The following is a 122,931-nucleotide window of genomic DNA, read 5'->3' as shown; positions in this document are numbered from 1 at the left end:
TTATACAACAGTAATCCGAAGACTTGGGTTAGTAGGAAACAGAAAGAATTATTAAATTTTTGGCAGAGAAGGCATTCGTCTGCAAATATTTATACTGCTAATAGGTAAGCATAACGTTTTTGGGCCGTGTCAACAGGGGGCCGCCTTATAAAATATTTACAGGAAAAGAACATGCAGGGTTAAAGCGAGGTTTGGTTCCCCAGGCTAACCCTCCTGTTTTCCATTATACACTACCTCGTAAAGCGTATTCGTTTATTTTTAATTATTTATAACATGCCTAGATGTCTATTTGATAGAGTTTTATTCTAAAAATGATTTTTCAAAATATCCCAGCTGTAAAAAGAAATATATTTGTACACAATAAAAGAAAATATTTTTGAACACGCATTTGGAAGATGGACCTATGATATGTTAGATATTGTGTATATACCTACATAAGCAATGCTTTTCTAATCTTAGATATATAATTGTATATACAAAAGCAATGTTTTTTCAATCACAGACATCTATTTTTTTTTAGGAGTTTGCTTTATTTTATAATTTAAAGAATTTTTAATATTACTTGCTTTACCGGTGAAGGAAAACATCGTGAGAAAACTGGCAGGCCTGACATGACATTCAAATAGGCGTGTGATGTCTACCGATCCGCACTTGGCAAGCTGGCAAGCTGGGGACGGCCTAAGCCTTGATCATTCTTTGACGGCCGATTGGCGCAGTTTGCAGCGACCCTGCTTTCTGAGCCCAAGGGCGTGGGCTCAGAAAGCAGGGTCGATTCCCACAACTGGAAAATGTTTGTGTGATGAGCATGAATGTTTTTCAGTGTCTGGGTGTTTATATGTGTTTTCTAAGTATTTATGTAATTCATAAAAATATTCATCAGGCATCTTAGCACCCATAACACAAGCTGCGCTTACTTTGGGGCTGGATGGCGATGTGTGTATTGTCGTAGTATATTTATTTATTTATTCTCAGAGGAGATCCGTGTCCTGTAATGGGCCGGTAATCGATTGATGATGATAATAATGAATGATTTACACCATAAAACCTCTATGATGGTATTATAAGTAGGGATACGAAGTAGTATTAGTAATGCGTTCCGATATTGATTAGTTTAATCTGTTCTTGATTAGTTTAATCTTGACTTCAAACAAATTGCTACATAGCTCCATCTGGCGCTTCGTCATTGCATGATTTATGGCCGTTTCGGCTTTGTCTTAAGGTTTAAGGCATATACATAGTCAGAATACTTATAGCCCACTGTTTAGTTGTACAACCTATTTAAATTCCTTATTTTTTTTAGTTCTACCTATTTTTCTATTTTTATTACTTGTGTTTTATGTTGCAGAACGAATAAAGGCGTTTTTTTTTCTTCCCTTCTTCCACTGCTGGAAACAGACTTTCTTTTATTAAGACTACAATTGACGATGAATCACTTTTATTTGCATGACATGACACTGTGTACACTTTTGATTGAACTTTTTCATTACCTTTTAACGACCTCCCTGGTGCATCAGTAGGCATGTGATCTTATATAAAGAAAATTCAGAAATTTACAGTTGCTGAATTTTCTCTGTTGGGAGGCTACGGCAGTGACTAGTTACCACCGTATCGTTAAACAGTGCCACCCAGCGAATAAGCGATAACTGCCATAAACAGGATAGCCCTGCATGTGAGACTGCATCATCACTAACCACAGGATGAGAATGTCAAGGGCTAACTTGTAGTGGAATAAAAAAAGAAAAGCAAACTTATAATTTATTTTATTTATTTATTTACATCCCCAGAGAAACATTACAGTATCCCATTTCGTCTCACCAACCTACGTTCATAACACAAAATCAAACAAAAAAAAACTAACACACACACACGCAAAAATAACAATTAAAAATACATAAATTACTTTCTTTGTAATTTATGTATACCTACATATAATAAAATCGTATACTAGCCGTGTCTGTACATTGAACATTTTTGCAAATAGATAAATAGATTGGACGCCTTTCCACGCCCCATTTTCTTCTGTTTATGTGTTAACTTTGTTTTAAATATGTGTGTATGCAATAAAGTTTTCAAACAAAAATGAGCGTAAAAATTGAATTATTGGAATTTTGTGTGTTTGTCTGTATGTCAAACAGTTTGTGCGCGCCTCACGCAAAAACTAATGAAGGGATTTGAATGCAATTCTGTACATTTATAGCTGGTATTTACAGGATGAAAATAAAAAATAATTTCATTTTCGGCTTCGTGACGTAATTAGAATTACTACTTTTCTTAATTCAGCAGAAGGTCTGAACCGCCTGTCCATATGTATGTTCATTGTCAGAACAATGGACAGTCTGAAATAAAACAATTTCAGCCAAGTAAACGCATATGATTTCTCTTTGCTGGGTCAACAAAGAACAATATCTCGCTATCCCTCAGTAACAAACAATAAAGAAAATTAAAGATCACGGCCTAACCACTATACGGCGACAGCTTTCCCCATAATATATCACTTGTGGCACGCAATTTTCCTCTATGACAACATCGAACCGAGAATCTTATGACTTTATAAGGAAAACTCGTTCAAACTCTACTTAGAAGGGATTCTTATGCGATATATTACTTCGTTCGAGTCCCTTACATACTATATTACTTACGAACTTGTAGCATATAGTTATTAAGTTTATGTTCGTAATGGTACTTGTAAAATATACGACTTACAAAAAGGAGTGGTTATCCATTTGGTTGTAGTTTTTTTTTAATTCGTGGAACATTTTTGTAATGCTTTATCTTTTCATTATGCAATATCTGCAAAAACTTACAGAAAATGATTTCGATGTTTCACATCTGCCAGGCGTCCCGTGACGGCTCACACTTTTTTTTTTTTATATAGTAATAAGAGACGGACTAATGCAAGGATCACATCAGTGTCGCCCTGTGCTCGTCAACCTGACGCGTAGGTGTCTAACCTCATGCGCATGTAATTTCACCGGCACCCACGCCCTTCAGACCGGGACATAGAATAGCAAAAATACTGTGTTGGCGGCAAAGCTCTACTAATATCACAATAACACTCTTGGCACTCTCCCGTTCTCTTGCTGTAAGTCCTAAAAATATTCATCAGTCATCTTAGTACCCATAACACAAGCTACGCTTACTTTGGGGCTAGATGGCGATGTTTTGTGTTTGTTTTAATGAATATAAACATGATATTTGGCATAGAGTTAGTTATAAGGACGGGGATAAACAAAGGCTACTTTTTATCCCAGAAAAACAAAAGTTTCCCGCGGAATTTCTAAGAAACCATAATAAAGGCAGGCAGAGAGCGTGGGCAAAAGTTACTTTAATCATAAATTTGTATCGTAGTAACAACGTTCATGTAAGTGCGAAAACATCGCGAGGAGACCTGCATGCGTGAAACCTTCCGGTTCAGACAGCACTTTAGTCCAGCCGTGGAATGTTAAACGATATTGTGGCCCACCAACACTCATTGGATCCATGCACAAAAACCTTTGAGATAGCTGACCTGTGGTCTGGAAAACAGGATTGGGACGTTAAAAGCCTGTTTAATGATGAAACTGGACACCAATTTAACGTAGCGTCATTCTATGGGTATCATCATCATATTTAAAACCCATTCCCGGCCCACTACAGGGCACGGCAGGGTGATTACGTATCACCCTGCCGTGCTGCTATCAAACGTCACTTTCCATACAATAAATAAATAAAAGTGCCGGTATCCTCCCACAATAAGAAGGGGTTAAGGCGGTAGTCCACCACGCTGTCCCAGTGCGGATTGGCGGATTTTACATACCTTTGAGAACATTATGAAGCCGAAATTGTTTATGATTCTTGCCGCAAAGTGTACAGACAATACAAACACGAAATATATTCGTGTTTGTATTGTCTGTCCAGTGTCAGTTTACCCACCGCCGAATCGAAGTGGTCGATAGTCCAACTTCCAACTATTCTTCAACGAAAGCATAGTGAAATTATAAATTGATTTCATAAATTACACTGGAATCTTTTAAGGTAGCTCAAAGTGTATTCCGTAAATCCTCTGTATTACAATGTCTAACTCACTATATTTTTTTTAATTATCTTGACTGCAATCTCACTAGGATGAAAAGCAATGGTGCAGTCTATTATTGTAACGGGCTAACCTGTTATGGGGTATGGCAGTTATATTAAACTAAGAGGTACGCGACATCGTTCCGGAAAGCTATAGCATGTCTGTATCGGCAGGATAATTACTTGCCACGGCCAAAGGCTTCCAACAGAAAAGACCAGAGAAACTTCAAAACTTATGAATTCCCATATTGCCCCAGTGATGCGGAACACCAAAATGAACTTCTTCAACTTATCATACAAGGTAAAGTGGCATGCAGAAGAAGACATGGCTGTAGGCGAACGTTAAGGATTACTTAAACGATAAAAAAATATCGGCTTCGGTTTGAATTGCTCTAACTTCATAGCTTAATATTAATTTACTGTGAGATGGTGATAAAAAAAAATACCCGGCTATGTTTGTTGTGGGCTCTTCTTAGACTAGGGCGCGTTTGGAACCCTCGTAGCTTTAGGTTTAAGTTGGCGAACGAAGTTATCACCATCCCCTTACAATTATGTAAACATATATGTATGAACGCTTCATAAATGCCTGTGATGGGCCTACATGAATAAAGAAATTTTGAAATTGAACATAATAGCTCAAAAACCTACAACAGACAACAGTGCTTTGGAAATAGCACCAAATCATTATTTATGGCAGCGGTGTCTTAAGTATAGATAGCTCCAATGCAATGGCGTGCATAAAGGGTATGCACAGGATATGCACATGATTTAAAGTAAAGAAAATCCACAGTACGATTTATAAAAACATAAGGGTAGGCTACTTATATCTCGTACAATAAATACCCTTAAGTTTTTTATTTATTGATTCATTTCTTACAATCATAAGTAGGTATACATAGGTGACTTGATGTCCTGAAACTCCATTGAGTTTGTATGTACATTGCACAATCCTCTAATGTTAAACAAAATTTTAAAATTTAAGCGGGTGGGTACAAAGATTAGTTAGCGAGGTGCTCGTTTGCCGATCGAGCGAGGACTGAAATTATAATCATAAATCGTGCTACAGATTTTCTCCATTATATATCATCTGCATACCCTGTATGCACGCCATTGCTCGCAAGATTGCCAACCTTCGTAAGGAGACGGCAAAAAAAAAAACAAAGCGCACTCCGAACTCTACAAAACATAATAACATAAACATAAATAAAGGTAAAACCCTGCCTCCTCTCCCCTCAAGAACTGTCGCTTTATAGCACACACATATGCCTCCATTTTCCCACCTTTGCAACGTGCACTTAGCACTCACATGTAAGATCCATTACGTGCTTCGTTTCCCTGAATTTGTGTTGGTCATGAAATTGACTTCCATAAGTTCACACGCGCAACTACTGCTCTTAAAAGCTAGGTACATAACTAGTTGTTGCTCGCGACTTCGTCCGCGTTTGTTTCTTTTAATATCTTTTTTTTTCAACAGGACTTCTGGATAACTTAATCAATTCAAGAATTGAAAAATTGAAAAATATTTATTGTGGCAACATGATTACATTTAGTAATACACAAACAAAAAGTATGGACGGTCTCTGCTGCCTAATTTAGGTAACCCTGTGCTAAAGGCATCAGCGAAAAATAGACTGGACGAACATCAAAATGACAAAAAGAGCAATTAAAACTGCTTATGCCCGTTTTATAAGTAATTAAAATATCACTTGCTTCAACGGTGAAGGAAAACATCGTGAGGAAACCTGCATGCCGAGAGTTCTCCACAATATTCTCAAAGGTCTGTGGAATCCACCAATCTGATGAATCACCGATATGGTGATGATGATGATGATGGGCGTTCTCACTAAACCTGGGAAACGCCTTATTCGGATGCCTAGTGGTTTAGGCTATTCCTTGACAAAATACGCTTTACTTACTCTAAGGTGATGTCTAACGACGTTAAGCGCCGTCTAAAGCTACGACACCGATTTAGGGGACTCGTAAAAATATAAATAAGGTTTTTTTTAATAATCTTAATCCAATAAATAAAAATATGATAATACAAACACAAAATACCATACCTTATGGCAAGAACCATAGACAAGTTAGTTTATATGAGTTGCCTAGAGAATATCGATTGGTGAAAGGCAAATGTATGCCTAGTAATCCTATTTGATTAGGCTTACTTACTTAGGCATAGCCTTTTCCGTCGTTAGCGAGAACGGGCATTAGTCTAATCAGTTTTCCGAGCTAGAAAGGATGCCTTCTTTCTGTAGGATACAAGATGTCCCCATGCAAAATGTATTTAAGATCGGTAATGAAATTAAATGAAGGTTATGCTATTAGCTGTACAAAAGTAACACAGTTTATTCTTTTTAATTTTGCCGAACCGTACCCTGAGGAGATTTTTCAGTTAAAAAGGGAACATGATATCATCTCCAGAATGCAAGCTAATCTTTCTCTCACTCTCTTTATGTCAAATTTCTATATCGGTGCGATGGTTACGCCGTAACATAGGTATCTAAAAACAAAGGAACATTTACATTCGTAATAAATTAAGTAGAGAATTCACTTCATTAGTAAGCCGCTCAGATTTGTTAGCATTGTTTTAAAAATTAGAGGGTTCGAAAGATAATTTATTGAATATCTGATCTTAGACTTCAGAATACAATACTAAGCCTTAACGAGCAAAATAATCACCGATGGATACAAAACCGGCGTGGTGAATGGCAATAGGTTAATTGTGCCATTAAATATTGATTATGACGTAACTCATAACTTGGACAATACTACAGTAATGACTAGCAGCTGCTAGAAAAGGATTCTCTAAAGACGTCCCCCTATTCTTAAGCTCACCCTAAGCTCCAAGCTTTACAGCAGGCTACTTAGAATAACGTTTCTCCAGATTTTGCCCGTTACTTTCTGATACCGGTAGTAAACATACTATACAATCATTCAGGGTCCGAAATCGTAAGAGGCATGATGATTAATTTTAATAAACTGCTATATGTTATTTGGAAGTAGGTATCCACTATATCCAAACAATATCTTATTCATGCAGAAATTAAAGATTTTGTTTATCTGTTCGATTTCCGAGCTATATGCCCATTGCCACTTCAGTTTCGCAACTCGCTGAACTAAAACTTACTTATAGTAATGGAGCGAAAAGTAAACACTACTTTTCCAGACTTTCGTGTGGTGCACAATTAACTTTTCATCATTAATTCAATAAAATTTACGCCACAGAATGAAAATATATTAAGAATTCTAATGTATGTCTTCTCAACCATTGTGATTGGATGAATTTATAGTATTTTTGCTAGACAGCTTTGGGTTGTGAAAATATGAAATAAACAAACAGTTTAAGATGTAAACATAGTATGATTGAATGGCTTGTAACAACATTTATTGTTATTTTGTTTAAGTTTACAAACTGCTTTACTACACCTGCTCGTAAAAATGGACAGTAAAGTTTAACAGCGGTGTTAAAATCGAAGTAACAGTCTCATTTTACTTTAAAATAATTTCAGTAGTGAGTCAATCGAATAATTGGAATAGATACTTTTAGGCCGCCTTATTTTCTTCTCTATAATTCTAGAAATGCAATAATTCATGAACTATCTAAATCAGTGGTGGTCTAAACCGGTAATAACTGCGAAGAAGTTACGCGGGTCAGCTACTAGAATATATACAAAGGTATATTTGCTATTTAGATCCGATAACTATTTTTAGTTTTCATCTGTAAACCTATTGGTGAACCAAATAAATTTTAAAAAAATCGAACCCATAGTTATTATACTCACATATATATAAACCAAGAAGGCAGTATCGGCAAATTTAACGATTAGAAAATAAGAAGCTCGAAAGTTTTAATTACAAAAAATGAACTATAAAGAGTACTTTCTGCTCAATTGATTTCCCCTAACGATCTTGAACTGCCTTAATGAGTTCGCATAGTCTGCCAACTCTGAAGTTGTATTAATTTATATTTTAAATAGAGTTTGCGAGCGATCGTGGTCGTCTTTAAACTTAAAAGTCGATAACCTTACAAAAGCTGATCTGAAACTGATAAAGATGATTTTGTTCCCTTCTTCAATCCTTAATTTATTTATATTTTATACAATTGACTTGTTGGTGTTGGTGATTGGTGTTTGTGTATTCAACGATGTATCACGAGCCCCCTGGTTTATATAAACGTGACGTTATAATTTGTTAATTAATATAGTTTTTCAATCCTTTATTATTATTTGTACACCACTATGAAGTTGGGAAAAAAAACAATAGAAATACAAAGACAGAAGTAGAATACAAAAGGCGGCCTTATCGCTTAGTAGCGATCTCTGCCAGGCAACCTTTGGATTAGGACAAGATGAGCGAGAGCGGACAGGTGGTGTAAAATTATTATAAACCTACATTCAAATAGCTAAATTCAAATACATAAACAAAATTGCACAAATAAGAAAAATATAATAAATAAATATAAAATAATAAACTAATATATACATGCCTTTAATAATATAATATTAATTGAGTTGGTCACTACGTGTGTAATAGAGGTTCGCATTTTCACCTACCTATCATGAGCTCCAGGAGTAGGCAAGAGGCTAGGCGTGCTAAATATTCACTGTATGAGTTACAGTGCACCGTTATAGTGGTAGCCGACGGGGCAGCAGTGGATGCTGGCCAAAGCTCGACCGCGGTCCGAAGGCTTGAACGAACGAAGACTTGAAGACTTGAGGTTCCGGAACCTCATACTCTGCAAATATTGTAGCTTACTCAGCAAGCAATGACAGCCGCCGATCCTGATATGTTTTTTTTCAATTTCAATTACGCGCAGTCGTTGCATATACGCGGGGGATAGCATCGAAAGGATCGTTACTCAACACGGTTGAATTAGCTTCCGAGGCGCTCTGCTCGATCGGTCTCCTCATTGCAAGAGCACACTCTCCCACTCTTTACTTAAAAACTCATTCTCCCAAGACCAATTCCGGTCCCCTAACAACACGAAATATTAATTTAGTCCCGCAAGACCAATTCCGGTCCTAAACGCTGGACACTAATGTGACAAACACCCTCGGCAACACCTTTTCGTCATCTAAGCGTTCTGTGCTTCTTTTGCTTTATTTTAACCTTAGTGAGTCCGCACCAAACGAAAAAGCAAAGTCGACCCCTCGAGTCCAAAACCGGTTCCATGAGACCAAGAGTGTACCCCTCTGACCAACCCTGGTCCCGAGTTACCGAAAGAAAAATGGTCTCTGCTCCACTAAACTACTAGACCAACTACACTTTTATGACATTGAAACATTGTTACTACCTGGAAGGAATAAACAGACCATACAATTTAAATACCCATTATTTTATAAAAACTCCATTTTTACGTCAGGGATTAAAAATATCACCACAAAAAAAAGTTCATTATTTCCTTTACATGTTGAGTTAAATGAACCATTATATTTTCTGAATCTACACATAAACCCTTTCATTTGAACAATCACAATTGAATTTACGTATTCATTTTTCTTTGTTATATCGGCCATGTTGGGAATATCATTACGCACGCTCTAGTACACCGCTAAAACGCCACCACACCAATTAATCATAATATAGATAGAAGTTTCAGAGTTATTAAGGCATACATGAGCGTTATTCAAATACAAAGATACACTGGAAACAAATGCCCTTCCATAGTAAATAGGAACCATCTAACGTAGTAAAAATTCATGAATTGTCCGTGTCGTGTCGGACTAAATGACATAGTTACTGGTTTAACTGCGAGCACGTGATGCTTATCACGCCTCATTTTGATGTACATCGGGCGGCAACTTGTAGGACGTGTCTCATGTATGTTCTGCAAATTGCTACTCTAAATATCGGCGATGATTTTCCACCTTCTTACTATCGGGTGGGCCATAGGATTGGTCCGTCAATTATTACTTTTAAAAATGAAATCACCTTGTCTGCGATGAAAGTGGAGCCAAAACTTCTTCTTTCTGCACTTATATCACGTTATGTGTAGTTGGCAAAAAATTTCGTCATCAAACATAAAGAGAGAACATGAGGAGCGACTTGTTTTGGTCGTTCTGTTTTCCATGCCTGACGTGTCAAAGAAAATCCAAATGAAACCTACTAATCATGTTATAAAGAAATGTTAACAATACAAAAAAGTACAATGAGTAAAATGTGTTGAACTATTCATCAAAGAAATGTCAATCCAAGGTCTGAACAAACGTCGAACATTCGAAGCACTTAATAATCTAAAGGGAAAAGAAAATTTAAGTGCACAGTGCAAAGCGGGGGAAATGGAAACATACCACGCTGCTACAGCTATAAAATGGCAAGCATATTACACCGCACGATCACGCTACGACCAATCGACCTGTGACGTAGTCGTGTCGCAGGTATTAAAGGCACACTATATAATAAAGATGTAATAGGTCACATACCCTCTTATAAAAGAAAAATAGTGACTAATAATTGCAGCTCAAGTGCAGTTCATATTTTAAAGATTTCATGGCCCTAAATATAATCATTTGTATGAGGTTGGTTCAATAATTCTATTGCCCGCAAGATGAGTATGCAAAATAAACTCTCTAAAGCCGCGTGGCGTGTGGCATTCGCTTCATACATGCATAAAAGCACTGTCTAACCTAACGTTTTTTTATTAATCAACCAGGAGAATGTTCTTGCCCATTAATATATCAATAATATTTTTTTAATTAATTAATATCATTTATTTTTATTGCTTAATGCCTACCAAAGTTGAAAACCCTGTGCATAACACGGCCTTCATAAATTTAATAATTCATTTATATTTATTAATTTTGTTCATTTATTTTAGCTTTATGAAAAACTACCAAATTACATCACCTGGTTGCCATAAAGCTATTTGAACGCCTGGACAAATCGTCATCAATTTAAACTGAGAACCATTTCGATTAGTCAGCTATCAAACCCAAAAACCGCATTAAAATTGATCAATTCTTTAGGCAACTATGCCGTCACAAACAGGCAGATAAATAATAGATTCTTAAACTTTAAACACTGTGTTTGCATCGAAGGTAAATAAGTCCTCAATAAAGTCATTCTGAGTTTAAACAGATTGTAATGGACTGAATTATGACAAATCCTTCTATTTTTTTTTTTTCATTGGGACTACCAACAAAATTACATATGTTATAGTTAAGGAAAAAGCTAGCCTTAGGTTACTAATGACAGCTGTACTAGGAAAGTGATGCACAGGCGCCCCTGGTGGAATAAAATGTACATAATATCTATAGATATAGATATATCACCATCCATGTTAATTTTACATGGATATATATAGATATACAGTCTTGCAGTTTTCGTTTTTTATTAATTCCAATTAAACTACACTGAATTAATTAATCATTCGCATTCAGTGACCTACAATCGTCGATTAGAATTAAAAAAGAAAAAATTTAACTCAAATAATGGATTTTTTCACAAGTTTCGTGAGTGTTTTCGGGTTTCACACATGACGGACAGGAATTTTTTTTGACCTATTTTGGTGTTTTTTTCCAATTCTATTGCAGTAAATCAATTTTTTAAAAGTATGGAATTAATCTCCATTAAATTATCTCGACAATAGTATGCAAAATATCTTGATTCCGTGAACTAACAAGGCTATAATAATAAAAATAGCCGCCGAAATGAGGCGAAAAAATTTTTTCAGCAATAATAACTTATATAACCAATATTTAAGGGACTGAGAAAACAAAGTAGTCGGTAGTAGTTGTATTCATATATAACGATTCAAGTACCCATGACCGTGTGAAGCGCATTGGCTTCGGATATTTTTATGTAGCAGTCTTAACAGATACAATATTAATAGCATTCGTTTGACGGACAACTCAGTAATTCTGCTTCAATAAGCCGTGAAAATTGCTATTTATGACCAACAAAGGCAGCACGGCTAGAGCTACTTACTGGACGGAATCCCGGGAGTATACCCAATTTAGATCGCTCGCTATTTTTCAATATAGCTTATCTATTACCATTAAAAGTAAATTGTTATGTAATAGGCTTTTCTCTCTAAACCAGCCCGAAGCGTAGAGTAAAATTTTGCCGTCACTTTCGGGGGGCCGACTTCGTATCCCAGCACGCACCTCTAACTTTCTAAGTTGTACGTTTTAGGCAATTAAAATATCACTTACTTTAAAGGTGTGAATACCTGCATGCCTGAACGTTCTCCGTGTGTATAATCCACTAATCCTCAATGCAATATCGCTATTTGCAACGTAGGGCCATTAGAAAGTTGTAAACCTCTTTTTGGAAATTAGGTATTCTACCACTGCCTTGTATGTATATAAGAGATATGTGTATATTTGTTAAAAGATATCCAAATTATTTCAAAAGAAATTGTGAATATAATGCGTATAAAGTCATCATATATCCCAACAAGCTCTGTATTGCAAAACGATGCAATAGTACATATATGAAATGTGCTTGCGGTATGGCTGTAAAAATATATAATAAACTACCAACCGATTTTGAAAACATGAATAATATGTTTAAGAATAAATTAAGAAAAATGCTTCTCGAAAAATGTTATTATGATGTAAAAGAATATTTGTTATAAACTAAACCATTTTAAATATAAATTATGGATCATTATTTCGATGTGGTTATTTATTTACTTGGTGTCATTTTTAATTTTATCATGTGTTTGTAGTGTTTAATTTAATTTAATATCCAATGAACCAAATTTGCACACTATATTGCAGAAAGAAAATTGGCATTAGTGCCGTTGAACACAAATTTCCGAACTAAAATAAAAAAAGACTAATAATTATGTCGCAATTACCTTCGGTGTCATAATTGAAAAATATTTAGAAGGTTGTGAATACTTTCCAAGCAAATATTTATTGTAATCTTTGTTATGATTGCTCAACATTCATCATCAATTTCAATTATAAAAAAGGGAAGTTTTTAAATACCTTAAATTAAAACGCACATAACTCCGAAAAGTGGTGCGTGCCGTGGCTCGAACTTGGTCTCCACGAAAGGAAAGCCGAAGCCTTACCCACTAGGTTTTCACCGCTTTCTAACATGAGGCTTAAAAACTTAGCAGTCTGGTGTTTTCCAGGAATAAATATGTCTTATGTCAATCTCCTGGATGTCAGCTCATATGTTTCAAATTTAAGGATGATCGAATTAGCCACTAAGTTGTAGGTACATAAGAAACAAATGGTACACTTTCGTATTTATAATATTAGTATGGTAGATGGCATCCATAATTTTCCGCCGACCAAACACGGAAAATGTCCCCGTAGGTTCCAATCTCCGTCGTGGAGTGAGTATAGGGAGATCGAAACCGAGGTAATTAACTCCCATACAGTTCCAGCCGACGTTAACGCTCTGTGATTACATGATAGGGGATAAAATAAAAGATTTTTTTTCGATTTTGTTTTTTTCTACTGCTCTTCTCACCCAAGTAATGGAAAATTTTATATAACCCATAATATCAATCCCGAAATACTTCAGCAACCTGGGTGGTATTCTAGGCTTCTCTTAAGAGTGTGGATAGACATACTCGTATTTCAATGTTTCGAAATATAGACAATAATTCAATGTTTCAAAGCAACTTTAAAAATAAGCTACAAGTTATTTTTACCATACGAATCCAATTCAACAATTTGCGCCGATTAAGTAAATAGATGCCTAGATAAATACATGAAAAACTGTGGTCATAAATTCAATTTTTAATATCTCTTTCAGTGATAGAAATATTACAAATTGAGTTTAAGACCACAGTTTTTTATGATAATTAAATTCTATCAAATTAAACTATCAAAACTAACTCAATAAGTAAACCAATTTTCTTTATTAAATAGAGTAATAGCGTGGAATGAGATCGGAGTAATTAATTCCAACGACCAATCACGCTTCGTGTTTTCAACTCGGTACCTACTCTGAAATACCAGCTATTGATGCTCGGTGTCAAATAACAACGAGATTCCTCTGAAAAACAATTAAATTGTAGAAATTGACAATTGAATTGGGAAAAGCTGAAATTAAGAGGGTGGTTTGACAAAATATTACGTAAATGGAGCACTTACTTATGTGAGTTTTTTTTTTATATATTTTTTTTTATCCATAAAAAAAAAAATATCCGCATCGACATGAGAATATACTTTCATCCTGACGTAAAATCTATGCATAAAAGTTCATCCGTCCACGAATTAGCATATTTAATTTTAAACAAATGTTTCTATCTAAACTAACTTTCCCGTCTCTTTTATATAGCTGCAAATTCGCCTTATTGGAAAGTTACTAAAATATTTTTGTTGCTGGCTGGTTAAAATATTAAACCAAAAAGTAATAAATTTAGGAAAAAAAATTATACGTTTGTGTTTTTAATTATGATTTTCATAGAAGAGCTCTCTTTTTAAAAGATTTTGGGACCACTTATTCTTTTAACACTTAATTAACTATTATTATGTATAGGAAAGATTTTTTTTGTTTGGCCCATTATATATAAATAGTATGTAGGTACCTACTACAAACCGATCTTTATCTTGTTTGTGTGTGGTCTTTAGTGTAGATCTGAAAATGATTGACTCGGCCGGTCATCCCTCCATTTCCGAATGATTCAAAAAATATGTGGTTTAATAAGACATCATGACAGTCACGAAGACATACCTGGCATATTGCAGAACGAAGATAGAGTAAGTAGGTACCTAATCAAAAATTGTAGCAGCCACGCATTTTAGGTCGCGTTTTAGTCTACAACATTCTGCAATCGAATCTCTAACATCTTAAACATCTTAAATAAATCTGTATTAAGTAGGATTCTTAAGTTTTGATAAGCTGGGTTTGCTTAACAACGCGAGACGTAACAGGCGGACGAAGATGAATATTCTACACTCCGTAAATACTCAATTAAGTGAAATGTAAAAATCGGATCACTTAATTATATATAAAGTTAAGTAATTATGTGTTTCTAAAATACTTCCTACCCAACTTATTTGTATGACAAAAAACTTTCAACGGCGTGATGCTTTTTGTTCCAACTTCCCGGTTGTTAATGAAATCAGCGAAGTTTTAACGAAATAAATAACGAAGGTCCTGTATACCATTCGTTAACGAGCTAACCAATTAGAGAAGCAGTCACTGAATAAATAAAACAAAGCCACTGTCGTTTTCTTACGGAATGCTACGTAAGTGTCTATAAAGTAGTTACATTTAAATACCTACAGAATATTTACTACTAACTAACTTCACCATTCCTAGCCTATTAATTTTCCAGAAAAGGGCCCAAGCATGCCATATCTAAAATTAAAAATAAAAATTGATATAACAGAGATATTTTAAAACGTAGTCCAGCCATGCGATTCCGCTCCAGTATAGGTTTGCGGACTATCAGGCATTAAAAGGTAGTACAAAAATACTAAGTACATTTTTTAGTCTAAAATCCAACGCTTTTCGATTCCAATATAGCTTTTACATTTTTTCAATAATAGATCTACTTTAACAAATTACTACTAAAACCCTAGGATAGCCCCATGGCGCTAAGAGACCATGGCCGCTCGGTAAAAACGCTAATCCAATGAGACTGACTCACTGGGAAAAATATTCCCACGAGTCACAGTCTGACAAGATTGGGTATGACTCGTTGGGAACTCACCCCGCATTGTGTGGTGTGCTGCCCCATATTTCGTTTCTTTTAACCCACTATTAATTCAGTACTAAAAAAAGGATTTTATGTTCACTTCTAGAATGCAAGTTACCTCTCAACCAATTTTCGTCAAGGTCAGTGCAGTGTTTGATGAACATGGGTAACAATTAAAAGGACGCATCACATTCACACAATACTAATATCATCAAAATCATCATGCAGTTAGGTTATTTGCAAGAAATTCTAAAATACCCTGTTTATCAGGGCCGCTTGTTTCCAGCGGCTGGCAGCGATTCGTTTGACGTCGTCTGTCCACCTCATCGTGCGTCGACCAACGCTGCGTTTACCGAATACATATAGTAGGTAGGGAATGTAGGGATGGTAAAAAAAAACGTTATTTTTCAGTAATTATTTATTACCCACTTAACATTTTTATTAATAATATTCTACATCTAATTTACAGTCAAGTCAAATAACTTGAACAGCATCCGATGTCTTTAGGCCACTTTTTTACCCGACTTATTATGTAAACAATCGTTTGCTTTTGGTGTAAATTATATTTTTATAATAATAAAAACATAGAAACGTAGTATAATATTTTTTAAATTTATAAAACACACTTTAAAAAATAATAATTAGATAGTTTACATAATACGACAAGTGAAGAATATTTAGTATATACAACGTGTAACGGAATTACGAAATACTATTGAAGGGTGTATAAGTTTGTTTCATAAGAAATCACCCTGTATAAATATTAAATAAAAAGAAGGATATTTATTTTTCCATACAAACTAATTCAAAACATTCTCAGTGTTTACTTATGACAACCCTATTGAAGACAAAATACCGACTCTGCCTTAGTACCTAATAAAATGGCAGGAGTCATTTAATTTTACTTTTACATGTGATGTTAGGGCTGAATTCTTTCAGAAATGAAAATGTATGGCAATGGATTACTCAAAAACTTTCGGTTTCAAAATTCTCAGAGATAGTAAACAATGTACCTCTAAAGTCTCTGAAGTATTATTTGGGTTTTCATTTACGGTGTTCAGGTCCACCGGATACCTATATGGGGGTAGGTGGAATACGACAGCGATTATTGCCGTATCTTCTAGTCAGTTTCATAATTATAACAAAAGAAATGTTTCTAAACGTGACGGAATCAATCCGTCTGTATGTGTTTGGTGTACGTTTGTCATTTGAATATATCTTCTGTATAAACTAGGTAGTGCAGTATTCAAGTTTTAATTTATACGTTTTTAAACGTATCCTTTCTAACCTGATTCTTAGATGAGTTTTATGTTACTAACGATAGATAAGGAAGGTATCTTCAGAAAATTATTGTGATGTTAAAAATATAAATTCATGAATATAAAACTGTCTATTTTTAGTTATTATTATTTTACTTGTTTTCTTTTGCATTTAAAATTCTTACTTCTGAGATTTATGGTTTATTTACTCCAGATTTTGACTTCAAGTGAGCATATCTAACTACGGTAACTGTTCAAATTACTTAATACATTTACAAAACGTAAGCCACTCTCCATACAAACAAAACATTCTCACAATTATTTACAAGAATATTTCTGCGTTTGCTGCGAAAATACAACTCAATCTAAAACCTAGCTTCTCAATCTCATTTTAAGCTTAGCAAAGTTTAAAAGCTTAGCTTTCAATGACGCACTAGTATAAACCAACCGCGCGGCTCCAATGCAAGTTAGTGGCTTTTGATAATTTTACTAAGAGGCTAAATACATTTTGAATAAACACTGACTAATTTGTATTAAGCCAGAATGTTTCACATTATTATATGGTTACTATGGACACCGGAATGAGCAATCTTTTACAGCAAACACAGTTTATTAATTTAATCTACTTGGGTCACTACAAATCCCTATTCCTCTGTCTCATTCCATATGGCATTTTAGGCATTCCTTTAGGCAGGCTGTTAATCTTCGCTTGGTTTATTGTGATATCAGATGTTATTAACTGGTCTAACGTCTGGAAAGAAAAAAAAAGTATTGTCTATTTAACTGTATAAAACAAGTACATATGTGATTTCAAAATGAAAATTTCCCATTTAAAAATATGGCTCCAATATTGTTTTTGACGTGATAACGTCTTATAATTCGATGGAGCCGGCTGCACGCACGAAAAAACATGACACATGCGGCGTTACCTCGCTCTGAGGCATTACATTTAAAGCCTGAAGTGCAAGCGAGAGCACGGAACGAGCGACAAAGAGGCACAATCGTCCTCCGCGTTCGGCAGCTTTCGACATCTGTCTCTCTGCTACTTGAGTTAGTTTTCGTCAAGTATGAAGTACAGTGAAAAGTTAATGTGGAGTCAATTGTTTTTAGCAAAAAAAAATTGACATAATTGTATTTATGCGTACAAATAAATGTAACTCGATCAATTCAATTGTGATTTCCATTTACCTCCTTCTCTATATCCATACAAAATATCTATCAAACAATTTTCTTATGACGTCGTCACGTTCAATTATCGTCGGTGCATAGATCGAATCCTTATGTCAAAGTGATGATATAAGGATTCGATCTATGCACCCAAATCCAATATTTAATTTTATTATTTCTACTCTCATGTTTAAATCTTCTTTAAAGGCTTTATTGTTAAACATTTAGCTTATTGCCAGCATTAAACCATAAAATTTCCTAATAACTTAAAATATATCATACAAACCACGTACACGTCTAATATTGAAGCATCAAAAAAAGCTCCACTTTAGTAGTGTTACTTGAACCATTTAGCAGTTTATATATTTTTTATTTTATTTTATTATATTTAGAAGTTTTTAGTCACTTTATACCATTTAGCAGTTTATAGTAATTATTTGACCTCTAATGTTTTAAAAGTTTAAAATAAAAAAGGAAAATGGTAAAAAGGGAAAAGTTTGTGCCGGGAAATCGTGTTTTAAATACCCCTTCACACCGCCAAAACAGAACCAATTTGACCGAAATTTGGAATGGAGATAGATTCTAACCTGGGTTAACACTTAGGCTCTTATTACCCTGGCAAAATTTATTATACAACATATGTATAAACTAAATTTCGCGTCGATGAGCTATAAGTATAGTTATACTTTGCCATAGCCAACTATAAATATAGTGGCAATAGTTTGTCATAGCAAACTATAAATATAGCTACAGTTTGCTATAGCAAACTTCCTTGAAAGTAGAATTATACCGGGTGCACGCACTGTGAATCGCGTCTACACACGTAATTGCAGTAAAAAAAATACATTTACTGTTATATTCACAGCGGGTAAAACCGCGGAGCGCAGTTATTTGTAAATAATACCTGTGAATCAATTAAGCCGCGGTCTTTAAGAGCCTTTTCAATATTTTCAAATTCTTTTTTAACATCGCTACTGTCGCACTTTTCGACCGCTTCTCGTACTTTGTCTATCTGAAATAAAATGACAGTAAATATTGTATTAACCCTTCATTAGATTCCCACAACTGGAAAATGTTTGTGTGATGAACATAAATGTTTTTCAGTGCCCGGGTGTTTATCTATATATTATAAGTATTTATGTACTTTATTCATAAATTATTCATCAGTCATCTTAGTACCCATAACACAAGCTACGCTTACTCTGGGACAAGATGGCGATGTGTGTATTGTCGTAGTATATATATATTTTTTTTATTAGACTAGACGTTTCAAAAGCGCTTATTTAAGCCTACTTGAAAAAAAAATATTGAATTTTTGAATTTTATTCTTGAATGACCCAGGTTACAAGCTGAATTAATCATAGTAACTTACAGTTTCCTCGAAGAAAGTGTGTTTGTCTTTTTGATCTGGTCGATCAATCTCCAAAACCCCTTTTAACACAGGTAGTGCGTCATCAACTCTTCCCAATTGTGACAACGCTGTTGCCTGGAAATAAAAGAAGTACTAAAAAATGCGTAAAAACACATCCAATACAGCAAGGTTACTATACATTTGATGAATTCCTTAATGACAAGGTAGATTGGAAGCAGCCAGCCTCGCTCTCATCTCCCGCAAGATAGATAAATGGTTGTAAATGTTGATGTTGGAAAAGAGCAACTACTGAGTTTCTTCTTCTCGGTAGAATCTGCTTTCCGAACCGATGGTAGAGTCACTACAATCATACATACTTGACGTTTCAAAAGTGCTTATAAAGCCTATTTTTTATAAATTTAAAATGCATATAAAAAATTTCGGCATTTCCGACAGGATTTGAACCTGCGACTCTGGCAATCGCGGCCTGAGCGCTTTCTCCAATTTCCTACCCTCGATGCCAAAATTAGTATATGCCTTTCACATCAGTCTTAAAGCGACTGTCGCGTCATCTAGTAGAAAACGTTGCAGTTTCGATCTACTTTTTCAAAGGTCCATATTACAATGAGACACGTTTGAAACAAGAGATGACACATTGCTTTTTTTTTTGTTATATAATTTTTACAATTTTTATTAGTGTTTTTACCTAAACTTGGAGGAATTATCAATTTTAAAAATTTTAAACGCATATAAAAAATTTCGGAACCGACAGGATTTGATCCTGCGACTCTGGCAATCGCGGCCTGAGCGCTTTCTCCAATTACGTTACGGCTCTCCTACCGTCGATGCCAAAATAAAAAATTTAAAAAAAAATATATATGGATAGCACTACTAAATTTCAATCAGTCATCCAAAGAATTTTGGATTAAATTGATTATTTTAGCGTATACAAATCATAATTAAGTTTTGGATAGAGAAAAGAGATAGCTTGCACACTGGAGGCAGGTTCCAAAAGACCGAAACCAACCGAAAGTACTTTAACATCACTATTATAATTGATATCTCATTAAAGCGGGCCACTACAGGACACTCCTTCCAGCATAAAAAGGATTTAGGCTGTAGTCCACCATGCCAACCAAGTGTTGATTGGTAGACTTCAAATACCTTTTAGCATAAAGTTTTCAAAATTCCTTACGATGTTTTCCTTTGTTGCTAAAGGAAATGATGTTTTAATTGCTTAGAATGCACATAACTTAGAAAATAATCTCAAACTCCACCCTGCGAGGCCCCAACCACTAGTCTATCACTGCTACTGTACTATATCAAACAATTTTTGCATTAACTTGCCATGAGTATAAAATTTAAATTTTTGATGAGGTACTTTAGGTACCTACTGTTTAAAATATCTGTCATAGTAAATGTTACATGTATCTAAAATGTATAGCCCTACTATACTACTCCTAAAAATATTATGTCGACAGTGTTGTGGATTACATATTAACCCACACTTTTTGTTTAGATTTAAGAGCTATTGTTATAATATGTTACTGTTTTCTGTCCCAAATAAATAAACAAAATAAAATAAAAAATGTTTATTACATGCGTTGTCAAAATACTTACCCTGATGTTTCTTATAGTAATGTAATGCGGTTTTTGTAATGATATAGATTCCAACGCCACGTGTGGAGCGCATTGATTTAATGACAAAGCTGAAAAATTAAAAATAAAAATACATGAAGAATTTATTAACTTGTTTTGATTGATTTGTTTTGATTATTCGATAGTAAATCATAATCACTGCCGGCCCACTACTGGAGGACGGATGCTCATCTCAGAATTAATAGGGGTTCTGCGACTGTCTACCATGCTGGCCAAGACTTCACATGCCTTTGAGAACATTATGGAGAATTCTCAGGCATGCAGGCTTCCTCACGATGTTTTCATTCATCATTAAAGCAAGTGATATTTAATTTGCTATATCTTAAAAACTCCTAAAAGTTAGAGATGAGTGCCAGAGATTGATCCATCCCCCTAAAATGGAGGCCAAAGTTGTAACCACTGGGTTATCACCACCACCACCTTTCACAAACACGAACATGTGTCAACCATTTGAATTTTTGTAATTGTTTTAATCATCTCAATACTGGTAATTTAAAAAAAGAGTTAATTATAAAAGACCACAAAAGCTTGGATGACTTACCAGCCATAAATGTTGCAGCCCTCCTCAATGGTACAGTACCAACATTGATCATTTCTGACCATAATCTTGAGGCATACTCCATACTTTGTGGTGTATTCTAGAATTCAACAACTATAAAATTAAAATTAATGAGTCACTAATAATTCTGTAAATATAATATTAAAGTAATATAATAATTAGGTATTTTTTATAAACGACCTTGCAACACAAAATCAATCACAGTCAGCAACCCTTGCAAGATATTCACAAATTTGATTGTTTGGAGCCAATGCAAAACACATCACTCCAGACACAGTTAGGTCACTTGTTTATAAAGATGTTATACAGACTTCAACTGCTACTCACGTAAGTCATGAAACTATTTTATTTTTGGATTAATCTGACTGTGTGGTTACAGTTTCTGTCACGAAAACATGATTTATAATATTACAGGTGGGCGAAAGATCACATTCAGAAAATATAGTACCAAGTCATTTTTAAAGTAATGTTCTTACCTGTTTATAACAAGCTGCCAACATCAATACAACTGGATATTTAGGAAACCTTGTCATGTTAATTTGCTTCTCCTGTACTTTCTCAAATACCCTATACATTTCATCATACATCTGATGATTATATAGGAGATCCAGCAATATTTGATATGATACTAACTGATCAAAAAAACCACTGTTATCTGGATCTTCAAAGCACTGAAAAAAGAAAAGATAAATAAATGCTGAAATTAATTATTGTAGCTTGTTTAAATAAGGCAACAATCTTTACTAGTCTTCAAAGTGTTGATTGTTTTCGCTATGCCTTTTTTCATATAAAAGATATTACACAAAATAAAAATCAATTTTTTCGTATACATTTAGGCACTGCCAGTTACTAAAAATGTTACTAAACAATGGTATAATAAAAGTCTATATGTATAAGTGCTTGATCAAAGACATTCCTGTAATTTTTATTACTTTTTTTATATAAATTTCTATATTTTCTGTGGCATGCAATGTAAATAATGCAGAATGAATTGGCATGTATTGCCACTAAACACAATAAGAGTAAAGGGAAAGCTACTGTTCTATCATTGTTTTATTAGGTTTAATCTAAACTTACCTGCAGTGCCTCCGTTGGGGCATCTAAAAAATGGAACATCCTCATAACTATTGGTCCAAATACAAATGAGCTAAATCTATATTCAGTCTTCTGTGTATTAAACCTAAAAAGAATAGATGACTATTAATTTTGTTTTAACCTATCATGCAGTTGCAAAATAGTATTATGTATTAACTGTGTAAAAGCAGAATTAAATAAAATACTTAATCAAAGCTAAAAACTCCAATCTAGCATGTCTTAAAAACAATCAATTTAAAATATACTACTTTAAACAATGTTTAATGTGGTATTGGCTGTTATTATACAAATATAATTGAATATTAAAAGAATCACCAGACGGTTAAAATATAAGTGTATTTATTTTCATACAAAGATAGCAGATAAAAAGACAGAGGTCTGTCCTACATCTAGGTTAGTTTGGGACTCCCCGTTTGTCGTTACATGGTTTGTTCACATCTCTTAAACACCTCATACAATTTCAAAATTTGTTACCAATGCCAGCTAATCTACATTGAAACAGATTTTTATGTTTAAAAAACTAGCAGTTGAAAATTATTATGCTGATTATGACAAGTTTAATTTCATCATGTTCATGGATTTAATCAAAAGTAGTAATATTACATGACATATCTATGGATATTTTTAAGCTAATTTATTGACTTGCAACAAGAACACTAGACAAAACTTACATAGATACATTATTGACTTTAAATGTTCACAAAACTTACTTCTTAATCATTTTGACCACTAAATTCAAATCTATCGGCTCCGCTATATGCACTATATTCTTAAGGTCTTCAGTGAAAATCATGTTTTTGGAGTCCGATACAAAATCATTCATTTTGGTTCTAAACTTGTCGGAATAGTTTGCAAATTGCTCCTTAATCCTCTTTCGGGTATTTAGGTACCCATCAATTCCTAAAGCTGAAGGAGAATAGAGTAGTTGTGCTGGAAAAAGTATTACAATTAATAAAAAAAAAAAAAAATAAAAAAAAAAAATAAAGTACACATGATATCTATTAGAGGTAAATAAAGTAACCATTTTTAATTCAACAAACCTTGTGTTTTGTGAAAGCCTCTATACGTTAACAAAAAACGCAAGCTGTTTATCGCCGATGTCCTACTGAATGTATTCAAAATAGACATTTTGAATTAATAAAAACTCTAAATAGACAAAAATAAATAGGTACCAAAAAATGAGCCGACACTAAATTTGAGGTTAGAATCACCACAGATTAACGATTAGAATCACAGTCCACAGACAGAGTATCAGTTTTTTTCTTTATTCTTTCTCGTTGGGAAAGGCATCACCGTACAGCCAGGGTATGGAGGGTAGAGGTAAGGAGAGTCATCTTATATGGGAGAAAAGTTGAAAAAGTGTCCAGTTGTTGCGCTAAATAACAGTTCAAAAATCCTCCACAATGGCGCTGGTGGATGCACAGGGTATGGTATGAATGTAGCAATCGTAGATGAATTGAAGTATGCCGAGTTAAAAAATTTAATGTCATTATCGACTAAAGTAGTTAATTATTGAGAATTTCAACAACTTACGTTGTACAAAATATTGTGGTAAATATAACCTTACAGATTTATTATAACCAAACGTGCGTTTAGAGTGATTTTATTTCGTAAACAGTAAATAGTACGGTATTTATATTAGGCGCTTCTTTTAAGAGTTACCCTGATGCAAATGTGGCGCCATCCTAATTTAATACATTTTGACGACACTTTTTCATATACACAGATGACTCTCCTTACCTCTACCCTCCATAATATTATGTAAATAGCCATAGATTAATGAAAAATCTAGAATTTAGGACCTTAAATTACAGAAAAATTTCTCTGACATTGAGGCTTGTACTAAAAAATATGATTAAATCCTTAATTTTAGGAAATATTTTATATATTTTAAAAAGTAGGGTTCGAAACATTACCGAAAGTATCAAAATAATAGGATAATAATAGGTTTAAGGCTTCATTTCAAACAATTTACCATCTGTGTGGTCGCACAATTGTAATGTCAATTGTCAATGTTATTTGCTGCATCAATTTTCAATACGTCAAAAACTATTAAAGTTTGTTGAATTGAAAAATTGAAAATCGATTTTTTCCTACTTAATTTATTAAAAGTTTAATTATGAATTCTATGTTACATGTGCAATAGCCTAAAGTGTGTAAATATTATACGTTGTGAAAAGGTTACTAAATTAGCGTAACATCATATACGAACGTGTTTACAAAAATTTCGTAACCTTTTACATGAATAATCATTTCTACAACTATTCGTTTTTTTTAGAAATAAAAACGGAACATTTTTATGAATTATATAATAAACAATTGCTGATTTCGAGTGCTCATTACATGAAAAACCTTCAATGATAACATAAATCAACACTATTTTTAAATCTAGTTCTACATAGCTAACCAAACCAAAAGATTTTTTCTCCCAATATTCATTGTTTTTATAGAAACCATAACTTCAGTTAACATTAGAAAAGAAGTGCCCAATTCTAACCATGATTAGAATAGAAAGTAGCAAGTAGGTGACATAAAGATTTAAATTAATTTGATGTGTGATGAATTTCCTTATTTACATTATAAACCTAAAAAAATCAAATATGTTCTTCTATCTTGGTAAATGGAAGGTTTAATTGTTTCTCAATATATAGTTGCAATATAATAAAAAAAAAATTTATAGTTTTGTTGATCTGTGTAATCAAAGCTATTTGGTGGCTTTAATGTTTTCATGCTGTGTGTACTGTTCATTATGATTACTGATATCATAGACTATTAACTCCCGACTGATAAACCTATTAGTTAGGAGTTAATAGTCTAAACCAGTTGAGAAAAACTAATAAGACAATATTTTATATATAATTCAGGATCTGCAGGAATACAAGTGTGGATTTGAAAGTGTTCAATTTTATAGTTATAATTATTAAATAAAATTATCTTCTTAATCCTCCAAATCAGCCCATAGGGCCATATTAAGTCTACAGAAGCAGCAGGTGGTTGTATTGAACCTTCTTGATGCCTAGCCCACGCCAGACATTAAATTAAACAATCATACTCACCCTATTAATGTCCACTCTAGTTGGAGGAATAGCAATTAAGATTATTCAAATATGCTGATATCACATAGGTTGCAAAAATAATCAATTGGTTGAGCCGCCTTACACGGGTCAAATAATAGCAATGTACAGAAATATGGGTTTTAAGGTTTAACCACCACTTCTACCACCCCCTAAACTAAATTAGTCTGGTTCTAGAAAATCAAACAAAAATTTCAATCTTGTCTTACTATATATATTGTTACTGAATTTATACTATAATTTTGGACAGTCATTTTATAATACTGATTATTGTACTTAATTTTCTGTCTAATGTAAAACCTTACCTACTTTGGTTTGATTTATTAACTGAATATTGATTTTCAATATAGATACCATGGACGGCAAAGTAAAGTGACAGAAGGGACTATATGAGCAGAGAGCAAATGATTTCCATTGAGAACAACATGAAAAGTTCAAGAAACTGAGTAATGTTGGAGATGTCAAAGCACAGGGTGGAAATGTAATCAATGATAATATAGAACATAGCAATTAAATTAATATCCTGTGTCCTGTGAAAAATGTCAAATTTGTGATGGTTGCTGTTACAATGCTTATCAGGCAAAAAAAAAATAGCCATCATAAAAGTGACATCTATGCTTGACCATAATATTTTGAACCAAAATTATGAAATAAGTCATATTTATTTAAATATTTTGAACATTTAACTAAAACCACAAAACAAATGTTACTTTTTACAGGTACAGAGGAAATTGAACATTTACTATAAGAAATAAGTACTGGATATGTTTTTCTTCTTAAGTGATCAAAATAATGGCTGATAAATATGAGAAACATTCAAAATATTATTCCAACAGAGATTCAAGAAATAAAAGTAGAAAAAGAAGTAGAGATGAGTCAAAATATAATCAAATTGAAAGCAAAACTCCTCCACTGCCTATAAGACATGGTTCTAGTATTAAAGAATTAATAAAGCAAAGGCAATCAATTAAAGAAGAACTTAAAAATATTGCAAACAATGGGAGCAAAAGTAAAGATCTTATTAAAAAAAGTAAAGTTGAGACAAAAATTAATAAACAATCAAATTTAGAAAACAGTTCTGATAATTTTAAAGGTGCCAAAGAATTAAAACTGATGTCATTCAATGATACCTCACCTGAAAAAGTTCATGATTATAACCAACTAGATTCTGAAGATGAAGAAAATATTATAGAACAAAGAAGATTACAACGAAAGCAGCTGTTAGAACAATTAAATGCAAAAACGTCTAAACCAGAGGTTATAGTCAAACAGTTCCAAGAAAATGGTGGCAAACTTAAAAAAGAGGCAGCAAAAGCTGCTGTTCAATTGAAAACTATAAAAAATGTGACTGATATGTTCTCAGAGGAAGACTTTGCTCCAAAGAAGAGTTCAGATAGTGTTACACAGGACAATAACCAAGCAACTTCTCAATTAAATGACAACTGGGATGACTGTGAAGGTTATTATAATATAAAAGTTGGGGATATGGTTGATAATAACAGATATACAGTTAAATCTTTACTGGGGCAAGGTGTATATTCTAATGTTGTAAAAGCTCAAGATAATAAAGCAAATAGTGAAATTGCAATTAAAATTATCAGAAACAATGATTTGATGTATAAAACTGGTTTAAAGGAAATAAAGATATTAAAAGATGTGAATGATGCTGATCCTGAAAATAAATATCATTGTGTGAAGCTACTTACACATTTTATGCATAAAGGACATCTATGTTTGGTATTTGAAGCTATGCACATGGACCTAAGATGTGTACTTAAGAAATATGGTAAGAATCACGGACTTAACGTGAAAGCTCTGAACAGTTATAGTAGACAGTTGCTCCTAGCAATTCGTCTGTTGAAGAAGGTTGGCATTGTACATGCTGATATAAAACCAGATAATATTTTAGTTAATGAAAAGAAGAATATTTTGAAGCTTTGTGATTTTGGATCAGCTATGAAACTAAATGAGAACGAACCTACTCCTTACTTAGTATCACGGTTTTACAGGGCACCTGAAATCATACTGGGTATACCTTACCAACATGGTGTAGATGTATGGTCAGCTGCATGTACAATTTATGAGATGGCTACTGGTAGAATCCTTTTCACTGGAAGTTCTAACAATAGAATGTTAAAATGCTTTATGGATTTAAAGGGAAAGATACCAAGTAGAATACTAAAGAAAGGCAAATTTAAGGACCAACATTTCAATTACAATAATAATTTTCTTTTGCATAAAATAGATGAATTTACTGGAAGAGAAAAGGTTGTTGAAGTTACAAACATAACTGTCTCAAGAGATATAGGTAAAGACTTAAAAAAGAGTTTTAAAAATGCTAACATTACTGAAAAGAGGATTACAGATTTAAAGGACCTCTTGGATAAAATGTTAGTTTTGGATGGAAACCAAAGACTATCATCCACTGACTGTTTAAAACATCCATTTATACAAGAAGGACTTAGGAAATGATTAGCTTAAATAAATATTATCAATACAGTTATTGCCGTTTTATTTATTATAGGGATATTAAAAATAAGACAGACATCAATAAAATTGTTACTTTAATAGTTTCCTAAGATAGAAAATAACAAAATATATGCCATCAACCAAAATATCACTTAAAATAAGTTCACTTAGGTACATACATACATCTGAAGTATCACATTTTATAAAGGAAAATTGACAATCATTTACTGCTTTCTGATGTCGTTAATTCGAGGTTAAATTGACTTTATTTTTACTGATACTTGAAAATAATTAAACAAAACCTCTAGCGCTAGTGCCAATACCGAATGCAAATACAGTTTTACAATAAAACTAAATTGACAGTTCTAAAAGCGTGTGATTTTTTGGTATTTTTAACTCTTCAACAGAGTTAAAAATACCAAACCATTGTTTAAAAGATGATACAATTTTAAACCTACCAAATTTAGGAATCGAGCCCAACCGAATTATCACCCTTGGTTATTTTAAATACAAGAAGTTGTAAACACTATTTTATCAGCTACATCCAAAATTATTTCATTGCTATATAAAAACTAAGACTAGTCATAGCAAGCCTGGCGAGAACTACCTATTTTACATTATTTTATCCCGCCAACTTAATAATAACAAATTTAACTTATCAGTATTTGATGAATAGGAATCGGCAGATACGAAAGTAATTTATTACAGTTATTGGATTTTGCTAATTGATGTTGTTGTTGACCACTGGAAGGAACAGGTCTTTTCATATCTATGAAAGCTTAAGCAATCTCTTAAAGTCACTCTGAGGGCTTACTAACGTCGCTTGAAATCCGTTTTATTTTCATATTGTTGCGGTCTGGTTAGTCGGTCGTTACGTAAAGGTTCGTTATTTTAGAATAATACAGATCCATGCGAGGATAGTACGCACCCGGGGCAATATGAAAATTATTGTCTGACAGTATTTGATTAATGACAAAAAGAAGTAATGGTTTTTTTTTTTCAAAAATACTACTTTTATTTACATAGGTAAAACACTAGGTAAGCCTGTATCGCGGGTGCCTATTCAAGTTGTTTACTTTTACACTCTGTAACCGTAAGTATTTTCAAACTAAATTATTTAAGATAAAAGCGTTCACTGCTGTTAAAAAACATGGTGCAAACAAACTTCAATGACTTTTTGTTGTCCATATTATTTTAATAATAATAATTAACATTTTTTATTACCTTGTGCTTTTTGTCATTGATCAACACACAATTTGCTATAGCAGACTTTGAGCCCCAGATCTAGTTGCTAACTTGGATCAACTCTGGTTGACCAACCCTATATGTATGATGCAAGTAATATTTCTGAGGACATTATTACATACTAATAATTAGTTTCTATACTAAATTGACAGCTCAAGCTCGCTCTCGCTAAAGCTCAAGCTCGAAAATGCAAACGCACTAGGTGTTTGCATTTTCGTTACAGGAAATGGTCCCAATGGAAAAACAAGTAAACATAGTGGGATTGTTTAGACCTGTCAGTTGAGTGTTTGTTGGGGGGGGGGGGGGGTTTTCAGCCAATTCAAATCGTATCTGTACTTACCGGTTCCAGATATGAAAATCGCTCTCTATTTAACTTTCGATACCTATACATCATTAGGTAGCGTCCATTAATTAAGGTCTCAAATGGGGGACCGTTTTATCACCAGCACGGCTGGTTAGCATAGGCAGGGGACAAAAATGATATCCCCAACAAGGGTTAAAATAACGTGTCCACCTGACAAAGCACGGCAACAGGGAATATGAAAAGTTTATCCCCGTTTATACAAGTAGTTATATTATTACCACCTGTGTGCCAATGCTCGGGAGCTGATAAAACTGTGGGAGAAGATACATTTTTGTCCTTTTTTCTGGGAGAAAAATGTCTCCTGCCCGTGCTAGCCGTGCTGCATGGAATTTCCACCCTCGCAAACGTAAAGTCAAAGCAAAATGGACTTCACGTAACTCTTGTTAGAGTCGGAAATCAAAAAGGAAGGGTAGGGAGTCTGAATCTGTACAGCTACAGTTTTATATTTTACTAATGTTCTGCCAGCTAATACTATGTTGGTGTAATATTGTATCTTCCATCTTTACGATAGTCAAAAGTGACACGAGCGGAATAATCTAGTACCAACCTACTAAAGCTACGAATCTCAATAAAAATGAAAATTTCACGTCTTTTTTTTTTTAATAGAAAGAATAATCAGCATTATATATCGTCGTCGTCGTCATCAACCCATTACCGGCTACAGGGCTCGAGTCTCTCGAGTTAGAAAGGGTTTAGGCCATAGTCCACCACGCTGGCCATGTGTGGATTGGTAGTCTTCACACGCCTTTGAGAACATTATGGAGAACTCTCAGGCATGCAGGTTTCCTCACGAATTTTTCCTTCACCGTTTAAAGCAAGTTATATATTAAAAACGCACATAACTGTAAAAATTGCGTGCTGGGGCCCGAACTCTGTCTCCACGAAAGGAAAGTCGAAGCCTAGGCACTAGGGTAACACCGCTTCAGTAATACCTATACTATATATATATATATATTTTGTTACGGTATTCATCCCGGGTGTTAAGCAGTAGCGTGCATAGAGGGTATGCAGACGATATAAAATGAAGAAAATCTCCAGTGCGTTGTTAAAAAACTTAAGGATATGGCATTGAAAGAGTTATTAAAAACCCACCCTTAAGTATTTATAAATCGTACTGGAGTTTTTTTTCTTCATTTTATATCATCTTCATACCCTGTGCCTACCCTCTTTGCACGCCACTGATGTTAAGAGATATGAAGCGAATTAAATTTTAAATATACCAATGTAAAACACTTTTAAACTGTAAAAAATGTAAATCTCTAAGAGTAAAAAGAGAGAGAGAGTGATCCTAGCATATTTGACTAAATAGCCACGAAAGATCAATAAGACACCTCACTTAATGGACGCCACCTTTACACAAATATTTTACAAACAATTTTAACGCTTTTCTCCCGACCTTTTTAAAATAACTAACGTTCTTTTCTCAGGAAAGTATGTCAATGTTCTTTTAAAGTGTGCAGATAATATAAATAAAAACTCAGCTTTGCTGCATTAAGATTCAACTGCACGTATATCCGCTATCGTTTCAGTAAACAATAAAAATTAAACAACAAAATTAAAATAAGTATGTAAAGTAAAGTAAGTAAACCATCACAGTACAATAAAAATAATATAAAACCAATCGGTGTCAATAATTTATAAATATAAAATAACATTCGCACCGTACACACCGTACACATTCGAGTTTTTATAGCCAATTGATCACAAAGAAAATATATTTCACATTGTTAATACTAAATAATCTGAATACTGCTGACTCACGGTTCACAACTGATTAAATATACTTAATTGATGTTTTAATTGCCTGTTGGAATAATGTAGGACGCGGGCCAAAAGTAAAATGTTTTTTTTTTTTATAATAATCTGTTTTTTTTTTCATTTATGTCACAACATTTGAATGACAAAGTTCAAATAATCACGTATAAAACTGGCATAAATGAAAAATAATTATTCGTAAACACAACAAGGTTTTTGTAAAAGTTTTTTTTTTAATATAAATAAAAATGTTATAATCCTACATATCTTCCTTTTCTTGTATTATCTGAACTAAAACAAAACTGGCAATTATTATATCTCAGTTCTCACAGTAAATAAAAAATCAATCTAACACTAAAATCAAAAAAAAACTCTAGGTATCATATTGAATTTAGTAGTGCTATCTTTATCTAAAAGTAAGGGTATGAATAACATAGCATTATTAAATGCAATCAGCCATCTGAAGATTTAAGAGTTGATTAATTTCGTTCGTTAGAGATTTTTAGAACTTGACAATCCAATTATTGTGTTTTTCATATTGTTAATTTTGAGCGCCTAATTTCGATCGCTCCTATCTAAAATACTGACGTTAAGTGTCCTACTGTAAAATATTCAATTCGTTTTACTTTTTGATGAGATTCTAATGTTAATTCTAAAAATAGATGTCAATTCAGTCACTAAATGACGAAAATTCTATTGAATGCTCACATACCGACAAAACAAAGGTAATGCCAACTATTCCATAAAGTTTACTGAGGGCTGGCTGTCAGCTCTGGATTCTTAGTAAAACACTATAAGTAGATCATAGTATGGTGTCACAGAAACGTTGTCTGTAGAAACAAAATGAAATGCTTCCGTAGAGGGCACTGTAAAACCAAATAACTATCTGACGGCAGTTTTTACGTTCCAACTAAAGCAATAAAGATGATAAAATTTAAATAAATCGCTTTAAATAAGCCGGCTTATTTTCAATGTATCGATCCTCTGCTTAATATAAAAATATCATGGTCATTCCGTCGCATATTCAGCCGTCTTTTTAAGTCCGCCATAGCAAATGAAAGCAATGTAATGTGAACTTTATACATATACGGTGACTTCTCGGTCTACAAATCATTGGTAAAAATATACTATGTGATTAATTTGGTGTTAAGAATCATCCTATATCAAGTGTCAGCGGCGCGGCGCGGCAACATCGGCGGCTCATGCAGCAGTTATAAATTGGAGCCGTTTGATCAAATTAATTACCTATTGTTATGCAGAAATCAATGTTTCAATTTGCATGACTAATTCAATAATTAAATTACTTCAATAATTTTGAATATTGCTCAAGGTAACAGACATGGGGATAGATTAAAGAGGCTATAACCGTGGCATTAAGTAAAGACAGTTGTCCACTCATATATTTCTAATGTCATTATACGAATGGACAACTCGTTGCGTCATTAACTTCAATCACAACATATATCACACAGGTTAAAGCTCACATTTCAATGCCTAAATTTGAGTCGATAAAGTTTACGAGTACCATCAACCACACAAAACGCAGTCGCAAGTGTGTCATGTTTCATGCATAATTTAACTGTATTAAATTTTTTCCTGTAAAGAATTTCCGTGCCGACCTCGCCTTGCAGGCATGTTTTCTTTAAACGTGGAGCTTACGCTAACTAACGATTCAATGTACGAAAATTTATTGCAAGTTTTTAACTGATACAGTTGATTCTTAGATTAGATTGCGATTTATTAATTTTCTTAAATAGGTATATACTAAATTATGTTTTGGTGTTAAATTACCAGACATTATTAATTTACTTCGGTGTCGTATAAATATAAGATGCTGTATCAGCCTTAACCTAGAATGAAAATGTGGATGGATCCATTACATAGACTCTAAAGTTTTTAAAAGCAGAAGTGGGATTTAACTGTCTCGCCCACCTTCACTAGCTACAAGCTATCACAAGCTCGTGGGAACGAGGAAAAAACAACACAACACGAGATTCTGATAAAGAAAACTACACTCAAGAAATACTTTGAAAAATTATACCGTATACGCCTATATACTCTTAAATTATAATTAGTATTTATTTCTCTTTGGATGTGTGAAATTAATGTAAGGTAATTTTATAATCTATATTTTGTTTGTTATGTTGAGAGCATGTTTTGACTTTGGAATCCTGATGTTGGTACCCCGATGTCTATGGATTGTCCTGAGGCTATTGAGTCGGGGCTTTGCAGAGAGGCGCTGTACACTGGGTTCATTGGAGTAGTCCCTCCCGCTTCAAAGAGCGTGCTGTCGTATACGCTATTGCTCTGCTGGAACAATAACTAATATATCTAAAATATATATACTTTATTTTGAAACTTTTTTTACTGGCTTTCTGTCTCAATGGTGAGCGGAATGGTCATGTCGGGTTCGATTTCCGGCGGGGAAAATTAATAACTCAGATCCACCACCAAAGCAGAGTAAATTAAAAAATTACAACTGTTGCAATGAAATCCTCGCCCTCGAATATCTCTATATCGAGTATCCTGATAAATTTCTTAACACACCTTCCTTCCTTTAATTTATATTTTAAAACATAATTTAAAATTTATAAATTTTACATTATATTACTCAGACAATCCTACTTAATATTATAAATGTGAAAGTGTGGATGTTTGTTACTCAATCACGCAAAAACGGCTGAATGGATTTGCATGAAATTTGGCATGCATGTAGCCTTTGACATGGAAAAGAACATAGGCTACCTTTTATCCTAGGATAATAAGAGAGTTCCCGCGGGAATAAATAAACCTTAATCCACGTGAACGAAGTCGCGGGAATCAGCTAGTAATATTAAAAATCTAAATCATAGGCTAGTGATGAAAATTCTGTTAGGGCGCAGCAATTGGGGTATTAGAAGCGGAACATGTTCTAAAGAATATAATATTAATGCAGATCAAAATACAGTTGTCGCTACCCCTCCTCTTTTCGCGGATGTCGTACGAGGCGATTAAGGGAATATAACGAAGAGCTGGCAGAAGCCTAGGGTAAAATCTATTTACATTCCGAGTTTCAGTCTTATTGGTTAAGTTGTTTTTGCGTGAAAGGGTAACAAAAATCCATCCATCCATCCATTCGTCCTTCGATCCAAATTATTGCAATATGAAGTAGGAATTATAGAGCAGGAATATGGGAGGGTTAAGATCTCCAAGGATATAATATAATATAATCTATCTCCATCCCGAGTTGCAGTAAAAATGGTTGTTGTTTTTGCGTGAAAGAGTAACAAACATCCATCCATCCATCCATCCATCCATACAATTTTTTGCAATATTAAGTAGGAAATATAGAGCAGGAATATGTATGGGAGGGTTAAGATCCCCAAGGATTTAAAGGTATAGAGTGTAGTAAATATCGTAAAGATGTACCTGGTAGATATAATCGGAGTCAGTTTTCAGCGAGCTGAAGCTCTGTTGATGAGGCAGCGACACTTGATCGTCGTCCATGGGTTCATCCATCTGCGCCTTGTACGAGAACATGATGCTGGGTTGCGATACACTGCGGACAAAACATACGATTTTAAACTTTATGCCATCACATTAAACCACGTTGTCGTTTGAAATTAAAAAATATCTTTTTTCTATCGTTAGTGTCGTTTTTTCTACAAACGTAGAATAAGGCGATAGATAACATTGTTGAAAAGATTTTTATTTTGTTACGCCAAAGTAATATAACTTCTAAAGCGGGTACATAAGTACACACACTTTTTTTTGTATAATATTCCTTATTTGATATTTATTCATTGTGATAATCTTTTGACCTCGATACTCGTTTTTATATGCGCGCTACTTACAAAAAAGTGGTACTTTTATCGTTTATGTTGGCTATTTATAGTTTATTGGTTAGGACTTTTTTAGTTAAATCTATTGAAGTGACACATTTCAGGCCCAGCATAGCACTTGGTCTAGCTAAGCTATCACCAAATAATTTTTGACACTCTTGGGCTATGTTTCACAGTGCTCAGCTCAAGAGTTTGTTCACAAACGTGTGATAGACCTGCGGCATGTAGAGTGCGAAACAGAACCACGTGGTGACTGGTGCCACACAAGGTTGACGGACGACATCGACCGAGGGCCTCTACAAAAATGGCACAAAACCTAGGCATTCGACGGCAGTGAGCTTTCTGGCCGTGGGTTCGATTCCCACAACTGGAAAATGTTTGTGTGATGAACCTGAATGTTTTCCAATATCTGGGTGTTTGTATTTATATAATATAAGTATTTATGTATATTATTCATAAAAATATTCATCAGTCATCTAAGTACCTATAACACAAGCTACGCTTACTTTGGGGCTAGATGGCGATGTTTAAATTGTCATAGGTACTATATTTATTTATTATTATTTGGAAATAGTCGCAATAGTAGACGTCCATAAACTGTAACAATGATGTTGAAGCATCTTCATATAATTTTCCATACTCTTGGGCTATATTTTACGAGAACCACCTATGGACAAACGGCGTATAGAGCCTCGTTATCCCGCATTAGGTTGACAGAAACCATCAGACTAGTCGCTAAGAGTCGCTCGAAACAAATGGCACAAGACCGAGGCATTCGGAAATACTTGATACTAAAACCAACATCCAAGAGAAGACGTCCATCAACTGTAATAATGATGTTGAAGCATCTCCCCATAATGTTTAAACTCTTAGGCTATGTGTCACGATGCTTACCTGAAGAATTCGCTCAGAAACGTGTGATAGACAAGCGGCGTGTAGAGCGAGAAGTAGAGCCACGTCGTGACGTCGACGACGCAAAGGCCGGACGGGACGGAGCCCCACGTGAGCAGCGCCGCTCCCACCGCTTGCGTGCTGTCCAGCAGCGCGAGCAGCAAAACGTACAGGTAGAAGGACAGCTTCGCTGTAAACAAACGTAATCCATAGTAAACAATTTTTTTCAATAATCCCAGCACGCACTTCTAACTTTTCTAAGCTATGCGCGTTTTAGGCAATTAAAATATCACTTGCTTTAACGGCGAAGGAAAACATCATGAGGAAACTTGCATGCTTGAGAGTTTCCATAATGTTCTGAATGGCGTGTGAAGCCCACCAATCCGCACAAGGCCAGCGTGGTGGACTACGGCCTAAACTCTTCGCACCGGTTGTAGGAGTGTCAATATGAAGATGATATCTAAATGCCTCTCCAAACGTTGACAATTGTTCAAATTCTATATTATGAACTAATAATATAGAATTTAATTTAAATCCAAAAGTTACTTGACCGACGTGGGTACCTGTGCCGAAAAATTAATATCCATAGTAATATTATAATAAGTGTGTTCGTTTATCCTTACTTTACGCCTTAACTAAGCCACTAATCGACATGATTTTTGGCATAGAGTTAGTTGAAAGAGTGGCGACTAACATAGGATTTTTATCCCAGGAAAAACAACGGTTCCCACGGAATTTCTAAAAACCGTTATAACCGAGGGTAAGAGCTAGTTAAAAAATAAATTAAAAGATATTAAAAATAATCCAGGCGTAGGTATTCGTAAAAACAATCGTGTTCAACTTACAAGATACAACCAAAGTGTCTACACGTCTAATCCTTCAATAACCTTAACATAAAATTGGAGACGGAGGGTTCACTAATCCCTTAACATAGGCCGTTATAGGGCTTCACAGTACTTTAATATTATCCTACTTACATTACAAGTAGGTATTCGTGAGATAAGCCTTTTATTTTTTTTATAACACATTACGTGTAAATTATAATGGGTTATTGCAATTTTTTTTCGTAGGTGATAACATCTATCTTAAAGATGTATCAAAATTCTTTGTTTTATTTCATACTTTATTGCGTAGTAGGTAACCATAAACATAGACGAAACTTAACGCCTAGAGGCATTTTCTACCAGTATAACCTTTGGTAAGTTGACAGGGTTACAATAATTGTGCGTCGATAAAGATGACGTCATAAGAAAAATAATCAAAACTCGAGGAAGTTCAAAAGTTTTTAAAGTAAATAAAAAAAATGGTTTATATCTCTCTCCAATGACAAAAATACAATTATCTAATGTTTTTATCGACATAAAAATTTGGCTGTCCATGATCTGGGTAGTATAAGAAGTTTGGACATTTTTCTTAAGCTCGAGATTTCATCTACGAGATATCTCTTAGTTTCCGGAATTAAACTTATCCTTTATATGGACATAAAATACAAGCTATCTGTGTTTAGTTAGGTAATTTTTGGCAGATGTACAAAATAAACAAACAGAAACACTATAAACCTAGCAATTCCCCACTTCGTAAGTTTAATCTTTTTGACAAATAAGAGGTTTCAATTGTCAACCTAAATACCAATTTCAAACCATCTCAGCACGCGTGTCGTTGCTGAGGTGAGGTCGCGTGTTGAACATTTACCTGGGCCATGTAATGCTCGCAGTTAATTTAGTGATTACCACCGGTGTGTGTAAAAAAAACGTTACACTATAAAAGGATTGTACTACAATCTCATAAACAGCAACATAATATTATAGTTTATTTGAAGAAAGAAACAAAGAAAAATCGTCTACATTGTCACACATTTGAGTAAAATGCTACATTTGTGTCATCAATTTGTTAAAGTATTAAAAAAAAAAGTGTGACAAAGGAGCTGGCTCAGTATAGCTGCATACTAATAAGCGCAGCACTGGTTTTCAGCCAGCCCTCTTATCTTCGTTATGACGAAGACCTTGACGTCATAAAAATAAGAATTATAATTCTGTAACACGTAAACAATATTGTAACAATAATTCTGTAAGCAATGGTGGTCTCTGGTCCGGTCCCAGGTCAGGAATTAAGAGGAGATGAAAATGTTTACCGACCCATTATGTAACAACGTTTTGTTTATAATTTACTATATGATTTGTACATAATATTGCTGCGATGGAAAAGTTAACTGTTTTATCGATACATTGTTTTATCTTATAACCTTGTACCCTGCACTTCATTATAATACTCTTAATTATTATTATATACTGGCGTTATGATTATTCAGGCATACCGCCCTAGACCCTAAAACTAGTTCGTTAGATCTTTTCTGCTAAAGCACCCCTGTGTTTAGGGGAATAATACTAATTTTAAATAAAGTGACTTTTAGAAAGGGTTTTATTCAAAACGTTTTAGGTACAAACAAACACATTAAAAAAATACATAGCCACTATTAGATTCAGTTTAGATTTAGAAAGGCTTTTAATTTTAGTCCTTTGAAACTATTTATAGGAAAAGTTGTAGTGCTGCTACTTTTTTGCATGTACAGTCGAACACGCTTTTATATTGGTCCTAACTGGCATTAGTCATTTCATTATTGAAACGTGTAACGAATTCAAAGAAAAACTGAATTGGCTTCATTAAATTATTTTTGTACATATAATGGTCCCCAAATGATATAATTGTTATAAATTAAAAAAACGCGCTAAAATTCTAAGTATAGAATGTAACGGTTTGAACGCATTACAGGTATGTAGAAGTATGCGCAAAGATACACCCATATACCCATAGGGATAGAAATTTGCGTATTACTATTAATACTTCAAAGTCTTTCAAAGCTCTAATTGCCTTTCTGCGCGTACGTGAGAGAAGGCCTGTGCCCAGAAATTGGATATTTATGGGCCGTGGATGGTACTGTGATGACGCCTACATTTATTTATTGTGATGACGTTTAATATTACACGTTTTATTATTTGGATATTGTTAGCACCCTTGCGCCCATGCAAGATAAGAGTAGATAACACTGTGGGAGAAGATAAAAATGTTGTTCTTTCCCAATGTAGAAAATGTCTCCTGCCCATCCTAGCCATGCACTTTTAAGTCAGTTAAAGAGATGACCCTATATATGTTAACCATCTGAGGCTATATATAAATTTCGTAGCTAAGCATTAGTAAAATAGACAATGCATGACGGCCAATTAACAACTGATTGGCGCAGTGGGCAGCGACCCTGCTTTCTGAGTCCAACGCTGTGTTCGATTTCCACAACTATTAATGTAAGTATCCATCTACGTACAACGAAAGGTTCCGGCCGACCAAGTGCGGAGACAAGCCCAGAGAGAGATGAGTATCCATAACACAAGCTACGCTTACTTTGGGGGCTAGATGGCGATGTGTGTATATCGTAGTATATTTATTTATTCATGATTAACTCTGATTTAAAAAATGAAGCGGTGAAAGCCTAATCGCTAGAGTCTGGTTAGTTAGACTGAGCTTGATACAAGGAACGCCCCTCTAACTTTTCGGAGTTATGTGCGTTTTTAATTTAAGCGATTAAAATATCACTTGTAGGGAAACATCGTGAGGGAACCCGCATACCATGACCCGCATATGAGTCCTTCATAACGTTCCCAAAAGGTGTGTGAAGTCTACCAATCTGAACTTGGCCAGCTTGGTGGACTACAGTCTAATTCCTAAACCCTTTTTATTCTAAGACAAGACCCGTGCCCTTTAGTGGGGTCGGTAGTGAATCGATAATGATGATGATGTTGCGATATTTAACCTTTAAAGATGATCTACTATGAAGCAGCTGTTAACCAATAGATACAAGTTTTTTGGTATTACTATCAATTTTAGTTAAGATTGTCAGTGCTCTTTTTATGTGTCACCTGAAAGATTTAACCTTTATAGATAATCAACTTGGTTCTGGCTATATACAAGTACACAATAGAAACCATTTTTGTAAAAAATTAAAACATTATCTACAAAGAATAATAGCTAACAATGTCAGACTGGTAACATGGCCTTAACTTAGATATTTTTTGTCTATTCAGTTACACAATTATTATTATTGAAAGTAATAAGAAAATATTCAAATAACGTATTTCTAAAATAAACTAGCAAAATATCTTTAATGTTGTTGTATCGGCACAAGCCATATTTAAAAAAAAAAAATAGTTTAACAAATGGCACTCCAATATATTAACCCTTGACTGCTATATAACACGTGTATGTGTGATATTACAGTCAAGGGCTATTATAGACTGGTGGTAAGTGATGTAGCAGTCTAAGATGATTGCTGGCTAACCTGTTTGGGGTAAGACAGAGATAATATTATAACTCAAATCCTTAACCGGTTTCTGCTAGGCATAACGCTAAATCGCTTGGCGGCACGTATTTGTCGAAAGGATGGTCAAAGGCCACGTCCAAAGCCGTCCAGACCAGACCAGGGAAAATTCAGATATTATAAATTGCCCATGCCTAATTGGCGCTTCAAAATATGAATAGTAATACTAATATATTTATTATTAGTACTAATACATAAATATTATTAGTAAACAAGGATAAAAGTATTTTATGCATTACACAAAGACCTACATTATCGTGGTACCAAATTTTATCTAAATGTTCATTTTTTGAAGAGGTTAAAGCAATTTTTCTTGAAATTCACAGGAAACGTGTAATATTCTGGGTTCCAAAAATGGCTATTTACCTATAAATCGTTTATGGGCAGTTGATTGAAATAGGCTATAGCTTTATATACGGTGCTGCACAGAGAGACAAGCTGGAAAAAAAACTTTTGCATTTGATATTTTAATACCTAGGTACTAATGTTATTAATGCATAAATGTTTTTTACGATGTATGTTAACCTAAGTTCAGATTCCACTTCTCCAATTTTGATGAAATTTGGCACACAAACAGCATGCATACTAGATTTCACCAAGAAAACATTCCAGTGGGATTTGCAAATAAAGCCTTCATTACCTATGTATGCTTAACATTACAGCTACTAAAATTTTGCACTCTGCAGACACTACATAGAAGTAAACGTGGACAAAGTCACATGTAAGAAATAGTAAGTAGTAGATATAATCTAAATAATGAACTTACTTGGTAAGGCTAAATATTCCCTTAGAGGTATCCACGGCAATAATAATATCACAAAATATATCACAGCAAACACCAGTGATGATGTGAACCAAAACAACATCCCTCCATGTCCAAATAAATCATATTCTCTCGTATCAATGTGGAACATATCATTGGGCATAATAAATTCGAGTGTTCCCTGTGTAACGGTGAAGGCGAGAGATATAAACGAAGTTGCCAGCAACACATATCTGATACTGCTACGACTATCCATGTGACCTGGAATAATGCATTTTTTGAGATATCTAATTGTAACAAAGCTAATTTTTAAGTTAGATGATATTCAGCATAATTTTCAGCAGTATTTTTACTTTTTCGTTTTTTCATTTTCAATTTACATCCCGCTGCTCGGCACAGGTTCAGTTGCAATTCTGGTTTAGGTTTAAGAGGCCCATTTATGACATACATAAACGCTCACCTTCATAGCTTATGCTGCCCTCCCTGTCTTGCAAAATTTGTTATAAATATGTTACCACAGCTAACTCATTTTACTTAAAGAACTTACTGCAGTTCTATCCAGGTCAAGGTTGTTTAGGCTATGGAGCGAGTATGCTGGTAAACCTTTCACTGCCACTTTAAGTACATATAAACTAAGTACATAGCCAATTCTGGTTCTTATATTTGATGGTTGTTATTTAATTTTTATAGCACAGGCTGATTGGTATATGTTTCTCACCAAGTAAGGTTCATTTTTTACATGGTAGAACACACATTATTAGATTCGCAAACATTATTAATAAAAAATTAATATGAATGATACTGTCATTCTAATATTTAATAATACTCATTTGTAAGCAATTTGAAAATTATATTTATAAATATAATAAATGATAGGGACTCACCAAAAGCCAAACCAAATATAACCACACTCATTTCGGTTGCAAGAAGAAAAAATCTCACTGTGACCCATAATATTTTGTCGATTGTTCCACCAACAGGCATTGCAGCATTGACGGTCATCGATACTACGCATCTTATTAGACTGATGATCACGTTGCCCCAAACCAACGAGTAGAATGTTAAGAAAATAGGGCTACTTGTAGCTCGTAACTTCAACTGGGCTTTATTAAACCTAACCACTAGGAAAAGCACGAATAAGGCGTTCGGTATCAATATTATCAAATCCCAAATGCGGACTCTGCGAAAAACAACAGTGTCAGAACAAAAACAACAGTATCAGAAGAAAAACAACTTAGCAAGGCCACAACTGCATGTACCTTGAATTGTTCATCTCATAGTATAAAACGTATTTACAAAACGTCTCTTCTTTAACGGGCGGCAAGTCTGTCGATCCATTTGTTCCATCCATGTTTATACGTTTTAATTCGTTGCCATTTAATGTTACGAAATTAGTTTCAAATCGTGAAAGGGAATCATAACTTGGCTATTGTAATCCAATTAGTAGCTGCCACATAACGTCAGCTTTTATGTCGCATGATAAAAACACAATTTTTCTAGAAGAGATAGTCTCACTTTCTAATCCAATTTAAATTTTTAAATTACGACACCTCTTATAAATGTATAAAATAACAATCGCCTTGCGTGCAACTTCGATAATTTTATGATGTTTGCCACAGACAACGTAGATTTCTAGTATTTAGCCATTTACTTTTATCAATAGACAACCAACTAAAGACAGAGACAAGACCAAATAGTGGTGTACTAGTTTTTTGTATCCTCTTTGGTTATACATTTTAGATTTATGTTTTTCTAGTTCGATTCCTTTGACTGCAAGTGTGTATAAACCCTATCGTTCATTCATTCGCCTGTCTATATCATTACTTTGTTCTATGAATCTGTGGTTACAACTGACGTGTACAATTTTCAATTTTCATTCAATTTTTTGAGAACTTTGAGATGTTGAACCGGTGTCGGTTAGCGTAGCAATTCTTTGTTTCATTTAATTTTTACGAGCACGCTTCAATAAGTTTTTATTGTTTGATATAGGACTTTCAAAATATTAAAGATTACTAAATTCAAAACCAAATTAGTTATAATCATGGCTTTACTTGCGACAACGTTTGGGATTCTTCTAATTGCATCCACGGCCTGGTCTGCGGATGCACCAAAAGGTCCTAAAGTGACTCACAAGGTAAACCGCACTTACTAAATTTGCAACAAACCATTTTTGATTTCATACTTTTAATTTTTTATACATCAAACCAGGATGCGATTATGAGGTCACTGACCTTGTGAGTTGTGACGCCTCCAAGTTCTTTTATGCGGAGAATCTTTCTTTGTCCAAGTACGTCTTTCAATAATTTACGAGCGGCATGCTTTGTCAAATGGACTTCCTAATTATTTCAAAAATAAATGTGTAAATACCCACCAAAAAAAAATTATATTAAATGTCTGAATCTAAATAAAAGGCAAGAATGAGTACAATCCCAAAATATAGTTCAAATGTAATTGTCTCTGTAATGTACAGAGACAATTACACAGTAAGAAAGTAGAAGTAGAAATAAGACAGTAAGAAAAATAGCCTTGATCATTTCTTAATATTTGATATTTTTTGTTAAAAATACCTAACCCGAAAATTGAAAAATTTTATATATTTAAAAAAATATGTTTGCATCAGATATGTCAAAGAAAGGAATCAAGGAATCAAGAAATTCCTTTAAGTATTGAGATATAAACATCACAGTGAAAGTAAAAAGCACACTTTAGGAAGTGCTGGTCATAGGTTAAATATAGGTTGCTTTGTGGAGCAGGTTATCAATTCCTGCACAATATTTTCAAAACCAAATCCAACCAAAAAAAAATCAGCCATTTATTCAATTTTCTTCATACAGGTTACTTTTGACATCAGCATTGGTGGAGCTAATGTTGGCCAGATTGTCATTGGTTGTTTCGGTAAGACAGTACCCAAAACTGTTGAGAACTTCTACCAACTGGCACAAAAACCTGAAGGAGAGGGCTACAAGGGCAGCAAGTTCCACAGAGTAATTTCAAACTTCATGATCCAGGGAGGTGACTTTACCAAGGGTGATGGCACTGGTGGTAAGCCGTTTGCTTCATAAATAAAATGCTTTATTTGCGTTTATATATTATTAGAAATTCAGTTCTTTTCTTGGAAAGAGAATAGTTGTTCTAATATAAAGACAATAACATATCTATTACATTTGATTTGTTTAACAATTGATCTATTTCTAAAATTTTTGCAAGATAATCATAATCATAATCATTTATTTGCATAAAACATGTGAAATTATAGATGCTACAGAAATTATACAGAACAATGTTTAAGCCCATTTAGAGGCATGCAAATCTTAACTTAAAAATAATTAAAAACATTCAGAATTAGATAATGTCAATATATATTATTGACATAATTACTTAAATTACAATGTCAATTTTATGTCCGATGCTATATAATTACAATTACTCATCCACGGAATAATAACATTTTTCAATAAGATAATGTCTTAATTCGTGTTTCAGCTTATATGTACTAAGATTTTTATCAGTCAGCTCTTCCAGTAATTTGCCATGCTGCCATGCCAAACTGCGCAGATAAATGTTTTGAAAAACAAATTTTATTTTGCCTCCTTGCATAATGTAATCATGTGTGAAACGATTATCTAAGCTAATTTTGATATTCATTTGATTCTGATAGTATCCCAAAAGAGAATGAGAATGAGCCCAAAAGATTCATAACTCTCACCTTGGTATAGTCATATATACTCATAGTTATTTTTGCATAAGTATTTAATAAGAATGTTTGTCAAAAACATATCTTATCTATCCTGAGATGAGAGAAGTATCTAAAGTGTTTAAATTATCAGTATATCTTCAGTTTTTTTGAGTTTCAACTATTATCTTAATAAAACTCACTTAAAATATATACTTAAATATTACATGATTACTGATACAAAAACTGAGAGTATCAATCTATTTACATTATTATTCATTGATCTATTGTCATACCAAAAATGTATAAAACATTATTTACCTAGTTAAAATTTAACCTGATAAAATAAAGGTCAATAAAACACACCTTAAATTGGCATGTAACAGAAGTAATGAACAATTTTATTGAGATTTCTTATCTTTATTGGAATGAAAAACTTGTTATGATATTTTTAACTAATAATATTTAGATTTATACAGCATGATTTAAAGGTGACTCCAAAGTCATTACAAACAAAATCTGGAAATCTAGATTTTGATATTGACTTAGATATTTTCTTATATAAAAAACTTATAATTTTTTAAATTTGTAGCATTATACTGCTACAAATTTTAAAATGTCAAATTTAATTAATGTTTATGTTAGTTGTTAAAAGTTGTCTATCAATGTGTATGCTAGTAATTTAATAATGATGTAATTCATAGGTCGCAGCATTTATGGTGAAAGATTTGAAGATGAAAACTTCAAGCTTAGCCATTATGGAGCTGGCTGGCTGTCTATGGCTAATGCCGGCAAGGACACTAATGGTTCTCAGTTCTTTATTACCACAGTCAAGACCCCCTGGTTAGACAACAGACATGTTGTTTTCGGCAAAGTACTTGAAGGAATGGTATGTACTTTTTTTTTAATTAAATTATCTTACATAACATAAGGAATCTGCTTTTTTTTAAATTATGAATTATTTTCATAGTTTAAGAGTAATCAATGACTACGTAAATTCAATCCCCTGGACCCCCTTTTAATAGAACCCAGTAGAATAGCTATTTCAAGTTGTATGTTTACACAGACAAATGAATGTTGAATTTTATGTTAACAATCTCCTCTTTAAAATTGGATCATCATACTCTTCAGCATATTAATGTCCCACTGCTGGACACAGGCCTTCTAAAAGAGAGGAAATTAGAGAATTGACTCACCACACTGCTTCCATGCAGGTTGAACTATTTTATTAAAATAAAGTCAAACATTCCATGAATTTACAAGCATAAACAATTTGTGTCCAACAGGATATCGTCCGCATGATTGAGCAGACACCCACGAAAAATGACAAACCAATAAAGGATGTTCTTATAGCTGATACTCATGTAGAAGAAGTTGCAGAACCATTCAGTGTCTCTAAAGATAGTGCTAAATAACATTAAACCATTGCAAATTGTTAAGCAATGAAAATAAGATAAGTAATAAAATGTATATATGAGATAATAAAGAATCAATTTTTTTCCAAATGCATTTAAATGTGAATTTCAATTTATATTGTGTTATTTCATAGAACTTATCAAATTATTGTCAATAGTCTAGTAGGATAAAATATTATCATGAAGTAGTTGTTATTAAATTAACTGCAATGCGAGTGGTAAAAAAAGGTGGAAAAGGTGGTTATAGCATATTAAAAGTAATTAATGATGGAAATGCCCAATGGATGATAATGTATAAACACACACTCATCAAGTTGTGGCAGATAAAAGTATTCACTGCACTGGTGAACTTGCTGAACTGCAAGACAAACTTATGGACTCTTTAAACTTATGTGAACACTGATGCAATTATTCTATTAGACATTAATCTAAACTAAATGAACCTCAGAAAAAATAACACTACTACTTTTAGACTTCTTAATTTAGTTCAATTTAGGCAATAGAATTTGAACCATTGTCAGGTAAACAGAATCTGAGAGGTTTAAATAACAAGTATAAGTGCATACAACTTGTCTACCTCATATTACAACCTAAAAAACAACATTACAGGGTAAGTCCCAGGTACAAGGTCAGCAAAACATTTTAATAGCAATTCAATCCATTTGGTTTCTGATATAAAAATTAATTGAAAGTGAAATAAAACAATTATATATTTAAGACATGGCTCTTATTTCTTGCATACAAAGTTCTGCTTCATGTTTTACATCATTATTCTTTGTTTTGATACCTAACTTCCAACCTTGCCCACACGATTTTCTTGCTATGTCCAACATGTTTTTCTTTATATAAGCTCTCCCTAGGTTAACATACATTGCACCTAAATCGTGCATATCAGGAAAATTTTTGCCTATATCAATTGCTTTTGAATAATATTCAATACTTTCATCTACATTGCCTAAACGGTCACAAACAGTACCCAGATCATTTAGCTGTATAACTAAATGTTCTTGCTCTATATCAACCAAATTTTTCATTCTTTCATATGCTTGTTTCATATAACTAAGACCTATTTCACATTTGTCGCTATCAAGAAACAGGCGACCATACCAGTCTTCCGCCATTGCAAGTAGTTTTGTATTTGCTTCAGATGGATCATATTTTAATGCATTGTTGAGTTTTTCAATACACCAATCATAGCCAAGTTGTGCTGTGGTGTACTCTCTCTTCATGTGACTTATCCTTGCTAACTTAACACTGATGTGGACTACACGAAGATCATCCTCTGTAGCCCCATCTGCCATAATTCTCTGAGTGACAGCAACAAATAGTTGTTTCGCCTTATCGTACTGTTCTCTTTCAAGCGCTAAATTAGCCATCACGTCATAAATGTATGTAATACCTTCTTGATGGTGAATTTGCTGCGCTTGTTTAAGTGCAACATGTAGGAGCTGTTCAGCTTTATCAAACTCACCTCTTTGAACAAACAGTATGCAATGCTTAATCGTTAAAATGAGCTCATCTTGGGCGTTTAATTTCTTTTCGAATCCCATTAATGTTAATAGTGAGAACCCAAGAGTACATGGTAAATATATATTGCGGTGAGTTTTATGTATTGTTGCTTCATATACTTGCTTGGAATTAAACTTCATATGCATAAGCCTCCTCCAGAAAAATCGGTATCTTGATGTCATTCTTTAATTAAAATTTAAAAGTGTAAGATGAAAATTGTTACATAACCTGGTCTTAAAGATTTGCTTTGAAATTATTATTTTTCCTCTAAAACTTTACCACACGAGTATGTTTATAATAGAGCTTGCATACATTTTGCGGCTGAACTATGAGAGGTAGGCTGAACCTAAAACAAAATGTCTTGTTGATTCTTTCGTTGTAAAGTTATTCAAGAAATAAATTAACTCTCGCTGTCAAATGTTAACGTCATCTACATAGTGCCGACCATAGATTATACACTATGGTGCCCCCAGAATAAACGGGCATCGACACGAGATCGTCACTAATGACGCAAGTAGAGATGGTTGCTAATAGCTCGCGAATGAATAAAGTTAAAGAATCGCTCTTTGACTATAATGGAGATCTTGTTGCTCACTCTCACCGTCTAGCTCAACAGCTCGATTGGCTCAGCGAATCAAAGACAACGATCGAAGTATTAAGGAACTGTATACTATTCTGTATGTTGCCTGAATGCCACAATGAAGTAATAATTTCTTTAATATATTATATGTCTTTTATCGATGCCAATATGCTATAGAAAATTGTCTTTTTTAGTGTAAACTTTAATAGTTAACACTTAAAAAAAAAAAGTTTTCACTTGTTACAGTTAGAATAACAAATAAGGACATATTTTATAAAAATGAAAATTAAATTGACGTTGGCCGACGTATGACGGAAATTAATGGCTTTCATTTTCAGTACACAAAAACAAACACGATCCATAAACTAGTATACAAAAGGTATACAAGTCATAAGATGCAAATAAGTTACAAAAGCTGGACAGCTGGCATTGGGCTCATGGCGGCTCAATTAGATCTCTATTTCTCAGCTGAGTCAAACTAACTAAAGTGGAAAAAGATTCAGGCAGACAACCAAAAAAAAAAAGAGATATTATGGCTCTTTTATTTTTAGTGAGCTAAATTGCCTTTGCCCATCTCTAGAAGTGAATCCACTTGAAAAAAAAAGACTACAGTGATTTGTGTTGATCGAATAAATCTGTCAAATCTATTGAGTTCTTTGAACAATCTTCTCAGATCCAGCAATGCGAGTTTTTACGTAATGTTTTTATAAACTTCCGCGGGATATCTAGGTTGGTATTAACGAAATTTAATTCAATATTAAATAATTTAATCGATTTTACAATATTTATTATTTACTTATGACATGACAACTAGCTATCGTCTTGGGTTCTTGCCTTTGATTATATGACGCCCACGTTTAAAAGAAGACAAGAATTTTCATACATTAATCACGCAAATTCAAACGCCAAGTGGGTTTATGCCTGAAACAAAATAAAAGAATATACAATATCGGTAAAGTCTAGTCATTAATTTTCCTGGAAGTTTTCATAATAACTTACAATTTGGCAATACTTTCTACGTTTTCATTAAATTCACAAGTTTCTCTTACAAATCCTTGTTTTAATAACCATTGTTTAGTAGGTTTCAATAATCTTCTTATATCCATTTTTTTACTAGGACCTGGAACCCCAGAATTGTTAATGCAGCCGTCTTCAGTCAAATCACATGATAAAGTAATTTTCTCATTTCTGAAATAAAAATTTAAAAACAGTATGGTAATAATTTTTCATAAAACTGTATATTTATTTGATGAATTAATAACTAAAAGGAGAGGTATAAAAGCTTAAATTCAAAGCATGCAAATTATTTTTTGAGGTCAAGTCGGTGCCAGCCTATATATTTAGGACTAGCTCCGCGGTCCTACCTGCGTAGTTAAACGAACTTTTGCCCTTAACACTAACATTATAAAGAAGATTTGTTATTATTTTTCAGAATAACGCTGCTAAGAGAACTTATCGTTTTCCTAGTAAATACGTTGACTCTCTATTCCAAAAACGACTGAACCGATTTTGATACTAATTCAAAATGAAAATTTGCAATCCAACTCATTTTTGAGATATGCGCGAACAATCATCGTATACACTTGTAAAATTTGGCACACTTTTTAAGATGCTGGTTTATACTAACATATAAAATTGCGCAATTCTGACAATATTACGTACATACAGAATAATGCATTTTTTATTATTTAAACTTATAAAATTCTAATTATTACGTGAACAACTACAGATCAATAAGGTCACAGGGTTTAATCCGGGTTGGGCCAAAACAATGTTAAGTAATGCGTTTTTCAGGTAAAGAATTCACATTACCAGTCTGAAGTTTGGCAAACGGCATTTGCACTCCAGCCCCGTATTTTAGATAAAACGTAACTATACGCGATATATATATATACTATAATTTATGTGTTGATCGTTAAAGCCCGCCAACTCACATTGGAGCAGCGATGTGTGATGGCATATGGTTAAAAACCCCCTTTCTTATGAAAGAGGCAGTCTGTGACTAGCTGTGGGACATAATTAAAATAGTTGAATTTTAATTGTAATTTAATTTTACCTTTTTAATATTTTTTTTATGTTAATCTCTCAATTTTGTATATTTTTTTTTGTTACTTACTGATTACTTGTTGGCTCGAAAATAATGGCATTTTAAGCTGTATTTCGTCTCACTAAAAAAAATTAATCTTTATAAAGGCAAATGCGATTTAAACTGAGCTTGAACGACGCCGATGGTGACGTGCTACATCAGTTGATCAGTTGATGAAGATTACTTACCTTTGTAATATACCATGCTCCACCGCACTTTTGCTAAATGTATCTGAAAATGCGAGAATGCTTTAAATACTGAATATTAGATATATATTATAACCCATGCTAAAAATAAATGTGTAAAGTTTGTTCCCTATAATCAACTCGACCACTAAAACAACTGAATTTGCAGCGTGTGGAACCTTTATCACTGAGTTTTTGGAAAAGTCTGTAAGGTGTATATGCAATAAAGCTGGTACCTTCAAGCATTCGTGCAGCTATTCAATGCCCAAGTCCCAAAGCCTAGCTCGTAACAATACGATACATAATTCATTGAATTGAGTTCAATCTCGTTTAGGTACTATCCATATAAAGAGATAAGCTGTTACATCCGTTAATATCTTGAAGCAAGTGCTTGAATTATTGGTTAAACGGTTTTACCGACATTACTTGTTGGATAACCTACATCCCATTATTCCAATCAATACGAACTTAAACTCGAAATGAAAGATACGCAATAATTTTGACATATTTGAATATTATCTATGTCTTTGGTTTTGCCCGTAACTGTACATTTGAGGTAACAAAATGAAACGCTATCCAGGCAAAAATCTGACGAATCGAAAATCTGCTAAACGATTAAAAATCTTTTATTTATCGCATATATACTATTAAGTGAAAATTAAGATTGTTCCTTAGAAAATAAATTGTCATTCATTCCGTGGTCCGTTAGTTTAATTATTTAAATAATAAAACAAGTTATTGTCAGGCCCTGAGTCTATATAATATGTATCATACCAAAAGTTGTCCGGTTCCTTCTGTTATTTATATTTCGGTCCGTGACATTGCATTGGTTTTGTTTTCTACATAATTTAATGTTAGTCGGAGATTTTATATCCTCTACTGGTGACCCCTCCGTTAGTATCAATCGTGCCTTAAAGAATTCAAGGTTTTTTTAGCATGATAAATGTTTCATAATACAATGTTAATATGTAAATATGTTACCTTTCGGCTAGGCTTAATTTTTTTTTTATTTTCCTGCCATTTGATGAGAGCTCTTTGTTGGTTTAATTTAAGATGAAGAAATTCCAAATACCATTTACTATGCGAATCAATACTATCCCCACTGGAACCTAGAAAATAATCCGATATTTTATGAATGTGAATGTGACATGACATTGGCAATAATTTTGTTGAAAAAGCTTTCTTGATTACAATTAATAAGTTTTCAAGTGTCAGCTCTATATCAAATGACAATCAAGTAAGTATCTTATTAGACCAACAGAAATGGAATGGTGAAAAAAGAAAATAACGCTCACCGTATGATTTTTCTACCAACCTGATATCTTGTGTAAGACCTCCTCCTTAAAGTATTGATATGAAAACGTATCTTCAATTGATTTTATCGCAATCATTTCGTTATTGTCTCCATAATATTTGTTCCAAATTTGAATAAATGCGTTATGATTGTATTCGTTCCAACCGCCATAACGATTTGGACTGTTCTTCATAAATTCATGAAACTTTTGCACCTCCTAAAATGTTTAGACAGTACAAATACTTTCGGTCACACTATTCTTGTATCTCATTGAGCCCATTGAGTAGGTAATTCGATAACAACTAGTCACTTTTAAACTAAGTGAGGGCTTCATGAGTGAGATGCCAAAATAATATTAACATGCTGAATTGTCAACTGGAAACATCTGACTTCAAGATCTACAAGTTCGAAGGAATTTATAATTAAAAAACAATGTACTGTTTTTGATTTCCGCCGCAAAAACACCTCAGGTTGACCACTTCGCCTGATGCTTATACTAATAGCGTTCTATTAGTATAATAAATGCGGTTTTTACGCATTAATTAGTAAAAAAGACTTCTGAAGGAAACATGTTCTATCTTCAAAGGTGGTAAATTTAGTGTTGGTCTCATCAAATGTACTTATAGTAAACTATTACAATAAATGTTCCTTACTTGTCAGATTGATCAGAAGAGGTAGTGTGAAGCACGAAAGTATATACTCACTAAGCATTTAAATTGAGAATTCATCATAACGCGTACCGGGCTTGGTACGATTTCGTTATACCCTTTTATTGGTATTCTTGTACTGCGCTTCAATTGTCTTTCTTCACTTGTTAATGATTCTGAAGTTTCTGGCTAAAAAAGAGAATAAAAAATGTGTGTGACACTACAAAATACAGATGAAGATGGACTACAAATACTAAAAAATGTGTTTGTAGTCATCTCATCATTTTGTAGTGTTATCTCATTATTTTGTAATGGTGTTTGTGTAGTTACCTTTTCCATTAAAGTAATTTCTTCATTTCGTAAATTTAGTAATTCGCTTCTTATAAATTGTTTAGCTGTTCTTATTTTTGTTTCTAATTCTAGAATATCTCTCTTTAATTCGTCGATATCTAAAGCAAAATGCAACATTTGTGTGTTTAGGACCACATTGGAAAATTTTGGTTACAGCTAAAAGTGCACTTCTCATTTCCGCTGTTCTTTAGATTTAGGCCAAAAACCACTTTGCCTCGCCCAACGTTATATTTGTGTCCTTATTCTTAACATATTGTATCCTAAATATTAAATTAAATTATAATCTTGAAAAAACGAAGAAAGATATAAAGATAATTTTCAGGGTTCAACGCCCACACTAATATTATAAACTAGCTTTACCCGCGATTTAGGCCACGTGAAAAGCGGGTCAGAGCGTAGTGTTACATACATAGACTACGACCTTCCTCAGTAAATAGACTACCTAACGTATAATATACAATTTATTTTTACAATAGCACCAGTAGATCCAGTCATACGAACATACACACAACGGTTAAGCTTTTTATATAATGTACAATTAGAAAAGATAACGATGTAACTTCTTTCATCGCATTCAACAATCGACTGAGGTGTGCGCTTAGGTTAGAGCTTTAATCAAACACCATTTGAACCCTTCAAGCATATAATCACTCATAATCGCGGCACTGTCCCAGGGTTCTATTACAGTTTAACTTTTGTCTAAAATAATGGCCCCTAGCAACCAAATTATCGAAAGATGTCTAGCCAAGTAGCAGTACCAAGTATTAGTTGGCAGCCCTGGGTGAGCAACGTTGACTAAAGTTGGTAAATGGATGGATAATCGACATTTAACGTTCGAAGGAGAATTTGGCTACTATCACTAACAAAACAAAACCAAACCAAAAAATGACCCATTAGTCTTAATCATCGAGCCCACATAAAATAATATGTTTTGGCTTCAATTATATCTTAGACCTCTGAAGATAATGCCCTTCATTATCATCAATCTACAAAATTAGCGTTTCATAGTTTTATAATCTATTTAATGTAGATGCGAAGAGATCAATTGCTTATGTATATTTTGTTAGTTTTTACCTATCTTTAGCTTAATCACCACACTCGTTTAGAGGAATCAGGTAATTTTCCTGTAGCTTGCTATCTCGCTGTGGACATACGGGATTTTTTTTAATTATTTTTATTTCGCTTTTAAACGCGTAAGCGAATATCCGAGCATATTTATTAAAAATAATATTATTCATAAACCGTGATTGACAAATCTTTTGATTATTCTATTTCGTATACTAACCGGTTTTTCCAAAGGATTCGGGGTCATTTGTTTTCAGTGTTATCTCTTCAAACAAATATTTTACTTCTCGAAAATTATCCTTTAATGTAGAAAAATATTTTTTCAGGTGTATTGCTTCATCATTACATTTTAGATTTCCATCATTTTCCTCACAAAGACATTTACTAACATTTGCTGTTAATACACCTTCCTGTATCTTGAATCTTCTTAATTTTGAGCTTAAACAATTATTTACAGAAGCACTACGTAAAGTGTTCGTTCTGAAAGAATTCATTACTATTGTTTCTAAGCGTTATGTATTGTATTAATAATCAATTTAAAGCCGTTGAATTTCCTTTAGATTACTAGAATTGATTATATCGATCAAACACGCGCACGTCACTACAGACAACGAAGTGTTTGTATAATTATTATAGGTTGTCTAACGTAGTTTTTGTATCCAAGCCAATTTTGTTTTTTTTTATTAAATAAATGAAAAGTCGATAATGTGATTTAATAAAAATGCATAATCCTAACAGTTTAGCCGGCTAGCATCTTATATTGCATCATCACTTGCCACCAAGTGAGATTGCAGCGAAGGGCTAACTTGTACTCCCATTAAGGAAAAGGCCCTACACTCGCAGTTAGGCACTTTAGCCCGGCTGCGGTCCCAACGTTTGACCGAGTATGCGAACGCTTGGCCGAGCTACATGGTATGTGGGTGTTAGGTTTTATTTTCGATACGGAATTTCTTGATTCGGTGATCGGTTGCCACGCCTAAAGCCAGCGATAAAAGCTATGCAAAAAAGCCTTCGTGTCTTTTTTGTACTTGTTTGCAAGTCTCAAGCATGGAAACATAATTGTGACTTTCATTGCGACCTTAACACTTATGTGAATATGTGATACTAATTGCGAACATTATTTCCTCAGAAATAACCATGATAGTAACATATAACTTCAATGTATTATTTGATTTAGTATGAACTATTGATTTAATATTTTACTGTATAAAGGCTGACGAGTACCAAGTAGAGACGTTGCAAAATGTTGTTACTTAGGCTTATGGGTCTGTGTGGTAACTTCAACTGACGGTTGGTCCGACGGTCTGACATTAGAATTTGACAAGAGGAGGTCGCGGTCCTAAAGTCAGAAGTCTCTTGATCTTGAGCCATAATCTTGAGAGAATGGAATATATTGATTATATTTGTTGAATTACAATACAAAAAAAATATTTTTAAATACCAAAATGTTCTCACGCTCCAAATATCTTGTTTCACGAGTTCTACCTTTAAAGGTACGTTACAATTATATTATAAAGCAGGTAAAATGTTGTGGACGTTTTCTGCATCTGTAACCAAAATATTGCATTTATTGCAGAATGCATTTAAGTTGGAATATCAAAATGAAGCTCGCGTATTGTATAGAATCGCTACAGTGAGACACCGCTCGACTTCGCCGCTTAATACCATCATAATGTTTGTTCCACAACAAGAGGTTAGTATTCCATAATAAAGCATAGTATTAATCACAGGCTTCCTCTCTCATAGAAGAGAGCCATAAAGAGCCAAGCTCCACTGCTGTTTATGTCTCAATAAACATTATTATAATAATGTGTTTGTGTATTTCATTCACAACATCACCCACCAATGACTACCTTTTCCAATAGCTTCCTAGCCAGAAGGCTGCCTACAAGAGTCAAGAGATCGCTATTTAGCACTAAGACCAGGTTTTCTGTATTGTACCTACTAACTATTTTATATATCTAGTTTAGTCTTAGATTTCTTACAACTCTTTGTATTATGCAATAAAGTACATAATTAAGTCATTCTGAAAAATACATAGTGATATGATAAAATACAGAAGTTTTTTTTAGCAATATGTCATTCACAAACTTTACTTTAAAATGCTACAGTTGTTTGAACATTCACAAAACCACATGTTCTCTAGCTGTATATCTTATTGTCATGCTAAGCGAGTTCCTGGTTATTTTTTTGATACACACCACAATCACATATACATATAAATGTATATATTTTTAAATGTGTGGAAATTAAAAATATATATGCTGTGTTATGTGTAACTTGATATTGTTGTGTAATTTACAAAGTGATAAGAAGAATAACTACCTACCTTCAATTGAAAATTCTCAAATATAGAATGTGATGACAGCTAAACAACATACATGCAAATTACTATAATATTAGTAGTAGAGCTTTTTGTCTTTGAGAGTTAGAGAGAGCTAGAGAGTTTGTAGGGAGAAGTCCTCTTGTCATGCTTATTTTTGCAAAGCAGCATTGTTGCGATTCTGCGTTCTGTACAGATATATACACAGACTACACCTTAGGTAGATGGAAACTGGGTTGAAAGTTGCAGGACAAGTTCCTTGTATGCCCTGCTTAATGTTGCCTTGTTTATAGGCAATGGTTTTCCAATTACCATCAGGTGGCCAAGGCCATGGCAGGGCCATCTGCTGGTCAACTATCACTATAAAAAAAAACTTTATAGTTTTATGATCTTTACCACCACTAGCTAGCTACTAGTAAAGATGGAGTGCATTTGTCTTTGTATATACTTTTCAGGCTTGGATAGTGGAACGCATGGGAAAATTTCACAGGATACTTGAGCCGGGATTGAACCTGCTTTGGCCAATAGTGGATAAAATAAAATATGTACAAAGTCTCAAGGAAATTGCCATAGATGTGCCGAAGCAAAGTGCTATAACCTCTGACAATGTTACATTGAGTATTGATGGCGTATTATATTTAAGGATTATTGATCCATACTTAGGTAAATACTCTTTTAATGTCTTTTTACTAGTTCTCCTTTTCTTTCTAGCATTTTTTCATAATTTTAAACTCCAGGTTTCACATAGGCGTAATAAACACTGACTTTCTGCTTTGTATTAGTAACACAAAGCAGAAAAGTCTTTCTAGCTCCTAATGTCGAAAAATAAAAGAATAATTTCATAATTATTAAGAACCTGTTCGAGTTAGATATATTCAAAGAAGCCATGTAAATTCAGCTTATTATATATCAAGTTAATGCCAAATCTTCTGGCAATGATCACTAATTGCTAAAAGATGCTTTATCAGTACACGTCAGTTTTTAGAATTGTAAACAAAATATATAAGTTAAAAAAAAAACAAAATTGTAGATCATCAAGAATATTCTTATTTGAAATTGGCAAATAACAGTGGGCGTATTGATATTATTTAAAAAAATTCAATACGTTGGTAATTTATATATGCGTATATAACACAATACTTCTTAGGTCAGGTTCAACACAAGATTACTTTTTTGGCATCTGTGTGAATTTTCCAATCAAAAAAAGAAATATTTTAAAACAAATAATAGGTTGATAGAATATTTGTCTTTTAGATTATAAAATATATTTTTTTTTATTGCAGCATCTTATGGTGTAGAAGACCCGGAATTTGCAATAACACAGTTAGCTCAAACCACTATGAGGTCTGAGCTGGGAAGAATATCTCTTGATAAAGTTTTTAGGGAGAGGGAGTCCCTTAATGTTTCAATAGTACATTCAATTAATAAAGCAAGTGAAGCATGGGGCATCACTTGCCTCAGATATGAAATCCGTAAGTATAGGCAATCACACTTTTACGTATTCTAACTTCTTTGAGCCTCTGGATCAACCTCAGATTTGACAAATATCATTAGTAAAATTTACCTATGCCTATATAATGTTAATAACAGTTAACATCTTGCCACAAAAATTAACAGTGCCAGTAAATAGTACCATAATAAACAATTTTCTTACAAATGTTTGTAAACAAATCCCAAAATTTGTCGCTTTTTGAATTCATGTTCGAAATGTAAGTGCTTGACTCCAATCTAAAGTAAGATTATGCATTCTAAGATGGTAGCGGGTAGGAGTATTGGAGTTTATACAGTTTCAGCAAATTTTGGATCCCTCAGTTGCTATTAAAAAATTGTAATGTCAGCATTAAAAAAAATCTCAAATTGCCCCCACCAGGGACTGTACTCGGGTCCTCCCATAAAACGTGTAAATGAATACCGAAATATTATTCCACAGGCTTTAGAGGTACTTTATCTACTATCTCTGAGACTTATCTGGGAAACCGAAACTCTAACAGTTTTTGAGTAAACCATTGCCATAGTTTTTACAGAAATAAATCAGAAACAGCCCTAACATCACATGCAAAATTAAAATCAAGTTACTCCTGTCACTTTAATAGATACGTGTCGCGTGCTACGCGTGTCGGTTTTATATCTACAAATGGGATATAAGTAAACACTTAAAATGTTTTGAATTCGTCTGTATGGAAAAATAAATATAGTTCTTTTGATTTAATATTTTCCCAGGGTGATTCCTTGTGAAAAATATACTTATGTTAATTGCTTCAACAGTATTTCTTAATTCGGGCACGTTGTATAAGACCATAGCAATCACCTAGGGAGAATGTAAATGATATGAAAAATACATAACTTAACCATCTTACCAGGTGATATAAAACTACCAAATAGAGTACACGAAGCTATGCAAATGCAAGTGGAAGCTGAGCGTAAGAAAAGAGCAGCCATATTGGAGTCGGAGGGAGTTCGCGCAGCAGACATTAACGTAGCGGAAGGAAAGAGGCAGGCGAGGATATTGGGATCTGGTATGTTTCTAGCGTACTAGTTTTCTTAACCAACGCATACCTCTTTTTCGGATCCCAAGGCGCTGGAATGGCGACGACCCACTCGTAAACCGTAGTCTGTAATAGCGTTGACAGAGCCCTAACTAGGTGGACAGACAACATCAAACAAGTCGACACAAGACTGGAACTCAGAACCAACTACTAAAGACATATGTTTTTGTTTAATTTATATAGAATACTTTATTGAACAAACTTAGAAACAAAACAAGAAACACACAAGAAAAGAAAGGATAAGTAAAATTAAAAACAATTAAAAAAAAAAAAAAAGTTAAATACAGGGACAACTATGCTAATAATTCTTATTTAAATAATGAATACTTTTCAACAAATAATTAAAAACATATTTGTTTCACAGCCAATCTTCATGATATCGTGTCGGTGGGTATTTTGATACAAAAACGGGTGCATTGTCGATACGCTCGAGTCTTGTATGAGACTCAGACGATGCATAGATACCTAATGGTATCAGCTTTTATAATTTGTTAAATTGTTAACAGAGGCCGAGAAGCAGGAACAAATCAACAAGGCATCTGGGGAGGCTCAGGCAATGCTAGCGGTTGCAGAGGCGAGGGCGCGCGGTCTTAAACTCGTCGCAGGCGCCCTATCATTACCGGTAATTATCACCATCATCTTTTAAAACGACATGCATGGTCGCTATAGCCCCTATAGACGCATACATAAATCGCCTTAACCCCTTCTCATTGTGGGACACCCGTGCATTAGACCCATAATGAGTTGATATGATGATGCTAATAAACAGGGCATGCTAGGAACACTTCCGGCATACCGCCCTGTGCCCATCAACTTGAGGCAAATATGTTACGCCTCAAGTTGATGCCTTGATGATTGTTAATGATTGATAATTGTGAGGTTGAACTTAGCAAGAATTATAATAAAAGAAAACAAGACTAACTAACTCTGTGAACAGTGCAACAACCCTTCTACATAAAACAATACATTAATATACCATACCACACAATGTATCCCACACATCAATACATATATATTATATAAATATAAAAATATATGTGTATATTACTGTAATATACATCTATATATAAACCTTCTGTACATTGAAACGCCCGTCAAGCTAGCCAAAAATTGCTATTGCAAAAAGTAAAGGCTCTGGTTGCTATGTTATAAATCACACAGCAACAAAAGACCACGACATGGATGTGGATTGCAGGTACTCATAATATAAAAATTATTATGATCACCTGCTAATCTTAACTAGTAGTAAATTAAATGCAAATAGTTGGTAAGGAAGAGAGAAAGAAAAAAAAAAAGTAGAATTATTAGTATTGTCATGTAAAATTACTTAAAAGAAGTTGTTATTTTATTTTATTTATTTATTTTTTATTACACAAACTACTAAAATTATTATTCTTCGCATCCTAAAAACTCACATGAGTCTATTTGGACGCTGCTTAAATATATACAATATCATATATTAACCATTAAAAAGCTATACAGTATACAGCAGGTAGTACACTAATAAATCCAGTGTAGGTAATTCTGTACTGCGAGCCATCGCGTCGCTCAGTAGATACGAGCGACCGGTTTGGCGCTGCCCCGAACACATACGTTATACAGGTGTTCCAATATTACTATGTTTAATGGTTTTAAGTTAGATTTATTTCATGGTAATATTTGTTTAGAATGCGTTTTACGTTACTCTCCGTCACTGAATTTCTCAACGTTAGGGGTAGTTCAATGGTGTTAGAATGGTATATCTTTAAACAAAGAAAACTATGTAATTAAACAAAGACAGAAAATGAAGGGGAAAAAAAACAAAAAATTGATAATAATAAAAGAAGAAAAAAAAAAAAAAAGTTACCGTATTTGATAAATAAAAATTTTGATCTAATTAGGTACCCGGTGTTAGGTAGGAATTTGAGTATCGACCTAGAACAGTCTTCGATCCCAATGTCGAAGGAAAAAAGGAAGGAACACAGAAAAAAAAAACTTGATGCCACAACACAGAAATGCTGCTTGACAGCTGAAATAAGCACGGCGGTAGTACTTACCTGGATAAGGTTTTTGACGTATCAACGTCTTATAATTCGATGGAGCCGGCTGCACGCACCTCTGCCGTTACCTCGCTCTGAGGCGTTCCATTCAAGGCTTGAAGTGCAAGCGAGAGCGCGGAACGAGTGAAAAAGAGGCACAGTCGGCCTCCGTCATCGTGGACAGCTTCTATACAATAATACATTTACATGTTTTCGGCAAGGATGCAGTGCAGTGAAAAGTGAATGTGGTGTAAATTGTTTATAGCAACGATAATATCTATCAAACAAATAAAATTTTTCTTTTGAAAAATGCAACCATTCCATCAGTATTTTCTTACGACGTTGTCACGTTCAACTATCGTCAGTAAGCCGACTTTACAAACAACCAATTTTATTTTTTATTCCACTACAAGTTAGCCCTTAACTGCAATATCACCTGGTGATGATGAGGTCTGCAGACGCCTGATTGGCGCAGTGGGTGACCCTGCTTTCTGATTCAAGGCTGTGGGTTCGATTCCCACAATTGGAAAATATTTGTACGATAAACATGAATGTTTTTCAATGTCTGAGTGTTTATCTGTATATTATAAGATATTTTTTTTTACTGCTCTTAATGAATTAATATGCGGCCACTCCTCAAAAGTAACTGCCAGTTTAATTTTTTCATACACATTTAAAAGTTTGAAAAACTTAAACAATCCCACCTTATCTTTCCTGTAAGATGTTTTAACATATTTATGTAAAATTGTTTTTAAGATTCTTAATTGTATTTTATTCATAAAAATATTCATCAGTCATCTTAATGGCCATAACACAAGCTACGCTTACTTTGGGGCAATGGCGATGTGTATATTGTCGTAGTATATTTATTTATTTTAGTCTAAGATGGTGACAGGCTAACCTGTTAGAGTACGGTAGTTAACCATTCTATCTAAAACCCACTATCCTAATCAGTTTCTACGCGAAATCGTACCGGAACACTGAATCGCTTAGCAGCACTTTTTTTTCGTTTGAGTGGTAACCGAAGCCTCGTCAAAACTTTGAAACGACATCAAAGAAAGTCCAGAAATTGTAAATTCCCGAATTGCCCCTGCTGGTAATCGAAACCCGGAACTCCAATTGAAACCACAGCGCTGTGCCAGACAAGAAGCTCCACTGCTTCTAAAATGCTTATGATAATTATTTTTTCTAAAGGAAAGTAACAACGCTGCTTCGCTGATGGTAGCAGAGCAATACGTGTCAGCCTTCAACAAGTTGGCAAGAACCAACAACACTCTAATACTGCCAGCCAATGCCGGAGACGTCTCAAATCTAGTTGCTCAGGTAGGTACTAGGTTTTGTACACATATAACTTAAAAACCCTTCCACTTACGAATTAACGTGCTCTCTAGCGCACGGCGTAGAGAGTAAAATTCTAGTGTCCTAACTCCAGATTGTAACTGAGAATGTCTTGAAAAATATATTTACTCGGCTTTGTACCTTCAATTTTAGCTGCTAGACCCAAAAGGTACCCTAGTTATTGATGATAAAGATCTTTAAAAATATAGTTTGTTGGCTCTAATTCGCCTTCACCACCTGAAGCCGGAAGCTACTTCAAAGACTCGGCACCCACAATACACCCGTACGTCGCGATTTTGAGCATTCAGGTGACATGATATGCATTTTGATTTCAGTTGAAATCATTCAAATGTAGACTTTGTCATTTATGTAGTAGTATTTATCACATATGTTATGTATGATTTAATAAATTTTTAATTCCTATTATATTATTTCAGGCTATGTCAATATATTCAACTGTAACAGCGCATAATAAACAAGTTCCACACGGTGAACCAATAATACCTGAGATAATGTCCGAAGATCCAATGTACAAACTGTCACTCAATGAGAAAAGCACAACATTCGCAGGCCAGCCAGTCCCCATCGAGGATGAAAGTTTAGCAGAATACTACTCAGATGATGAAGAGAGACAGAAAGCGTTACAGGCCCAGAAAGAAAAGAAACAACAGATAGCGTTGGAGAAGGAAACGTAAATCATATGTCATGAATTGGTTTGTTGAATAAAACTATAAATTGAATCCTTTTTGTTTTATTGGCAGTATGTCATATACAAAATGATGTACCTTAATCTAATTTTATATATATAAAGAGAAAGAAAGAAAAAGAAATCACCATTTTTGAAATCACAAATGGTGATTTCTTTGAATGGTGGAAAATGATGATACACTCTAAGATGGCAGTAAGTTTACCTGTTAGGGTATGCCAGTTATTTTACAGCCATACCCCTAATTGGTTTCTACTCGGCATCGTACCAGATCGTTAATTCAAAGCCTCCAACTAGACCAGACCAAATCAGATTCTGAAATAATTTCCAAATTGTCCCTTGGGGAACCGAAGTCGTGACCTCCCGCATATAAGACCACAGCGGTTACCACTGAACCCAGGTAGGAGAAAAATTTAATAGCAGCCTAATATTCTTATAATTAGACATTTTTAAACAACATTACATTATACAGTCTATACATTCTCATAAAGTCTTTAATTTGATGTTATCAGATTTTGAACATAATATAAAAAAACGAATAATATTCAAATATCATTTCTTAAAATAGACATGATAATAAATTATATATTTTGTTTATTAATAAAAGTCAACATTTAAAAGTAGGTGCCACAAAATGAAATGTTTTGATATACAACATTTACCTATTTAATAATTTTGTTCATGTACAAAGTTTAATGAATTCCGATAAAAAGTTTATCTAATAGAAACGACAAGTTCACAGACCGTAAGTACAAAGGCATATAAACCTACCTATTCTGTAATATATAACATAAATAGCATGTAAATAGTTCAATTTTATCGACAAATTACTTCCCATAAATTAAGCGAGCACTATTTTTGCCAATAGTGCAATTATGATATACTAGTTATTCTGTTTGTAGGACTTTCACAGGCGGCACACATTGCTAAATTATAATTTTTTTCTATATTTCAGTAAAATAATTAATGAAATGTTCGCATTTCATCAGATTAAATACGGATTATACTATTTTTTTAAATAACAGTAGTGCTGTCAGATATAACTGTTTATTTCTAATAGTGTCTCATAGTGGCACAGCTAAAAAAAGTTATAATTTTTTGTATTAACTTTACCTTCACTTTCTCTTAATTTCATATTCAGTGAAACTGAATGCACAATGGCTTAAAATAAGCCAACTAAGATAATGCCAAATGCATTAATGGTTAAAAATTAACACTATTTCACTTGTGCCACTACCATTGCAAGAGTCATGTAACACGCTACTTTTAACATGTGACTGCAATAGTTTTACATCACCCCCCTTTTCCCGCGTGGGTCGTACAAGGCGACAAGAAGAGAAAAACGGGTAGCAGCGTCCTCTATGCTTCTCCTCTGCAGTCACCCGTCTGCCCAGCGTGGAGGTTATGGGCAAACCCTCAAATTGGGAGAGGCATTCAATCCAGCAGCGGTATTTTATAAGTTATTGATGATTTCATTAAGCTAAACACCCATCTCAATATGTTCATCTCAGTTAATGCTGCCGTACCTATGCTATACGTTATCCATCATTCGATAGATTTTTACTTTTTTATAACAACTATAAGTGATAAGGCCGCCTTCGTTAACCAAATTTAAATTAAAACTAATAAATAACTTTTGTTATTTTTTTATTATTTCTATTTTGTTTTTGTTTGCAATCAAGTATTTTTGATTGATTAATGAATCATTCTTGAAAAGTTATTTCCATAACTATCGAGTAAGCATAGTTTGTAATAATATGTTTCCCCACTTCACACTCAAATCATGATTTTGTTGAATAACGGCATTATTTCCCGTTCTTGTTTTGACCCGTCCGACCCCAGAATGTGCATTTCACGATCATTTTTTCCTATATACTTAATGTACTTATTAATATGGTCACTTAATATACTAATAAATTTTCCATTTTTTCCCTTACGAAAACAATCTTTTCATTACCTTTAAAAGAACATGAAGTAATTCGAAAATATGTTTTTATTTATTTTACTACACTGTAGGTTTTTTTTCTATTTTTAAAACGTCCACCAAAAGGTAATGATAAGATTCTTTACATAATATGACATGTAAAAAATAGATTACATAACAATATTACAAGTAAAATTAGCCTTTACGATATTTTAACAAACTTATCCCTTTGATTGAAATAGCTAACCGTTCCTTCTTCGGGCTGTTGGTTTGAAGCTGCCAGTTTGTGGAGGCTCAAGTATGATGGGGACAGATCGGTTCCGTCGAATTGTCTTAAATGTATCTGAAAAAGTGTAAATAATTTGAGATTATCTGGATGGGATCGCTTCAAGCGGTAAGGCCGCCTTTGCACATTTTTTTTAAATATTTGTTTTTGCTTTCTAATATTCAGACTTTTGCGTAAATCTATTTGTCTATAAATAGATAGTTTTTTTTGTCATATTTTTAATTAAAGGACTTAGTTTAATAGAGATACTAAACAGGTTAGCCTGCTTCATTTCTTACTAACAGGTGAGATTGCATTGGATTGACCCGTGGTGTAAAAATCCTGTGCAATTTACACACGGCATAAGAAAAACTTCTGAAAAATAGCCTACGAGAGATTCAGATCTAAAGTCTAAAAACTAAAACTTGGTAAAAAGAAATATGTAAAACATTATAATATATTTAATCTTAATAACTTAATAAAGTTTCTATGGAAACGAAAATAAAATGTGTAATGTATTCCATCGCTTTCTCTCGCCGAATTAATCCTATACATTTGTGCATTTGTTTCTTTATCGTGAAGCATTTTCGTTTCATCGAGTTTCAAATCACAACAATTTAAAAAAAGATTCAGTCCAAAAAAAGGTATATAATAATATTTTAAGGTAATATCTATATAATGTACTTATATAAAATAGCTCACCATTAAATGCAAATTGACCTCATCGCTTCTACTGAGGTAGGGGAAATTACCCCCGCTCTTGAGATGTGCTAGTTTGGCCTGAGGGTACGACTTGTACAGATCCTCGCGAACTCCAGAACTCAAAGCACTCTCGTCCCAAACATCCATTATCGTGATCGGTAAATGCATAAGCGTTTGCGGTTGAACATAACACGGCGTGCAGTTGATAGTTAATCTAGATGCTAGTTCAGATTGAGTCAGGGATTCTAGCTGAAATTATATAAAAATTTAATAAAATGTATTTTTAGAATCGTTTGTATGTAACTCCTAGCTGGCGGCGACATGTAAATTGAGAACGCACGTATTTTTTTGTAAGTTTATCTATTTATATTTTTTTACTTTGTGCACTATCTTACTTCACATCTTCTTATCGCACGCTGAGGTTGTATTTAAATGATCACTTCTAGTGATAAAGCTGCCTTTGCACCCTAGCACTAAGTACTATTTCTGTTTTCCTTGTGTCGTTTTTTGTTGCAATAAAGTTCTATTATCATCTTTATCACAAGATCAATCCACTACAGGGTATGGGTCTCCTACAATTAAAAGCAGGCCGTAGTTCACCACGCACTCCCAGTGCGGATCGTTGGACTCCACACGCCTTTGAGAACATGATCTCATTTATTATATACTATCGGGCATGTAGGTTTCCTTCGCCGTTCAGGTCGCAAATGTATTTTATGAAAGTGTTGTGCGTCTGGTATATAGGTCGCAAGTGTCTTTTATGCAAGTGTAGTGTCTTTTATGCAAATGTAGTGCGTCTGGTATATAAGTCGCAAGTGACTTTTATACAAGTGTGTTGCGTCTGGTATATAGGTCGCAAGTGTATGTAAATAGGGAAACTGGTAGCTTTGTCCAGGAGCATTCTATCGGACCCATGCTTAGCCGAATAATAAAGAACTACCGAGTACCGAGTAATAAATGATCGATCTTGCTCCATCATTTATTTCCACAAATGAATGTGTTGAAACAAAAAAAACTTATTATTAGTATAAGTATATAATAATGTTTATAATACTCCCTTCAATGGGTAGTTGAAATAAAGACGAAATTGCGATACATATGTTAAAGAGTTTATTTCTTCTTAAAATCTTGAACATCTTTTTTAAATGTCACTTATCACTGTATAAAACATTGGTGACTTTCAGAAAAGGTTTGATATATAAACTCGAGAAAAGAGTTCTTGACAAGTATATAATAATATTATTAGTATAAGTATATTATAATAAAAAAAAGTATAGTATCTTACCCTTTCCACCATAAAATCAATTGATTCTGCCATTCTTTTATCTACTTTTTCCGTTGTAAAGTTGCCCATTAGCATTCTTTTCAACACAAGTGAGGGTAGAAGCCAGAAGAGTGCAGAGGAATCATTATATTCAAACACTGTTGTATCGGTGAACGTATTGCACAGTACTAATGAAGCAACACGGGGACAGTTTAAAGTTGATTCTGTAAACTTCTGTGCTATAAATCCACCTGAAAATAATACATTTATAAGCTATCTCTAAGCTTAACTTTTGAAAGAGCGGAACTTTATCTAAATAATTTTGTGCCAAGTAACAATTCTTCTATAGTTAGACATAACTCCGTTGTAATCGTAATAAGTTCATCGTTATACTTTACTTAGAAGTCTATCCTTTCAGTAGCCAAAGCCATTTTTAAGTACATCACGATTAATTAAGCAAATCAATACAAATTATTGATTAAATAAAATTACTAAAGCATTACATTTGTTAAATCCAATAATTATATTAGTGACAAGGCAGTTGTAAGATTTAAATAATTTATCCATTTTTAAGATACATCCTGTATACTCATAAATGAAATTAAAAAAAAAAGAAGATATTTTATGCATGCATTCAATACTATTGTAAATTTAGATTAGCCTTGAGTCAAAATGTTCATTAATAAATTAACATACTGTTCTATTATTTAACAGCAATGTTTAAGTAGGTAGGTGATTTAGAAAACGAAACTAGTAGTATACCTAAGAAGTAGAAACAAAAATATTTTTGATCGAAAATTAACTTTCGTACCACATTAACAGCGTTTACATTAAAAGCGTGATAAATAAGGCATCAAAAATGTCAGGGTTTGTGATACGTTATGGTAAGGAACTTACTAAAACCAATACAAAAATATTGTTGCATAAATCACTAGTACTTAGTATTTTGGAGTACCGTTTGGCGACCACATTAATCGACGCATATGCTTAGGATTGAGCGGGATCACAAGCCCTTTCATTGGCATCTTACTTTTGGAACTGGCGAGGCCCAAAGGCTGAAAAGTTACAAAGATCGTCTAAAGTTTATTAATATGGAATCATTGGATATACATAGAAGTCGTTTTAGATCGAGTTCGAACTAGATCTCGTTTTTTTTATTCAAGATTCTTAATAATAAAATTAATTGAGATATAAAACCCTATTAAAACCCTCTTAACTTTCCACCTCCGTTCAAGTTATGGGTGCCAACTCGCCAGTTCCTAGGTTACTTTATAACAAGTTCAATATTGTAGACATACATTGTGGTTCTCTTGCCAAATTCCAGAGATCAATCGAATTAGCTTTAAATAAAGTATAATAATTCAATTTATTTTTTATTATAAACTTTATATGCATAATTAATTTTATCAGTGTCCTATTTGAATTTTTACTATATCTTTATTTTATGCTAATAATGCTTGTATTTAATCATATTATTTTGTTAATAAATTTACTTTTTATTAATGTTATATAGTTAGTTAATGTTAGCTTTTTATGGTAACATAAAATAGCAGTACAACATCTTTCAAATAGTTTTTATGGCCTGAATAAAATGTTATACATTGCCTATTTTATACCTTCCTACACTGGATACACTTCCATCTTGTTTGTGTAGTTGTAAGCTAGTTTAACACTATTCATTGCATGCAGTGTTTACCTATAAGTAGATTTACATTTTGACTTCATACAGTATAAGCTAGTTTAAATTGTTTTTTTGAAATGTAAAGCTGTTGGTATACCATAGCCAGTTTCTAGCCATAATTGCAAGTGTAGACTAAAAAACTAAATATTAGAAAACTAGGACACAAACCAAGAGAGGCTCCAAAAATATGTATCTTGTCCAATTCTAAATAATCAATCAGTCGTTTGAAGCCATCGCACCATTCCTTCAGGTTCCAATATGGAGGAGGCTCTGCTGCTATCACTCTTATACCTCTAGTTGTGAGACCCATTATTTGCTTGTAAAAAATATCTGCAGTACCAGAAACTGGAGGCAGACATACCAGAGGGCAGTTCACAGATTTTGGACCACTGTCAAATATTCGCCAAGCCTGTAAAAAGATGTTTGATGTAACTATTTTATGTAACTTGAAATAGTAACATATAAATATTAGAATCCATAAAGCCATTAAATAAAGTTATTTTCAATAAAAGCAATTTCATTATCATTTCAAGCTTCTATTGCAGCTCAAATATCATTAAAATAACCATGCTTAGATGTTTTACATCATCTCAAATAGATTTTGGATTACAGGTAATTATGAACGATTGAGCTTATTTTTCAAGATATATCTTTACGAGTACGACTCATATTTTCAAACAAGTCTGTGCTTTCGTATTACATAATTATTGAAGAGTAAAAATAAAACTACAGTAATTATTTTAACAACACTGTTCTTAAACTAAAGGTTCTTTAACTATATATTATAAATTCTGGCCAGAAGTAAACTTTTGCAAGTATAAAAAATTTTGAAATTATCAAGATTACAAACAAATCTCCAAATGATATTATACAATAAATAAATTCAACAATAAAATATAAATTAAAAATCTTATAGAATCTTTTTAGTTGAGAATATCGCACGCTGGTAGTGTTTGTTGCAATTTTCTTAACATATCAAATTGTTATATTGTATAAGTAGTAGATTTTATGATTTTTTAATTGGTCAAAACACTAAGAAAGTGGTTAGAAAGAGTGTTTAGAAATGAAAGTTGTTTTGTAGTTTTATCTTCATTAAATTTCAAGTAGATAAAACTATATAATTAACCACTTGAAAGTTGTTTGTTTACCTTGGAGCCATCTGAGTCAACAACTATTTTACGTAGTGGTATACTACTTCTAAAGCTTAAATATTCACTAGAACGAGATAAATCACTTAAGCAACTCATATTAAATAATTAAATTAATTAAAAGTTTAAATAAAGAGAACTGAGTTACGATTCGATTTATAACATCATCAACTATAAAATGTCAAATGTCAATTGCGAAAAAAAAATCTGTGACCAAATTACAGATCTCTGGGCTCTAGCTTTTTTAAAGACTTAAAATTTTTATAAACTAATTATTTTTTCTTTTCTGTGCTGTAACTTGTCACTTATCCCATCGGAATAAGAACATTGTGCTGTTCTGGCACTAAGAAAAGCCATAAATCAAAAGAAGAAGAAGGCTCATCAAGCTAATTAAAATACGTGTTTTATCTTTTACATTACTGCACTTGTCTTTTAATTGTGTCCCATTCAATTTATGTGTAAGTAGACCTAGTGTTCCTAAATAGTTTTCGTCCAACAGCTAAAGTTTATCTGCGCTAGAAATATAGTCAACGTTTTTTGAAATATTGTTAGAATTTTTTTAAATTTTATTACTGAATTACATATTAATTTTATATTTTCTTGAATCAATATTAATATACTTCTAAAGACTCTAAAACTATTGTACGGATTTCGTAAATTATTTAGCCAAAATAGCCAGGCTAAAGGCCGTTTGGACAATAGTCAATATTCTACTTATTGACGATCATAGTGCGCATTTAGTATCGGTAAAAAACGTGTGAGTACTTATGTAAATTGTACACGCGTTACAAGTTATACTTCTTTGGCGTAACTAGATAAAAATCTTTTCAAAAATTTTATCTTAAGCGTTGCGTGTCGTTTTCTACGTTTGTAGAGAAAACGTCACTAACAATAAAAAAAGGTATTTAGTACAAAGTTTTATAATAAAGCATTATCTAGTTATTTTATTATCGGACCACCGAGTTTCACTGAACTAAATGAGCCCTCAGACTTTGACAATTAAGTGTACACTATCAATCCTTTTTTTGAAAAATTAAAAATGTCGACTCCTCGCCACTGAAAACACCATGAAGTTAGTTATCTTCAGGGGTTTTTTGACGGTGTGCGCGCGCATTATAAAAAATTAGTCTTATCATTTTTCTTTAATGCGCCAAAAGAAGTTTAACTTACGAAAAAGTGAGCTGGCGGACGATGTATTCCCCTCTCACTCGGTTTCGCGACTACCTTCATCCTGTTAAAGTAGTACTTCCATTTGCGCGCGTATTTCGTTTCATCGTATAATTTCTCCCATGATTTTTTCCTAACCAAAGTATAACTTCAAAAAGTATTGGCATTCATATTGACTGGTTGCGAGCAGGCATAGAAATCTAAATTCTCATTATGTTTAGTTTATTTCATTATAAGATTTCAATCAGAAATAATGGTTTTCGAAGAAGAAACGTTAACTGATTAAAAATACCCAATAATGGGAGTAAAAAAGGATAGGATAGGAAATACTATAATAAAATCAATATGGCATCCAAACACATGCTGTTTATTACTGAGAATATTAACATTTGTCGTGATTTCGCCTACAGTAATTTTCCAAACCACTTATTATTACTTAATCTAAATTAACATATAATTTTCGGACGAGTTTGTAAATTCCATTTGAAATAAAAGCGCCAACATTACATTTTAAGTTACTTTCGTCAAAAACGATTGGATAAATTGATGACACAAATCCGACCCTAGTTGACCTGCTACAATGGCATTTGTTATTATTAATCTGTTCAAACAAAGCTTTAGGGGTTACGCATGAGCGTCAACGATCATAATCTAGTATTTTCCACAGATAATTAAATATATTAAAGTACCTATTAAAATAAAAAAAGTGTAGGAAATATAAGCTACATATAGGTTGAGTATGCATCTTTTCTATTTACAAATCCATACAAATTGGACAAGTATGATAAAAAAATTATGCGTGAGAAAGTTCTTCAACATAATATTAAAGCCAAAGAAAGGATTAGCGCTAGGTACAAGAGGATAATCATGTACCCTTACAAACATTACTAATCTCAAACGTATCAAAATTTACAGTGTAGTACCCAGAGCTATCACATTTGTTGATATTTCTGTAATCTGACTGGTGGGATCTACACCGTGCTATACGATACTTGATAAAAATTTTAATTTTACCCATACAATTCAGATAGAAGTTTTGTGTTCAACATATTTGTAGTCATCGTTAAAAAATATTTTAATTCGTTCTTTTGATACAGGCAGAGAAGAAATCTTAAATTGATTCTCATTCATTCATACACACTGCTATTCACAGATTCAATGAAAAAAAAAAATAAGTGTTAATTAATTATGTGTACTTTTCAATGTTAGGTAAAAATATAAGTAGATTAAAAATATTATGTTTTGGCTTGATATGAATGAATCAGAATAAGTACACAATGTTACAATGAAAAAGCTTAAAAATCATAAAATATATATGTACAAAGAGAACGACTAAGATCTGATACAATACAAGTATGCCTCATGTTATTCTAAGTTATAGATTCAAGCTAAACTTTTGACTTCTAAGTTATCTGGACGACTGGGTGGAGAATGCAAATATCTAAAAGGAGCGAACGTCAAAAGACGAATTTCTATCACCCGTTCACCTTCTTAATTTCTCTTAGACGATAAATGGTAACAATCAGACAGACACACTTCATTTTATAATATATAGTCTGTGTTATACGTACAAAGTGTTACCTATTTCATAGACATAGATTTTACTATCATTTCTATCCAATGGATAGTTGAAGCGATTTGCTTCGCCTTTGTAATAATCACTGCAGAGCTCTGGAATGCTTGGGATCTTATGAGTTCCCTACAGCCTATATGAGTACCTTACAATCAAGCAATCAAGAAACATCCAGGTCTGAGCATTCATCACATTCTGCATACTCAACTCCCTAAACCCCTCTCTCCCTAACCCCAGCCGCCAGTTCTATATTTATATATATAATAATATACTATGTGGCATTTTGATATCTTGAAGAAATACAAGCCAATATTTCAAGATATTCTAATTATATGAAACAGGTTTTAAAGTCAAAATTTAAAGTTAGCTTAATGTAGATCGACGTATATACTAATAAAATTAATTATGTTTTACTTAAATAATTTCGTTATGTTCATGTATCGCTAAGGTATAATAATAGAGTAATTAATGGTGGTGCCAGCTAATTACGGACAACTTGTACCGTGTTACTTGATAAATAATGGGCATGCATATACGTTTTAGCGTTTTATGACAGAAAAAATCTCATTTTTGATTAGTTTCCAAGCCCAGTTAGATAAGCGATCTCTGTATAAGAAAAATACACCAGTTATTTCTCATAGCTTTTTTATATTCCAAGGCTTGTTAGCCCTTGAGTGCAATCTCATCCGGTGATTAATGATGATCCAGTCTAAGATGGTAGCGGGATAACCTTTTAAGGGCGTACGACTTTGTCTTCCAGACCAGTTCAGAAGAATTAGAATTTTCTATATGCTGATAAAACTAGCTGTCCCTAATTAGTTGGACACATTATGCATGTACTCTTTGATTATTATTAAATCTTATATGCACTGAATTAACTTTTGTTATATTTATTATACATGTGATTTGAGCGTCTTTAATCTGATTAAAAGTCATAATTGATACTCTGACACTCAATAAATCTTTGTACAGTATTCGTAATTAATCATTCAAACGGGGTTAGTGTAATAATATATATTTAATATATACAAAATTTTCGGATCATGTCAATTAGATTTGGTCATAAATGTTCAAGAATATTTTTTTTTTGTTGGAAAAATATACAAACGTGCTTCATCTTAGAATTAGCGTCCACATTATATAGCAGATTGCTTACATAACTTCGGTCAATCTAATACTAGATATGCTGTCATAAAAAAAATCATGCGTTTTAGAAACAGACAGCTCTCCGAATCCTAGACTTATTGCTGGCTTTTTAAGAACATATCGTCCAATGACCACCGCAAATTATAACACAAGCAAAACGAAACTAAAACCCGAAAAAACTGCTATTTAAAATACCATCATTGAAAACGTTTTATTAATATAAATTAAATTTGTATGTTTGCGTGATTTTGTCCGCCATATTGTATTTGGCATGACGTCATATACGCCTGTGGCACGTGAAAGCAAATGCCAACGATATCAATGCAAATTACATGTGTTTAACAATTATTACCTTGCTCAGATGGATATATTTATAATTTACATACAAAATAATTAAACTTTCTTCAGTGCTATAATTTTTATCTGACCAAGGTAATGTTTTTCGGTATTAAAAGTGTTTAAAGAACAGTAGTCAGGTTTTAGTTATTTTGAATTATTATCTTTAGTCCAAAAAGGTTTATTAATATACAAATAACAGTAATTGTATTAGTTAAAATAAAGGAAAAACAATATCATAGAATGATAAAAAAATATTCAATATTTTCTTGATAATCACAGAAATCTATTTTAAAATGATTTATTTATGAAATAAAAATTAATTCGAAATATTGGTCTACTATTATTTATAGGCCCTAAATTTATATTAAGTATATCTAAAATTAAAAAATAGTAAATGACTTATTGAACGATATTAGTTAGTGTTACGCCGGGAACACATGGGCAACACATCACGTGAAGCCGCGTGTGTTGAGTAAAAGTAAAACAAAACTTACTCAACATGCATGACGTCCGAAATTTTTGGGTAGTGAGTTGCATATTATGTGACCTTGCTATTAAGCTATAGATTTTTTTATGATCGGTACGGACTCTCAAAAGTAATACACACAGAAGGATTAATTTGTCATACTGGACTTTGTTAAAGGTTCTAATCGACGATGACTCAATTTGGGATCCAAGAAGGTTAAATCTGTAGTAAAGTTTATCGTTCGGTTTGGAAATAATAATTTTAATAAAACCACATTTTGCTATAGATCAAATGTTTTGATAGAAGCGCAGAAGCTAGTATAACGCGTAAAGTAAAGTTTTGTTTGCTTCATTATGTTTTGTTGAAACGGTGAAAATAAGGCGTGCCTACACACAATAGCAGATCAGGATGATTATTTAGATTTGGTTTTAAACTCCCGACGCAAGAAAGACTGATGTGTAATAAGTTTGATGTGACTATGTGTGTGTGTATATCTGTGTCATCATAGCTTCCGACGGGATAAACCAATTCTGATTTTTTTTTTATTGAATCAGCCGGGAGTTTTCTTCGTTGTTTGATGAAAATCGGTCCAAAATGGTCGCCACTACAAAATGGCGAATTAGATTTTTTTAAACTCCCTCTGGGTATTAAATACATACATATCAAATCAAAACTTTCGGAGCCATAAGGCATGACTGGCAATACGCACTGTTGTATGTAATACATTAATGTTGATAGGAATAACGTCTATTTCATGGAGATTATTTTGTACAACATACTGAAAGAACAGAAAATATATCTAAATAGTAAATAAAATATACGCAGCGCACCCTAGTGGCGTACGTTGTTAAATCATAACCAGAGATCAAATCAATGATACATCTTTTTGGATTTGGGTATCCCTCACTTTCCAGTTTAAAGTATCAGCAAATTTAAACTAGACATGAACACGATTTGTCGCTATCGCTAGTTATATATAAACAAGCGTGTGTAACAAATACACGCTTGTTTATATATAACTTTTGACCACGTCTTTGTATGGTTTCAATAAATATTAAGCTTAATTTACTAAATTCCGCGAAAAGTAAGAGAATCGACTTCTTTCTTCTTTCGTACATTGCAACATTGCCTGAGGATGCTCCGATTTCGGAGCGAAACGTGCGTGCAGAGTCCACTGCCGAAGATCTATTCGGTGTGGACTATAAAAATTGAAGGAATTATAAATTACACCGTACGCATTCTCCTGCTCTTCGCGGAATATAGCAAATGGAGCTTTATATTCATTGTATATCATGGAATTCCGCAAAGTAACGCCTGCTTCTATCAACTGTTCATCTATATTATAATACTAATAGCATAGTCAAATTTGCAGTTTACATTTTTGACGACAGCGTCAAAGCCGATTTACACAACGTCAGTAACTGTAATTAGGACTGAGCCTACGCTTACTTGTCTAAATTTGTCGGTCTGTTTGTTCCTGCGCAGAGAGTGGTTTGAAAAGTAAGATTACTTTTTATCCTACAATAATAGAGCACATACTGGATTGTTATCATCACTAACATGACAAAATAACCGTTAAAAACCGCCAACTACGTAGGAAGAGCGTTGTGGGTATTATTCTTGCTCTAAAAACCTCTTAGGTAATACATCAGCCCTACCACAATCTCTCAAAGCAGTATTATTTTGAAATTGTTGATACTTTTCTTTTAAGATTATAGGCTTTATATTTAGTTTTGTTTTAAAGATGGACTATATGACTTATTTTAGAGTCGTCAAGGTATGAAATATGAAAAGCCCACTGAACTGTATTACCTAACAAAGAGGACATAAAAGTTCCCTGTACCAAAGTGGACTCGACCGAACAGACTATTTAAAGCGCATTAACGCAATCTACGTACAAGTTGTTAGCTTAAAAAACCACTGCTGTTTACTGAGCTAAATTCAGTAAGTTGCACCCAAAAGTACAGGGCCTAACTAGCCCAATGTAAATCTGGGTTTATAATATCTAAAATACAAAATGCTACGATATTGCTTACGTCAATTAATACATATGTTTCTGAACTAGTCAAGCGATTCGCCCCCGATCAGGGTCTAACTTCAATTTACCAATCAATATTATGCTTAATTTGCTATAACTTGCAACAGCCGGACACAGGGCTTTGATTTTTCTAGTATGGAGCATGGCCTACTTGGGCGAGGGAATGAGCCAACATATTCAGAGCCAGGCTGTATGTTATAAGCACGTCAGAACGTATGCCGGATGATCTTTTAGGTGCTGCCTACAAAAAAATATTAAAGCTAAAGATATTTCCGGTTGTCGCGGATTATAGCAAATTAAACTTTATGTTAATTGTATAAGTTCTTCCACTCAAAAGTTTGCTTGCTTTAAAAGCACCCGCCGCGCCGCGCCAAATAATGCCGAAAGACGGGTGTCGGCTACTTCAGAGACGCGGCACGTACATCAGCGGTGTACATTGGTGCTATGCGATTCGACCGATTTAGATACTTAGTGTTTTTATTTAATACTTATGAAATATAAAATCAAAATACTAAACGTATCTAAATAATGAAATAAATGATGTACCTATTTATTTAGTTTCACATAGTTCATCCAAAATTCTGTGTGGGTGTATTGCAGACTTTTGAGCGGAAGAAGTGTATATATTCTCATGGATTTCCGCAACGCAACTCCGCTTCTATCCGATATTCCAATATGTGTTATATACGTCTGGTTGTCCGTTCGTCGTGTGAGATCAAGACGTATCACGACTCGCCGTTGCCGCTGTCGTCAGCGTCCTCACCACCCTCGTGCTCGCCCTCGGAGTCCGTGTCGAGGTCGTCGTAATCGTCGTCATAGAAGTCAGTCATATCGAGCTGGAAACAAATTTAGTATATTAATACAACAACTTCGCACGAGCTAGAATTGTTCGGATGATTATATAAAAAGAACACAATAGGAAACCGGACAGTAATTTAAAAAAAATATAAAACTTATTTATACAGGGTGTAAGGGACAAGTTAACCAAAACTATGTATGTGAAGAAGTTACGCTTAATTCCTATATATGTATATATATTATATACGTTATACAGCAAAAATACAAATACCATTTACGTCGGAATTTATGGGTTACCAATTTTGTAATTTTTGAATACCTACGCAGTGTATCGCGAATAGTGCGATTAAAACGCTTATTGATCTACATACGCAACGTTTGTGAGAGAGAGGGATAGCAATACCTACGCAAGCGCTTGTCACATTGACGCGTTGGTTTCTAGGTATTTGACCGAGCCGTAAACTTTATTTGAACTTTTAGAGAAACAGCTTCCCGCCGGACTAAGAATTAGACAGACTAAATAGATGATTTCATTTCTAAACAGTAAAAGTATCGGCAAATTCATTAAGACCGACATCAAATGCCATCGCTAGAACTAGTGCTGAACCCCAAGTTACAGTTTCTGATAACATGTCGCTTACAACCTTTATAAGTTTATACAATGTTAGTAAGATGAAACCATTGTCCAATTTTTTATGAAATAATAATTATTTATAATTTTAAATGAAATAAAAAAAAACTAAAAAATAATCTGTGGTTCACTCCCAACGAAACACGATTGGCGTGTGACGTCATCTGTGTAAGCCTCAAAGCAAACTTTGCTGATAGCGCTCTTTCTAAATAAAATTGTAGAAGCGAATTATTGAGGTATAATAAGTATCTATTATTAAAAAATTTGACTTATTGTTTCATTGCCCTAAATTAAAGTTTTACACCATGGAACCAGGATATACAAAGGCCGATTATCGTATTTTTTTGTTCCACTACAATTTGGCCCTTGACAATCTTACCTGGTGTTAAGTGATGATGCAGTATAAGATGATAGCGGGCTAACCTGTGAGGGAGTATGGCAGTTATATTTAACCCAAATCGGTTTCTACGCTAAATCGCTTAGCGGCACGTCTTTGTCGGTAGGGTGGTAACTAGCCACGGCCGAAGCCTCCCGCCGCGCCAGACCAGACCGGAGAAAATTCAGAAATTGTAAATTCCAAAATCTCCTCCTGCCGGGAATCGAGCCCGGGAACTTTATACCACAGAGCTCACCGCTGTGCTAGGGAGGTCGTAATCTCCAAATGGTCGACTTTCGTGGATCATCAATGAATATAATATAACAGAAGTTTAAGTACAATGCAGTACTACACTGTATTGTTTTTAGACCCATTTCGATTTTTTTTTTAAAGCATCTATTCACTAGATCGTTTTATTTACCCACAGATGACGTCACGTGGTTTAATGTAACATAAAGGACAGTTAATGTGGCATATTTACTCAGAGTAATGAATAAAATAGAATCAGGACTAAAATAAAACGAAGTTCACCTTTGTTTCGTTTTTTCAAGTTAACCAAAAGTGAGTGTTAGTTTCTATTATTTTAAATGAGTTTATCAAAATCGATACCTTTAGGTATCATAATACTAATAATTTAAAAATAATTTGCTGAACTGCTTTTCCGGTCACACTACAACCGTCGTTAAGTATATATATTTCGTTTTGAAACATAATGTTTGTATTCATGTGATGAAAGGTTGCTACGAAGTTATTTTAGAATTTCTGTTAGAAATCTACATGAAAAATGTGAAACTATGCTTGTGAATAAAAGTTAGTCGTTTGGTTAAAATTTCTTATGGTCGTTCGAGCAGTGGCGTGCACAGGGTTTTTGACCAGGGTGTGCATAAAGAAGGAAGGTGCCATAAAATGGAAAAATCCTACGCATTTATGAGTCATATAAAAATTTTAGGGTATGCAGTGCTCTTGTGCATGTATGAAGTGCACGCCACTGCTTTCGAGCCCAGGGCAGTTTGGGAATTGCTGGGTACCGAATTTTCTCTGGTCTGGTACGTTGCGAGGCTCTTAGGTTGCGGCTAATCAATACTCTGTCGACAAAAACGTGGCGCCAAGCGATTTAGCGTTTCGGTACGATGTTGTGAAGAAAAAGGGTTATGGCTTTTTACTGCCATACCACAAACAGGTTAGCCCGCTATCATAATTTACCATGGCATTTTAAAATAATAATTAAAAAAAATTTAAAATAAACTTTTTATTAGATATTTTCTATGTTACAATAAAAAGCAGTGATAGATAGGTTAGGTCTTAGTATTTTAACCGCAAAGGAAAACATCGCGAGAAAACCTGCATGCCTGAGAGTTCTTCACCTCAAAGTCATGTGAAGTCTACCAACTCGCACTTGGCCAGCGTGGTGGGATATGGCTTAAACCCTTCTGAAGTAGATCCGTACTCTGTAGTGGGACGGTCATGGGTTATTGGATGATGATGATGATGATGATGATGATGATGCAGGTTTCTTATAGATGAAGTGATCAATGGCAAATCAAAGAAATGCATTCATAAACTTAACTGGACCGCTCCTAAATTCAATCGAAATCTTATAAAGCATCTTACGTCAATATACCTACTGACATAAACTACTTATGTAAACTAAGGTAATTTTTTTTTAGTTTACCTTATCTAAAGATTCTAGGCTTTGTATTTGTAACCCTGCCCTATAGTGGACTTTTTTCCATAATAATAGAAAAATGATTTTTAGATTCGGTATAGATTTTCCGAGATTAATTGTTACAGAAAAAAAACACCAAAAGTGACCTACTATTTTTGATTTGACAAACCAAATCAACTGCAACCCATCGCTAGCACCTTCGAACTGTGTGACAACCTACATAATTCCGAAAGGCACATTGTACTAGTGTCTCTTTCTGGCAGCTTATCAAGCCTATAAGAGAAAAGAGATGCATTACATTGCTGTTTTAGTCCTGATTCCATATATTGTTCCTAATATTTTTAAGAATATAGGTACTGAAAAGTAGTCAGATTCCCTATTGAAAGTGTTAATCGATTTAATAATCACATAATATCATCTCTCCTTTATAATTCTGTAGTCCGCAACAGTAGTGGCCAGATACTTCTGGAAAGTTAAGAGATGAGTGAAGGAATGGAACTAGGTCTCCCCGGAAAAGAGGCCGAAGCTATAACCACTAGGCCATCACGGCTTTATAATAAAGTCAAAGTCAAAGTCAAAAATATCTTTATTCAAGTAGGCCCACAGGTGGCACTTTTGATGCGTACATAAGAACCACACGGTAGTGAGATGATGGCGATAACCACATTCGTAAACTTAAAACTAAAGCTACGAGGGTTCCAAACGCGTCCTGGTCTAAGAAGAAGCCCACAACAAACTTAGCCGGGTGTTTTTTTTTTTTGTTATCACCATCTCACAATGTCATTTTAAATTATTAGAAGAGCAACCTGGTTAGAGCAATAATTTAATAATAATATTAATAATGAATATTATTAATATTATTATTAAATTATTGCTTAATAATATAAAAAATAATATTCATTATTAATATTAATAATGAATAATTGTCTTTATTGTGTCTCATTTACAACGGATTCTTATAATCTAAGGAACGGTAACAACTGTGTTACAGCTATTAACGCCCACCTCCGGGTTTAAAAATTATAATGTTTTTATTAAGCCGTGATGGCCTAGTGGTTTGTCATTTAAAATTAAATCTTAATCGTATAGTTAATCGATAAGCCGCGCCATCGAAATTATAATCAGCAAGAAAAACTATGCTTATCTAATATAAAAGATGGCGGGTGTGTCCAAAATAACGATGAAGATTAATTTTATTTACTGTGAGCCTGTGAAGTAACAAGTTGAGTTCCGTGGCACAGAGCTGAGCGCTTTGGTCTAGATGCAGGGAGGTCCGGGGTTCTGCTCCCGGCGGAGGAGTTATAAATACTTGAGGGTAGGCTTTTTATAACTCTTAGAATGCCTATCCTTAAGTTTTTTATAATTAAAATTTCTGTTGCCGTCAGAAACAATAAATTTTTCCGGGATAAAAAGTACCCTATTTTTTTATCTAGGGTACAATCTATCTTCGTTCCAAATTTCAGTCTAATTGGTTTAGTAGTTTTTGAGTGAAAGAGTAACAAACATACATGCATTCATCCATCAATCCATACACACATTTGCATTTATAATATTACTAGAAGATGCCCGCGACTTCTGCGTTGGATTTCTGATTTCTTTCGAGTGAGAAGTATTATTGTCGCGTATAACCCTGAACTGCCATGTTACGCGCCGGCGTACTCTATGCTAACAGGCAAGTTTTAGCGAAAGATCATCGCCGATAACTTTCAAACTTTCCTAATTACTTAGTGTAAAAGACAAAGTTCATTTTCTTTAAATTTCAATAGGTTTTTATATTTATAACAATAAATTAAATACTGTAATATTATGCGCATTGTTAAAATATATAACTAATTTATGCAGTACTTTTTGCGTGAAACAGTAACAACAATCCATCCATCCATTTTATTTATTTATTTTTTTAGTACTAAAAATAACAGGACAGGACGTGTACAAGGACAACTTATCTCTCAATAGATTTCTTCCATACAAACTCGATTTTATATTAATATAGCATTAAACAGATTCCAGTGAGATAAAATAATAAGGTCAAGAACGAATGGAACTAGGGCTATGATAGGGTTCCGTATCACCGCGGCATACCGTACGGGATCCGAAACGTAGGAAAATATTACGTGTTTTAGTAACAAATTTATATTTTCTGCTGTTTTTGTATAGTTAATAATGATAAAGCTATCACACAAAAGGGAACTATCAGACGTCCGCCGTACGTCGGAAAATGTAAACAATTTTATTGACAAACAATCCACGCAATTGAGGATCACGCAATTTTAGTGGGATGCTTTTATCTTTGTGATATAAGCAACTCAGCTAAGTAAACAAGTAGGTATGACAATAAGACATAAAACGAGCTAAAGACAGAATTATGTTAGTAACTTTAATTGTAAATAAGTATTTGTCGACCTATCTCACGCAGTGGAGAGGTTTTATACGAGTAACTAAGTGGGTATTTAAGAATTTAATTTAATTTAAGGCCGGGAATTTAAGAATTTATAATTTTTGAATTTTGTCAGTTCTGGTCTAGCATCTTTTTAGTCTATGTTCTGCCGCCCTACCGACAAAGACTTGCTGTCAAGCGATTTAGCGTTCCAGTACGAGACCGCGAAGAAACCGTTTTGGAGTACGGGTTTATTGCCATACCACTAACAGGTCAGTCCGTTACCATCTTAGACTGCATCATCGTGAACCACCAGGCGTGATAAATAAAAGAAAAAAAAAAACAGAAAAAAATTATCGACAAAAAGCTACAACCTTGTTTTGGCTTGTCGTTGGTCCCCACGTTAGATGCCCTGTACACACACGGAGACCTTTGGATGCCTGAGAAGCAATATCCAAAAGAGTAGGCGGTAAAAGTAAAAGTATTTTAAGATTGGGCGAACTTGTACTTAGTGCATTAAACAATAAAAACCGGCCAAGCGCGAGTCTCAAGCACGAAGGTTTCCCAAAACATTTTATCTATAAAAACGGCAAAAATATTCATATATCTTTTGTATCCCTTAATTTTTTTTTTTTTTTGCTGCTTTTATGTAGTTTGCTATAGCGGCAACTGAAATACATTATATGTGTAAATTTCAATGATTTAACTATGACGGTTCATGAGATACAGTCTGGTGACAGACGGAGAGTCAGACATGCGGACGGACAGCGGAGTCTTAGTAATGCCCTAAAAAAAAGCGCATCGTCTCAATTAACTGACTTCCACTGCCTGGTTTCATGTAGGTAAGTTTATCCACATTTCTTTGGCTTTTGACTAACTTTGTCCAGCCCATTGAATTAAGATCATACAGAATCCTTCTACAGCCATTACAACAATGTCCAAAAAACACGCCCCGAGCGCATCACAATTAACACTCGCGGAATGTTGCTAGCTCACAAACTGTTTCCCAATTTATGGTTATCGTTTAGAACATTTAAGAGGTAAAATAATTACAGTCAACTGCTAAATGGTGTGAAGTTACTAACAGTTTGTTTGAGAAACCATTCTAAAGTGGAGTTGATTATGATACTTCAATATTCAGTCGAGTACACGGTTTCTGTATGTTCTTAAATCTGTGGTCCAGCCTCACCCCTTAACCCCTTTAATGTATTATGTCCATCCAGTGACTACCAATGTTAGACATGTTCAGTACAAACATTCAACGGTACTCCGGCCACTACAGATTCGCGATACACAAAAAGGCTGGCATAGATTGATCTATCAGTCAAACTCCTAAATTAAGCAGCCTTTAACTAACCGGCGGGCTCTGGTTGTACAATTCAGTTTAAAAATATCTGGTATAGTTTTCAAGTACGTATGAGGCTCATAACATGATTTTGTGATGTTATAGTAAACTAAATGGCAACACCTTACTTAATAAAAATAGTTTTGCAACTTATCCATAATGTTTATTCGTTAATGAATGCAAAAACGACACTCTGCGGCAGGCAAGACGCAAAAAAAAAAACCTGCCGTCTGCCTAAAGCGAATTCTGGAGTACTTCGGACACAGTGCCAAGAAATACGGAGATAATCTCTTGCAAGGTAGAAAGAACGAGATTACGTAGCTGCAGTCTTTGCCTGACCTGATTTGGTGCACACTCGATTCCACCCCACCGTATACGATTTATTTTTAGTAACAATTGACGGTTAAAGGTAACCATCGCCTATGAGCAGAAAAAAACTTCGCATGGCATGCAAGGAACCCGTCCTACAAAATGTCGCCCTGTGACCATCAATCTGAGGAGTTGGTTAAGCCTCATTTGCAGTGGCGTGCATAGAGGGTATGCAGATTATATAAAATGAAGAAAATCTCCAGTAAGAGTTATAAAAAACTTAAGGATAGATATTTTAGGAGTTATAAAAAGCCTACCCGCAAGTATAGTATAAGTATATCATCTGCATAACCACGCCACTGCTCATGTGCCTGTAATTACACCGGCAATAAAGCCTTTCAAACCGGAACAAAGCAATAAGAATGACGGTAGTGCTTCACCAGACGAGCTCTAATACAAAAAAGACTTTTACTACTAAAACACGATACAATACTCTCCAATTAGCTGGAGATAGGATGAGACGGCGTACCATCGAGAACAGGAAAATCGTGGATGGAGTTGATCACAACCCTCAGACTTGAGGAGTATACGACAGAAGGAAGAGAGAATGAAACTACTCTACTTATAAGAGAATTACTTACTTGAGGTTCTTGTGTTGACTTAACTGTCTTAATGCAATAATCTTCTAATGTAAGAGGTACTACTATTCCTTCCTTTTCTGCATCAACGCGCGCCACTTGAGCTTGTTTCCTGTAATAAAATATAACATAATATTAATAAACAAAACCGTAATAGATTAGTGTATGGAGGTAAGGAGAAATAATGCGATACCCTGTCTTGCGATCTTAGTCATCATCGTGATCCTATTAACGGCCCACTACAGTGGCCTCTCGTGGTGGCCTTTGATAATATTATGGAGAACTGTCAGACATGCAGGTTTTCTCATGATGTTTTCCTTCACTGCTAAACCAAGTGATATTCAATTGCTAAAATTACAAATGCACATAACTTCGAAAAGTTTTAGGTGCGTGTTGGAGATAAAAGGGTCAAAGCCTTACCCACATAACCAATTCTAGTCGGTACTATCTCTTTGGTTCTATCTGTCACCCTTACCTACTTCCCGCTCAAAAACTAACAGACAAGGCTATTGCGAGCGAGTTATTGCGGTATATCCACTTATAAATGACTTGGCAACCAGCCAGAAGAACCTTCAATGGCTTAGGGAACTAAATAATACCTAAAGCCTTTGCCATTAGCCTTCACAAGAAAGTCACAAGCAGTGTCCCAAAGTGATAACCACGACCACTCTGACAAGAATATTAGGACGAAGAAGAATAGATAAGGCTCGTTCTTGTTAGAATCTTTTTTACCTTCTACCTATTGCCAGATACATCTTCGGCTCTTTTTTTTTAGTCAAGCTGGAACCCTTTATTTTCCCAGGATAAAATGTATGTTGAAAAATGATACGTTAAGGTAAAGCTATGCATCGGTAATAAAGTAGAAAAAAAGTTGCGCATTCAGTATGAGCAATAGCACACTCATATACCAATATGTCTCAATTTGTCTTTTTTCGTTATTTTTATGACTCTCGTACATGTAGAGCAAACAAACACTTATTACATACACACTCATCAATTACACTCATACATGTTAATTAAACAAAACTCCGCTCTCTTTTGTAGTCTGTTGTGCAATTATCTGGCTGCTTGTAAACTTTAATTGGCTTTACCAATTATTTACGAAGCGAAGGCGAAGAATATATCTTGCACTTAATAAATGTACCCACAGTCTTCATAAATATAATTTGATTTATCTTATAATATATAATATACTTAATATTTAGTTACCCGGTATTTTTCCAGGTTGTGTTAATCAGTCTCTACGTTTTAACCGGATTTCGCATTTAAGAACGAAGAGAACGTAATCTTTTTTGAAAAAAGATGAGCGTTGACTGCGATGATTGACCTCTTACTTAGGAGCGGGGCGGGTAGCAGGGCAAGAAGTTATGCGTTCTTTTTAAGTTTCTTGCACTTTTGCAACAACCGTTTCAAGAAAACTGGTTCAAGAAACCCCGATAAACGTGAGAGCTCAAGAATGGTTCTGGGCCACCGAAACATGGGCTATGCGTGTGCACATACTCGTATATCAGTAAAATTGATATCATTACCAATGTCTTATTTGTGCCCTTTGGGGCGAAGGGCAGGCACAACGCTTTCCCCAATGTGACCTGCCTAGTGTCTGAGGCCTCGCGATTATCATGTGTGTATCGTGTGGCTCACTCAGTTAAGTCAAATGCTAATTTTTTTTTTTTTTAACAATACACACATCTAGCCCCACAGTAAGCGTAGCTTGTGTTATAGGTACATAGATGACTGATGAATATTTTTATGAATAATATACATAGATGACTGATGAATATTTTTATGAATAATATACATAAATACTTATAATATATAAATACAAACACCCAGACACTGGAAAACATCATGTTCATCACACAAACATTTTCCAGTTCTGGGAATCGAACCCACGACCTTGGACTCAGAAAGCAGGGTCGCTGCCCACTGCGCCACTCGGCCGTCAATGTAATGGTCAATGCTAATGTAAGTATGGTTAATTGTATTTTTCCTGTGCGTAATTTTTATGGTTCTATCTGATACAAAAGTATCCGACTTCTATCGCACTAAATAATAGTTGGTTCTTTATTAGGGTAGTCGTCGAAGATCGAAGATCTTTATCAAGTTTTATGTTGGACATGTTGCATGCAAAGGCAGTCTGGATTATTGAGATTAGTCGATACCACCAGTAAGGCTTCTTTATAAGAGAATGACGCCAATACTGTTTAATAGTTTAGACCTTTTGTGTATACTTTGAGGTGTATAGCCTTTTGACGCTAAGAAATCAAATGCTGACCATATTATGGTGTTGTATGCCATAGTGTCGTAAGGCATTAAATTTTTTAAATACAACTTTACACTTTATATTGTTCTAATAGATGGTCGAGATCGACTTAAAATCATGAGATGCTGAATAGGATTCGCGATTCAGGTCTATAACAATTAGGTAGAGGATTTTTATGTCAAAAAATTGTCAATATTAAGCCATCGGTTCCGTTATGACTTCCAACACGTGGTAATAATTGTTAAAGCACGGTAACTTGGCTTTGGAAGTGTTAAGACTGAAAGCTCTAAATCCATCCATTTTTTTCAAGTAGGCTTGTGTTATAGGCACTTTTAAATCGTCAGTCTGTCTGTTTGACTCATCCACCAGTTGGGAAAGCAGATTCTACCGAAAATTCTTATTTTCTTTCTCTTATTAGAAAGGAGGCCTGGGGCCCAGCAGTTGCGTACTTATAGGATCATGATAAAGGAGATGTATACACGCATCTAATGATATTACCGGTAAATATACAACATACATATAATTTCAGACGCGATTAAGATTTAATATCTCGCTGTAACATAAATAATTCCTTGATCTTGGAAAAAAGCCAGCGGAAGTGCAGTGCACTAAGAGACTGTTTGAGAGGTTATTGAGTGAAAGTTAATAAGAATGGAAGCATTGGATTTGCTTCGAAGAGGTTAACGAAGAACATACAGTGTTCTTTTCTGGAAAAACCTATGTCATATCACTACTACATTATGTAGATAATAGCGTAATAAAAAAGTACCTAATCTGAAATGAAATGAAAAATGAAATGAAAATGAAATGAAAATTTATTTGTTCACATAAAACAATAGCAGATAAGGCGGAGAACTTCTGTTAAGTTTTAAACCTGTGCCAGAAGATCTCGCTCTTCCATTACAAAACACATTTTTATCTCAATTTGTTTATATAATACTTTTTTTTTTTTTTACTTTTTTTTTTTTTTTTAATTTCTGATATGCGAGTAAAACATGCAGTGTGAGTGCGATTATGTTATGTGTACGTGCGTGTGTGTACGTGCGTGTGTGTGTGTGTGTGTGTGTGTGTGTGTGTGTGTGTGTGCGCGAGTGTGCGCGCGTGCGTGTGTATGTGTGAGAACGTGGTTGCGTGCGCGCGTGCGTGTATATGCGTGAGGCTGATTATTACTTAAGTAATAAACCTTATTGTTTAATAAATTTAATGACTTACTTTATCAGTTGCAAAAGGAGTTCAGTTTTTTCATATGTTAGTGATTGTAACCATTGAGTAATTTTTGTTTTACAATCGTAAGACTTTAATTGGTATATATTAAGTGCTTTATTAATTCGGTTATATATAAGACTGGATTGTTTTTTAAATTGTTTATTAGCAAAGGCCGTTTTAGTGATTACTGAAGGGACAACAGTATTATTAGTTCTTTTATTAAGAATACTTCGATCAATACGCAGAGTTTTATGTACTTTAAGAGTTGCATTTAAAACGTATAATTGTCTTACTGTAAGACAGTTACTGATTTGATATAACCACTCTGTTGGGAATCGACATGATTTGAAGTTCATAACTTTCAATAAATACCGCTGAGCCCTTTCCACTTCAATGAATCTAGTTTTAGCGGCACCTCCCCATAAAGGAATACGGTAGGTCATGATTGATTGGGCCAAGGCCAGATATAATTTTTTGAGCAACTCAGATGTAGCAACATATCGCAACATCCTAAAAATATAAGTTAACTTCCTCACTCTGCTAGCAACTAATTCTACTTGGGGATACCAGGATAGGTTTTGGTCAAGAATCTAAGTCAGTAGAAACATTTTATGCAATAATGGGAAAATATAATTTAATAAAACAAGGTTGAACAAAAAGTGTAGGATGTTTTAACGTTCATTTGACATTTTGAGTTTAGGAAATCATCTAAAGTACCAATTTTCGAGCCGGTCGGGGTGTGGTTTCCTCATTGCCAATTCTTCGCCAGACATCAGAACGCTTTAAGATAATGCATAAATATTCATATATTACTTTAAAACGTGTTAACGTTTATTTTGTGTTTACTGTCATATTGTTGGCCTTAGACGATGGGGATTGTAACCGATTCACGTGACGCCAGGGGCCTACTGAACCCGAGTCGACAACAGAAGAAGAATGCATATTGAGGGTACTTTGCGAACCGATTTCGACATTAGTTTATTACTGTCCTGCATCTCAGTCAACCACATCATGGTTGCCTCATGCCAGGAAGAAATCAATGCAAGTGATAAGCCCGCGATGTAGAAGTATATGATGCAATAGTTATGATAACGGTAAGTATTATTTTTTATAACTCGTGCTATTGCAGAAAAGGTTATATATGGTAGCCGATATAGTTCTATCTCATTCGCACAATATTCGCATGTTCATATACCTACTGGTAATTGGTCGGCTTTTATAAATGTATTTTTTAATGGTGAAGGTACTTAATAATTTAAATTTTTCTGTGTAGTTAAGTTTTTATAATAATTGTTAGGTACCTTATAATATTTTCATATTCCTTGTCTTTGCCCTTGGAGTCCCTCCAACGACGGTACATAACACTGGCGTCCACATTCGCCGGGCTGTAGGTGTTGGGTTCGTTGAGCAGTGAGATCACGGACAGGAGGACCGTACGAACTGACTGTGTTGGGTTCCAACGCTCACACGGCAGCTCGCCCGACTGGGGGTCGTCCACCGGCGGATGTAGGATCGATATGCAGAGATCACCATTCTGGAAAGATAATGCAATTTACGTTTTAGGTTAAGTAACATTAAACATTGGATAGAAACGTGCGCAATGTACCCCCAATGCCGAAGATCTGTTTGGCGTGAAGTACCTATAAGGATTAAAGAAATTATAAATTACACCATACAGATTCTCCTGCGTTTCGCGGAGTACAGCAAATTAAGCTTAATTTTCGTAATATAACATTAAACATTTATTTTCCATAGCATGAGTCGGATGCGAGGCGAAACTCCCCCGAAAGGGTACGTAATGATTTCATGTGGATTGTCCGGGAAATTTGACTTTGCGACTTAAAACGTGATCAAAACCGTACCAAAATCACAAAATTGGACGGATATTCCACAAAAAAAATCTCAGCACTGATATCAGGGGACACGGGGAAAGGACAAAATATTTAAGTGAGATTGACAGATAGATCTATACCCTCAGATCTGTACGAGGGTACAGATCTATCTGTCAATCTCACAGGTTAGAGAGTAGAGATCAGTGAAATTCGAACAAAACTAAACCGATAGATTATTGATAATATAACCTATCTATATAAAAGGATTATTTGAATTGGTTAACATTTGACGAAGGCCTAAAATCGTAAAAAACTTTCATCACCTCTGCCAAAGGAACTGAGCTAAATTTCGGGATAAAAAGTATCCTATGTTCTCCCTCGTAGTATGCATTAAAATCGTGCATGGCAATGATACAGACGCACAAAAGTGGATTGCATGGCAAAAATTATTTGATTATAATCGATTTAATGTCCACCTGTCAGAATCACTTACTGATGCGGATAACATTTAATGATAAGGATCTTACTATATTATTCTGCAAAAAAAAAAATGGGTATCCTTGTTTTTACCTTTACAACACCTTTCAATACCTAATTGTATAAGTGTTGGTTGTTTTGAAAACACTTTAAAAATTCATGACTGTTTCATGAATAGCCTTAAGATAGCGGCTGATGTATTCAGGCACTCACATATAAATTCACATAATTTATATCGCAGATCGGTAGCACATACAAAAACAATTTTTCGATTCACCGATGTAACCTAATGTGTCTTAAAAAGAGTTTAATATCAAAATTGATTTTAAACGCGCTTATACTCTACTACTGATCTGTATTTCGTTAACTACGGATAGATGGTAATCTTTCTCGGTTAGAATCTAATCTATTAGTAAGCATTACCTAATATTATAAACCTAATAATATGGGGGGGGGGGGGGGGGGGGCAAGAGTCACCAGCTTTATAAGGCCATAGCTTCAGCAAGGTAAGATTGGTTTAGCTGCAATAGTGGCGTCAAAAAACATAGCGTCAAAAAAAGAAACATGCCACGTCCTCCTTGTACTCATATAACTAAAGTCGTACTACTTAGTATATGAAAGAGGCATATTTAGGTCTGCACCAACTAGGTCTTCGCTCTCAGCGCTTCTACAATATCAACAGTGCGTTATGCCAAGTTAGTTGCTGGGTCAAGGAAATGGTCGTTTATGAAGGTTTATCGAACGAGACATAGATGTAAAACCTATCTTGTTCAATAAACCATCATACGATAATCGTTACTCACAATTACTGAGCATTAAAGATAGAATAAAACTGTATTTAACTATCTACTATTTCAACCATCTTAGACTTCATTGCACTGGGTGGAATACATATTTATTTTTTTATATATAATATACTTTCTTTTACCTCTCCGGTGTTTTTTTTAATATAACCGTATAGATTTATTGTATTTAAATGTATGACGGACAGTCATCTTCTTTATATAAACCAATTGACGTCGAGGGAGTTCCGAAATCCACGGTCCAGACTCGCCTGATGTCGTCTGTCCACCTCGTTGAAGGTGGACAACGCTGTGTTTACCGGTGCGGAGTCGCTATTCCTGCACCTAAACATTCCGACGTAAATCTGTTCTCCAAGCTAGATACCCCGCCCATTGACACTTCAGCTTAGCGACTTGATAAGCTATAACTCTAGTTCTTCTACGTATATCCTCATTTCTGATTTGATTGCACAGGGATACTCCGAGCATAGCTCTCTCCATGGCCCGCTGCAATCTATACCTATTTAGATTCTCCTTAAGACAATTTATAAAACGGTATATTAGAAAACAAAAACACCAGATAGATCAATAGTTTCATAAAAATATTGGTAGAATTTTCTCGTAAATTCTTCACTGTTACAATCATTGCTGTTACCAAATGTATATGGTATTGTACAATTGATCGCTTCCCTGTGAGTTGACTCGGCTGATTTCGTAGCGGTGCACTGTGGTGCCTTGTTACATAAGTCTATTGTTGAAATCGTGCGGCGCGGCGGTTTGTTTAAAAATACAGTCATCATGTTCATGATCACCTTAAGAACGCGGTATTTTAGTAGCACGTGTATATCTCGGTGGTTCACCGCTAAGACATATAGCATATAGTAAATACTTTGGCTTCCCTTTGGCAGAGACCTCAATTCCATTCAATAGCCCAATTCTTGGGGAATTTATAACTTTAAAATTTACGCTCCCAAGGTGGATTAATAGGGGATAAAATTCGTACCTAGGTGGACTTATGAATAGTAAGTTACATTTTTAAGATTTTAAATAAAATCTCGACAACCATCAATCCGGTTTTATTAACGTTTTTTAATTTTTACATTTGATAACCCAATTCTTGTGGAAGGTTACATGCTTTTTAACATTCCGTTAATACATTTAGACGGGTGGAGCGACGCTGTGAGTTCAGAGTTGGGGTATACAGCGGAAAAAGTTTGTAAGGGAAACATATCAGAAATTGCGTAGTAGTTGAGAAGGACCGCGCTATTATTAAACAAACAGGCCCTACAGTTCTTATTATCCTAGTGGTAGTAGACGATAAGAACTTTTTTTGACTTGGATGTTGAAATACTGTGAAATATTTCAAAGGACGCAAACGCCAACATTATTGAACGATAAGGGCACGTGCCTGCTATTAATATTCTCTTTCTTTCACACTGAAACAACACGCAGCAGCTTTTCATCTCACTCACGCAGCAACCGAATAATATAAATGATATCTATATCCCAATAAAAAAAATCTTTCTATATTTGATTACAATAGACTTACGTTAGTTTTTAAGTCTGTGTGTGTTTTTTTCTCCTTCACGCCGCAACTACTGCATAAATAAGACTGTAATTTCGAATGGAGATAGATTATACTTATCCTTGTTAAATCACTTTTTACCCAGAAAAATCCACGGTTCCCGAGCAATTGGGGAAAAACTGAATTTCACGACGATTAGCTATAGTTTTCCATATTAAATTTCTTCGAACTTATATTATACTAGTTGCGCCCTTGTACATGTAATTGCAATAAAAAAAACGTGTACAGAGTACAGACTTATTCACAGCGGGAAACACGAGGCGTAGCTAGAAAGAATATAATATTTACACAATAACGATAGATGTTTTCGTGACCCGTCCGATCCCACAATATGCTCTTTTTCGAATATTTTGCCATAATAGGTCAACAGGATCTGAGATGGAAAATATTCCTAATATATTAAATATATTTTCCTTTCTTTGCGTCACCGTGGTGGAATAAATGTTAAAGATATAAAAGACTCAATATCTTGCACAATAAAGACTGTCATGTAATAATTTGCTATTATTTAGTAGTGTGTGATAAATAAACATACCAATGATAAAATGTTATGACGTATATATTGTTTATTACGTTAAATCAAATTTTTTCATTACTGTGTAGTAATATTTGTAGAATATATTTGTGATATATAGGAATTAAAAAAAAAATGGCTTTCAATATTTTTCGCGTACAAATAAAGAGTAGGTATAAATATAAAATAAATAAATAAGACTTTGAAAGATCCAGACGCGCGTCTCAGCACCTCAATAACGTTTGCTGTTAGTCAGTATCGACCAAAGCACTTAACATTTACTCAATAGGTAAAAGATTAGACGAGAGGTAAAAAAATTAGAAAGCCCAATAGTTTAACGGTATATTAACGCCCAGGTCGGTAAAACACCGGAGTCATGATTTGTGAATTAATGTTTATAGCACGGAAATTATTGATTGTACTTATAAAGTAATTTTGTGTAAAACTACGATGATTGCCTAGTATACTATTTACATTATACTATATACTGATAGCAAATAACATTATAAATGACTATGTATCTATGTTTCAAATGTTTAGCTCAGTCACTGCAGCGATTTTGACAAAAGGCACACTAGTAACTATTATACTAGTAGTATCAATTGTGTATCCCGAGAAATAAAGGGATTTAAACAAATTATTGTATTACATCACTCATACGGGTAGTCATTACAAACATAAAGAAAGACTAGACTTCAAAAGTGCTTATCCTAGTGAAATAAAGAATTTTGAATTTGCATCTGCCGGAAATTTGGTCAGAACGAAATCTAATTTAGCCTCAATGACCTCCAGGCAAAATACGAATAAATTAAAATCATGATTGGCTTGGGGAAAGTACGACTAGTATGGTTTCTTTTAACGAATAGGTAAGGTCGATGTCTTATCATTTCTTGATCGCAGAAACACAATCAAATTAGTAGCAGTTCACTGCTGGACTAAAGGCTTCTCCGAACGGGAGGGTTTTCCCATAATCACCACGCTGGGCTAACGGGTTGGTAATCGCAGTATGTGGTAGCAGTAGCACAGAAGACGCTGCTGCTCGTTTTCCGTTATATTCCCATAGTAGGCTCGTACGACACCCGCGGAAAGCAGAGAGGGGTGTTGACAATTGTAATTTGATCTGCTGTCTATATTATATTACCTACTATTTTACAAAAAAGTGAGTTTTAAGTAAATCGTAAAAAAACTTATAAGTACACCTTTTAATGTAATTAAGACAGGAGCTAGGATCTCGTTGTTTTTTAAAAAAGGAAACAAAATAATTAATTTTTAAATAAAAAAATTTAATACAAAAATAAAATAATTTGTTCAAACAACTTCTGATTCCAAAATTATTTGCAGGTGAATCCATAAATAATAACAACAAAAACACAAGGAATGAAATATATTTGATATGCCATCTTATTAATTGTAATAATAAACTAAAAAAAAACACATCTGCGAATTTTTGTTCCGTATTTTTTTAATTAATTTGCGAGGTTACGAATTTTAAACAAAGAAGTCATATAATTTGTAGGTTTAATGAAAATTTTATTCTGAAAACAGATCTGATAAGTTTTCCAAGCGCAGATACATACTGTAAATAGAATCCTGGCCAATTGATTCAACGTATGCCGTTAAACTTGTCAGCATATAACAAAAACAAGATCATTGCCTTAGCAACGTCTTCTAGATAACTAATTCCGATTTTTTTATATAACCTTCACGTGTCGTTTAGCTACCTAAGGCTTAGTTAAGTAGGTAGGTATTATTGGAAGCGAAGCTCTTATTCAGACGGGTTGTTAGGTAGACACTCGATGAAACTTAAGATTTCTTTGGCGAAGGGCAAAGTGGTGTGAATATTTGGCCTCCGGGGGCATACGGATTGCGAGTTTGTTCCTGGTTGGATCAATTAAGCCAACCATTTTTTTTTAGATTTGGTAAATAAATAAAAATAAATAAATATTGTTCGACATTGCACACATCGCCATCTAGCCCCAGAGTAAGCGTAGCTTGCGTTATGGGTACTCAGATGACTGTTGAATATTTTAATGAATAATATACAAAAATACTTATAAAATACAGATAAACATCCAGACACTGAAAAACATTCATGTTCATCACACAAACATTTTCCAGTTGTGGGAATCGAACCCACGGCCTTGGACTCCGAAAGCAGGGTCGATGCCCACTGCGCCACTCGGTCGTCAAAAATGTTATTAAAGTTACTTTATTATGGCATATGGTATGATTTTTATTACATTATTAGGTACTAAATAGGTATCTATGGGTCGTACCGTGATCTGAGACTTGAAATAATATTTTTTTATAATTAGTCCTAACCAAGAAATAAAGCTATTTAGCTTTTAAAGAAGTAAGTATTAATATATTATATTACTTTTTTAAATTCATTTGCATGCGAGACTGCGTTGGCACGAAAAAAACATAGAATACGGCAAGACACATAGGTTTATTAATTCTGTTACGCGCCGTCTTTTAACTAAGTCTATACCAAAAAATAAATTGGATTGTTTGGTTAAGGCAAAAAAACTAATAAACACACTTTCGCATTTATCATATTAGAATAGAAGTAGGAATAGTTCTTAATAAGGATATGATCTCACCAACTTGCTGTAAATAATTTATGATCCTACTCGTCTCAATTCATAGTTTAGTTGTACACATATCTCCTAACTAAGCTTAGGCAAGTTTGTAAATAGCACTACTTGTATACCTGTCTATTTAGTTAAGTGTTACTGTAATTTTGTAAAGCGGGTAAGTAATTAAACTTTTGATAACAATAACATGTCAGTGTTGTATGTGTGTACATATTAAATTGATAAGCATAAATGAATAGTTTTTGAGAAATAATTAAAAAGTACATTTGATTCACAGCGAATGGTTATTATTTCGGTGGGTATTTAGCATATGAAGGCGAGTGCATTAGCGATACACTTTTCCCCCCGATGTCGTCCGAGCACTGGGGCTCTTCTCATGGCGAGGTCTCGCGCTCGCCCCACTCCCCCGAGACGCCACCGTAGCAACCCCTCAGGTGGTTATCAAGAAGTGTCCAAACAACAAAAAAACTAAAAAAAATTGTCCCAACGAAAAAGAAGAAAAGATACACTTTTCAGTCTTGTTGGGAGACTCAGACGGCGCAAAGATACCTCCCTGGTTTTCTTCGTTATCATTCGTTTAATTTAGTGATTTGTGTAAAACCGATTTTGCACCATTACCTCAATCAAAATCAAAAGACACTTTATTGTAGACCAAAGACAAAGCAATAAAAATAAAAAAATACAATTGAAAGAAAGAAAAGGTACAAATGGCCTAACTACCTATAAGAATTTTATTACCCGTAATTTAACACTTACGAATTAATTTGCTTAACCAATGCAATCTATGTTTGATATTCACTGTCGCATAAAGGCCACATAAGTCTCCAAGTGTTTGTTTGGATGAATTGCACTAGAAAAATTGCTTCGACAGACCAAGGGCAAATTATGGAGGTAAACCGCTTCAAGTAAGTACGTACTTACTATAGCGTCTTCCGCTATCTCCTTAAACGTGCGAAAGACTGTTGAATCATAATACCAGTATTTATTGAAAATCATCAACTACATCCATCAAGGGTTTATATTTATCGAACTATAGATTTTGCAAAGTCCACAGTTCGATGTAAAGAATAAATGAAAAATGAGTTTAAGCAAAAATCCAAATAAATTTTGGAATAGAAGTTTGAGAAAACAGTTAAATAAATTAAAGGTCTACACATCGCATGGGCTGGAGACCTTTTCTTTTCACGGGGTTTCACACAGTTTTATCCCCTCCCCGAATCTCAAAGCATGGCCGCACGGCTTAAAATAATATGCAAATACTAAATAGTACTAAAATCGTGTAATAATAGTAAACGAGGGTAAAATTTTCCTTTTTCCTATTTCCGAGCTTTGGTAGTGTGAAAAGTAAATTTATCAATGGTCAGTTGATAGTCGGGGGATTTTTTTGTCTCCTGCCTATGTTAGCCTTGCTGAGCACAGATTAAAATACCCTGATAGTCTAGTGGTTAGCATGTTTAGTTGGGGATCGTAAGATCCTGGGTTTAATTCAAGGACAGGGTTAGTGTTCTTTTGTCAAGAAAGTTTTAGTAACAACGCGCAGGTAGTTGGCGCTGTAGACTCCAATGCACCAGAAAGCAGATTAACCCGTCGTCGGTACCGGATATAAATGTGTTTTAATGTACATTGCCGGTATCAGTTAAATTGAAAACGTTGACATTGTTTTTAGTAAATAAACCAACATCGTCAATGAAACACGATATATTTTATTTGTTTATTTAAACTAAGGGTGTGACGTGTATAAACAATATCTTTATGATGACACCAATTGTTACGTAACGTTATATATAATCATAGTTACGTGGGTCAGCCATATCGATTTTTTGTCTAAAACAACAAGTTTTCGGACAAAAAATATGGAACACGCGTCATCATCACCGAACTCTTTCCATAGGCTATATGTATACTGGGTATATAATATTTATTTATTTATTTAATATGCTATATACATAGATTTAGGTTTCACTTGTACCGGCAGTCCCCAAAGACTGACACGCACTTTTTTTTTGGGATTGGCACAACCTAACAAAACAGCAGTATGAAATACACTTTACGACCCATTCTCATACTTTACAACCGTTTCCGAGAAATACCATCACGAACACCGTGATATAAAATAAAACTACTTACATATTTGTAACCAAGCACAATGTGTTAAACATTGAATTAAGAACATACAGAATCCTCATTCATCCCTTATTGTATGCAGTGAAGTGTCCAAAAACAATGAAAACGTACCGCGCACGGCTCACTTTACACCCGCGGAATGTTTATAGCTCAAAATCGTTTTCCCATTTCATGGTGAACGTTGAACATTACAGGTAAAATAATTATAATAATAATAATAATTTACACTTCTATTGTACACCACATAAACATAGAAGAGCCGGCAAGAAACTCAGTAGTTGCTCTTTTCCAACATCAACATTTACAATCATTTTTCTATCTTGCGGGAGATGAGAGCGAGGCTGGCTGCTTCCAATCTACCTTGTCATTAAGGAATTCATCAAATGTATAGTAACCTGGCTGTATTAGATGTGTTTTTACACATTTTTTAAATGTATGTATTGGTAGGTCAAAAATTAATTAGGAATCATGTTGTAAATGCTTATACTCAACCCCGCAAAGGAGTTCTGCACCTTTCGCAGACGATATGCAGATATCTATATTTTCGTAGTCTTTATTCCGTATCATTAACGTATTTTAAATTTTGGACATATGGGCATTTGCCATGAAATAGAAACATTTATTTATTGTTAACCATCTAGTTACCGCGACATGTAACAACTTTGTCTCAAACACGGCCAGTTTTATTTATTAATTTTTGAAAGGTTGCGGAACCTCATATTATTTATAGAGCTTATTAATGCGTGTCCGACGTATACTTAACCGATGTAATGAGTGCGGTTCGCCAGTTTCCTGCCTACGTAAGCCATACATATAAATTAGACACACGGAAAAGGTTCAGCCTAATAAATATTTATGTTAGCTGGCAATTATTAGTCATTTATTAAGGAGCATAAACGGATTTGTAATAAAAAGTCTTATCACAGATAAAAAATATGTAAATGTCTGATAACAGTCAGTGAAAAATTTTGCTTGGATTAGATAGCGTTTCATTCATTAGGTATCGTTTACTCGGTAGTTAATGTTGAAATAGCTATACGGTTATTGATCTTATGCGAAGTGGGATTGGTTTTGGTTGTGATAAAGTTTATATGGAGAAATAAATGTAGAAACATCTATACTAGATGTACTCGCCCACACTACGCTATAGCTTAGTCTAAGAATCCTTGTTCGCGTGGGAAGTTAGGGATAAAAAGTTTGGAATATTAGCTGCATTAAATTTTATAATTACAAGGTTTCACAATCGCCTAATAAATTTTGAATGATGGATACAATTGACATCTTGACATATTTTCAATAGAAAAATTCATCATCAATGATCTACCGCTCTTCACCGATTTAGGTTTAAGCTAAATTTTAGTTTAGCGTAGCAGCCAAAAATATTTTTTCTGAATTATTTGTTTGAAATTGTCCATTTCTTATTATGACATCGAAGCAGGACTATTTAGGACTTTGTAAGACTATTTATTAACCTTGGTTTAAATTGAGTTCTAGCTTGAACTATGTCCTTTTCCAGAAGGCACATTGTGAAAATAATAGTTTATAAAGATAATTTTAGACCTGTTATTTTAGTTTAAAGATTTCGTTTAAAGAAAAAATTGAGTAGAATAGCGAAAAATTGGTCCCTTTCAGCTAAATGTAAATAATAGCGGGTGCTACTGTGACTTTAATAGTTACGGTATGAACACAAAGGTATAAGATTCAAGACAAGAGTGACAAAAGACGATTGTGCAGTAACTAACAACATTGCTTAAAAAATCGACAATACAGGAAATAGTTAAATAGGCATAAGGATAGCAACAATCGAAATCTCATTTCCTATGAATAGGTTGCAAGGTTTTCGAAGGACGTGCAGTTAAAATTAAGTTACTGAAAAACTTTATCCATTTTTGGGTGCGGATACAAGCGGAGAGTGGAGACGCGAAAGAACAGACCAATTAGGTAAGTAGTAATAACATTGAGCTATGACGTGATCATTTTGTCACATCATTAAATTTATAATAAGATGTTTCTTTTTTTTCTTATACGTAGAAGACCGTATAGCGAACGCTTGTTATTTACACTAAGCTAACTTAATAGCAATAATTTTATTTGTTTGAGTTTGACTGCCATGCCACTTCTTATGAAAATACAAACTGGATACATAGAGCATCGAGACTGAAGTGTACATGCCAATGCATCCCTTGCATAAAGTGAACAGATATACAAACATGTAAATTGTACATATTAAATTTACAATACAATACATATTTTTACACAAATGGCGTTAATATTTGCAAGTCATTGCAAAAGTCATGAACGCCCACGGTTTATCCCGTGGGCGTTCATGACTTTTGCAATTAAATATCATATTTTGTTTTAAAAATAATTTTTCAACTTATATTATCAATAAAAAAATAGAAGATGACTCTGTTTTTTTGGTTTAAAAAAATCCAAATTTCAATATGCTGCTATGTCGGTGACTCTAGTTCTTCTATGGAACTCCTCATTTCTGATTTGATCACGCAGAGACACTTCCAGCATCATATCTCCATCGCCCGCGAAGTGATTTTATCGAGCCATTTTTATCCTGGCTTATAAAGTATTCCCTTAGAATACAAACAATCTTTATCAAGAACAGTTAATTTGTAAAACCCTAAATATTGTGTAATAGTTTTTTTTTATCGCATAGTAACCGCGATACTCGAGTTTTTTTTCCAGAGAAAACGTATCATAATATGTCCGTTTCCAGAACACAATTAATTATCTCTCTGCCAAATTCTGTCCAGAATGATACAGCGGTTGAGTCGAACGTACATTAATATCACCAGTACCTAATACACAAAATACTTTTTAATTTATACTCCTAGTATGGATAGCTTGCAGTCCCAGTGGGGATCATTTCATATACATCTTTGCTAAACATCAGCGACCTAGATGACACAGTTTTGAGAAACACATCTACCTATATGTATACGGTTAGGTGCTAAACAAAGGCGCAGTGAAAGTAACCAAACTTCTAGGCTACTAACGGTCCTGTCAGGGAGATACAAACCTGTGTAGGCTACTATATATATAAAGCAACTGGTTTTCGCCATCCGGTTTCAAAATATGCTAACATTAGGCAGCAGCTCCCATTCGAAGGAAGCGGGCCTACCTACATCACTTCAAACGATTGACGTGCGTTACTGAACATAGTCCTTTCGCAGGTAGTTACAAAATCTACGGTCCTGGGCCGCTTGCACTTTGTGTTTGATTGGATACGCAAAGTTGGCGGTAATTGTACGATATGCTCTGTATGGAGGTGAACTCACTCAGCGGGCGATGGAGAGTGCTATGATTGGAGTATCTCTACGTGATCAAATCAGGATTGAGGGTTCCGTATAAGAACCAGACTTACCGACATAGCTTAATGAGTCGTGAAGCTAAAGGGGCAATAGACGGGGCGCGTAGCTCGGACAACCGATGGGCATTGGTGCCTTAAGGTGCTATGGTGGCGACCTCGCACCGGTAAACGCGGCGTTAGTAGACTCCCAAAAGATGGTGGTATTTCATATTTGGAACTCCCTATAAAAGACCTATGCTCCGCAGTGCACGTCAATTGATTGACATGATTATGACGATAGTGATCCCATTATTTTTTAAGTTAATAATTTCATTACCCTTAAGATTCTACATATTTGCAAATGGGGTGTAGTGAGATAGCGTCATATCTTCACAGATGACGTGGTATCTGACGTGACCCACGGTTAACAGAAGATTTGCTCGCTCGCAATCGAGAAATCGTGTTCGCAAATCAAACTCTGTACCGTCAAAGTAAAATGGGCTTAATACTAATCGTTTTAGAGTCGCAAATCCTGTACTTCTGATTTACATTTTACAAACGCTCTAACAAAATCCCTAGCTAAAGAATTGTAGGCAACTGAAATAGCATTCATTTTTCTTTAATGTTCAAGTATTTCGATACCTGAAAACGACTCCTCGATTGCAAGCGAGTAAATCTTGTTGCCTATTGTTGGCCCAAAAAGCCCTTGTGACCCTGGTCTGAACATTTTAATTCAATCCGATTCGAAGTGGCTTTCGGTTAGTTAATACTTTACAACTTTTATTACGATGATTGAGCATAAAGCTACTCGGTGCGTCGCCCCCGGCTAAAAATACTACGACAGTTCACCCAGAGCTTCCTCACAAAGAAAGCGCGTTCTGACCTCGAAATCGAGTTTTATTTCAAAACAATGCACTTGGCATTATTCATACCAATGTGCAATGCCAATGAGCTAAGAAGACGTCAACCCATTCACGTTTGTCGAAAGGTTGACGGACATAAGGGCGGATTTAATAAAGATTTAACTGGGGAAACAGAATTTCTAAAATAAGAACAGTATTCAATTATTATAATTGGCATATCCTCTGGGCTTGGCATCACTATTCACTGTTATAAAGTAGAGATTCATAGAGCATCAGCAGTTTTGTAATAGTCTTTAATAGATACGATTGTTTCCTACTAATTTGTATCATCAGGTCATGCGATGAATCTAATGAAATGAAAGATATTGCAAGATTGTGAAGTACTCCGGTTTGTTTGAACCAGCTAAACTCATAAACTTCCAGTCACAAGTGAACAATTATGTTTGCGATAGCAAGCCAATTTATTAGCTACTAAAAATGACGGGTACGGGCTGTTTATATAAACTATTCCAATACATAGTTTCTGCCGCGATTTACCACGATAAACCGCGTCGACACACCCCGAATTCTTTCTGTGTTTTTTTGTCTCCTAGAAGTCATATCAAATGCAATATAGATTTTTCAACTGGTGTTTCCGGAGATTAGCTTTCAAACAAATAAGCAAACTCTTCCGCTTTTTTATCAGTATACGGTATAATTAGTATAACGATAGATAGGTATAACATTACTCGGTTAAGTGAAACAGCAAGTTTATAATAACAGCGGAAGCGTTTTGAAAGGAAATGAGCGGATTGCGGAAAAGACGCTAGAATATTTTGAGAAGCAATGAACCTTGGAGGCGTGACCGTGGGTGAGTTGAAGGTTCCGTGACATAGCCAGCAGTACTGACTACTCTGTGTCTCGTAACCACAGTATAAAAAAGAGATACGGTAGAACGAAGCCTTTGTTCTTGAGGTAAATGCCGAGATCGTCTAGACCAGCGTCGCGAAAGTGTATAGAAGCCGAGTAAGAGTTTAACCTTTACTACTGAAGCTAGTAAGGTTCCTTCCTTGTCTCGCACGATTCCTCGGTCTGGACGCCTTCGTTGGATATCTGTCCGATTATACTACCTCTATGCAACACTTTCCCTTGAAACTCAATGAGTCTTAAAGTTAACTAACTAAGACTAAGTACCCTTAATGTTATATTTAAGAATGTAACTTTGATAAAATAAAACTGTACAGGGGTAATTGGGTACGTGTTACAAGAGAACAGCAGACATTAGCTTTGCCAAAAGAAACGAGTTTTATAACTGTGCATTGAGACAGAAATGTTGTGTCAGATTCTGTGAACCACGCAACTGAATTTTCAACCAGGAGAATTTTTAACGATACCAACATCCGTTTAGATTTTCCAACTTTTTTAAACGGCGTTCTAATTCAAAACTAATATTATAGAAAGGATTAAAAGACAGTTAAAAAGACAGCTCTTTACTTTTTTTGTATGTCAAGTGGGAAAGAAGCGGTTTTACCGAGGCAAAAAAGCGTATGACACTCGAGGCTCGAGTTGTGTCCGTACTTTACAAAAGCGGGCATCTCGCAGGTGTCTTACAGGAAGTGTTTCTATGTAATTTCATGTTTGAATTTATGGTCTTTCGTGTTGAACTTCTTCATTCTAAACCTATCAATACTACTGCTGGGTTTCGGTTTTTTCATAGGCTAGAGGAATATAGAGTACAGATCCACCACGATGCTTCATTACGGACTTTTAGTTGCAATAAAGTCAACTGATGACTTAAGATCTTCTTCACATATTATGCCATAGCTCATTGGACACAGGATTGAGAAAACCTCAAATTCTCAGTGCTTGGTTGATACTGAATGTTTCTATATACACAACAAGTTATGGCCCGACTGCGAAATCGTACATAGGACCTCGTAATCCTGAAACGAAAACGCAAACTACTATTGGTAGACTGAAGATGTAGTTCAGAGCTAAAAGCACCAGCGAGGCGAAAAAGCCAAGGATATGAATAAATAAAAGTGGTTTTCTCAAGTGTAATGAACTTAGTTACACGTTGTCTTCAGTCTTTTGTTTTCGATGATGTTAATGATCTGGAGTTAGTCCAGCAGATAGATTGTTAAAGCGTAAAAGGTGAAGCGCATGATTAGGATAGGACGGTTATGTACGTCTCAGACCATAAAAATCGCAACCACGTGGTGTTTAAAGAATAGATACGTTCGAAATTTTGGCACGGTCGGCGATGTGAAGACGAAAACGATTTCTGAAGCTATTTAAAGAAGTGTGTGAATGTAGCACAAGTTCAAAATGACCACGGCGACGCATTGAGTCGCGATTAAGGTTAATTACCCCAAGGCCATCAGTGCTAATGTTCGAGGGTATTCCCGAGATAACAAGTGTCCCGAACGCCGTATTTTTGTGAGAGATGAATATGAACTGCCTCGTTGATTGTGGTTCGCGCGGTATGGGGTCCGTAAATTTGAAGCGTTGAAGTGGGTATTGTCAGTTGTCAGTTTACGCACACCGAGTGATTCTCCAACTTAAAATGTCACTTTTTTTATTCTTTTTACTTTTATAAGTGAATATAAATAGACAAATGTTGAGAAAAAACACTATTTTTAACACAAGTGATATTTTTAAATCTCTTTTTTTATTTAAACTAATTTAAAAAATGTTTAAAAAGGTTGTGTCTTGGACGTCCATGTGTCTGTATGTGCGGATTCCGTATGTTGTGGTCACGATAACGAGCGATATAATACTTTACTTATCGAGTTGTTTTTTTTATAGGCTTCAGTAGTTTGATGAATAGAAGCCTATTACTTTTCACGGTATAATTAGATGTAGTTTAATTATTATTTACAAATAATCTCAATTTTATTGTCATGAATAAGATTATGAGATTTTCCAACTATCGTAATTTTCTGTTAAGAAATTTGCAGTAACAACTCGGGAGTTTGGAAATTCCTAACGTGGAGATAGGAAACGATAAAAAACCTTCAACAATCTACCGAATCGCAATAATTTAGTTTTTGCGACATACGGTTGTAATATACATTACACTTAAGTTTTACATTAATTTATTTTATTTTCATTTCTTTCCTTGTCATGTTGCAAGTTTTTAGGTGTTTACCCAGTACATTGTAGGGCACGCTAATCATCAATCCCGGATATTATCGAATAGTTAAAATAATTAAATAAATATACTACGACAATACACACATCACATCACACCATCTAGCCCCAATGTAAGCGTAGCTTGTGTTATGGGTACTAAGATATAGATAAACACCCAGACTGAAAAACATTCAAGTTCATCACACAAATATAGTCCAGTTGCGGGAATCGAACCTACGGCCTCGGCTCAGAAAGCAGGGTCGCTGCCCACTGCGCCAATCGGCCGTCAACGTCAAAATCAACTCGCATTGGCGCAGCTTGGTCTAATAACCTCGTTTCCTCCTTCGAAAAAAAGGGCCTTGATAAATAATAAGAAAAGGCATTGATATGCCTGAGGATGATGTTGAATATGAATTACGTAAATTGCTGACTAAGGCGAACGCTTAGTTTAAGGAATTGTCTCAAGGAAATACCAAACGTAATTTTGGCCAAGCCGGAAAAATAAACAATGTAATTTGCATTGGGAAGATCTTCTTGGCACAGCGCGTCGGAATCCATACTAATATTTTATACTAATATTATATAGTCGAAAGTGTGTTTGTTTTTTTGTCTTACCTTATGCCCTAACTAAGCCACCGGTCGCCTTGATTTTTGGAAAACATTTAATTGAAAGGAGTAAAATAGGCTTTTTATCGCAGGACACAAACAGTTCCCACGGGATTTGTAAAAAACCGTTGTAAACGCTAACGAAGAACGCAAGCAACAGCAAGTAATATTATAAATGCAAACTGTGCCTGTTTGTCAATTCTTTAGTTACCCATGTTTGACTTAAACCTAGAACAGATATTGATGAAATTTGTCCACTTAGATATTTTGTATCACGGATGCTTTCTTTGGTCGTGCTCGGATCAACCGTGGCTTCTCTTTCCAGTTAGCGCACGACTATCTTAGACTGCATCTGCCATTTACTGTCATGTAACATCTTATTCAACGGCTTACTTTTCCCAAGGCATATAAAATAAAATTTTGATCATCATTTCTCATAAAGAAAAATCTTAAGACTCGAAACACGGAACATTTGCTGTAATTTTTGGAGGTGTTAGGTAGGTGTAGGTTGCATGAGGTCGAAGACCCAACATTACGGGTGTGTTAAGATTTCTTGTATACCAAATTTAAAATCGATTAGATAAATGGAAGTGAGTGTAAATAACGATCGTGCGACAGAAAGCCATACACACAGCCACATACACTAAGAATCTTTGCGAAAAAAGCCTCCTTCGAATAAATAACCGTGGACAGATCAGTCCATAGTGATTCGATGACAAACATACAGACACACTAACAAACAAAGCCGTCAAACTTTAAAACTGGTTAACCGGTTGATGTTGAGTGATAAGTGAAGTGTATATTTTGGTAAATAAAGGATACAGTACAGAGATTTGGATTCTTACGAAGTGCTTTGTTCTACGTTTTGTATTTACTATGATAATTGACGGACTGAGCAGATAGTCTACCTGATGGAAAAAAAATCGCATATAAAAAAAGAAATATTTTCAGGGCATGCAAAGTGCCGCCCTGTGTTCATCACCATCACCATCACCTGTGGCAAGGTGATACGCCGCATCCGCCTGTAATACTTTGGTAATCACACCTTCAAACCGGAACACAGCAATGCTGCTTCGTGGCGCAAATAAGCATGGCTGCAGTTCTTTCACGGACGAGCTCTGTTACAAAAAGTTTTACTACTGCAACTCGATTTTTTTAAATGTATTATATAGGTACATAAATACTTATAATATACAGATAAACACCCAGAACCTGAAAAGCATCAAGGTTCATCACATACATTTTCCAGTAGAACCCAAAGCCTTCGACTCAGGAAGCAGGGTCGCTGCGCCATCAAAATACAAAAGTGAAGTAGGTGTATCAATTGGTGATATTGTAGGTAACGTTACTGAAAATTTTGCAACACTAAACACAATTTCGAACACAACTAACAACAGAATTGAGGTAACCTAATAAAATAAATCATTCAACAGCGCATACAATTATTCAGATTCTATTGTATCAAATGTATGTAACTGTGATATTAAAATTGATTGAGACTGGTTCGTTGACTTTGTGATTCACCCGCTTGAAAATTTGTTGGTAGTTTTCAAAGTTTGTAATGTAATCACCAAGATTGCTACAAGTTAAAAGTCGTTCAACCATTGTATCCTGAACGATGAGAGAACCATGTTTAAAGTTTCGTAATGAAACGATTGTGGCAACAGCCACCGTTGGGCAAAAGTAGCAAGCCCCCGTTCTTATTGGACATTGAAAAATTATAGCTTGGAAAACAAAGTATTCATTTTTTAAGCTGTTGATAAATAAATAACGAATTTGTAAATTCATATTATTTGTTTTATACTGTATTGATATCATGTCTTGTATAATATTTTATGTCATCTTTCATTCATTTGTCTTATGGTATCCATTATTCTGTAGTTAGCGTAAGTGGCCCTGCCGTCCTAACAAGATGTAAAATAAATAAATATGCACAGATATAATAAGAAACCTTATTGAGGACGAAATATTTTGTGTAGATTTATCCTTGCGATGTTTTCTTACGCCGAAAAACCAACGATTTCCATCGAAATTATATTCACCAAAGTTATTTCGTATCAAAATAGGTTAGAGGACAACGAAACTACTTTAACGCAAGTGATATTATTTTGGGCAATGATTCGGTGATTATATATTTATAATCGTTATAAGGCATACTGCGTGGTTGTTTTTCGCTGTTAATCATTAGAAAGTGGATTGGTATTTTGATAGAAACACACCCCCAAAACTCCATATCTATATACTTTGCGACGTGTTTATACTGTCAGTGTGCATTAAACGTCTACCGATCTTGCTTCATCGTGACAGAATTCGACAAATGGTAGTTTGGTGGTGTTAGGAGAAAGTGTTAACAAAAGAAACAATGGTAAGCGTCGGCAATCTGCTAATCTAACCAAACCTAACTGGTCTTCTTCATGCAGAACGCATAATTTGGGCTAACTTAAGAGCTAAGCTCTTGTCAGTGTAGTCCGCTCGAATCTTTTCAGGCGATGGACCTCTATTTCGCCTGTCTATAAATCCCTCTCTTCTTCTTCTTCCAAAGATGAAAGTTTTATACTCATTGCAAATAACTTATGGAGAAGGCAGTTTGCAGAAAAGTCACTGAATTCGGAATCGACGTGTGGTTGCTAAAGTTGTATCACATCGGGTCTTGTTAATGTTTCTATGCATACAAAATACTAAAAATCGAATTGACTTAACACGCATAGCGTCGCGTGGGATGGGGCGTCGGTAATATCTTTCTATCCTTAGGAATTTTATTCATAGCATGTCATAGACCAAAACGTCCTCTCCCGAAGATTATACAATATTTTTAGTTCCGCTGTTGCGATAATTCTTACATTTTGCCTGTAGCAACAGTTCGTGTCACCGAGTGATTCATGCTTAGTTTGATGACCTGTCTCACTGCGTTATACGGATTGGTCTTCACAAAAACTAACGGTGTATCCGCCACGGACCAAGTTTCTACGGGGCTTTAGGTATTGTTTATGTTATACCTACTAAATACATTGCGCTACTGACAAAATTTTCCTTTTTGACGCATACCCCCAATAAAAACGTATTCGCATTGGTAGTTAAGGTAATTATTACAGGGAATTCATAAAATTAAAACAGTACTAATATCACAGGTAACTATAATACTAAGTAGTTGACAACCTTCGCACTCAAAGTGAATATTATTTGATTTTTTTTTGACGGCCCAGCTAATTGTAAATCGAAAACCATCGCCTATCCTAAAGAGACCAAGACTTCACAGAGTATGCAAGGAGCACGTCTTGCAATATACCGCCCTGTGTACAACAATTTCTAGGCGCCGTCATGTGTCTGAAATTTCGCCGGCAACCACGCCCTTCAGACCGGAACACAGCATTGCCACAATGCTGCTTAGCGGCAGAAATAAGCATGGCGATAGTACTTCCCTGTACGAGCTCTGTCACATAAATCTAAACTACTACTCTTTTTTTAAATTATCCAAGAGTCCATACACTTTTTGGTTTCTTCCTTGCCTGAATCGCTGAAAAAGTCTTACGGTGACAATTGGATTCTCCCATCAAGTACTTTGGCACAAATGCGAGATATAACTTTTAGGTAGGTTCTAACAGTTTACATAGACTAACGCTTTAATTCTATTTCCCTATCGTGGGCGAAGAGTGGTAACATGTTAAAGTCATATTCCCGAAATTTTATGTATCAGCGATTTCTGGAAGAGATACATCCATGATTCACAGGTTCACGAGTCACGAAGACTTGAGATCACTTAATAAATGACGGTTCGTAAACCAATCAGGGAGATTAGGAAGACTATTTTTAGTGAACAATATCTTTTGTGGCTATTTCTGGGATACACGGGTTACGCATTCATTTTTCAAGAGTTTTCCGTTCAACGTATTTCCGTTTTGAGCCAGAACATAGTTGTCTGTGTGGAATATATAAAAACAAGTATACATGGAAACCATCTTTCGCCTTTTTGCCCTTGTTCACCCTTTTTGGAAGATTGGCTTAACATAAATCATCTTAAACTAAGACCTTATCTATAAATAAGTTATCCCGTAAACTTTAAATCAGTGAAGACATGTGTCATTCAGTACCTAAACCAAGTAATTATAGCAAATGGTGATATATTTCTAGATTGCTGCTGAAGATTAATTTATATGTGATTGTTATATGTAGGTATGTTGATACTTATATGTAGGTATAACATTTTTTATGTATAAATACGTTGACAAAAAAAACAATTTTGACAAAAAGAACAGACTTAGTTAAACAACCTAAAAGCAAGAAATAAATATTTTCTACAACATTTTTAAATCTGTGCCAAGAAACTTACTACTTTGTATACGGTTTCCTTTTTTATTAAGTACCTAATAAGGAAAGTACCGAGTAATTACCTTTTTTTTAACCTATTTTTTTTTTTACTTTTTAGTGGGTAGTTTTGCAATTGTCTAAGTTACAATAGTCAAACGTCGTGCACGGAAATTTGGATAAGGGTAAGCATGAAGAAGTAAAATGGCATAAAATAGCAAAATCCTTCTCCGTTATTTGTCATTGTTAGGGTTTGGTCCATGTAGGAAGTGCACGCCTCGGCTCGGATGTTAATGGTTGAGGAATTGTAATAAGCATAAATTTCTTAGCAGCCATATACCATAATCGAAGCGTAACCCATGTAATACTATATTGTATAGTTCTCGTGGCCATCCATGGTCTTCAACATCAGTTCCTCTTGACCACATTTCCACATTTCGAAATAATCGAGTAATAAATATACAACAAAAAAACATACAGTCGAAATGAGAAAATTCCCTTTTTTTAAGTCATTTGTAAAACGGGTTGTCCAGTGTGAGATTTTCAACCTACGTTTACTTATTCGATCGCGCCAAAGTTAATTACCATTTTTATGGAATCGAAAGACAGTAGACCAGTGGCGTGCGCTGAGTTTCTTACCAGGGTATGCATAAGGTAGGAAAATTGCATAAAATGGCAAAAATCCTCCTCCTATACGAGTATATATCAATTTTAGGGTAAGCAGTGCTTTTTAGCAAGTATGAAGTGCACGCCACCGAGTAGATCGCCCTCTTTCGATTTCTTATGACTTCGCGCTACTCTACACTCATTCGAGTATATGTCGTACCTAGGATTTCTTTAATTTACATCATAAATAGCATTAGCTGTTCCAGATTTAAATAATTTAAAAATTAACTAAGTACTCACCTCATATACATTTGGATGCCATACTTTAGTTAAAAACCTAATTGTGGGTGGTGAATATGGATAGTCTGGAGGGAATTTCATGTGTGCCTGTAACAAAAAGAAAAATGTTATTATATTACCGATTTACTTACTGTAAGTGCTACTTAATAAACATTAATATACTTAAAATTTAAATATGCATATAATATTTCTATACGTTTTCTGAATGCCATCTATCAGGCCAAGGTCGTTTAGCCAACAGTCTTTAAAAAAGATATTATATTGAATGTTTAAATTTAAAAAAAACCGGTATTTTGTAAGTGTTTGTAAGTAAACCTAATAAATAAATAAAATAAAATGTAAAATCACGCTTAGGCTCTAAGCGGGTGATGTGACGCGGTGGTTTGGGAAACTTCTCGTAAGTCGTACGCAGGCGAAGTCTCGGGGATCCGATAGTTTAAAAATAAAATTGCTTGGTTATTGGCATGATGCTGATTTTCTACGATTAAATGTTCGAAATAGTTCAAACAATAGTTTGAATTTACTTTTAACTGTGCCCAGCGTTTTAACCCTGGTTATCTTATCTATTATTTTACGACTATTTAGCAACAATTGGGTCAAATTTGTTTAAAATACCTAGTGTGTAATTTAAGAAAACAAATTTAATTTGCTTTTACGGTGACTAAAAACGTCTTGAGTTTTAATATTATCATAGAATATAACTTCTTTGATGTTGCCATGGTAATCAGTAACCCCAAATGACCTTAAATGTTAAATCTAGCTTATGAGATAATTGTCCCTGATTTTTTTTTACATTTTAAAGTTGTCATGAAATTGTACAGTTATGTCTGCAAAAGTGTTATTATGAATAATGTAATATGACATATTTTGGCTTAGTAAGGGGGTACAAAGCCTTAACCTCTTTCATTATTAAAGTGTGATGGACTTTACTATACATATTACAACACACAATTGCATAATAATTTCCTAGTAATATCTTAATGTTATTTTTGAGAGATGTGTCAATGGAACCCATTTGTGAGCATAGTGAAAATGCAAGAAAAAACATGGAATCTATGGAAAAACTGAATCAGTATATGAATGAATGAATACACTTTTATTGTACACCAAAGAAAAATGTAGTTACAGAGATATAAATACAGTATCCCTATATGTTATTAATAAAATCTCTGTCTTTTCTGTTCAAGTTGGTCAACACGATAATTCACTAATTTATTAGAATTACCACATATGTAGTTGGTTTCATTGGTTAATGGCCAACAATAACCCGGCCTGGTTGTATAAATGATGTAACAAAACTCATCATCATCATCATCATCACATCAACCGATAGAAGTCCATTGCTGGACATAGGTCTTTTGTAGGGAGTTCCAAGTTCCACGGTTCTGAGCCAGCAAACTTAGTAACAAAACTATCAGCTGATAATACTCAAGTTTAACTTTATTTTATTATTATTGTTTGTGTCTTGAATCACAAACCTATTAATTGTGATAGTCTTACTTATGCAAAGACAAATCAACAAACAGACAGCATAAAATTTTAACCATAAATGTTTTAAGTTACAATTTTGTTTGGAAGGTTACTAAGGATTGATACAGCAATCTATGCATGAAATTCATCAGCAGCTATGCTATGCATGAAATTCATCAGCAGCTATGCTATGCATGAAATTCATCAGTGGAGACCTTAGACCTGAAGTGTTATGAATGATTATATTTGTTTACATTACACATAAAAATTGTGATTGTTTAAAACTTCCTTGGTGGTTAACAAAATAAATTATTTAAATTACAATGTAAACATTAAATTATTATTCTAGTGGATGTAAGAACACAATATAACAATTTTTTTTTTATCTTAAATAAAATTAATCATCACTAGAAACAATATTTTCTTGTGCCAACTTTTCTCTGTAAAATTTTCTTTAAGTAGGAGCAACTTCATAATAATTTTATCTTGGTTATACATAAATAGTATTGTTTGTTATAACTCTGCAAGTCAATTGACTCTTGATAGTTGTGATAATTTTGTTTATATCTTGCATTTACACGTGTATTCTAGAATTTTTCATTGAAATTTTTTTTGGGTTATTAAAGTCACCTTTTAAACCTTAACAACAAAAGCCTAGATGAATAAATATTTGATTGTTTAAAAATGCTCAATTTTATGGACCTTATTTGTAGCAGCAAGTACATATCCAATATTAATTTATCACTGTTTTGAAGTGACCAAAAACTGCCAACTGCATATTCAGTCTATGAAAATTTATACATATATTAATAATACCAAACAAACTGAATTAATAATACCAGCTTGAGAATGGAATCAATATTTGAAATAGCTTACTACAATCTACATCTATTGTGTGTCTTAACATATTTTTAGACACAAAGTTAAGATCTTCACAATAGAACAGATAGCTCTATTCATTGAAATAAAATGGAGTCTTTAAGCTAGGTATGCTAGGTATACTGAACAAACTTAAGTAATCAGGGAACTACATTCAAAATTCAGGAGCAACATATTTTGGTTATACAAAATCATAATGGTATATATGTCTGCCTAGTGTATTGTATTGGCTTAATTTACAAGCCATAACTTTTACAGCCAGTAGAGATTAGGAATATGGTTTTTTGAAAGGAAAACTTAACCATTACCTACAATGGGATAATGAATAATAACCGTTGCTACCTATTGATTAGTGGTGTGTCTTGATCACAAGTGAAAGTCAGTAGTCCTAATATTTTTCTAACATAATATGAAAGAAAACATGCAGATGCGGAGAAACAACTATGAAGAATATTTGATGTTAAGAAAAAACAAATGCTTTATTTATTTCTTTTGCTGCTGATTTTAATGATGCTAATATCTACATTATCTTGATGAATGAATAATAATTTATCTTTGCATTGCCCAAGAGAACATAATCAAGTTCTTGGTAAATAATAATGTCAAAATAGTACTGTAACCAATATTGACATGTAATAAACGAGGAACTGTTAACTGACTTTCAAATTTTTAGATCATTCTTGAAATAATGATGGTTCCTTCTAAGTAAGGAAGACATCCATTCAGAGAGTATTTTATATAAATCTACTACCACAAGAAGGATGATGGAAAACCAGAGTTTAGAAACAATTTTGCGAGTAAGGATACGTTAAAATTTACAGTTAGCTTGTTAGAAGAAAAAGACCTAACCTCTCAGATCCTATTAACTCGCAAGTATATAGAGCAACCTTTTGAGTGTTTGAATCCCAGCACACACCTCTAACTTTTCTAAGTAATGTACATTTTAAGTAATGACATATCACTTGTTTAAATGCTGAAGGAAAACATCTTGAGGAAACCCGCATGCGCAAGAGTTCTCCATATTGTTTTCAAAGGGATGTAGAGTCCACCAATCCGCGCCAAGCCAATGTAGACCATGACCTTCCACCACTTCTCATTGTGGTAGGAGACTTGCGCCCTGCAGTGTGATGGTTATGGGTAGTAAAGTACATTGTGAGATTGAATGGATTAAAAGTTGATTTGGGTTACAAGTTTGATACATAGGCTAACCTAAACTATCTGTATGCAACACAATGTTTCCAGAACATTGTTCATAGTGCTATTCAGTTTTTACCAATTTTATAGCTAGTCCGAAACTGCACTATGACCATTAGTTAAACCCTCTCCAACTCCAGTGCAGTAAAACACTGAGCTTAAATTTTAACTTTTTATTCTATACTTCATCATGAAGACTTATATTTGCATTCGAATGTTGTGTAATAAATGTTATTTAAGTGTCAAAGGCTCCTCCCACACATCACTACAATTCACAGAGGTTTTTTCTCAAATGTGTAAAATCGTCTTACCTTGAAATATCCGCCTTGGTATAGAGTATCTGGCGGTCCGAATATTGCAACTTCCCACTCGAACAAATTGTCCTCACCCAATAATTTCACTCTGAAACCTTCCACAGGCTCCTCTTGCAAACTCTTGTACTCTAAGGCCAAAGCCCTCAGAGCAGAACTGGTTGGTACCGTATTAGACATTATTATGACCTATCCTACAGCGACAAAATTAAAACTTCTATCTATTTAGAGATTCTATTGACATAACACTGTGGGGCTCTCCTCGCGATCCACGTATTCACGAGGCATTTCCACTGGTCTCAAATCACAATAACAACGTATGAATTTTCGTAAACATATCGCCAGGAACTCACAATTCGCGCACTGTAAACGCCAGCACTAAAACGAACAACGACTTTCAACTTCGAAAATTGGAAATGTCCACAAAGCAAAGTGAAATATAACAATGAGATTGCCACAATTCAACGTCCAAACAATCGTGCTTCCAAGGAAAACTGCTGCGTGCTACTCTGTATACAGCTGCTACCTGAGTTGCCCGACCGAATATTGTAGAACAGCTGTTAGTTATTTCCGTGCTTGATTGCGCAGCGAAGTGACGCACGCAGCCATTTATCGACTGGTATCAAACAGCAACTTCAAAGTTTTCTGCTCCTGCCATCTATTGAGTAGATGTGGTAGCATTTAGATACACAGATAAGTAAAATGATACCAAATTGAAAAGTAATATACTCAACCTTACTTTTTTGTGCTGGCAATAAAACGCTTAGGACTTGATGTTTACACTAAGGAATTGTAGATGGCAGGTATCTCGATTTATTTCAAAAGTGTCGCTAGATGGTCGTACCAGTCTTTTAAAAATCAAACTTATTTGCGAATGAAAGTTTGTAGCTAGAAATACGCAATGAATCATGATGATACAGAACTTCTTTTAACAAATGATGAAAGGTTGGCGTAACTAAAATCAGAGGTAAAATAACTATGAACGGATTGTGCAGGCTGTCAAAAAATCATTAACTTAGTAAAGAATAATGTGGGTCATATTGATATTAATTGAGTGCCATTCAGAATTAAACGTCGTAAGACAGAAAAGTTGCTTTATTGTATACCTAATCTGTGATTTTAAGCCTCCGTCGATGGCCACTTTCATTCTGTGATTCTACACATACCTATCTCTGTTATGACTTATGGGTACGAGGTAATCTGGTACAACTGGGATTATAAAATTCATCTCCAATCGTCCTCAAGGAAGCGCCATTAATAGTTGCGCTTGGGAATATTTTTATTTAATAACGGTGGCGGTAAGGGATACATACCCCATAATTCTTATAGGTATTTTTCTTTTAGAATAGACTAAGTAGGTGCAGATTACGCAGTGTATGTAGCCCAGTACGTGGGCGCATGATTCAAAAGCGACTCGCCCACTATTGCCATGTAAAGGCATCGAAAACCGGGCCTTGTGCAACCTACGGCTTCGCTTAATACCTACATTTTGCTTAAGGTTTTCGATCATTCATTTACCTACTTAATTTTTATATTCAATACTATTAAATTTTCTGGTGAGATAAGTTTACCGTTGCTTTGGCAAAAATGGTCTGATTTATAGGTAAATTTAAAATAAACGGGCCCAGCAATCAATTACGTCTTTGGTAGAGAGCGTCCTAATTTTCTTCCGAGCAATTAAAACTTCACAAGACTTGCTCAAACATACCTAAGCGTTCGCGGATTGGCCGTCACCACCGTGTTTTAAGTTTTTCACTATTAATAAGATTCGCTTTTAGAGCCTGGTCCTGGTCCACCTGGTCAGTTTTTACGCGGAATCGTACTGGAACGCTACCTTGCTTATGGGATGTCGACAAAAACCATAGCACGCATAAACAATAGTACACGTCCATATGAAAGATGTCGAAGTTAGGGTTTCTGACTTCTCACTCACTTACTCTGAGATTTTGTTGCTCCTTTTCTCGCTGTCAGGTAAAAAGTAGGTAGCTATTTACTTAATTCTCCAACCTTATCTACATTTGTTTGCAAACCCCATTTTCATTACTTATATCCATATAGCTACGAAATACCGCATTTACTCAGTTACATTAAAAATATGGCCATAACTTACCATTTTCCCAGTTGCAATAACCAAATCCACACCCACGGCGATACTTGACAAGTTGAAACTTGAATTAACTTCGCAAAGGACATCTAGAATGAATTCACAGTTCCTAATTACTGCGTAACTTGAATCACACGGCCTCTCTTATTTACCTTAGTGAGGGAACAAAACTTTAAAAGAAATAATAATAATGTATCGAACACTCTGTTGGTTGATGCTTCAAAAAATCCATAGGTATGGACATTTCTAGGCATACCGCATACATAAACCCTTCACAAATAGTTATCACCTAAGAGTTGGTGATTTGTTTTTTTTCTTTGAAAATATTGAAATCATTAGGCATTCGATTTAGACGATGCCTAGGTTTAACGGTAGCCACTGTATCAGTTTTAAGAGTTCCGCTCCCAATTGGTTACATGGTAAAAATGAAATTCGTCCTTCAGTCGGTCTTAGCTGATTATTTCACCTACTACTTCTTACCAGTTAGGTTCCCTCAGTGCACGAGTATGACTCACCACCACCAAATACCACTTGGCAGGTATTTTCTATGAATACCCAATACTTATATGAGGTACGTTCCCGTATTAACTTGGAAATTAACTAGACTATGGGCAGAATAATAATCTGTTATTAAATACTGTTACGACTAAGGCACCAGGGACACTACACTTTTTGTGTATTTATTGTCACCTCTGCACGGGCGAGAGATAAATATTATATCCCCCGATTATATCCCCTGACAAGGGATATAATTAACGTGTCCACCTGCTGATTATTAATACACATATATTATTTGGATATTATTTCCACTTGTGCGCCAGTGCTCTGAGAGTTCATAAAGCTGTGGGAGAAGGTAATTTTTTATCCTTTCCCGGGGATATAATTAACACCTGCCCATGCTAGCCGTACTGGGGACATACTGGGATGATAAAATGCTACCATCCCCAATTGTCCCTATTGAATTGCCATTGCTACTGACTGTTAATAATTTATAATAAAAATCGCAGTTTCCACTCTTGGGAAATTGTTCCTGCCAGTATAACTCCATGTCTAAGAGTAGAAGGCAAACGGAGAAAAACGGAACAAACGAGTGCATCGATACCTTGAGTGTAAGTTTTCATGTAAACTAGCTTATCGATCCCAGGGCCTTGGACTCAGCAAGCAGGGTCACTGCCCAATACGCCAATCGGCCGTCGAAATATACTTACTTGCCTTACCAGCCTCAAATTTTCTCACATAACGCAAAGACAGCCAACGTATTTACAGGCTGCGTGGGATGGTTGATTGTCCACAAGTTTAACTGCTCGCTTTTGGTATTACGATGTCTTATGGCCTCTTCATCAAAATCAGAATATTTTTACGATCCCTATTTATCATAGGGATCGTAAAAATAAAATAAAGTAAAATATTCTGAATGAATGAATAAAGTTTTATTGTACACCAAAGAAAAAAAGTAGTTACTGAGATATAAATACAAATCAAGAGAGTACAATTTGGTGGCCTTATCGCTACATAGCGATTTCTTCCAGGCAACCAATGGCGTAAAAGGAAAAAACATAGAAAAGAGGTAGGTGGTGCAATAAATATGATTTAAAATTATACAAATATATAAATATATCCTTTGGGAAGAGGAGGGTGGATACAACTGCATTCTGATTTTCCGTCACTACACTGCAATATTCTAATAACTGCACGGAAATAATTAAGCCGTAATGGTACTGTACCCCTTCTCACACTTGAGTTCACTTGACGTAGGAGGAGGACTTTACAAGAAACACTGAAAATGAAAATGAATTTAATAAAATATTTAAGAAATATCTCTTTGAGCAATGCTTTTATATATAGTTAATGATTTTTCGATACTGAGCATCTCCAATAAAGTCGATTTCTCTTCTCTTCTCTTCTTGCAATGCCCTACTATTGTTTGAGAAATTCGTGGAATTTTTAAAACATTATTTTCAAATAGCTTCGCCTAAACTGGGCTTATATACGTTTCATTATATATTTAAATGTATTTTATATCTTGTATATATATGTAACATGAAGTATTGTGCTGAATAAACTGAATTGAATTGATAAAAAATTCTCCATAATAAACGCGTAAATATTTACCTACGTTTTTTGAAATCGTGAATCTTATAAATGTGTGTAGGTAGGTAAATTACTCATGGAATGTTTTCTAAATATTTCTGCATTTCTATAAATTACTAACAGATTCATCAAGTTGCGTAGGATGTGTTTATTCATTGTTATTTTTAAAGATGAATGATAAAATTACAATAAGTATTTTTTCATGCGCAATGTTAAAAATAATATATCTCAGTAAATGACTGACACAATGTTAATATTATTAGTTCAGTAACTGTTTTTTTGGTTGTCCTAGTGGTAACGGTCCACTGCGGATACGTTTTAAGGATTTGGATTTTCTGTTCCAGTACCTGCCCGTAGCCTGCCTAAGGGATTTGGCGTAGCCTAACCCTGTGTCTCAGAGAGCCACCTGACTTCGACCATTGTATATAGTTCAAATTTTAGGGGTTTTCGGGCTCTTAACCCGCTCGTGTGTCGCCAAGCGATTCGGTACGATGTCGTGTGTCGCCAAGCGATTCGGTACGATGTCGTGTGTCGCCAAGCGATTCGGTACGATGCGTTTGCCACATGGAAACACTAGTATGGTTTCAATATAACTTCAAAAATACTAACCTATAACCTATCTTTGTTATAAATTATAATTTAAATTCAATATTACTTATCAATCTGTTATAATAGCTAAATTCATATTTACATTATTATTATTAATTGTTTTTAGTTAAATACTTATTTTAGTTTTTAATTTTTTTATAATTTGACCGGAGATAACAACGATAATGCTGTATACACCTATAATTGATTATTGTAATGGCACTAGACAGAATTTGTAATTCTAACACATAATTTAATTTTTTTATGAATGTAGTTACAATTAATTGCTGGTGTGTCTTATGAATAAATAAAATAATTAAAATAAAATAAAGAAATAAAATAAAAATCCTTACAGTTACTCCGCTATCATTTTAGACTGCATCACCACCAGGTAAGATTACAGTAATAACTTGTAGTGGTATAAAAAAGTATGATAAGCCGTCGGTTCCGAATATCACCACTACCATTCAATAAACATATGTATTTTCAATATAACCCCCGCCGGGAATCGAATCGGGGACCCCTTTTCTTATAAGACAATTTATGAGTTTATGAGTGCAATAGTATCCCAAAGCATTACATGGTAAGAATTAGGTAGATCATGTACGTATAGGTTACCTACATATTTTAAGGTAGTAAATGAAACAGGCTAAAATTAAAACAGGCTTGGATATAATCAAAATTAATTTTCTAGACGTTTCCTTCAATGATGCGAATACTCTACTCTAGTAGGTACTCGCAGATTGACTCGCACTTGATCAATAACTTCCAATATACTAAATAGGTAGGTACATAATATATCGCGGGACTTGGCCGGTTTTTTTTATAGAAGGCTGTAAGAGATTTAAAAAGTAGGTCGCGTTAAGTTATGTAGATAGCCTGTACACTGTAGTATGGTAAGGCTGGATTTAATTGACCCTGCCAAAGTCTTATGTAAATGTATATTACCTACCTCATCACATTCGGTGTCACTTTAAAAGAGTATCGTTCTTTATCGTATATTTCAGGCAATATGCAAAACCCGTTAAAGACAAGACGAGACAATCGAGAGATATCATCATCATCATATCAACCCATTACCGGCCGACTACATGGTACGGATCTCCCTCCCACAATGAGGAGGGGTTATGGCTTTAGTCCACCGCGCTAACCCAGTGCGGATAGGTGGACATTATAGACATAATTAACAAAAAAGAAATTAATGAATATTAAAAATTAAAAAAGGAAGATTATAATAAAGCGTAAGTATAAATTCAAGTTCAAAATTTCTTTATGCATGTAGGCCTATCACAGGCACTTATGAAGCGTTCATACATATATGTTTACATAATTGTAAGGGGATGGTGATAACTTCGCTCGCCAACTTGAACCTAAAACTACGAGGGTGCCAAAAGCGCCCTGGTCTAAGAAGAGCCCACAACAAACTTAGCCGGGTAATAATATATTCCCATTTCCCTGTCATCCGACTTTAAATGTAAGTTTATCAATATGCATTAAAAAGTATTTGAAAAACCAGAGGTACCGATATAGAGTAGCGAGTTGCAAAGCTGCAACAGGTACTTAGGCCCGGCCCGTGAATCGAATCCAACTGGTTGTCCCTAGTTGAACACTCTAAACACTGGACCAAAGCATGTCACATAATTTTCCTCCAAGTTAATTCTAATTAATGAAACCGTGTTAAGGCTACTCTGTGGTTTGAAGACTGCTGTATTACGTACCTTCTGACTGATGACATTCGATCACCAGTAAAAAGCTTATAAATGAGTATTTACTTTGTATTAGAATACAAAATTTGGTATCTATATAAATTAAGTAGAAATTGTTTCTATTAACAGGTAGTTATTCTGGAATATTTGCGGTAACGTTCGGAAATTGTCAAGGCTGTATCTAGCAACTAGCCTACATAAAAAAATCTAAATTAATAACCTATTTGAAGTGGGTTGGTTTTGGAGCATTCAATTGAGGTCTTCTGCCTTTTTTTTAATGGTGAATTAATAGTTATTACGTTATTTAGTTAATGACCTCATTTATTAATAAAAGTCGCTATTAGTTAACAAGTTCTACTAAGAAACGTACATAATCCTTATTCATTAGGATTCCGTGTATATATCGTGACCATACATCCCGCTTTGGGACGGACAGTTCCTCTTTCAGACCTGTGTCCCCAGCGAGAACAAAAAGGTCTCGTTATCTCAAAACGGACCTTTATATTGGATATTTTAATAAACATGGTAGCTGCCAACAAAAGGTTTTCTAATGAGTCTTTCTAACATTATGGAGATTTAGATATAAATCATTTAGACTTTTATGTTAGAATTTGATTGTTGGACTGACAACAGCAAATCTTGTAATTTTCTACACTACGAGTACATAAAATAAAATACACTTTATTGTACACCAAATACAAAGCATTAAAAAAAATACACAGTTAAAATAAAGAAGAAAAGGTACAATACGCGGCCTTATAGCTTAAAAGCGATCATTTTACTACTTGAAAACTAGATCCAATAGGAAACTCATTTTTTTAGCGAAGAAAAGGTAGGTATAAAACTATTGCTTAGGTAGATCTTTGAAGTCATTCATCAACCGTAGCCTATTAATGTTCTACGGCGGGCACAACCTCCTCTCTTATGTGACTATAAGAGAGACGGTTTTAAAGCATACCTAAGTCCGCCACGCTGCTCCAATGCGGGTTGGTGGGCTTTAATGACTATTATTTTAACAAGTA

At 34.3% G+C, this 122,931-nt stretch overlaps 9 protein-coding genes across 16 annotated transcripts; 3 read left to right on the top strand and 6 right to left on the bottom strand.

The window, feature by feature from the left end:
• Positions 1 to 16,480: 16,480 nt before the first annotated feature.
• Positions 16,481 to 23,955, bottom strand: LOC120633370 (pentatricopeptide repeat-containing protein 2, mitochondrial-like). Its single transcript, XM_039903573.1, has 9 exons — positions 23,795 to 23,955; positions 23,465 to 23,684; positions 22,737 to 22,839; positions 22,136 to 22,330; positions 21,642 to 21,738; positions 21,062 to 21,150; positions 19,463 to 19,576; positions 18,995 to 19,102; positions 16,481 to 17,674 (listed from the first exon to the last, which is right to left on the bottom strand). The coding sequence occupies exons 1-9, from the start codon at positions 23,880 to 23,882 to the stop codon at positions 17,558 to 17,560; spliced, it is 1,131 nt and encodes a 376-aa protein (XP_039759507.1). The 5' UTR covers positions 23,883 to 23,955; the 3' UTR covers positions 16,481 to 17,557.
• An 837-nt stretch (positions 23,956 to 24,792) lies between these two features.
• Positions 24,793 to 28,328, top strand: LOC120633299 (serine/threonine-protein kinase PRP4 homolog). Of its 5 annotated transcripts, none has more exons than XM_039903487.1 (3): positions 24,816 to 24,906; positions 26,179 to 26,309; positions 26,548 to 28,328. In XM_039903487.1, the coding sequence occupies exon 3, from the start codon at positions 26,621 to 26,623 to the stop codon at positions 28,298 to 28,300; it is 1,680 nt and encodes a 559-aa protein (XP_039759421.1). In that variant the 5' UTR covers positions 24,816 to 24,906; positions 26,179 to 26,309; positions 26,548 to 26,620; the 3' UTR covers positions 28,301 to 28,328. The 5 variants fall into 5 exon arrangements, with proteins under 5 accessions (XP_039759423.1, XP_039759421.1, XP_039759422.1 ...); XM_039903486.1 differs by lacking the exon at positions 24,816 to 24,906 and adding an exon at positions 24,913 to 25,275; XM_039903489.1 differs by lacking the exons at positions 24,816 to 24,906; positions 26,179 to 26,309 and adding an exon at positions 24,793 to 24,811.
• Positions 28,329 to 33,081: 4,753 nt separating this feature from the next.
• Positions 33,082 to 43,124, bottom strand: LOC120633037 (transmembrane protein adipocyte-associated 1-like). 3 transcript variants are annotated; one of them, XM_039903078.1, is made up of 6 exons: positions 42,762 to 43,124; positions 42,387 to 42,682; positions 41,506 to 41,763; positions 36,377 to 36,563; positions 35,070 to 35,199; positions 33,082 to 33,983 (listed from the first exon to the last, which is right to left on the bottom strand). In XM_039903078.1, exons 1-6 carry the CDS (start codon positions 42,851 to 42,853, stop codon positions 33,801 to 33,803), a joined length of 1,146 nt encoding a protein of 381 aa, XP_039759012.1. In that variant the 5' UTR covers positions 42,854 to 43,124; the 3' UTR covers positions 33,082 to 33,800. The 3 variants fall into 3 exon arrangements, with proteins under 3 accessions (XP_039759012.1, XP_039759013.1, XP_039759014.1); XM_039903079.1 differs by having other exon boundaries at positions 33,082 to 33,971; XM_039903080.1 differs by having other exon boundaries at positions 33,082 to 33,968.
• Positions 43,125 to 43,351: 227 nt separating this feature from the next.
• LOC120633102 (peptidyl-prolyl cis-trans isomerase 5) lies at positions 43,352 to 46,702 on the top strand. The gene is made up of 4 exons (XM_039903212.1): positions 43,352 to 43,636; positions 44,337 to 44,544; positions 45,880 to 46,064; positions 46,462 to 46,702. Exons 1-4 carry the CDS (start codon positions 43,544 to 43,546, stop codon positions 46,588 to 46,590), a joined length of 615 nt encoding a protein of 204 aa, XP_039759146.1. The 5' UTR covers positions 43,352 to 43,543; the 3' UTR covers positions 46,591 to 46,702.
• Positions 46,703 to 47,300: 598 nt separating this feature from the next.
• On the bottom strand, positions 47,301 to 48,552 carry LOC120633101 (tetratricopeptide repeat protein 19 homolog, mitochondrial). The gene has a single exon (XM_039903211.1). It carries the CDS (start codon positions 48,279 to 48,281, stop codon positions 47,304 to 47,306), a length of 978 nt encoding a protein of 325 aa, XP_039759145.1. The 5' UTR covers positions 48,282 to 48,552; the 3' UTR covers positions 47,301 to 47,303.
• Positions 48,553 to 49,449: 897 nt separating this feature from the next.
• On the bottom strand, positions 49,450 to 55,678 carry LOC120633427. Its single transcript, XM_039903634.1, has 10 exons — positions 55,597 to 55,678; positions 54,528 to 54,701; positions 53,222 to 53,340; positions 52,949 to 53,080; positions 52,266 to 52,461; positions 51,932 to 52,059; positions 51,725 to 51,860; positions 50,954 to 50,996; positions 49,679 to 49,867; positions 49,450 to 49,600 (listed from the first exon to the last, which is right to left on the bottom strand). The coding sequence occupies exons 1-10, from the start codon at positions 55,676 to 55,678 to the stop codon at positions 49,564 to 49,566; spliced, it is 1,236 nt and encodes a 411-aa protein (XP_039759568.1). The 3' UTR covers positions 49,450 to 49,563.
• LOC120633153 (stomatin-like protein 2, mitochondrial) lies at positions 55,635 to 63,272 on the top strand. The gene is made up of 8 exons (XM_039903282.1): positions 55,635 to 55,800; positions 55,884 to 56,000; positions 57,086 to 57,293; positions 57,914 to 58,102; positions 58,991 to 59,146; positions 59,683 to 59,798; positions 62,389 to 62,517; positions 62,970 to 63,272. The coding sequence occupies exons 1-8, from the start codon at positions 55,753 to 55,755 to the stop codon at positions 63,225 to 63,227; spliced, it is 1,221 nt and encodes a 406-aa protein (XP_039759216.1). The 5' UTR covers positions 55,635 to 55,752; the 3' UTR covers positions 63,228 to 63,272.
• Positions 63,268 to 70,389, bottom strand: LOC120633154 (maspardin-like). The gene is made up of 5 exons (XM_039903283.1): positions 70,223 to 70,389; positions 69,243 to 69,483; positions 67,415 to 67,644; positions 66,130 to 66,378; positions 63,268 to 65,505 (listed from the first exon to the last, which is right to left on the bottom strand). The coding sequence occupies exons 1-5, from the start codon at positions 70,319 to 70,321 to the stop codon at positions 65,365 to 65,367; spliced, it is 960 nt and encodes a 319-aa protein (XP_039759217.1). The 5' UTR covers positions 70,322 to 70,389; the 3' UTR covers positions 63,268 to 65,364.
• A 5,797-nt stretch (positions 70,390 to 76,186) lies between these two features.
• Positions 76,187 to 116,045, bottom strand: LOC120633152 (ubiquitin-conjugating enzyme E2 R2). 2 transcript variants are annotated; one of them, XM_039903280.1, is made up of 6 exons: positions 115,421 to 116,045; positions 111,567 to 111,653; positions 89,862 to 90,094; positions 85,095 to 85,203; positions 83,174 to 83,239; positions 76,187 to 77,787 (listed from the first exon to the last, which is right to left on the bottom strand). In XM_039903280.1, exons 1-6 carry the CDS (start codon positions 115,598 to 115,600, stop codon positions 77,677 to 77,679), a joined length of 786 nt encoding a protein of 261 aa, XP_039759214.1. In that variant the 5' UTR covers positions 115,601 to 116,045; the 3' UTR covers positions 76,187 to 77,676. The 2 variants fall into 2 exon arrangements, with proteins under 2 accessions (XP_039759214.1, XP_039759215.1); XM_039903281.1 differs by lacking the exon at positions 83,174 to 83,239 and having other exon boundaries at positions 76,188 to 77,787; positions 115,421 to 116,042.
• Positions 116,046 to 122,931: the final 6,886 nt, after the last annotated feature.

This window comes from Pararge aegeria, chromosome 21 (genome assembly GCF_905163445.1).
Source record: "Pararge aegeria chromosome 21, ilParAegt1.1, whole genome shotgun sequence".
Lineage (NCBI taxonomy): Eukaryota > Metazoa > Arthropoda > Insecta > Lepidoptera > Nymphalidae > Pararge > Pararge aegeria.
The sequence above is the reverse complement of the archived record's forward strand: the minus strand, read 5'-3'. Positions and strand labels throughout refer to the sequence as shown.

What these genes read in the sequence shown, in the direction of transcription:
- LOC120633370 (XM_039903573.1), bottom strand. Translation starts at nt 23,882, where the DNA reads ATGTCTATTTTGAATACATTCAGTAGGACATCGGCGATAAACAGCTTG. An exon ending in GTGGTCAAAATGATTAAGAA is followed by an intron (nt 22,840 to 23,464) that starts GTAAGTTTTGTG and finishes TATTCTTTTTAG; the next exon opens with GTTTAATACACAGAAGACTG. An exon ending in TGGCAGCTTGTTATAAACAG is followed by an intron (nt 21,739 to 22,135) that starts GTAAGAACATTA and finishes GTTGAATTCTAG; the next exon opens with AATACACCACAAAGTATGGA.
- LOC120633299 (XM_039903489.1), top strand. Translation starts at nt 26,621, where the DNA reads ATGGCTGATAAATATGAGAAACATTCAAAATATTATTCCAACAGAGAT.
- LOC120633037 (XM_039903078.1), bottom strand. Translation starts at nt 42,853, where the DNA reads ATGGATGGAACAAATGGATCGACAGACTTGCCGCCCGTTAAAGAAGAG. An exon ending in TATATTTGGTTTGGCTTTTG is followed by an intron (nt 41,764 to 42,386) that starts GTGAGTCCCTAT and finishes GCATTATTCCAG; the next exon opens with GTCACATGGATAGTCGTAGC. An exon ending in ACTCCGATTATATCTACCAG is followed by an intron (nt 33,984 to 35,069) that starts GTACATCTTTAC and finishes TAGATATATTAG; the next exon opens with TTATTGTTCCAGCAGAGCAA.
- LOC120633102 (XM_039903212.1), top strand. Translation starts at nt 43,544, where the DNA reads ATGGCTTTACTTGCGACAACGTTTGGGATTCTTCTAATTGCATCCACG. An exon ending in GTCCTAAAGTGACTCACAAG is followed by an intron (nt 43,637 to 44,336) that starts GTAAACCGCACT and finishes TTCTTCATACAG; the next exon opens with GTTACTTTTGACATCAGCAT. An exon ending in CAAGGGTGATGGCACTGGTG is followed by an intron (nt 44,545 to 45,879) that starts GTAAGCCGTTTG and finishes TGTAATTCATAG; the next exon opens with GTCGCAGCATTTATGGTGAA.
- LOC120633101 (XM_039903211.1), bottom strand. Translation starts at nt 48,281, where the DNA reads ATGACATCAAGATACCGATTTTTCTGGAGGAGGCTTATGCATATGAAG.
- LOC120633427 (XM_039903634.1), bottom strand. Translation starts at nt 55,678, where the DNA reads ATGGCTCAAGATCAAGAGACTTCTGACTTTAGGACCGCGACCTCCTCT. An exon ending in GTCAGACCGTCGGACCAACC is followed by an intron (nt 54,702 to 55,596) that starts GTCAGTTGAAGT and finishes GTGTATTAACAG; the next exon opens with CAAATGTTAGTAAATGTCTT. An exon ending in AAATTACTTTAATGGAAAAG is followed by an intron (nt 53,081 to 53,221) that starts GTAACTACACAA and finishes TCTCTTTTTTAG; the next exon opens with CCAGAAACTTCAGAATCATT.
- LOC120633153 (XM_039903282.1), top strand. Translation starts at nt 55,753, where the DNA reads ATGTTCTCACGCTCCAAATATCTTGTTTCACGAGTTCTACCTTTAAAG. An exon ending in CACGAGTTCTACCTTTAAAG is followed by an intron (nt 55,801 to 55,883) that starts GTACGTTACAAT and finishes CATTTATTGCAG; the next exon opens with AATGCATTTAAGTTGGAATA. An exon ending in TTGCCTCAGATATGAAATCC is followed by an intron (nt 58,103 to 58,990) that starts GTAAGTATAGGC and finishes CCATCTTACCAG; the next exon opens with GTGATATAAAACTACCAAAT.
- LOC120633154 (XM_039903283.1), bottom strand. Translation starts at nt 70,321, where the DNA reads ATGAGTTGCTTAAGTGATTTATCTCGTTCTAGTGAATATTTAAGCTTT. An exon ending in TTGATTTTATGGTGGAAAGG is followed by an intron (nt 66,379 to 67,414) that starts GTAAGATACTAT and finishes ATATAATTTCAG; the next exon opens with CTAGAATCCCTGACTCAATC. An exon ending in AGGTCAATTTGCATTTAATG is followed by an intron (nt 65,506 to 66,129) that starts GTGAGCTATTTT and finishes ACACTTTTTCAG; the next exon opens with ATACATTTAAGACAATTCGA.
- LOC120633152 (XM_039903280.1), bottom strand. Translation starts at nt 115,600, where the DNA reads ATGTCTAATACGGTACCAACCAGTTCTGCTCTGAGGGCTTTGGCCTTA. An exon ending in GAATATGAAAATATTATAAG is followed by an intron (nt 85,204 to 89,861) that starts GTACCTAACAAT and finishes ATTTTATTACAG; the next exon opens with GAAACAAGCTCAAGTGGCGC. An exon ending in AGTCAACACAAGAACCTCAA is followed by an intron (nt 83,240 to 85,094) that starts GTAAGTAATTCT and finishes ATTGCTTCTCAG; the next exon opens with GCATCCAAAGGTCTCCGTGT.